Below are 102,559 nucleotides of genomic sequence, written 5' to 3'. Positions count from 1 at the left end.
GGAACCCGTGCACCGGAGCCGCTGCTGGATAGAGAGGACCCCTCCTTCTTTTGGAGCTGTCAAGTGGCTGCAGAAAGCTATCCCTAGGGAAAGCACGAGGGCTTCTCTGAAGCCGAGAGCAAGCTAGAAAGAACGCCCAGCTTGCCTGAGCCATAGTCCTAGGATCTACTCTCTGTAGATCTTTTCTTATTGCTTAATGCAAATCAGGTCCCACAGGGTCTTGACAGCAGGCTGCAGGTATCCGTTATGAGATGTCTGATTTCAAAATGGAGCCAAGCTCAGGTCCAAAATAAGTACCTCCTGCCAAAAGGATTTACACTTAAAGGACCTTCCTAGTGTTAAGGGGGTAGTTCCACCTCCTTCTTCCCAAGACTGCCTCCTGGAGTCACTTTCTAGCCACTTTCTGGTTTTCACTATAGCAAAAATTTCCAAACAGGAGGATCCCATCAATAACCCTGACTGGCTGTCTACCACGGGGGGGCCATATGCATAGGACCACCTACAGTTGGTGTTTTTAGAGCACAATTAAGGAGCATGACCCTTATTATAATGTAGTCTATTTCCTAGGGAGAGGAATGCCTTAAGCTGTAAGCCCCCAAAAGCTTATCCCTTTGACATGGAGCCCCTGAGTCACAGGACAGGGAAACTGTAGAGGAAGGTTGTTAGGGGTGAGGGCTCAGAGCCAGGAATCAATCTGCATGAGGACTCCGGTCCAGAGCAGACTTGCCCAAATAGGAACAGACAGGAATGAAGCTCTCTTTCTGCTCACCATCTAGTCAGAGTTCATTCTGAAATTTCCCTGTTTCCCCTTTGCACTCTGGCTTTTCTCTCCATGGACCTCACAAAACTGAAGCCTTGTTTCTAGGGGGAAGCGATTATCTCCTGATGAACCAGGCATTGCAGATTCTTCAAGATTACGGGCATGATGTGATCTCACTTCAATAGAATGAACTTCAGGTATCTTATCTTCTTATTCTGTGTACTAGTGCGGTCTAATAGAAATATAACATGAGCTACAAATGCAAATCCCATAATGTAATTGTTAATATTCCAGAAGCCACATTAAAAGATAAAAAGAAAACAGGTTGTATTAATTTTAATAATATATTTTATTTAACCCAATATAGCCAAAATATCATTTCAACATGTAAACAATGTGAAAAATAGTTAATGAGAGATTTCACATTTGTTTATATGAAGTCTTTGAAATTTGGTGTGTATTTTACAACTCACACTAGCCACATTTCAAATGTTGAATAGCCACATGTGACTAATGGCTTCCATACTGGGCAGTAGTGTTTGGACCCTCCCTCCACAGGTGATAGCTTTGAGTGCCTTGGACATGTTAAATGTTCTCAAAACTTAATTTTAGTCTTCTGAGTTATTATAATGAAAAAATATATGTGTGTTGGTATGTGTTTATTTAAAGGTCCGTCTTAAACCATGACTTTAGCAAAAGTAAGTTTGAAATGCTATTTGGCTCTTCTCATCTTCTGCATTCCTCTATCCCTTACCCCCTCACCTGTATCTTTAGCCCATCCAGGCAAACTCTTCAAACTGATTTCCAGATCAGTTTGATAAAATGCTGCTTTGTTTATATTGCTTGAAAACTTGTTTGTAGTTTGTGAACTTTAAATCAAGGTGTTTTTCTGATCGATAAGAATTCCAGAAAAAGAAAGCAATAAAATTGTAGGAGAAACTTGTTAAAGAACTAACACAAGAAAATTTTCAGAATTGAAATACATGAGTCTCCATATTGAAAGGTCCCACCTAGCACCCCACACAAAGAATAAAAAAATGACCTACACCAAGGCAAATCATAATGAAATTTCAGAATACCAGTGATTCATAAAAAGCAACCTAAAAGTTTTCATATATGTCAATGATGACTAGGACTTAGAATGACATCAAACTGTTTAGCATTGACAATGCAGCAATGTACACAGAAAAGCAACAAGATTTTGCTGTAAAATAGTCTCAAAGGCTTTCCTTTTCATACAAATTTAAGTTTCTCAAACAGAATAGAATTGGCAAACCAGAAAAGTAATGAAGAGTTGTTGTAAGATGTCAGCTGTGCAGTTGGCCTGGCCAGCAGTCACCCCAGACTCGATCAATGGAAGGATCCACAAAGAATATCTCCTGGAGGAAAAAAAAAATTCAGTAAGTTGAGTTTACTGAAAATTGTATTGAGAGAATATTGGAGGAAGTTGGGAGACTGACAAATATGCACAGAAACAAAACAAAACAAACAAACCTAAACAAATGAAAAATAAGGCAATTATTAATTCTGGGGAGCGGGGGAGTACACAAATGGAAACCAAATGATGATATTCTATTTGCCTCAAAAATGAATAATTTTTACATAGATAGTCAAAATAATGTAAATACAGAACGTTTAACCCAGTATTATAACATTAATTGAGAAGATACTTCTTGCCTTTGAAAATCTCTGACATATTCCTGGGAATATAGAAAGTCATGTGCATATGGAAGGCTGTGCACAGGCTCAAGAAAGACCCAAGAAAGCCGTGATTGCTCCCTTTGGGCCGTCCGTGAGCCTCTGAACGAGCAGGAAGTGAAGGCTAAGGCAGTGCTGTAACCTAGCTGCCAGCGCATTGCAAGTGTGCCTAACCCACACACATAGGACCCCTCGGCAAAGGCTAGGACACTCAGAGTTGCAAGGCATTGAAGGAAACCTCTGTCTAACCATGAGATGCCCACTAACGGATCAGAGACTCTCATGCCCAAACATGACAAGAAAAATAGATTTTACAGAATTAGTTCAGGAAAGTCACTAAACAGCAACAGCAGCAATAACAACGATCAGCAACAATAATAAACTGAGGGTTGAGGAAATCTGGTTTCCAGACTTGCCACAACATACCGCGTTTCCCCGAAAATAAGACCTAGCCGGACAATCAGCTCTAATGCGTCTTTTGGAGCAAAAATGAATATAAGACCCAGTCTTATGTTAGACAAGACCCGTTCTTATAGTAAAAGAAGACTGGGTTTTATATTATGTTAGATAAGACCCGGTCTTATTTTGCTATATTAATTTTTGCTCCAAAAGACGTATTAGAGCTGATTGTCGGGCTAGGTAATATTTTCGGGGAAACACGGTACTACTCAGAATGTCCAGTTTTCAATAACAACAAAAAGTGTGAGACATGCAAAGAAATGGGAAAATATGTCAACTGAAAGCTGTAGACAGAAACTGTCCATGAAGAAGCCCAGACAGTGGATTTACACAAAGAATTTAAATCAGTGATTATATATTCAAGGAACTGCAGAAAGTGGTATCTAAGGTTCTAAAGGAAAGTATGAGAACAATGAGACTGACAGCTAATAAATTTGAGATTTCTTTTGAAGATGAGAAATGTTCTAAAATTGGTTGTGATGGTGGTTGTACAACTCTGCAGATTTACTAAAAACCACTAAATCCTACACTTTTAAAGGGTGAATTTATGATATGTGAGTTATATCTCAATAAAGATGTTTTTAGAGAAAAAAATTTTCTGAGAAATAAGGGAAAGGGCTAAAATTGGGTATCAGCATTCCTTTTAATATGTCTAGCAGTGTGCCATTCAATTTTCTCTTCTGTCTTTTTTTAGATTTTAAAAAGAAGGAGAAAATAATCCCAGATTGCCATTGGTTTCCTCCTGAAAACTATAAACAAGAATTCAAGAAAAAATTTGATTTCTTTTTTGAAGGGAGCTCTGTTTGGAAGGTAATAATTTTTTTCTTTTAAACAAAAATAAAGCAATTATTATTTGAGAAATATGAATGAATGAATGAATGAATGAGCAATATCTCAATCTTCCCTGAACCAATCAGTTCAGATAGTCTCGGGGATGTGGCACTCTGGTTATCATTCCCAGCCTGTTCAGCTTTCAAGCCTGAATGAGGAGATATTATCCTTAGAAACTGGGGGGAATCTCACCCTAAATGTAAATTTTAAAAGACTCCCCACCTTCTCTCTTTGCCTTTAATCTCTCCAACTCAGAGACAGTGATGGGCAACTCATGATTTCATTGTTGGATAAAGTCACAGTAACTCAATTTTACTTCCTTCTGTTCCTTTCTCATACATTTTTTTGATGGTGGGGTCACTTGCAAAGATTGATTTTTTTACAGAACTGGAACCTGGCCATTTAAGATTCATTCATTGCAGAACTTTAAGATTCAACGCTCAGCATTGCCGAGAGTAAGTCATGAGGTTCACTCCTGGAAATGCCACTCATCTGAAACTCAAAATAACAAGAAACTACTCATCTTAAGCATGAAATCAGAGAAAGGAAAATCACACTTGTCTGTGTTGATGAGAAGGCCCTTCCTCCTCCCTCATTTCTGGTAAAAGATGTTACTCATCACTCATGGCATTTCTTAAATACTGCCTCCTGCATAATACCTGTTTTATTTACCTCACTTCTTCCACTCTAATCCACTGACTTAGCACTTGATTTTGTGCTTTGTCTTTTTCATTAAAAAGATTTGTTGGGGACTAAAGGTGTGCCACACAATGTAGGTGTTAGAGACAGTGGAGAGTGAAAAAGACTGAAAAAACAAACAACCCCTGCCTCCCAGCTCTTCCCTCTGCTCTCCTCTCCTCCAACTAGACTGAGCCGGAAAGATACACTTTTAGAGCATGTCCTACAGGCCCTAGCACTGTGTCTGCAAGTCTTTCCCCTATGTTAGGTTAATGTTTCTATTTTCATGGGCTAATTCCCCAAAATTGATACTGCATGCCTTGAATTTCTCAAAACTGTCCCATGTGTTACTTTAAGTGTTTTTTAAAGCTTCATTTGAAAAATCCCCACTGGTTTATATGAAATTGTTATAGCACACAGACATCACTAGACTGACTGCTAGAGTAATTCAATTGTTTCTACACTTTCACGATGCCTAGTTCTTTCTTTTGAAGTCCTTAGAAAACTTGTTCATGTTTAATTTACGAATTGTAATGATTTGTTCAACAGCTGCTTTCCCTGTCAAACTGGAAGCTTCATAAGGGTAAAGGTCCTATAATACTTTCCTTGCTCACTGCACGGAACCTATCACAGCATGGAGCACATAGTAGCCACACAGTAAACATTTATTGTACTATCTAAAGATCAAGATTTATTAAAATACTAGACCAAAGTATAAGTCACATGTTTCTTGACTAGCTTGTTACCATTATTGGAACCTTTGATATTGTCCCAGATATAATTAGGACAATTATCCTTATTTGAGCATTGTATTCAAGAAGCCTCCTTACACTATTTCTTTCTGGCCATCAGCAAGCTGTCTGGTGTGTTTGTTTGTTTGTTTTTATGATCCAGTGAGAACATCTGCTCAAACTGCACATTTGATCACATTTATCTATCTTCCTTTCATGATCTCACGTCCTTTTGGAAGAAGCCTGACCTGCTAGCACACTACTGAGATGAGAAAACACCTTCTCTCTGTTCTTCAATAATTATCCGTAATTATCCTCACAGTAAAGATTTTCTTTATTGAAACAGTTTTAACAACTTTCGTCCCAACATTCATTCATTCTATTTATCTTCTTCTTTCTCGTGAACCAATTTTAAATACAGTTTTACCATTTCAAAATTTGTGAATAGTGGTATATACCCTGTGCTCCTATGTTAGGGTAAATGCATATTTACCTTCTCGCTCCCTCTAGAACAGTAATTCTCAACCCTGCCTGTGTAGTAGACTATAATTACCGGAGGAGCTTTGAAAGAATACGTATGTCTGCATCCCACCTTCCAATGTCTTATGTAAATTATTTATGCTGAAATCCAGGCATAGATATATTTGTAAAGCTCCCCAGAAATTATACAGTCAGGGTAGAGACCCCCCCAGCCCTCCCCCCCTCCCATCTCCTCCAGAGGGCGCAGGGCAGCCTCTCTCCTCCGGTTCTAAGTGTTGGGCCTTCACTTTAGCTAAAGGAGGTCGCACAGCTGATTGCGACCAGCGAGCTCAGGACCTGCTGCCAGACTCCAGGCCTGAGAAACGGAAATGTCACTTTGCAGCCAACGCTCTGGGTCCTAAAAGCATTCGTGTAGAATTCCTTAGCTGGCGCATTTGTCAAGTGCTGTATAAACTGTAGGAAATGTTTAAACATTATGAAAAGGGAAGTGAATAAATTCCCAATAAAATGAAGTAAAACCTCAAGTAAAAGGTGACACAGGACATTCATCCTCACCAGGGTTTTAAGAATCTGCCCCACAGGAGAGGCCCTGAGAGGTGGAGAAAAGTACAAAGTCCTCATTCGCTGGCCCTTAAAAAGGAACCCAGGCCACAACCACCGTTTTGAAGGATTTCCTGCCAATGGAGTGTGAAGACGTTTGTTGGCCCAATAGTTGAAAGCAAGAGACTGGCAGATGACACGAGAACACAGCTTTTAGAATAGTTTGTCCAGTAGAAAAAGCTGTTCCTCCACTTCTGTTCTTGGGACCCTCTCATCCAGATGCTTACATCCCCAAGAAAACAGGTCCTACATGGGCACTTGTGAGAGCAAAGTTAACTTATAATTGAAGGTTGTACAGAGCATCAATAAATGAGCTTCAGCATATGGCCAGTAGAGAGAGATGCGGCCATAGCTGGTAGCATCTCCCAGAGCAGGACAAGAATCTAAAGACGGGTAGGATTGAGGGGAAGAAATAGGAACGTTGTAAGCATCAGAAAGACTCATGGTAAAGACAAACACAAGGAAAGGGCGTGCTGGATTTGGAGGTCATAACAATGCTGGTACATGGAGCAGAAAGTGCCCAGGTGGGAGCCGTACAACAGGTGGCTTGCGGCCGGAAGGGCTTTACCTTGTGGTGCTGAGATTCTTTTGTTGTTTTCAGATGAACACTTTCTGTGAATATAGAATATCTCTCACTTTTTTTCTTCTTGCAGAAAGTCATTTACAAACCTTTTGAAGATGAAAGAGCTCCATGCAACTCAGTGTAGCCAGTTGTTGAGAAGGACAGATATCACAGGCCCCTTAAAGAGTGAGAGTTCCAGCCTGGTGGTGGTTGATGGTGTAGAATGCTGTGCTTTCCTGATTGCTGAGAAACTTGGATGGCCATCTGTGACTATCCTTACGAGCACATTTGGAGTTATGAATTTGGGGGCTGCCTGTGTCTGTGCTTTAGGCACCAGCATTCCTCTCCTCCCTTACAGATCACATGGATTTCAGAGGCTGAGTGAAGAAGTCTCTGATGTGCCTAATTTCTGCCTTGAGGGGATGGTATATCAATGCTCAGTTTGATAGCACTATCAGAGAACATTTCCCAGAAGGCTCCAGGCCAGTGTCATTTCATCTTTCACTGAAAACAGAGCTGTGGTTTGTTAATTCTGACTTTGCCTTTGATTTTTCCTGCCCCCCCCCCCTTCCTAACACTGGTTATAATGGAGGTTTAATGGCCAAACCTGTTGAACCAACACCTCCAGTAAATAAAACCTTTATACTCCATTTGGATGTGAGGAATCACCCTTGTAATGGTGCTGGTAGTGCAGAGATGGCAATTGCTCAGACACAGAGTAAAGGCAAGTTTATCTTTCAAAGAAATTGCTAAGCGGTTCTCCAAGGTGATGATACAATCTTATATTGCCACCAGCAGCACCCCAGAGTTTCAGGAACTCCACATCCTTGTCAACATTGGGTGTTGTCAGTCTTTTTAATTTTAGATATTCTGGTGAGTGTGCGATGGTACCTCCAGCTTCAATTTTTCATTTCCTTGATGACCATTGATGTTAAACATTTTTTTCATGTGTTAACAATCATTTTTATATTCTCTTTTATGAAGTGTCTGTTGATCTTTAGCCCATTGTTAGTTAGGTTGTTGGCTTTTAATTGTAGATTTGTAGAAGTTCTTTATCTGTTCTGGATAAAGATCTTTTATCAGATATATGCATTCTGAATATGGTTCTCAGTGTGCAGGTTGCCTATTCGTTTTCTTACTATTGTCTTTTGATGAACAGAAACATTTATGTCTGATGAAGCCTGGTTCATCAACTTTTTTTCTTTTATGATCTAAAAAAAATCTTTGCCTATCTCCAGGTGATAAGGATAGTCTCCTACGCTCTCTTTTTCTATAGGCTTTTTAGTTTTAGATTTTACATTTAAGCCTATGATCCATCTTGAATTCATGTTTGTATGTGGAGGAATTTAGGGGTCTCGAATTTTTTTTACTACTCCAAGTAATCTTGGGGGTTGTCAGAAAGAAAATAAATAGACAGTGGGTAAGGGGTGGAAATTAGAGCCTTGGTCACATGTGGAAGGCAGGCAGGGGGGCACTGGATTAAATGATTTATTTTATCTGTGACTCTGTGACTCAGTGACCTCACGGACAATCTGAAACCCACTGTAACCAGAAAGTTCCAGTGTAGTGAACACACACGTTAGGAACAGCATTCCTTGACAATTATGAAATGTTATGCTTTGAAGCTCTTCATCTCCTTCCTTCCATTCAATGGGATGGATATGTCTATTCTGCCTAATCAGAAAGAAACATACACCCATCGGAGACAACCACAGAAGGTGAGGAGAGCCATTGTGCAAATTAAGACAAGAGCAACGAAACCTATGCCTTCTCTTAGAGGATGTATCCTCCAGCCAGGGCACAGGCCTTGGTGAGTGAAGATGGGCTGGTTTTAGCCCCCCACTGGCCTTCTTGGGGGCACCTCTTTGCAGTGAATAACCTACCAGTCCTGGCTGGTGTACCCCTCCCACCCAGCGTGATTCCATGCACACACACGCAGAGGGCAGTTTGATCGGCCAATGTCGATTTCCCTTAGGGATTTGCTCCCAGAGAGTGGAAACAAACTACTCTCAGGGAATGGACGCTGCTTCCAGAGACTAGTGTCCCTTAAGCTTGCAACATTGCCAAATATTTTAAGCAGGTACCTGGGGCATTTTGGGGCTGGAGAGGGCCCCCAGTATGAGGTAACTGGAGCAGTTAGACTGTAAGTGGAATGCCATAAGTTCAGGGAAGTATCCTGAAAATGGAGATGGGTCCCAGTCACTTGAAAGTGGAGATGTCATTGACATGATTTCCTAAGTGCCAAGCATTCTTGGTTCAGAATATTTCCTATGGGAGAGTGTGGCGATGACCGAAACAGGGGGGGTTAAGGGTAGAGTCACTAACCCCTCCCTCCCGCTCTCCTTGGTTAGGGAGGGTGAGGACAGAATACCCAATGAGGCATGCACCAAGGGAGGAGGGGCAGAAGGGACAGGGGACAGGCAGGGGAGAAAACAGGCAGGATCTGTCTGTAACCTCTTCCCCAGCTCCCACCAGCATCTTTGCCTCACCGTCTGCAGGCCTGTCTGTCCGGAGAGCGCACAGGTCCCTGTGTGTGGCACAGGGCGCAGGACGCAGGTTGCAGGGGCCCAATGCTGTATGGTCAGCTGCTTCTACAGGAGCGAGCATGGCCGCGCAGCGGGCGCTGCTCCTAGTCAGCCTCCTTCTGCCTGGGCTCCTGTTCTCAGAAGCCGCCAAAATCCTCACGGGGACCTTGATGGGTGAGTGTTTGGCCAAACAATTCAGTGACAGGTGTGTTGTGGGAACCTGTGCCAGGGCTCAGGCAAACAGGACTTAGTCAGAGTGTCATCCTATGTGGTTTTCCAGACTGGGCAGATTTGTGTCTCAGGCTAGAGGATGAAGAGGTAGGCACTTTTGTGGGGCCAGAGATGGGCCTCTACTGCCCCTGAGATGGAGAAGATAGTTCTGGAGAAAACAGAAATACCCTTTGCTCTCTCTGTTCAGAAGGCACTCCCCGCTGATGCAGGGATGGGGCCAGAAGGTTAGATCCAGCCGCAGTGCAGGAGAACCTGGGCCTCCTCCTCCAGAGAGCAGCCTGGACATTCAGAGGCTCACCCTAAGCTTCTGGGGGGTGAGCAGCAGTTATCAGTAGAGACTGGCCAGCATTTGCAGGCTCTTGGAGGTCTGGGAAAGGTGGTCCTGAAAGCAGCAGCACTAATTTTCTGAGCTTTCACAGGAGCCAAGGTGGAGCAGGGAAGATATTTAAATGACAGTTAGGAGGGTGGAGTGTTTTCCTCCAAGGAAACATAGAGATCTCACCAGGGCTGAGGAGAGGAGGGCCCCTGCATATTTGAATCTCTCCCAGTCCCCCCCACCCCACGCCCTTCAGCCCTGCTGCTGAACTGTTTGAAGGACACCTGCGGCTGTTAATTCTGCGTTTTGTGGCCTCAGGATTTTATTTCCTTTACTTTTGCACCAAAGTGAATAGAAGATGAAAGGGAGAAATGTATCAGGTTAAAGAGGTCATCATAGAAGGGGGCTTTCCCAATGGATGGTGGGTGGGATCTCTTAGATCAGTTTTATATCTCCATGAATCTGGGAATCTTTATGCTGGAAGGATCATAAATCACCTAATTCAGGCCCCACTATGTTTTCCTGAGCAGGAAACTAAGAATCAGGAAAGAGCTGTGCCTTTTACAAGAGCACACCAAACCTCCCTGATGGCACACACCTGAAATTTACTCAGGCTTTCCTACCCCAGGACCATCCTCTCCACAGCTTCCACTCACACCTTTTTTTAGTGGGGAATTTCCCCCCCCTTTCCCTCCTCCCCCCCTCACTCCGGTTCAAGCCATTGTTTGTCAGTCTAGTTGTGTAGGACACAGCTCCCTGACCCACACTGGTATTAGGAGCTTTGCACTTCCCCCCCCCCCCCGCCCCCCGCAGTCGGTCACCGGTGGTCGGCCACTCATAGCAGTTCACTGGCAGCCCACGGCAGCACACAGCAGCTCACGCTGGCTTCCAGCCACTCACGCTGCAGTGGGGAGTTTTTAAAATCACTCTTTAAGAAACCCTGTAACTCCATTCCATTTGAAATATGTATATATATATTTTTTAAATCTTTCTGATTGTTAGTTGCAATGAAGCAAAACAGCTTCCTCACTTCTTGAAAGTACACGTTGTCCTGCCTCAGACTCCAAAGGGAGCTGGTGGGGTTTGTGGGGGGCTGGAAGCCCTGGCTCTGCCCCAGAATGCACTTGGGCTCAGCAAGACCCTCTATGATTGGATGGATGTGTGGTCAGCCCCTTCTTCCCAGTTCTGAGGTTTTACATGGATTAAAATGTGAGCAAAGGGTGTAGGAGATTTGTACTTCATATATCCCCTGTGACTTCAGTCTATACAAGTTTGGGTATAAAAAAACCTCAGAAATAGCTACAGTATTTCCCTAGCACTGCACTCCTCTAACCCTCATCTCCAAACTTCTGGCATTTGGTGTTAATTTCTCTCCTGATCTTTCTCTGCTGCTGGGACCCTTAGCTTCAAGCAAAGGCCTCATGTTGGACCTGGTTCTAGGAGAAAGCATTGATGTGAGGGAACTTGCATCTCCTCAGAGGCCCAAGTTCTCTTTCTTTAGGATCCCAGGATTGCCCTAGGATGGGTGGTGTCTCAGTGTCTCATACATCTAGGATCCTGCAGGCCCACCCTATGAATGCAGTTATCCTGAATGTGGTATTTTGATATTCTGCAAAATTCAGGTCCCACCTGAGAAATGGCCTGCCAAATGCATGAAACAGCCTGCCACTCCTTGAATCTCAAGAACGTCAACTTTAAGTGGTAGCTTCATTTCATGTCCTTTCGCTCCAATGACTGTTTCTTGGACTCATTTTTAAGTTCCCATGTTTCTGGCTCCTGCTAACATAAATTTCCAAAGAGGATTCCAGAAATAGCTCTCACTGATTGCCATTATGAAGCATTCACACTAACATGCATAGCCAAAATTTCCACCAGTGCAGTTATTTCTTTAGGATGTGGTGTCTCTATAAGGCCCTGGCTACAATGCAACATGTACCTTAGGGCGAGGAGACCACGAGTCACAAGAGGGAAGTTTGATGGAAGTTTGCCACAAGTAAAGGACTTGGGCCAGCAGGCTCTGGGTGCATGGGCTAGGGGCTTACTCAGATGGCAAGAGATCGACTGATGAAGCTCAGCTCTTTTACTCACCATCAACTTTCTGTTTCCCTACCCCTCGTCTTCTGGATTTATCATCCCATCAACCTCAGAACCTCTATTCTCATCATTACAAAAATGATGTTGTTTATTGTTCCTAGGTGGAAGCCATTATCTACTGATGGACTGGGTGTCTCAGATTCTTCAGGATCCTGGTCATAATGTCACCATGTTTTACCAGACAGCAAATTTAGTGATGCCAGGTATCTTTTCCCACTAATTCTTAGTATCTTCTACTACGGGCAAAGAACAACAATGCCTTCTGCATAGAAGGGCTTTTTGAATGGTTTTTAAAATCTAACTGGATTGTATGAATGAATAAAGGTGTTCGTGTGTGTGTGTGTGTGTGTGTGTGTGTGTGTGTGTGTGTGTGTGTGTTTATATAAGGTGTTGGAGAACTCATTGGCTCTGTCGACCAGGACACCACACACTGTAGCCTCGTGTTTTTCTCCCTTACCTAGACATCTACTCCATTCCAAGCAAACTTCCACGCATTATTACAGACTATTTTGGAAACTGTTACTTTATAGTGTGGCTTGAAAATATGTTGAACAGAAATTTTCAGCCATATGTAAGATGGCTAATAGGTAAGCATCACTTTTCCTACAAAACAGATTACTTTCTCCTTTCACGAATTTAAGACAGCTTTCTCTGGGAGTCTCTTCGTTACGCAACTATGATGAAAATCTCTCATTGAGATGATCTTGTTGTTTAGAAAATTCAGTGAATGCCTATGAGTTTATGAGTACTGATGTTGGAAATTCTTAATTGACTCATTAAAGCCAAAGAATTTTTAGCTAAAATAAGCTCATAAATCGTATCAACTCTTGTCTGTTGACAGAGAAGGAAACAGCAGCCCAGAGAACTTAAATGGTTTCCTCAAGGTCACATGGCAGGTTAATAAGCATGTTGCATGGATTTAGGACTGGAAGGCCTAGCTTGCTCAATCTGAAGCATTGTTCAGGCTTTGATTTTTAAAAAATCCAATATTAAACAGCATCTTTGAGGAACAAAATTCTGATTCATTATAAAACTTTGAAGGTGACTTCAGGCTTTGTTATTGCTCAGATTATTTTAAAACAATATTTTTCTTTCTGTGAACATTTCTTTAAATGTTTTATTTCGTAAAATATACATAATATAAAATTGACCATTTTAACCATTTTTGCGTACAATTTATTGACTTTAAGTCCATTCATATTGTTGTGCAACCATCACCACCATCCATCTCCAGAACTTTTTTATTATCACAAACTGGAACTCCGTATACATTAAACAATAACTACCCAATTACCCATTGTCCTCAGCCCCGGGTAACCACTACTCTACTTTATTTCTCTTATAATTTGACTAATCTAGATAGCTCATATAAGTGGAATCATACAATATTTCTCCTTTTCTGTCTGGATTATTTAACTCAACAAACGAGGTCTGACAATTAAGTTCACGAACTTATTGCAATGATGTTGCTAAACTTTTTTGATATCAGACGGATTATTCATTATGAATTTGTACCAACTGGACAAACAGTTCACCAAGTTTACTATTTAGAAGTGCTGAAAAGGCTCCATGAAAAAGTTAGACGACCTGAACTTTTTGCCAACAATTCATGGCTCTTGTATTGCGACAATGCACCAGCTCACATGGCACTGTCTGTGAGGGAGTTTTTAGCCATTGAACAAATAACTGTATTGGAACACCCTCATTATTCACCTAATCTGGCCCCCAGTGACTTCTTTCTTTACCTAAAGATAAAGGAAATATTGAAAGGAAGAAATTTTGATGACATTCAGGACTTCAATGGTAATACCACAAAAGTTCTGATGGCCATTCCAGAAAGAGTTCCAAAAGTGCTTTAAGGGTGGACTAGTCACTGACATCAGTGCACAGCTTCCCAAGGGGAGTACTTGGAAGGTGACCATAGTGATATTCAGCAATGAGGTATGTAGCACTTTTTCTAGGATGAGTTTCTCGAACTTAATTGTCTGGCCTCGTATGTCTGCAAGGCTCATCCAAATTGTAGCATGTATCAGAATTTTCTTCCTTTTTAAGACTGAATAACATTCCATTGTATGTATATACCACATTTTGTTTATCCATTCATCTGTTTATGGACATTAGGGTTTTTTCCATCTTTTGGATATTGTGAATGATGCTACTATGAACACTTTAGAGTACAAATGCCTGTTTGAATTCCTACTTAAAACCATTTTAATCACCTTCTAAACTAGGTTCTGTATTCTTCACTCAACATCATATATATATATATACTTTATATATATGTATATATATATATATATATATACATATATATACACACATATATATTTATAAACTTTTGCAATTGCCTTGACTGCAGAGCTGATTAAATAGCTGTATTGTATTAATAATTTCTAAGTTTAAAAATTGTAATTCAATTTAATTAAAATGTTAAATTAAGTTAGATTAAAAAATAATTTGGCAACTCGCATGAACTTTGAGAAGCTACTAAAAGCTATAGACCTTTTACCCCTTAAACAAGTGTATGTACACTAAAATCTACATAAAATTCAGGGAGTTCATGAGTCCCTTCATTTTTATCCTTAGGTTTCAGGTTTAAGAGTCTAGAGTTTCTCTCAATATTCCCCAATAATGGGCATTTAAGGCTCTGAGAAAGCATATTCATTCATCACTTTAGGAGTAGAGCTTGGCTAGATGTCTGCAAATAAGGAAAACATATAATATTATTTCTGTCCTGATGCCTATTTCAATGTATTGAAATATTTGACCATTTATTAATTCCTGGTTTGAACACATTTCCCACCTTGTTTCTTTATTTATAACTTTAGGCAACCAATGATATTAGTCACTGAAGATATAAAGATTTCTAATACAAGTACTACTGTCCAACCAATCTGGAAGCACAATTGGTTTATAGGTAGAGGCCAAAACGATATTGAGGACATGATAGGAAAAGCCTAGATGCCACACACAGACTGTTAGAAGAAACACAGATGTTACGAACTCAGAAGGAAGTGAAGAGCACAGTAGAGAAAATCTACATTATCTTTTAAAATTAATAAACAGAAACATCATTTAAAATGGATGCTAGAAGAGAGAATTACACTTATGTGTCACTGAATGCACACCACTGACCCCAACAGGAAGAGACAGTAGCTTGGGTTTCAACAGAAAGTGATACTACATTACTTCCTCAGTAGGAGAAAGAAAAGATTCCTCCTCGGCCAGCAACAACTCAGCCAATGAGAGACTGCCTAACTCAGCTAATGAAAAGTCACTCATTTCAAACTTTCAGTTTCCTCCAATGGTTCTTCCTTTATAACAGCCTTTCCCAAACCAGAAAGGAGTGTTCATCTCTTTTGTTTCTCTGGACTGGCATGTGGTTCGCCATTAAACTGCATGTCCCAAATTGCAATTCTTGGTGTTCCTGAATAAACCCATTTTGCTGGAGATATTTCTGGCTGTCTATTTGTTTAAGGTCAACATGTCTTATACAACATGTAAATCATCCTAAATGGAATTTTGATAGAAACGTAGATATTAAAGGATTCTTGCTGCTTATAATAAAATGTGAGAAGAAAGAGAGCAATTGTAAGAAGAACTATTAAACAGAAGGAAATTAGAACTTCATGATTTTGGAAATTTTCAGCCTATTCAGATTGCAAAAGATTCTAAAATTAGGGGATTCACTGTCAGGAAAGCAGTTAATTCTTTACTTTTGTAGAGAAAACTAGAGGTGTGGCTAGACAACTTTTTGCTATTGCCCCTGGAGGATTAAAAGGTCAGAATATTCAGTCTCACAGAGAGCTCTTTGAGGATTATATGTGTGGCTCATGGATCCCCTCAGATATGTTGGCAGAAGTCAAACATTAGAGATGAAATTATTTTTAAATATCTGTGGAGCAGCCTCTTGTCTAGTGGAATGAATTCCCATGACACACCCAGGAGATCCACAAGGTACTTGAGAATTTTATACTAGAAGAAACACTGCCAGTTTGGACTAAAATGGACTGAGAGAGGAACATGAAAGAAGGCCATCAGACTCCACAAAATTAAGGAACAGGCTGACAAACTATTCAACTTCAAACTCATGATTTCTTTCATGAAGAACAAAGAACACTAAGGGCAAAGCTGTGAGTTCAGAGGTAGAGATTTAAGCTCACAAAGCTGAGAGACAAATCACAGAGGATTGTTTCTTGTCCTTACAATCTAATATTTGCCCAGTTGGATGTCAAAATTTCTTAAGACTCACTTTTTCCCTCCATTTTGTCCTATTTATAATGATAATGTCAGTAACTGTCCCACTATTGTTTCTTGGGAACAGATAACTTGTTTCCTAGTTAATAGGTCCTTAGATGGAGAAATTTCCCCCCTGAATGGATTATGTCCAGACTCTCATTGATACTTGATTAAATTATTTGGGTAGTATAATCCGGGACTTTTGAGCTGATAATATTTAAATGAGATTTTGAACTATGAGTTGATAATGTGATGGTTTGAGACTTTGGGGGATGGGGTGCATGTGACATATAGATGAGTGTTTGAGGTACAGAGATCAGAATGCCTTCTAAAGATAGGTCATGTCCTAATCCCTGGAACCAGTGAATATGCTACCTTATATGGCAAAAAGACTTTGCAGATGTGATTAATAAAAAGACTTTGAGATGGGGAGATTATACTGGATTGTCCAGGTCGGCCCAATGTAATTACAAATAGTCCTAAAAAAAAAAAAAAAAAGCACGTGGCAGAAGAGTAAAGAAGTAAATATGATGATGGAAGGAAAAGTCAGAGTGATGTGATTGCTAGTTGAAGAGAGGCCATGAGCCAAGGAATGAAGGAAGTTACTAAAAGCTGGAAAAGACAAGAAAACAATTTGTCCCCTATAGCTGCTAGGAAGTCCCCTATAGAAGGAATGCAGGTCTGCCCACACCTTGCTTTCATCCCAGGGAGACCTGTTTTGGACTTTTCCTTGCCAGAGCCAGAAGATAGTAAATGGGTGTTGTTTTAAGCCACTAACTTTATAGGAATTTGTTAAAGCAACAATAGGAAACTAATAGAGCCATCAAGGTGGACAAGAGAACTCTGGAGCCACGAGAAGAGGTTGTACTGAATGGGATTTGACCTTTATTTAATAATGTACACAGAAAGACATTGCCTGTTAGATCACACCATGCACAAAAATTAACTCAAAGTGTATCGTAGACCTAAATATAAATGATGAAACTATAGAAGTTCTAAAAGAAAGTCGTTTTAATCTATGGTAGTCACAGATTTATTATTCAAAACACAAAAGCTCAAATCACAAAGACATTTGAAAAACTGGACTTTACCAAAATGTAAAACTTTCACTCTTTTAAAGAGAACAGTAAGAAAACAAAATGTAAGCCACAAACTGGGAGAAGGTATTTCAGACAAAGAATTTATATCTAGAATATCTAAATACATCTTATAACCCAGGATAAAAATGGACAAAAGGTTTGAACAGACACTTCGCAAAAGAAGATACACAAATGGCCAATAATCACATGAAAAGCTACTCAACACATTAGTTATCAGAGAAATGCGAAGTAAAACCACAGTTAGTTATCACAACACATCTACTAGAGTTAAAAAGACTGACCATACCAGTAGTTGGCAAGGAGACAGAGCTACTGGAATTCATACATTCCATGCCGATGAGAGAGTAAAATAGTACAGCCACTTAGGACAATTGCTCTGTGGTTGCCAGAACAGTTAAGTGTACACCTGCCATATGACCCAGCCATTGCATTTGTAGGTATTTACTCAAGTTAAATGAAAACGTGTATTCACCTGAAAAGGTGTACACAGATGTTCGTAGCGGCTTTATTTGTAATAGCCCCCAGACTAAAAACAAACTAAATGCCCATCAGGAGGTGAATGGACAAACAAGCTGTGATATATCCATAAAATGGACTATTGCTCAGCCATATAAAGGGACACACCACTGATACACACCACAGTATCAAAGAATCTCAAAATGGTCATGCTGAGAAAAAGAAGCCAGACTCAAAGAAGTGATTCCATTTACATAAAACTCGAGAAAATATAAACTAATCTGTAGTGACAAAAAGCAGATTAGTGGTCGCATGAGGCTGTGGGCTGAGGTAGGGTGAACTGCAAATGGGGTCTTGGAAATGTTTTGTATCTTGCTGTCAGTGGTGGTTTTGTAGGTGTATATACATCGATCAAAACAAAGAAGATGCAGTTTGTTGTTTACAAATTGGTCCTAAAAATTGAATTGAAAGTCCCTGTGGGTAAGACACGTGTCTTTCCATTTGGGTACCATAAAGTTTAGTATTCATGAATTAGTGTTGCATTTGAACAGAATTGAAAATGTGAATACATTATACTAATTTCCAAAATAACAGAGCGGGTACAATTTTGAAGACGGAGGGTATGCAAGTGTGTGTGTACAAGAAGTAGAGCCATTTCCTGGGGAATCAGAGGACTAATGGTGAGCAACCTAAGATCAGATTCAAGTTCCCGGACTCAGACCTCATCCACGTTTATTTTGTGAGGGAGACCTGAGGTCCTTCCATAATTACAACATAGAATCATACACGTGAGAAATCATAAGCACAGGCAAAATATTTAATTTGTAAAGCTTTGTGGTGCTTGAAACGTGACATACACTAAGGATTTACATATAAAATACACATATTTGGAGGTGAACTTTAAGATTCTGAAATGAAGTTCAATATGTCATTTATGTTTCCCTTTGTTATGTAGTTATTCTTCTGCTTGTCTATTTCTACATTACCATCAGACGTGATCACATATTGATTCTTTGTGTGCCTATCTACACTAAATGCTCAGTGGATATGATTCTTTTTCCCATGTCAATCTTCTATTGTTACATTTATCACATCCTAACCGCAGGTTATTGCAAGATGGTTAAGTTATTTATTTACTGTCATCCATGTAAAAGGAAATAAATGAAATGCTTGTGGTCTAATACAAATCTATTTAGTACAAGGAACTACCTATTTTTGAAAAGCACATTTTGTAGTCTTAAGTGTCCTTAATATGAATACAGTTTACCCAGCTCACTAATTTGCTTCAACCAACATTGGCTGATTTCGTGTTTGTACCAAGTACTGTGCTGGGCACGTTGGAAGATGCAAAAATGAACCAGACCCTCTCTTAGTCCTCTAAGAGCTCTCAGTGGGTTCCCATTGGCTTCCTGATTGATTCAAAGGCAGGTTTACCTGTCATTGGTGACGCATCTTGTCTAAGTGGTTGCTCCTTAATAGCTTACTAATTTAACTTAGTAATTTCACTCAGCGAGAGTGAAATGAGCCGTTTAATACCACGAGGTTGGCTGCAGAAGGAGGGGTGTTTTTGGTCAGTACCTATTACTGCTTGGTAGGTGTCACACACCATAGGGTGGGGCTTTCTGGGAATAGCATCTAACCCCAAAAGGGAGACAAAGGACATATTTTTTAATACATAGACTTTTTTGGCCCCTCAAATCGCACCTTGCTGGAAATCTCCTCAATCAAGGCAAATTGTCATTAAAATCCACAGACAATACCACCTCCTTGACCTCCAGGGCAAGTCTGAGAAGTTAACAAGGCAGATACAATGTGCACTCTAGAGATTATAGAAACCAATGACCACACTTGCCTGACTACATATAATGTAAAATGCAGAACAGAAAGCGGAACTTAGGTCTTCGTAGTTCTAATCCTTGGTTCATTGCCCCGCTTCATGACGGAAGTGCACGAAGGGGCGGCAGTGAAGGAGGTAAGGGGGATGTAGTAGGTACAACCGTGAAAGAGAACATGGTTTAGGTATGTTGTTCGGAACAGGGCCTCTTATCTGGCAAACGTATTGTTAAGGGACAAGGGTAGAAAGAGTTGAGGAGTGAAACGAGGAGAAGAGAAAAGAAACTAATGATGGAAATGGTGGGAAATGGCCTCCTATCAGTGTGTAGATACAGAGGACTTTGAATCACCTTGCATTATGTATGCCTGCCTGCTCCCAGGTGTTGTGCTTTTAAGTGTCACCTGATAATAGCACCCTAGCAGTAAGCTGCCTGGCGTAGGCAGAAGGGCAGGAAGACGTTGCCTAAAGAAGTAAGAGAATTTGCTGAACATAATCTTACACAACGTGAGAGGCAAGTTTTGATGCCTTTCTAGAAACCAAACTGTTGCCAGCAAAACTTCCTGCTGGCTTCTCCCTTAAGGCAAACAGCTTGGGTTTTCACTGGCACTGGATTTCCTAGGCAACAGAACTGTAAACTTGAGAAAAGGCAGGGCCAGGATATGGACTGACAATGAGCTGAGCCAATCAGGCTGTGAGTATGCCACAGTGATTCCAAGCCATCCAATTGGCACCAGAGGGCAGACTAAGAGGTGTGAGGAGGAAAGGGAAGAGGGAGGAGGCGAAGGGGCAGGGGAGGGGAACAGTCTCCCCAGTGCAGGAGAAAGCGTCCATAGTTTCAGTTCCAAGCAACTGGTGGCAACAGGTTAGAATTTAAGGTAAATCAATTTCTTTATGTATTAAGTTGAGATAATTACTTTTGTTTCATTTTAGGAGAGATGGAGATGGAGAGAGAGAGAGAGAGAGAGATGGAGAGAGAGAGAGAGAGAGAGAGAGAGAGAGAGAGAGAGAGAGAGAGAGAGAGAGAATGATTACTTTCAAAAAGAAGCCCTAAATGTTGGTGTGAGTTCTTGGCTGTCAGTCTAAGCAGGAAAGCTTTGTGTTGGGAGAGGCTTTGTGTTTTGTCACCTTTGTGAAGAGGTGCTCAGATACAAATGTATAACAATTTCATTCAGTAAAGGGGAAGGAAATAAACATCATTGAGCAGTTAGTTGCTAGGTACTGGGTACCTGAGTGTGAAGTGTTTGGGTAAACTGCTGTAACTAGACTGTGTGACCATTGATAAAACTGAGCTTCAGGAGGGTTCAGTATCTGCAAGTCACACTTCTTAAATTATATGAATGTCTAACCACTATGCTGTATATCTGAAATTAATATAAAATAATATCGATTGTCAACTGTAACTGAAAAGTTTAAAAATGGGGGGAAGGTGAAGAGGAATAAAAGTTTCAAATGTCCAGGTATAAAACAAGTAAGTAATGTACAGCGTAGGGAATATAATGAATAATATTGTGATAGCGTGGTACAGTGTCAGCTGGTTGCTGGACTTATCATGGTATCACTTCTTTAGGTCTAATTGTTGAATAACTGTGATGTACACCTGAAATTAATGCAATATTGTATGTTAGCTATATTTTAATAAAATTCTTAAAAGAATAGACAAGGTCCCTGCCCTCTTGGGACTTACTGTTTAGATTTGCGCTGGTCAATAAATGCTGTAGTTACTAGATACGCGTGTCTACTGATCACTTAAAATGTGGCTTGTCCAAATTGAAATGTGCTGTAAGTGGAAAATGCATACTGGATTTCAAATACTTAGTATGAAAAAAGTTAAATATCTCAATTTTTCAAATGTTGATTGCATGTTAAAATGAGAATAGTTTGGATATATTTGGGGAAATAAAATATACTAAAATGTAAAAATAAAGACATACAAATTAAAAAAATTATATGCGAGTCATAAAACAAAAGATTGAGCTTTGATTCAGATCTTGGTTTGTCTGACATTCAAAGTTGTGCTATTTCTGCCATACCCTGCTGAACTGACCACCTTGAACCAGAATTCTTATTAAAGTGGACTGATACAGCTTACTAAAATTTATATCAGAGAGTTGATTTGCTTGATCATGAAGTGAAGAAGGACTGCAGTAAATGGCAATACCGTGTATCCACGTGTCTGCCCGCCTTGCCTTCAGTCTGGGATGTAGTTAAATCCTACTCAGTCGATGAAATTCTTCCCAATTTTTAGAGCTCTCATTTTCCCCTCAAAATCTTACAGCTATAGTAATCTCTTTATTTTGTAATTGTGCATTTTAAATACTGAGATTTAAATTGTGGGCATTCATTTGTATTTATATGCAAATAAAAATTACTCAATAACAATAGCTGTTATCAATTCCAATAGCATCTTGTAGCAGCACGGTAAGTGCTGATGATATATATGATGACAGGGGACACCAAGGATACAGCCCTTTTCTTTAAGGACCTTATTATAGTCTAGTAGGACCGAGCAAAGAGGTATGTCACAGTGCAGTGTGGGTGCTATGTGGTCTTGGCACAGACGCTACAAAGGAACACGTAAGTGCTTTCACTCTGCTGAGAGTGGTTCCGTGAGGCTTTACCATAGTGATTCTACCAGGAAGAGAAGGACGTCTCTAGACCAATAAGGGAGGGAGGGTGTCCCTGGAAATGAGGCAGTGTGTACAAAGGCACAGAGATAGAGGACATCATGGTGTCTTTGGGGTTTGTGACTAGGCGTAGATGCAAAATAGATATTGAAGGGTGGAGGAATCCTAGAAACAAGGCTAGAGAGACAGGCAGGGCCAATGTATGCATCAAATGCTAAGATGTTTGCTCTTTACCTGTACACAGTGAGGAGCCATCAAAGGGTTTTAGACGAGAGTAGGACGTTCAGATTTCCATTTTATAAAGATTGCTCTGACAGTCATCTGGAGGACAGATTGGAGGAGGCAAGACCGGAGGCAGGGAACCAGATAAGAGGCAGTTCCAATAGCGGAAATGGAAGATGACCAGGTCCTGCACTTAGATGGCTTCCATGGCAGTGGAGGTGAGAGAAGGAGCAGAGATGCAGGAGGTATCCATACGGTGAAATTCCACAGGACTTGGCCGCTGATTCGATGCAGAGGGTGAGAAGGCGTCTAGGATAATGTTCAGTTAATGGCCTGGGAAAACGGTGTTGCCATATCCTGAGGCAAGGAATAAAGAGAAAAAGATAATACATTTAGTTGTGCAACATTAAACTTGAAGTGTCTATAGGTTATTGAAGTGCACACATTTTGTGGGACATCTGAAATCTGGCTCCAAAGCTCGAGAAAGTGCATGAGTTGGAATAAAGATTTGAGAATCTTCATTGCGTCAGTGGATATGGCTGAGATTGCTATGGGATGGGATGAGAGTGAGCAGAAGATAAATAACTGAAGCCTGGGGGACAGTAGCTTTAAAAAAAGCAGACAGAAAACATGGGAGAGACCAAATAGACCAGACCTCAGAGGAAGGGAGACAGAGGAAATTTGATTCATAGACATTGAGAGAAAAGAATTTCAAGAAGGAAGAATGATCAATAGAGCAACTGTTGGGTGAAGTGAAATAGGGACTAAGAGTGCCTGTTGAATTTGGCAATCAGGTTGGCAATGACTCCTTGATAGTGTGTTCATTGGAGCATCAGAGTGCAGACCAAATTGCGGTGGATTGAAGTATGAATGGGGCATGAGCGAGTGGAGAAACTGGAGACTCTTTCAAGTAGTTTGGCTTTGAAGGTTCATAGCTAGAAGCAGTTGACGACTAAGGGACCATTGCAGATTCATGAGCTAAAGGGGGATGCTGGTGGAGAGGAGGAAAATAGCATAACAGACAACTGAGGGTCTGGGACAAATAGGAACATATGTTGTAGGTGGAGAGATTATTCTTAAATGGGAGGAAATTCAGCACTCCCTCTTGGGGAGGGAAGACAAAGTCAGGATGGTCTCGAGATAAATACCTCTGTAGTCTTGGAGGAAGGTGGTGTGCGTGAGTTCCTACCGGTAGCTCCGTTTTTACTGTGAGTTTCAAGACAAGCTGTGCAGGAGAGCGGCAAAGGTGTGAATTGGCCTCAGAAAAGATTGAAAGAAGAACTTAACCAATGTCATATAGAAGCATCGTTGCATGTTTCTGAAGGCTCAGCTGTGGTTAAAGAATAAATGTCAGTAGCACCTGTCTACCCGGCTTGTGGGCTTGTTCCGTTGCTCTGGATAGCCTGCCTTTAAGGAGAGGACTCACAAACAAATTGAGCCAAGTTAGGCATAAGGGAGTGTGGAAGATTGACGAATGAGGGCTGAGAAAGAAGGTGCTGGTAAGGAGTGGTCAGAATGATGCACTAAAGTGTCTAGAGTGGAGAGGAAAGGAAGTGGATCCATAAAGGAGAATGGGACAAGTAACGGCTGTGGAGAAAATGCAGGACCATGAGTCTAGAGGTTTTGTAAGGTCACAAGCATCTGTGGTTGCAAGAATGAAAGTGAAAGGTGGGAAGAAAATGGATGCTGAATTTTGAACTTTCGGAGGAGAGCAGCTTTGCTGGTGACAAAATGTAAGAGATGGTCTTGAAAAAGCATGTGAATAGAGTGAGCAGGTGAAGTTGGTAGAAGTCAAGGTGCTTTAGAACCTTCATGGCTACATGTTGGACGGATTGTCTAGATGAGCCCTGAGGGTGCCCGGATTGATGAGGACACTTGGGATGCAGAGGAGGTCTCTGAGGCAGGACCCAGAGTCTTAGCAATTTAGGACAGGACAGAGCCAAAGAGGAACACAGGGAGGATGCCCAGCTGGGCTGTGCTTCAAAGAAGGATGTGAGGATGGGGCACGATGTGGAGGTGGCAGGTGTATTGCAGAGACTGTGAACTACCTTAGTACTTAGAATTTGGGGTAAGAGTCACCTTTATCGGAGAAGACTGCAGAAGGAGAGTTCCTCATGCAACTTCGGGTACCAGGTAGGATAAAGACATTGTACCAGTCAGCCTCTTGGCAGGAAATGGATGGCACATTCAAAAGTAGTGACAGAAAAGGATGAAATGAAGGACAGCTTGCAAAGCTATGGCTAGGGCTGAGGAATATAGATAAGGGATGAGGAAACACCCCCAGGCTGCCACAGTGAGGGGGGGAAATCATCCTTAGACCTGAAGGGTCAAGAAGAGGAGCCCTTACCGATCTCAGCCTGAGTGTTGCTCCAGAGAGCGCTGCGTTTGGCGTAAGACTGCAGTCACTGACAACTGTGGCTGGCGGAGGAAGCCCGGATCTAAATACTCCAACTTCTCTCTCCTCCTGCCCTCAGATCTCCTGCTGGTGCCTCCCAGGGAATCAATCCAGCTGGAAGCCAGGGAACAGAGAAACCTGGTTAAGGCAGTTCACAGAGGTGGACTTCTTGTAGCACAAATATGGATGGGGAATGGATCAGGAGAGGGGTCTGGGCAGACAGAATACTGAGCTCAACAGTGAAGATTGTCAATTGTTCAGAGGCCAATGAGAATTAGCAGATTTATAATGGACAAAAGGATTGAAGAAAGGCTGGGTGTCTCTGCATGGAAGGGGCTGTGCTCTTGGCCTCAAGGGGGCCATGTCTCTCTCAGTAACTTGCGGTGGTGATGGGGTGCCTAGGAGCAAAGGCTGGGGAAGCTTACTTTGTGGAACACCCTTTGGGTTCCAACTGCTGCTTTAGTCTCCTTTTCACCCCCTGCATCAAATCAGCGGCCAAGTCCTGTGGAATTTCACCGTATGGATACCTCCTGCATCTCTGCTCCTTCTCTCACCTCCACTGCCATGGAAGCCTCCTAAGTGCAGGACCTGGTCATCTTCCATTTCCGCTATTGGAATTGCACTTCCAAGTAGTAAACTTGATTAATTGTTTGTCCAGTTGGTACAAATTCATAATGAATAATCCCTCTGATACCAAAAAAAGGTTAGCAACATCGCTGCAACAAGTTCATGAACTTAATTATCCAACCTTGTTAGTGATTTTGGTGACTAATGTTGCAAAAGGGCAAATGGTGGTCAGAGCTGTGGCTTTACTCAGTGGAGGAAAATGTACAGTTGGGGTTTGTCCTTATAGTGGGTTTGAAATCAGAGGCCAAGGCCTCATGTCACCTGAAAAAATGGGATATTTGAAAAGTACTTTGTTGGTTGGTTCTAAGAGCATAGTCACCGCAATCCAAGAGTTTGGAAGACAAGTTTTGTTTTCCTTTTTTTTAAAAAAAAAATTCACCCAAAGCTTTGCTTACCTTTGTGTAGTTTAGATATTTTCTTACTCTGCTTCTTTAAGGCCTTCCATCTGGCAGGCTGCCTGACTCAGAAGGGATTGCAAGTAACTGTCTGGTTAAAAACCCCAGAGACTCAGGGCAGAGCAGAGGGGAAGAGCAAGATGGAGAAGGAGACGGCAAGGAGAATGCTGTTGATACAGCTCCTGCGCCCCAAGAGTCCCAGGGGAGGCTCACTCTGCCAAGGATCCCGTAACCCTGCGGCCTCTGTGTTTTAGTAACCTGGGGCTTGTAGTACATTGTGTTAGGTACATGGGTCCTTGAATATCATGGTAAGCAGTTCTTCTCACTCTCTTTTGCCAAAAATGCTGCAGAGGCTCCTAAATGCTGGTAAAATTCTACCAAGAAAAGAGGTTATAATGGAGTTATTTTACCTCTCCTCCCAGTTCTCAGGGGGAGCTGCACCTCTCCTCACAGTGGATTGCTAGTTATTTCACCCGAGGAAAAGTCATTACCTATGGGCAAGTTAAACACGGCAGGAATAAGCTTTTGCCAATGGTGTCAGTTAGGAATACTTTTGGTTGCAAGTAACAGAGGCCCTGATCAACAATGAATTAAGCAATCAGGGGCTTATGTTTCTCATATGACAGGAGTGTGGAGTAAGGCAGTTGGTTACATAGACTCGGTAGCTCAGTGATATTAGGGCTGTAAGTAGGTGTCTCTGTGATTTCCTTTTGCCCTTCCCTCATGATTGCAGACAGCCTGCCACAGCTCCAGACATTGCATTTTTGTGCAAGGCAGGAGGAGGCAAAGAGATGGGAGAGCTCTCCCAGAGCCCTTAGCACTTTCAGTTGAGTCTCTTTGGCTAGTACTCATCTAATGTGGCCACCCAACTGAAAGTGGAATGTAGCAGAGAAAGGAGTGACCTTTGAGTCAGCCTGTTGGCAATGTTTGGAAAATCAGCTGTAATTCAAACTTCACAAAGTTAAAACTACCCTGATGAATATAAACTTCTGAAAGGGACCTTGGCTCTCTCATTCATTGCTATTGTGTGGCATATAATAAGTATTCAATAAACCTATGTTGAATTCAGTACCAGGACTAGGGTGAGGCAAGGTAGGGACCTGGGACAAATTATTTCAGGTAGACTCACTCTCAGGTTTGGGCCAGTGCAAGGTTGACATTTGCACAATGCTGAGACTGAGGGCCTTAAACATTATGCCTTGGGCCCCTACCTACCTAGCTCTAATCCCAACCCTGGGTGAATGACTAACATGAAATTTCAGGAAGCTGTATGAAGTGAACACCTAAAAGCAATGATATTTATGAAACATTCTTAAATTGGGCCATATCATAAACATTAAAATATGGATTGCAAATATCGGTAGAAAGAATAAAAGACGATAACTTAGCAGAGATGGGCTCTGGAGAGACCTGCGTGCTGACAATGGCTGAAACACGAATTTTAAATATCTTGAGAAAATGTATTTTGGTGCAGAGAAAATTTGGTAAGCCACACTTTGATGGCATATACTGTTCCACAGTATATTTATGTGGAAAGTATAGATTAAATACTGTCATACTTTACATTTAGTGCGGAAGTTGGCCATCCAAACAAAAACCAGACATTTCATATATTTACCCATTGCAGAAATAATTTTAAAAATATTTTTTGGGAAAAGAGTAAATGTTATGGAAGATAACACAGTAACTTTGAGTTTAGGTTTCAAACAAACAAACAAACAAAACCCCAAATACCTGGCACATTACTTTATTAAAACAAACAGAAAACCGCTGCTCCAAGAGGAAGAGACTAAGTGAAAGTGTTCATCTCAACCAGAAGGAGTTTACACTGAGCCTTAAAGTTTTGGAAACTTGAGCAAGGACCCCGAGGTGAGAGAAGGGTCATATCGAGGATCTGTGGTGTCCTGGCTTCCTCTGCAGGGAAATCCTTCTGGCACTCCAGGGCAACCTCTTCCTTGAAGCTTTTCCTTTCCTTCATCTCATTTCGTGGACCTGTTAGGAATTCCCAAAGTAGCTTATCAGCACGTGATATAGCTGTTGACTGCAGTGACTTAGACAAAACTAGATGCCAGTCACTGCCTCATGGGACATTCTCAGGTAAGTGACCCAAGTTTTCGGAGTCCCTGCTGACTTTCTGTAATAGGGCGGCAATATTCGATAGACTCCACTGCATGAGGTGATGTGGTGATGCGTGGAAAGCACTGAGCCGCGGGCTTGGCCCCTGATGTGCTCATAATGGTTATTACTATCACTTCTCTTCATGCCTCTGTCTTACCCTATGTTGTGTTGCAGCCTTTCCTCTAGCCTTTCCCCACAAGATCTTACTCCTGCTACACGAAGGTGGCTTGGTGTCTCTTCTAGCTTAGATTCGTAAACTTAGGCGTATGTTAAAACCATCTGGCAATGTTAGAATGCCCATCCTCAGCATTCACACCGAGATGCTAATTGGCTGTGTTTTGGGTGGAGTAACCATGGGCTTCTTTATTTTTCAGCAGCACCTCTGATGGTCTCAGCATCCCTGGGTGTCCCAGGTCTTTCTCTGCAACTGGGCTTCTCCATCTCAGTACTCCTGCCATTTTGGACTGGGGAATTTTTTTTTTTTTTTTTCTCAAGGGTTCTGCTAACATGTTTAGCAGTATCTCTGGCCTCTACTCACTAGATGCCAGTAGCACCCCTCACCCCTGTTGTGACAACCAACAATGTCTCCAAACGTCAAATGTCCCCTGGAGGCAAAATCATACCCATTTGGAGCCACCTGAAAAATGAGCCCAGTCCCTCGTGTAGCTAGAGGTGCTAAGGGTCTGTTTAGTTGAATTGAGCTCAGATGGGTTTGATGAAGGAACGCTCACAGATGTCAACAACACTGAGACACACTTGTCATGACACCTTTTCCCCAGCGTTCTGTGGCAGAAACCACGTTTCTCTTCAAATGGTCTGAGTCTTTCATTTCAGACTCAAAGGAGGGACGTCCTAGCCACCTGCTAAGCTACTCTGAGCACTAGAATCTAATATTTACTCTAGAGGGGCACTTTCTGAGGGGAAACTTCTTAAGAGACTCCAGGTTTTTGCTATGTACCACATAGTAATAGCTAGTTAATTGAATGGACTGAAGTCAGTAGAGATGGCAACTGTCACCTTCAAACACCGTCTGTTGTATGTCTCTCCCCATCCCTGGATTACATTTAAAGTATTAAAAGATCCACTGAATAGAAATCAAAATGTCAGCCTTACATCCAGTTCCCAAGTACAGAGAGAAAAATGCCTCATGTCTGCCATCCCTGTGGGAACTTGTCTCTATGCTCACAGTCAAGTCTAAGGTAGCAGAGATAAGAATAGTTTTGACTTGGATGTGAACTCAATATAAGGCAAATACATTTCCCACATCCCAGGAATGAGTATGAAGCCCTATGAGTTTAATCATTCGCTACGTGCTCTTTATATTGCCTTACTTTTCTCTTCTCTCCAAAAAGCAGAATGTTTTTAAAAACCACATGGAGCTATTATAGCAACTCCAGGTCCCTTGCTATTGAAACAGCTAATGTAATGGCACAGGTTTTTAAATTCCAGAAATACCTAAAAAACGTTCCTAAGGTGAAAATCATTACATGGCCCAGAATGGGCTTGATGGCTTCAAGAGGTGGTAGAGGCCTTTGGAAAGCTTGGAATGCTCTGCAGGTAGCTGCTGTTTGCACTGGCTGGGCTTATGTCATCTCCTCATAGGACAGTTTCTTCACAGTCACGCTGTGCCTTGTCTAGCCCCAACACCCCCAGCAGTGGGATGCAAAGGACTGTTCAGGCACTTCCCTGCCCTGCCATGCGAGAGCCTGCTCTCCCTGCTCAGCATGGAGCGGAGGTCAGGGGTGGGCGGTACTCGCCCATCTACCTTTGTCCCCATGTTTGCAGTGCCTTCCTGTCACCTAATTGTGTCCTTCCCCCTGTGCTTTTACACAGGCTAACTCTCCTCTAAAGTTCACCCGAGTTCACTACACCTGCCTCAGCTTCCTCATGCAACTGTCCTTTTCCTGAAAGAGGGAAACGGGGAGTGTAGTGTCAGAGAAACCAAAATGGGGAGGGTTCTTTAGAGGGTGGAGAGGGCAGTTTCTTTGAATTTTGCATCGGAGGATGTAGAAGCCCTTGGTGCTTTCTCTTTATGGATGTCTGTGGGGTGCCCTCTTTGGCTTTGAGATCCACCTCTGTGTTGCAGCTTGTTGGCTGTAGAATCAACCCAGCATTGGGGGGGGGGGGGGGGGGGGAGAGAGAGATTGAGATTTTGAGAAATGGCAATATGTATCTCAGCGTATCGCCACTAGGAGGCACCAAAGACAATCCAATAAAGTGTAGCCTGAGGCTTCCCCAAAGATTCAGCTTAATGTGTCCCTGAACTCAGTAAGAGAACTCCCATGAAGCCCATTGAGAATCATGAAGAGACAAACTTCCAAGAATTGTCAGCTTTCCATATCCCGTCCCACAATGATTCTTGAAATCCAGGCTTTGGCAGTGGCAGGCACCTGAGCACCGGGACGATGGGATGAAGGAGCCAGAACTGTGTCCAGTGTGAGACCTGCTGACCTTGGCCACAAAGTCTCCTTTGGCTCGGCAGGATGCTGGCACCTCCACTCAGCCTATGACCCCAAATTTCCAGATCTCTTTATTTCTTTGCTTTGTGAATATCCCTTCCCACCAGGCACTGGGGGTCGGGGACGCGAGCAGCACGAGTTCAGGGTGTCAGCCCCGAGTCCTCCCTGTCCCTCAGGCGCCACTCAGTTCTCTCCATGTCCGGTCGCTTTATCTTCTGTGTCCACACTGCCAGGCCTCCTTCCAGGCAACAAGACCTCTCACCTGACTGTCACCATCATGGCCTCTCATCTCTGACGAGTCAGACTGTCCCACTTTCCTGCCCATTCTCCACACTGCACCCAGAGTGCTCTTTTTACAATGCAGACGGTCGCTCCCTCATTTGAACCCTTTGGGGTCTCCTGTTGTTCTCAGTACAGAATCCAAACTCCCGATCACCGTGTCCCAGGCTGTTTGTGCTTTGGTGCCCGCGTACCTGCCTAGTTTCACCTCTCTCCAAAGTTCCCCTTTCCACATTCCCTCCCCGTCTCCACAACTCTTTATCTCACTGGCACACTCATCCCTAATTCTCCAATCATCCTAAATACTTGCATTTCTCTCATTGTACTGTCTTCTCATTCATTTTGACCTTACAAGGCACTTGGGAAGTGCGTGTGCATTGTCCTTCCTTCTTCCATCCCCACGACCTTAGCCTGAATAACTACCGCCTTCCTTTAGGATTAAAGCTTAGACATTACCTCTGACACGTCTTCAGAAAGCCCCACTCTGAGGCTGGGGTAGCCTCCCTTTTCCGATATTTTTGCAGCTCAGTAGTTGGGTTGCTCCCCCAACTCCCTAGGCTCCTTGCACTGGATGTCTCTTTGCCTCTTTCCACACCTCCTACCACAATGCCCGGTACTTTCTTGTTGCCCCTTTTAGACATTTGTGGAAGGAATGGACTCAACGAACACCAGGCCAGAGAAATGCGCAGACGCTGTGTTAACACCAGGTGACGCTGCGGCCAAGTGCATCTGGAGGGCAGCCCATTCCCGGCCTGGCTGGTTGGGCTGTTGTCACCGCGCAGACTGCTTGGTACTCAGAGAGGGTTTTCTGGAGTCAGGGACGCTTTGTGCAGTCCTGTGATCTCAGTGACACATGTTTGGCGGCAGACTGTTGCCCCGGTGCCTGGTGCCTGCAGGGAAACTTCAGATGGTCTGAGTGTCGCCCTTCTTCACCAACACCCCTACCCGATCATGCCTTCTTTAAAAGCCCCCAGTTTTTAGTAAACTTTATGTTTCCTATAATGCTTAACTATGGGACTTAAGTACTCACATTTAAGATTCCTAATCAAAGGCTTGCTTCTCAGACCAATCTCTCCATTCCAGCACTGGCGCCTTGAAAGTAGCATGCAATAAATATTAGCTCTTTGTTGATGAACTGGGTCACTAAACATACAAAGGACAAAAATCTTATGATTTCACTCATATGTGGAATATAAAACAAAAAGATAACAAACTACCAAAACAAAAAAAAACCTTATGGATACAGACAACAGAATGGTGGTTACAGAGGGGAAAGAGGGTGATGGATGGAGAAGTGGGTAAAGGGGGCCAAGTATATGGTGATGGAAGGAGACTAGATTTCAGGTGGGGAGCATGCAGTAAAGTATATAGATATTGAAGTATCATGTGGTACACCTGAAAATTACATAATGTTATTGACCAATGTTACCCCAATAAGTTTAATTTTTCAAAAAGGTAGTTAATGTGGGCATTTCAAGTAGTCATAGTAGGTTGGCAGGAGAGAATGTAAAATTGTTTCTGAATATAGCACATTAGACTGCAGAGGTAACTGCTTGCATTGTCACTGGGTAGTGTCAGCCACAGAATGTAGAACTGATGGGATGTTCTCCCTGACTCTATCCTGCTCTCCTAGGAGAGGGTGCCATCAGATTGTGCTTTGAAATCCTTTTGTATTGCCGTGTGTCTCCAAAAATAAGACCTAATCGGACAATCAGCTCTAATGTGTCTTTTGGAGCAAAAATTAATATAAGACCCAGTCTTATTTTACGATAAGACCAGGTATATAGTATAATATAATATAATGTAATGTAATATAATATTAATATTTTATTAATATTATATTAATGTTTGCTCCAAAAGACGCATTAAGCTGATTGTCTGGCTAGGTCTTATTTTTGGGGAAACACGGTACTTCACAAAGGTGGTGGAGTTGAAAGAGCCGTACTTGGGAGTCAGAAGCCCTGTGTTGGGTGTTGGCCAGGACTTTGGGGCAAGCTGTGTTACCAACCCAAGCCTTAGTTCCCAAGTTGGCCAAAGGAGGAGGTGGCAGTGCGTGATGAGTCAGGGTCCTGTTGTCCTAACTGTGTGAATTATACCAACTGGGGGACTGGGGCCACCTGCCTGATTTCTCTGAGCCCTGATTTTTTAATCTGTGAAATAAGAATCATAGTTATAACTAGCTCATAGGTTTTTCTTTTCTAATTGAGATGAAATTCACATAACATAAAATGAGCCATTTAAAAATATATAGGACATTCATGACATTGTGCAACCAGCACCTTTATTAAGTTCCAAACATTTTCATCGCCCCCAAAGGAAACCCCACACCCGTTAAGCAGTCTCTCCCCATTGCCCCATTGTAGGCCTTGACAACAACTAATCTGTGTTCTGTCTCTATGAATTTGCCTGTTCTGGACATTTCATATAAATGGAATTACGCAATATGTGATATTTTGTGTCTGGAGTCTGTCACTTAGCGTAATGTTTCTGAGATTCATCTATGTTGTAGCATGTATCATTCTTTTCGTGGGTGAATAATATTCCTCTGTATGTATACAGAGGGTGCCAAAAATGTACACACATTTTAAGAAAGGAAAAAACTATTAAAATTGTAATAATATATACCGATAAGAAAAGATGAATACACGTCACGTTTGACTTCTGCAATCACAAGAGGTGCTCAAAGTGGTTACCATCAGTATCCAGACACTTCTGATTACGGGGAAATACTGCTTGAGCAACGTTGACAAAGTGTCCACTTGTATACATGTTTTTGGCACCCCCAGTATATAACACGCTCTGTTCATCCACTCGTCCATGGATGGACATTTGGATTGTTTCTGCCTTTTGCCTATTATGAATACTGCTGCTGTGAACGTGAGTGTACGTGTATTTGTTTGAGGCCCTGTTTTCAATTCAGCTCCTAGGTTTATGACTGGATACATGCTTACCACATAGTGGGAACACAATAAATGTTAGCAATTGCGGCTTAAATATTATACTGAAGGTGTGAAAAGAGGCCCGCACAAGGGTTCCTTTTCTTGCCTTCTCTCTCAGATCTGGGCGCTAGATCTCACCTTCCTCACTGTGGGGTTTTAGTTTATGTCTCTGTCCATTCCCCACCTGCTGCCATGGATCATGTGGAAAACCAGAGTAGGTAGAATAGCATGAAAAAGGTAAGGAATAAGTAGTGGAAATGAAGACAGGGAGGTGAGTGGCCGGGGACCACCATTGGGCCAGTAGCACTGAGCAAGAGAGAGGATCAAAAAAAAAAAAAACACACGAAAAACAGGGTCTGGGAAGGAGCAGGCTGTGAGGTAGACATAGAGCATGAGGAGGGCATGGTGGGAAGAGAGGGAAGGGTGGGGCCAAGGACGTGCCATCAGCAGAATATGGTGAGGGTCAGGAAGTGCCTCAGGCAAAGACAAGTAAGGGAGCAGGAGATGGCTAGGTTAGTGAGTCGGTGTCGGTGAACACAGGGTTCTCCTTGCGGCTGAGGGATTCTGTGGGGGTGGTGTGAGAGCTAGAAGCTGGGGACAAGGTCTGGGAATTGTCAGCTTGAGATTATGGGACAAAATAGTAGCAGGCAAACAGAGGCTTTAGAAAAGTTAATGCTGCCAGGAAGGCAACCGACCTAGGCCACAGGTGTCCTTGTAGGATGAGAATTTAGATCACACTCTCTGTACATGCCTGACAGTGGGAGAGAGGCAGGTCTCTAAAAGTGCTGTGTGCAGCCATCTGGAATCCCAGGGAACCTCTGCTTCTCGTGTTGGAGGGAGTATGGAAGGCTCCATATTAGCTTTAGGCAGAGCAGTTTCTTCCTAATGTGGAGTAATACGGCTGGGATCTAATAGGCAAGGTCTGCTCTGTGGCCTTGTGTCCAAGAGAACTGAGAATGATTACTGTCGTCTTCACCCGTCTGATGGGAATCAGAAAAAAAGGAGCCACAGGGAGGAAACCCATCACTTGGCTCTTGGGAGGTGCTGTAGGAAAGGAGTCAGTTAAGCATCTGCATCCCTGAATTATCTATTCTGGTCTGTTTTATTTTTGAGATTCCCTCTCTAAGGTTAAATGAGAATTTGGTAGGGAGACCTAATCGGTTGTATTGCAGAGGAACAGTCTTAGAGAGCCCAAATCAGAATCCCATCCCAATGTAGCCCTCAGAAGATGTGCTGGCTTTTGGCCGGCAGGGGGAGCCCGTGAGTCAAAGGCAGATCCATTCTAACATTTCTCAGCGCCGCGTATGCTGTTCTTTGTGCATCTATCAAGCTCTCCTGCTCCTTTCAGTCACAATTCACAGTGAAGAGTAATATCCAGAATACCCCACCTGCTAGGTCGGGGGCTTACATGAGGGTCAGTGGTTTATGGAGCAGGGATGGAACTTAAAGATCGTCTAATCCTTTCCCTCCATTTAACAGAGGAGGAAAAATTGAAGAAACCACCAGGAGCGGGGTTGATGAGTCAGGACTAGAACCGGGGTCACCAGGCCCAGTCCAGCAGGTTCCCGCTGCTGTGCGGCTTCTCAGAGCTCAGGCCCCGCTGCAGGGGGTTGTAAGTTGCTCACGGACCTCCCAGGAGGTGGTGCTTCATTACACCCACCCTCTCTCCTATTTCTGAAAATTTAAAACACACACAAGCCAAACTGTATGGAAAAAAAGATAAATCTGTTTGTCAAGAGAGATAGTGTCTATTTGCCTTTTTTTTTCTGTCCTGAGAACCTAGTTTGGTGTTAAGTGGACACTTACCTGCTAACCAAGGAAAACGTACTGGTTTCTGGTAGGAATCAAAAGGCCCAAGGGCTGAGCATCTCAGTGAAGACAGAAGCAACAAAAAATACTGGTTGCACCAAAGAGGAGAGTATACAGTGTGGAGTCAAAGGAAGTGTGGAGAATTCTAAATAAAAGAATAAAGCATACAAGGTTGGCTCAAAAAGAGTTTAGAGAAATGGGGTTTCTTTTTTTTTATGGTGGTAGGAGTTTCAGAAAGATGAAAGCATATTGGGGAATGGCTCTATAATTAAAACTATTGTCCAGGCTGGAGATATTAGATGTCCTCAGGGCTAGATAAGTAAGTAATAAATATGCCAGGCACACAGTAGAGCTGAAAATTGGAAATTCGGGGAAGTTTGAGACTGTTCTTAGCAAGTAAATGAGAAAGTGTGCTGTAAATTTCCTTCCCGGCGAGGCTGCTGTCACCCTGCTCAGGCAGAGGACTGAGATCTGCTAATGTGTTGTGGATTCCCTCTCAGATGGCAGGGACAGCACGCCATGACAGAGAGATGGCGATCCAAGCCAACAAAAAGCTCACCACGACCACCGACCCCATTGAAAGGCTTCGACTGCAGTGCCTGGCCAGGGGCTCCGCAGGCATCAAAGGACTTGGCAGGTAGGACCCGGGCCGTGGGTGGCAGGGAGATGGAGGAGAAAGACCTGGCACAGCTAGAGGGGCACACGGATGTGACCTTGAGCAAGTCACTTGCTCCTGGGGTCTCTCCTTAATTGTAAATGCAACATTTGGAAGAATTACTCTCTGAGGTACCTTGTGACAACATTTGGTTCTTAGTCCAAGATTCAACAAGGTCCATGTCTGCTACAAGAAAGTGCAGCTACTGGGAGAATTTGAGGTGAAGGGAGAAGCTAGCCCCAGTGCTGGAGACACCTAGCATGACAAAGAGAGAAACATTTTCGGAAGTTGTGACAATAGGGGCTTGGAAGAAGGAGGAAGGAATAGCGATTTAGACACGATTGCAGAACTTGGAGTTTTTCTCCTAGGTGTCATGTCTTGTTCATTTTCAGAGGCACTGAAATTGCCTGTTGGGTAATATGCAGCTCACTGCCAAGGGGGTTCCCCAGCTCTGCAGGTCCTGGTCTCTGGCTCTCTGATAGTGTGAGTAGCCCTCAGGACTGAGAAACCCAAGGGGAAGGAGATTGTACGCCTCCCTGATCGAATGCCTGCCCTGGCCAGGCACTGTACACATCTCAGGGTATTCATAGGTGATGAAGTCTTCTCTAGCGCTCATGGAGGGTTTAGAGCAGGAGACTGAGAGTCGCAAAAACGGGAATCTCCGTGAAAGGAGAAGTTGTCCATTAGAGAAGTAGAGAATATCATGGCAGGGAAATCCAACCTCCCATCTGAAGTCGGTGGAAGGTTTCGTTTCCAGCAAGGTACTGAGCATTGGGAATTGTCACTTTCGACGGTGCCAAATTCTCAGATTAAGCCCAGCTCTGTCAGAAGCCCAGGCTGTGGGCGTGTGAACCCTGATGGCCAGGCTGTCACAGTCCAATGGGAAGACAAGCCCACTTCCCTACAATGTTGTACCACTCCAGCCTCCACCTCTTTCATCCTGAATCCACATCATTATCCTTGGTGCAGACCCTCAGAATCACCACCCTCCCTTCCGCTCATGGACCATTTCGTTGAATCCTTCCTGCTGCCTATGCCACACCCCCTGCCAGCCCCTTCACTGGGAACCAGGGTATTGTGAACAGACACTGGCCCATCCTTGGCCATTTGCTGGAAGGTGCCCGTTGTCTTCTCCCCTTTACTGGTCTTGCCCTTCCCCAAATCTCTCTTCAACTCAAGTGGTGGTCCCTTCCCCTTTCTTCTAGTGATTATACTGGGGTGATGGTTTTTTTTGGACCACAAAAGTAAAAAGAGTCATTTTCTCTACATCATCTCAAGGATGCCTACTGTCAACATGATTTATCGTTATTGATGTTGATCTTGCTCACTGGTAGAGAGTGTTTGTCTGGGTTCTCCAATGTAAATTTACGCTTCCCCCCACCCTTTCCATATTGTACTCTTTGAAAGGAAGTCTCTATGCAGAGCCACTAAAACTTAGGAAGTAGGGAGTATCCTTTCCCAACTTGAGGGCAGAGTATGACGTAATTTATTTGGAATTGTTCTACAAGAAAAATTTGTCTCCTCCTACACTGACTTATCCAATCATTTACTTAAACCAATATGGACTCATGGGTATCTATTTTATACTTTAGGTTATAATCTAACACTACTTTATTTTATTGTTCAAATTGTTCCCGTTTTGGCTTTGGGCGCTCTTGGCTCCTGTGTCCCATTGGTGTACCCCCATTACTGCAGGGTTTTGTTTGTTTCTTTCAGAGCACTTTCTTACTTTCTGGTATAAGATACTTCAAGCTCATCTTACGTATTTTCTGCCCCAATCCCAGAATCAGTCATTTCTCCAAGAAGTCCACTTATTGGAGAATTGTGTTAGAGACCAAGATCCAAGCTCTAGATGTGCTTGTTGTTACTGGGGTGTCAATTGGAATCATACAGTACTTCCCCCCCACCCTGCCAAAGGTTTCTTTTCTTTTATGAGATGCTGGGAAGAGGTTCTCCAGTTTGGGGAAGAGGGTTCAGAGAAGAATCTAACACTTCTGTATTTTTCTTTGAAAAACTTTGAGAATGGTTTTCTTTTTTAAAATCTTTATGTTTAACTTTGTTTTTGTGTGGATTTTTTTTCTTTTTCTTTTCTTTTTTTTTTGTGTGTGTATTTTCTTCAGAGTATTTCGAATCATGGATGACAATAATAACCGAACTCTTGATTTCAAAGAATTTGTGAAAGGGTTAAATGATTATGCTGTGGTCATGGAAAAAGAAGAGGCAGAAGAGCTTTTCCGGAGATTTGATAAGGATGGAAATGGAACAATAGACTTCAATGAATTTCTTCTCACATTAAGAGTAAGTTGCCCCATGAATCAGTGTGTCTGCCGAATTTGGCTTTCACGTGGTTTGGGTTGGCTATCTTGAGGTTTTGTTATCAGAAGTTGTTAGTACACTATGGAGATGATGGGCAGGAGATGGAAAACAGTTTTAGGGACTTTTGGGAGCAATCATTTAATGACACAAAAACAATTGAACATCATTGAGAGGAATAAGATATTTCATCATGTATGACACAAAATATCTCATTTGCTTGCATACGCCTGTGTGTGTTTTCTATTTATCTAGCCTCCAATGTCCAGAGCCAGAAAAGAGGTCATTATGCAAGCTTTCAGGAAGTTAGACAAGACTGGAGATGGCGTTATAACAATTGAAGACCTTCGTGGGGTGTACAATGTAAAACACCATCCAAAGTACCAAAATGGAGAATGGACTGAGGAACAAGTATTCAGGAAATTTCTGGATAATTTTGATTCACCCTATGACAAAGATGGATTAGTAAGTAAAAGAGCTTAATCTAAGTCAAGTTTCTTCTATCCAATGTGTAATTGTAAATGGGAAATAAGTCCAAAGCCTTAACAATTACTTATACCGTAGTTGTTATAAATAGAACAGAAATAAAATATTTCCTTAGTGACTACCTAGAGAGTTAAGAACTAAAGTAATAAGATAGGTGTGTGTGTGTGTGTGTGTGTGTGTGTGTGTCTGTGTGTGTGTGCACATGTGCGCTTGCCCACATATCGGTAGCGGATCCACAAACAGCTAAATACGATCATCTGGAGAATGTGGCAGTTTGATTAATCATTCCATTTCATGGTGACCATATTTACCAAACACAGCTAGCCACTTTCCAAGGAACTACGTTATAATAAAACATATTTAACTTCTAAATGAAGCCATAATTCAATATTTGGGAACATAATTCACAAAGCATTTCAAGATGTTGCAGTGCCTTTTACATACATCCTTGTGAGCATCATTTGTCCTCAGACTTTGCTCCAAGGAAATGCCATTTAAGGGAAGCTTTCGGTGAAAGGGATGCCAGATAACAGAATTTACTCTGATTGAATCTTTAATAGGCTTTGAAATTAACTTGCATTTCTAAACTGCAGTGAATTAAAAACAAAGGTGACCATCCATCTCCGTTAACTGTTACCCTCAAGTTACAAATGCATAGTTTGGTAAGTAAGGTTGGGAATTATATCTCCATAACTGTGTCAAGGCTGAGGCCAAAGTGTCACCTGTCTCTTATCAACAGCCATAAATGGACTTTTGAATCCAGAGCCAGTTCTGCGCTTAGGTGTCCAGAAGTCTATGGCGATTGGGAAAGGGAGTTCTCTTCTTTGTTGATAGTCAGCAAGAACAGAACCCTGGGGAGGTCCCCCCGAATCCCTGTGCCACACAGGAAGGATTAGTGGGACAGTGGGTGGGGAAAAAGATGGTGGTGATAGGAAGAGGAAACGAGCCTTCCCCTTCTGAAGGGAATTTCCCCCAACTTTTTCCACGAAACTTCATGGTGAGTCCTATTGGCAAGGGGTGAGCAGGGTAGGAAGAAAAATGTCTTTTCTTTCTGCCAACATTTTCCTGCCAGGAACAGAGAAATGCCCTCCATTTTAGACAGAAGAGATGGCAGAGGTAGATTTTAAAAATGGGGCGTGGAGAGGGGGAAAGAGGGCAGATTGCTTAGAGCAGTCAAGTGCTTAGGGGTAGAAATAGCAGAACTCTTGTCTGCCAATATCACCGGCCTTTAATCTGTGAGGTGGCAGTGGAAAAATAGTCAACTGCCATTTCCCCAAATTAGCCCAGCTCTGCATGGGATCTCAGGGTGTGTTTGCTTCCTTTCTGCAGGTGGTTCCTCCTTGTTGCCAGGGGAAACCTCAGCTGCTCTTTTCTTTAACCCAAGTCAGTGTAGCCAGTTGTTGTGATTCAGCTGATTTAAAGTTCCCACCCCTGTCCTTTTTGACATTTGTCTTAACATGCCATATGAAGCTCTCAAATACTCATAAAGGTCATTGGTTTTTTTTTTAGCAGTTGCAGTATTTAATGTCACCCAAATGTCACAGACCCAAGTCTGACTCTGCATGATCATCGATTGGAGTTTGTATTAATAATGTATATCTCCGGCTGTCGCACAGAACTACAGAATCAGTGTGTGTGTGTGTGTGTGTGTGTGTGTGTGTGTGTGTGTGTAGCTCAAGGATTTAGTTTTAATACGTGCCCAAGAGGACTCTTATTTACATTCGTATTTGAGATCCTTGCCTCTAGAAGATTCAAAATTGTCTGTTTAAATGACTAAATATAATATGCACATTAACCTCATTTAGCATAATTATGAATCTGGGCAGTGTTTATTGAGCAGTTATTATCTACCGGGCATCATGCTAAGGGATTTATAGAGATATCTCATTTAATAGACGTAATGAAAATGTTTCTGACAAACGATGTATGAATTCAGACTTTTGTATATTGACTAATAGTTTAAATGCCCAGGAACTTTATAAAGAGAATGATTATCCCCTAACTGATCTTTTTTCAAATTGAGTTGTTTCATGTATTAAGACTTCTTATGGAGAAATATAACTACGTTTGAAGCTAATGTACTCACTGATGTTTAAAAAAATACAGTTAATATCCAAATAAGCCTGAATTTAGAATAAGACAAGAAAATTAGCATACGCCCTACCCAAGGATTATGTTCAAATTTGTGAAGTTTTAATAATTTTAGCTAAGCTCTCAGGTAGTCACGAAGGTTACTGGGGTTTGCAGCAGTCATGGAATTTGATGTCGCAGAGCCTGTGCTGACATCGCAGAGCCTGTGCTGACATCCCACAGTCTGCTCTCAGAGCAGCCGGGGCACCAGTTATTTGGACGGAGGCATTCTATCCCTAAGCCCCACCCTAATGGGTGATACTTACACCTCTTATTTTTTTAATTTCTAGGTTTTGAAGTTTTCATGTGTAACTATTATTTTATAATTACAAATATTTTTAAAAATCTCTTAAAACCAAATTAGACTTTGAGTTAATGTGAGTCTTACTGACTCACCTATCTCATACAAAATTTTTTTAGTAATTAAAAATACTTTATGCAGTATTTTTAATAATTAAAAATACTTTATGGGTGTATGCAGATGACCCAAACTTATTTTATGATTTTCTAATTAGGCTGGAGCTGAGAAAAAGGGATGGTCTTCTGTATCGTGACTCAGATATCGCTATTGCCCCATCTGGGACATTCTCCTCTGTATAAAATACTCTGTCAATTAAGGGTAGCATAGTTAAGAGGCCACCCAAAAGAAATGGTGTCCATTCTTTCATTTTCCCTAATGTCAAACAAAATAATAATAGCTATTATTACTGAAAAGTTATTTACTATAATGAGGGCAAACTTATGGGGGAAATCATAGAATTTGTGATTCCGGCCATTCCCTAATATAAGTTGAGTCTCAGGAAACAAGCAGACACTTCTGCAAGAATAACTGAGGGCCTTTTCTGAAATGGGCAAACATAGTAGCTCTGACTTCCAGCTTTATGTCGTCTGATTTCCAGATGGGGTTTAACATTCTGTAAGTGGGGAATGCAAAGGAGAGAAATTCAAGAAAGGAAGGCATTAATGGTATTCTAATTTTAATAAAAGCTATGCACGTATATTATTTATTTCTACTTCCAGACCACTGATAAGCATATCTCACCTATTAATTCAGTCCAATGCTTTTCTTCCTACTGCTTCTTACTGTTTGGTGGTGGTGTTGGGGGACAGGGGTAGATACAGGGAGAGAACTGTGGAGTCAGTAATTATTTTCTGTTCACTTATAATGTCAGCAAAAGAGGTAAGTGGGTCAGTCAGCTCATATGATTCATGGACGACATAGGTAGGTACTCCGTGAGAGAGGAGTTTGCTGATATGGGCTAGAAAGGGGTTTTGAGTTATTTATGGATTTCACTTTTTGTGATCTTTTTAATCCCTCATGACACTTAAAATTGAGGGCTACCTAGAGAACAGTAAATTTCCAAAACAGCTCGTTAGTGTATCTGTGTCCTCCCATATAAGCAGGGCTTATGCAGTGGGCTAACTCACTGGTTAGCTAGTTGGGAGGACAAGTCTCTCCTTCAATCAACTAATCCCATCAGCCAATATGGTTGAATTGGAATGTACGTGTCACCTACACCTATTAAAAAAGAAGACTGATAACTTTTTTCTTCTTCTTAAAAGTAAAGCAATATAAAATTCTAGAATAGATAAAAACATTAGTTGAGATTCCAAAGAGAGAGTTATAGGCATAGGAGGGAGAGAGAAGCCCCCGTGGGGGTGGGGAGGCACAAAGCAGGGGGTACCTTTCTTTTACGAATTCTGAGCTTTGAATGAATAATTTGCATCTTAAAAGAGCATGAATCCACAGAGTGCCTAACTAAACATCTGTTTCTTTACCCACAGGACAGCACTCCCGAAAGGTAAAACATGACTCGCCCTGAAACAAGGACAGGAGATGTTGTTTCTGAGGTGGCCCAGATAGTATTAACAATCATTAAAGAACTCTTGTTTCTTATTCTCAGCTTCAGACTCACTTATCTGAGGAGATGGGCTTCTGCTCTTACAGAAGGAGAGAACCTGTATCTCACTTTCCGTGTAGGTTGGTGGGAAATGTTCAAGACTTTCTGCCTCTCTTCCCCTGTGCCATCTGTCACCGCCATGCTCAACTTCACTTTTTTTTATTTTAGATCTATTCCTCAGCTTTGGTCACTAGAAAGCCCCCTTGATTGAGATTTTTGTTCCCTTTATAGGTACTGGAGATGGGCCCCCACTGAAATGGTGAGAAACAAAGTTTCGTTTCTGTTTCTAACTTTTCCACTGCAGGTGACCCCCGAGGAGTTTATGAACTACTATGCAGGGGTGAGCGCGTCCATTGACACCGATGTATATTTCATCGTCATGATGAGAACGGCCTGGAAGCTCTAAATGTATGACCGAGGGACCAGGGCCTTGGGTACAACCACGTGGCTCCAAGTGATTAAACATCAGCTCAAAACCAGGCTCATAGATGAGTTCATGTTCATCCCAGCGTTTCTTCTATGGCAATACACACAGTATTTTCTAGGGCAGAAATAAGGACCCTAAGTAGTTAACTGTGACCTATCTTCTCTGAGGCTGTTTCCTTAGCTCTAAAATAGAAATTCATTAAAATAAGATCTGTAAAACGACTAGAGTCGGGCTGATATATACAGGTGTAAGATAAACATTAGGTGTCTTCCTTGGTCATTAATAAAAATTTGAATATTTTAATTATAACCCCCTACCGATGCACCCACAGTCTTTCTCTACCTCCTTTTAGATGGTCCATTTCTAGGTGGAAGATCTCATCTGTTTTTATGACTGACTGTACATCAGTAAGGGCTTTAGTCACAATTTGGGGACCAGAAGGAAACCACACATTGGTCTCAGTTTCTTTTCTTTTTCTGTTTTTTAAAGGTTTTTATTAAAAATATAGCTAACATACAACATTATGTTAGTTTCAGGGGTACAGCATAGTTATTCAACATTTATATACCTAAAGAAGTGATCACCATGCTAAGTCCAGCAACCATCTGACACTACCACGCTATCACAGTATTATTGACTATACTCCCTATGCTGTATATTATATCCCCATGACTTTTTTGTTTTGTACCTGGAAATTTGAACTTCTTATTCCCCTTCCCTCTTTCCCCCACTTTTCAATTTCAACTGACATTCAGTATTATTTTAAATTAATTTCAGCTGTACAGCATAGTGGTTAGACATTTATATAATTTAAGAAGTGATCGCCCTGACTAGTCTAATACCCATCTGGCTCTATACATAGTTATTACCATATTGACTATATTCCCTATACTTTCCTTTATATCCCCATGACTACTTTGTAACTACCAATTTGTACTTCTTAATCCTATCACCTTTTTCACCCTACCCCCAACCCCCTCCCATCTATCAACCCAACAAATCTAGTACCCCTTTGACACCGTACATAGTTATTACAATATTATTTTCTGTACCCTACATCACCATAACTACTTTTTAACAACCAATTGTACTTCTTAATCCCTTCCCCTTTTTCACCAACCCCCTCAACTCCCTTCCCACCTGGTAACCATCAAAATGTTTTCTGTATCTATGAGTTTGTTTCTGGGTGTTTTTTTTAGTTTATTTTGTTCTTTAGATTCCATATATAAACGAAATCACATTCCATCTGTCTTTCTCTGTCTGACGTCTTCCACTCAACACAATACCCTCCAGGTCCATCCATGCCACTGCAGATGGCCAGAACCCATTCCCTTCCATGGCCGAGCAATATTCTATTGTGTATATGCACACCTCCTCTTTACCCAGTCTTTCATTGACAGACACCCAGGCTGCCTCCACATCTTGGCCACTGTAAACAATGCTGCAACGAACATATGGTTGCACAGATTCTCTTGAAATAGCATTTTGGATTTCCTCAGATAAATACCCAGAAGTGGGATTACTTGGTCCTTCTTTGTCTCTTGTTATAGCCTTTGTTTTAAAGTCTATTTTGTTTGGTATAAATATTGCTATCCAAGTTTTTTTGTTGTTGTTTTGTTTCTATTTTCATGAAATAACTTTTTCCATCTCTACTTTCTGTCTGTGTGTGTATTGCAATCTGAAGTGAGGCAGCATATGTAGGAGTTTTGTTTGCTTAACCATTCAGCTCTCCTGTGTCTTTTGATTGGAACATTTAATCCATTTATATTGAAAGTAATTGTTGATAGATATGTAGCTGTTGCCATTTTATTATTCATACATTTGATCTTTTTTCTTTTCATCTTAAAGAAGTCCCTCTAACATTCCTTGTAATATTGGTTTGGTGGTGATGAACTCCTTTAGCTTTTTCTTGTCTGGGAAGCTCTTTATCTGTCCTTTGATTTTAAATGATAGCTTTGCTGGGCAGAGTAATTTTGGTTATAGGTCCTTGCTTTACATTATGTTGAATATTTTGTGCCAATCCCTTCTGGCCTGCAAAGCTTCTGTTGAGAAATCAGCTGACAATCTTATGGAGACTCCTTTATAAGTTACGAGTTGCCTTTCCCTTGCTGCTTTTAGGATTCTCAATTTGTCTTTAACCTTTGCCATTTTAATTATAATGTGTCTTGGTGTGGGCCTGTTTAGGTTCATCTTGCTTTGGACTCTCTGCACTTCCTGGGCTTGTATGTCTATTTCTTTCTCCAGGTTAGAAAAAGTTTTCAGGTCATTATTTCTTCAAATAGGTTCTCAATTCCTTGCTTTCTCTGTTCTCCTTCTGTTACACCTATGATGCAAATGTTGTTATGCTTGATGTTGTTCCAGAGGTCTCTTAAACTATCCTCATTTTTTTTTCCTTTTTGCTATTCCAATTGGGTATTTTCTGCTACGTTTCCTTCCAAATCGCTGATTCAACCCTCTGCTTCATCTAGTCTGCTGTGATTCCTTCTAGTGCATTCTTCATTTGTTTTTGTATTCTTCATTTTTGACTGGTTCTTTTTTATGGTTTCTATGTCCTTTTTTTATGCCTGCTATCTCTCTGTTGAATTCTCATGAAGTTCCATGAGCATCCTTATAACTGTTGTTTTGAACTCTGTCTCTGATAGTTTGCTTGCCTCCATTTCATTTAGTTCTTTTCCTAGAGTTTTCTCCTGTTCTTTCATTTGGGACATATTCTTTTGTTTCCGCATTTTGACTGCCTCTCTGTTTGTTTTTATGTATCAGGTAGATCTTCTATGTCTCCCAGTCTCGGGCAGGTGACCTTATGTAGTAGGTGTCCTGTGGGGTCCAGTGGCACAGTCTCCCTGGTCACCTTGTCCAGGTGCTCCAGGAGTGTCCCTTGCGTGGGTTGTGTGTGCTGTCCTGTTATAGTTGAACCTTGATTGCTATTGGCATGTCAGTAGGTGGGATTGGCCCTCAGGCTGATTGGTTGTGGGATTTGGCCATGTCCACAGCTTATGGGGGGCTGTGGTGGGGCTTATTCCAGTGAGTGGGATTTGCCCCTGCAGGCTCTGATGCCTGTTGAGACTGCTCTTTTTGTGTGCCACTTGTAGGGCTAATTGGGCAGTGCTCTGCTGTGGTCTGATGCCCACCTCCAAGTATGTTGGTTCTGGGGCCTCTTGGGAGGGGCTCTGGTGCAGACCCAGGTCACTCATTGCCTGTGACCAGCCAGGGACTCCTTGGTAGAAGCTATATAGCTATCCATGGTTATTTGCTGCTTTTGCTAAAGTTGGAGGCATGTAAGAGAGACACACTGCAAACTGAGGACTGCTACCACCAGTACCAGGCCTGGGATAGCTTCGCAAAAAGCCAAGACAAATCAGGACTGCTGTCATCCCTTAAAGTTCAGCCATTGATAAAACCTTGAGCTGTACGTGAGTTGGGCGAGGCAGGGTCTTAAGGAGTCACTAGAGTGGGAAGAGTTATGTTCATGAGGTTAATACTGTAGACTCTGATTTGGTGCCAGTGCTGAGCCTGGAGTTACTCAGCAAAAGTCTCAGAGCACACTCAGGCCAGTTGCCACCTGCCTGAGGCCTGGAGACTCTGATAGTTTTCCCAGAAAGGGTACAATGTTGGTGGGGCTGGCTGCTCTCAAGAAAGTGCCTCCAGCATTGGGGGAATTGGTTAGTTTGGGTTCCCAGTGAGTCAGCAAGTTGGAGCAATGGAGCTCACGAGACCAATCAGGTTCAGATTTGGCCGTGTGGGGGAGGGCTCAACACAGGAAAGATGGCGTCCCTCTGCTGGCTGCAGGAGGAGGACTTCCTTACAGGGAAATGGCGACTGTCCTCCAGCCCTCAACCCAAAGTAATACAACTGTCCCCCATATGTCTCTGACACCACCTGAGTTACTGTCCCTCCGCTGGAGCCCAAGGTGAGTAACGGAGTGAAAGAGTCTGTGTGCGGGCCCTTTAAGAGGACGCCTGGGTTTCCCGCCGCCTTCTGTCCCCACAGGGTGGTCGAAATCCCCACTGTTTTTCATAGCCAGATATTGTGGGGGTGCCTCTTCCCTGCACCAGTACTCTGGGCTAGGAGGTCAGTGTGGGGCAAGGGTCCTTTGCTCTTCTGGGGGGAAACTCCGCAGCTAAGATATCCCTCCCAGTTCTCAACTGCCACACAGCGGTTTGGGGTTGGGCAGTTCTGCATCTTTGCTCCTCCTAAGGGTTTCGACGTGGCTTCTTTTTTTCTATCCTTAGTTATGAAACTTCAGCCAGACTTCAGGTTGATTGTCCCATAGTTTAATTGTAATTTTAATGTGTTCATGGAAGGAAGCAGGCACAGTGTTTATCTACTCCGCCATTTTGGATCTCTCTCAATTGCTATAACTGAATCTTGAGTTTCTTTGCCCATGGTTTAGGGAAGTCTTGGTTTGGCAAATAGAATTCAAATAACATTTTTGGGTCATGTTAAAGGCTGGTGTGAGACTGAAGGCCATTTTCTTGAGCTGCAGAGCCAGTTCAAGGTGTTTCTGTGGTTGAAGTTTGAGGCTGGGCTGTGTTCTCTGATTTTATGTGGGAGATCTTGCCCTGTGAGCGGGCAGACCATGTCAAGAAGCCTTTGCCTGGTAGAATGTTCTTCTCTTCCCTCCCTGCCATTAGCCGACAGTCTTGACATTCCCACCAGCACAAGAAGGTTAGTGTGAAAGATTAGCATCACAGGCATAATCCAAAGCAGACGTGACACTTGGTGGCTCAAAGTGTTCTCCTCCCAACTCTACTAAACCGTGGCTTCATATTGTTAGTGTGTAAGAGTCTCCCCAGGAAAGTCTTCTAAGCAAAGGCAGCCCCACCTGCTGGAAAATAGATGTTGAAACAGGTCTTGCTCTGTGTGTTCTGTGTCTGGGCCAGAGATAAACACCCAGTGACTAGCAAGTCCTCTGGCTGTGCTGCTGGAGGTAACACTGCTCTGCCTTGTTCCTCAGGGACATCCCTCCTTCTTGTCACCTCTGTCACTGGCTGCACTTATCCACTGGTTTGGGGACATGTATTGGGGTAGTGGTCTACTTTAAAATCTCATATATTTAAGTGACTCTGAACACACTCGCCATGTTTTGTATCAGTTCGCTTGTTTACTTTTTACTTTGCAGACTTAGAAGTTGAGATCAGGATATACACGGACATATAAATTGTGAAAACAAGTGTTTCCAGATGAGGATTATAGCAGTCATTAAGGAGGACACCTTGCTTTTTTCCTTGTTGAGAAGCTAAACTTTCACCCTAGTGACAGGCTGGAAAAGGTATTTTTTTTCTTGAAAATAGACTCCTCTTCGAAGAAGCTGTAACCTTTCTGGAAATTAATTACACAAGTCTGGCTTTCCATTGGATTTATTACCTAGGCTTCTATAGAGGTTGGCGGGCCGTAAGATGCCAAGTATTATGAAGAAATACATAGAAATGATGTAGGAAGCCAGAAGAAATGTATAGAAGAAATATCCATATTTTCTGCAGCCTGCACCTTGCAGATCGTGGCTAAGGAGATGTCTCCAGTTTCCTGGGCATGGTGGGTTCAAGCCTATTGCTCTAGACAGATTTGTGTCTTTGATTCTGGGTATGACTCATGCCTCTGCTTAACTGGGGCCATATAGTTAGCATGTGATTCTGAATAAGGACAAGGTTGCAGCTATCAGCTTCGTCTTCCCCAGTTTTATTTTGCTTCCTGTTTAATTGGGGCACGGGCACAGCTATCAGATTTCAGATAACCACGTCTCACAGTGTGTTTGGTCACATTCAATCACCTCCCTTCTAGCAGGTTGGGTTCTGGACCCCCAAGTGAGGGTTCCATCAAGGCCCTCTCGCCCTCCGTAAACAAGATCTAACAACCTAGTGGTCAAGGGTCACTCCACTGCTATTCTGGACTCATCAGGATTCACTCATTATTTAACTCTAATCCTAGGAGTAGTGGGAGGAACAGAGAAGGATCATTGAAAAAAAAAAGTCATTTGCCAATACTTTTCGGAATCTATTTTCTGTTTATTTTACTTACACAATTTAAACATTATGCCATTTGCAATTTGAAAAGTAAACACTTGGGTCAGAAGATAGAACATAATAAAAAGTCTCTAGAATAGCTGTTAGGAGCATCTCACCTATTGGGCCTGGACTCCAGATAGCAAGCAAACAAACGAATGTAGAAAAGAGAATGAAATTAGCAGCTTTTTATGAAATAGAAGCAACGTATGTAAAAATTTTGAGACTCAATCAGGTTTGGTCAGAACAAAGTCACCAGTATCAGTACTGAATTCCCCCCAAAGGCTGACTGAGGCAAGAATGGAGAGAACCCTGACTCAACCTCTGGTTCACATCCTGCCTGAATTCCATTCATAAAGCAAATGAGAAACGCAAGAACTGCTGAGTTGAATTGTAAACTGAGGCAGAATTCTTCCAGCCAGTTGATGGGCCTGATTTCCACAGCCATTCAAAGCTTGATAGGATTTCTCCCCAGACCCAGATGGTACTGTGGAGGCACTGTGGTTTGGTAGCAGGTGTGGAGTCACATTTCATACCCTAGTAGCAGCTTTAATGGCAGAGCTGGGCCCCCTTCAAATAAGCTGCATCATGATTTTAGGATGAAAATACATCCCATCAATAATTAGTGACCGAGCCACTGCTTGTGCCAGGTTCTATTCTAGGCTATGGGGGTAGAGCAATGAGCTGGAATAAATACAAACAGAGCCACTGGCTTTCAAACCAAACAACCAGCCCACAGTTGTGAAGTGATGAGAGAGGAAGGGAAGCATGGGTACTGAGAGTCCTGTCTCTGAGTCCCATCCAGCTTCTGGAGCCGGGACAGTGGGGCCCTTCACATGACAGTGTGTTATGCAACTATGTAGTAAATGTATTGAATGTAGGCAATCTATCAGGGCAGCGCAAGGAAAGTCCTGTCTATTCTTGGAGGTAGACGATTGGCCCTTCAATGCAGATGCTTCACTGAGCCTCAAGAGTATATAGGTGACTATTCAACCCTCATCAGACTTCCTGGGGTTGAAGTCTGTTCTGCTGATGTTTAATCAATTGGAGAGATTAAATTAACCAAAAGCATTCTTGGATGGTGTGTGGGTGCCCTCTACTCCTCCGTCCTGAAATTCTACTAACACCCTCTGAGTAGTATACCTTTTTGGAATTATGCATCTCTCTTTTGGGCATAGAATGAAAAACGTCACAACTTCCAATTTTTGAGATTAGTCAACAAACTTGCTTTCCTGGAAATTATAGGCTCTTCTTTTAAATTAAAACCTTGTTGAAAGGAGCAGCAACATTTTACATTTTAGAAATGCTTATGATTCAAGGAAAAACAAAGGTGCCAAAAGTCTGATAGATTGTCGTATACTGTTATCGATGTGTAATTGATTCTTTGGAAAGCGAGTGTTTCTAAGCACGGTTTTACTTCTTCAAATTGCTTATATGAATATTGCATAATCTTGATGGAGATAGCTAGATTTTCATTGTAACAAAAAGTACACCACTAAGTGAATCCCCTAAAATTTTGTGCTGTAAAACACAGGACAGGTGAAGTCTGTTGAAAGGAGCCTAAACTAATGATTGATGGGGGTTCTGAGAACACTGCTGTGTGAGAAGCATCTTTCTGCCGTCTCAGTTGGTGCGGTGAGAGGTTGTGGTAAAACAGCTCTTCCTCTCTGAGAATAGTGTGGCGTTCTTGTTTCATTCTCACACTTGCTTTGCCAAAGCCAGTATTATCCCTCAGCAAAACAGAGTGGAAGGTGCTCTTCAGGAGTGCAACCCCCTGAAAATATAAGCAAGCAACCAGCACCTGAGGTTTTGATCAGGGACCTTGCAACGACCAGAAAGGTATATTGCATCAGGGAAAGAAAATCTCAAAATGTTATGGCCTGTTTTCTTTTGTTCTAGATTCTTCTCCCTAGTCTTCGTAAATGGAATTTACTTGTTTATTCTTTCTTGTCCGTGTTAGACAAATCCTAACAGCCATTGAACATTGTTGATGCAATTGCTGTTTCACCAAAGTTGTCATGAGCACCTATGGGTTTCTAGCTGCCACTCTTGCTCCCAGCACTGAAACTGTACCACGCAGCTCAAATGTGCAAAAGGGCACACCCAGCTTTATATTATGCTGCCCAAATAACTGTCATTCATCTCCAGTTTCCTTCTGCTTTAGGCCCTGTAGTAAATTTACGAGGGACTCAGAGCCTAAGCACCAGGAATTTGAAGCAAGATCTGGGTATGTAGCTTGTAATCCTGTCATCAAAGACTTGAGAAACTTTTTCCTCCCTCACCTTAACACTTGGCACTCGAGAGACTGGTATTGATTCTGGGAACATCTTGTTCTCTACCTTGAAAGGCTTGAGCTGCTGGTTGCTCGGGCCACCTGCGGAACTAATGGTAATCAGTGCTCCCGGAGAGAGCCTTAGAACAGAATGGGGACCAGAAATTGACAGAAAATGACAGACGGCAGAGTGGCTTGCTTCTTCCAGGGTTGTCGTGAGCCTCAGAGTGTTTCCACCTTGATGGGATAAAGTGCTACACCAATGCTGGCTATTATTAAATATCAGACATTACCTCAGGAAACCCAGACCATTCATTTAGTTGCCAAGGAAACGGGGAAACAAGATACCATTCCACAAGTTTCATACTTAGTCATTCCTAAAATCGTATTTAGCATCATCATTCAATATCCATTTCCTATCTTTGAAGCTGGAAATTGAATATGGTAAATTACCATTAATTCAGGTTCCACTAAGTGAGCTCATTTAGATAGAATTTGAATGAAAAGTTACTTTTGTTTTATCTATACTAAAAAAAGTGGATTGTTAAGCAATTCAGTAATTTAAGGAGGATTATAAGGGCTGTGCCTAACTATATTCATGTGTTTTACAGATACATGGAGATACCTATCTGCATATAAATGTAATTAGTATGATAGTCATTAAAAGTTCCCACATATCTTTTAAAACAGTCCCAGGCCAACTTGTTAGTTGACAGTGCTTTATTTGAGTAAGTATAACCCAAGCTATTTTCTAGATAGTGAGTTGTTCCTATATGTAAATGTTATCTTGATAGTATTTTAAAATAGAGACTGCTTTTGAGCATGATTTCTGTTATGCTCAAACCTATGGTAAAACGGAGTTTCCAAAGTATTTATCATATAAATTTAAAAATATTTTGTTTCAAAAGCTATATATGCTTCTAGTAGTAAACTATGTATGCATTGAAAGCAAGAACTTGTTTCTAGTGACAGTATTTAGGATATCATTTCTAGGAACCAGAGATTGAGGCATTTTTAAGCTACAAAGTTAGGTATAATTTAATTTATAATAGCAACCTTGTCATTTTGTCACATTATCAAACTGTTCCTTGCCATTAACTTGGTTCTGATTTAATAGAATTTCCTGTTTAAGGCTTAAAACATTAGCTACTCTTGTAATAAAAAAGTTCATCTAGGTTTATATTTCCATTAAAGTGTTTCCAAAATATGTGTTTTTTCTTAATAGCTAACATGTCACATATCATGCTTCTTTGAAAGTTCAGTTCCCTGATGGTGCTTTTGGATCATTTAAAAATATTACTTGTGTGATATTTCAGTTACAGGTGATGAAAGTTCTTTGAGAAAAATAAGGCCTTGTTCAAATTGTACTCTCTTGTGCTCTTAAAAAATGCAATTACCCATACAACCATTATTTCAGCAGCCAAGAATGAGGGTTTGAAAATGTGACATTAATACTCTTTTTCCTGCAGGGTCGGACTACTCCCAACTAGCCGGCTATGTTCCCAGAATGCCCAGCCTCCAAGCAGTGCTTCTACTAGGACTATGGGGGAATAGTGTTACTCGATGGGCTGGTGCTATGGACCAGGGGAAGGAGCTTAGAGGGAGGAGAGAGAGATGATACCTAGTGGTTGAATCCTGCTTTTTGTGTCTTTACTTTGAAGTTCATTTCTCATTATAGGAAGCATAGGGCCAACCATGAAACACTAAGACACATCCTGGTCACACTGAGAAGAAGTGGGGAGTGTGCCCTCTAGCACCTCCTCTGTGGCTAGTCCGTACACCCTGCCCTTGAAGACCGGGCATCCTTGGTGCCCAAGGGTCCTGAGAAGTGCCCCATTCTTTAGTTCTATCCCTACCTGTGTTTGGTCTCGACTCCCTTTCCTTAAAGACTTTTTATCTGTTCATTTAGCTATTAACTTCTCTACCCTAACATATTAATTAATAGCAAACACAAGTATGATCATACAAAAGGTGCTCTCAAGTAGCGCTGTCTCACAGAACTTTCTGGGATGGTGGAAATGCTCTCTACCTGCACTCTCCAAGGTGTCAGCTACCAGCTACACAGGGCTACTGAGTAGCCTCAAGTGTGACTGAGGCTTTCGTTATACTTAATTTTAATTAAATTTAAAAAGCCACATGTGACTAGTGGTTATTGTATTGGATAGCATAGCCCTAGAGATTTTTTTTTTTTAAGATTTTATTGGGGAAGGTGAACAGGACATTATTGGGGGAACAGTGTGTTTTTCCCAGGACCCATCAACTCCAAGTCAAGTTGCTGAAGGGTGCAGCTCAGCTCCAAGTCCAGTTGCTGTTGTTCAATCTTAGTTGCAGGGGGCACAGCCCACCATCCCTTGTGGGAGTCGAACCGGCAACCTTGTGGTTGAGAGCACACGCTCCAACCAACTGAGCCATCTGGCCTCCCGGGAGCTCAGTGGCAGCTCAGTGGCAGCTCGTTGTCTTCAATCTAGTTGTGGAAGGCACAGCTGGCTGGCCTATGTGGGAATCGAACTGGCAACCCTGTTGCCCAGAGCTCATGCTCTAACCAACTGAGCCACCTGTCTGCCCATAGAGATTTTTTATCTTAATGTAAAAAGTGATGACTATGGGGGAGGTGTAGCTGGCCAGGGGACAGATGGGTCTGTGATGACTCTTGCAAATATCCCACCTCTGGCGGCCACCTCAGACAGCAAAGGCAAGCCCGATTCCTAGGCTCACCTGACTCAGCTTGACTGCCAGTGGCAAGTTAAACTCAATAGAAAATATTCCAGGGAGAACGTAAAATACTCCACTATGAATCACGTATTTTGACACCATTTCATTCTTTTTCTCTTGCCTTTTATCCCCCTCAGGTTTCAAAAGAAGATTTTTTGAACTATTATGCTGGTGTTAGTGCTTCTATTGACACTGATGCGTATTTTATTTTGATGATGATGAAATCCTGGAGATTATAACTTTTATCTGCTAGTTCCTTTGGAAATGAGGGATTCTCAAAGAGTGGGATGAGTTTGAAAGAAGTCCAATGCTATAGATTTTGATAAGGTATAAACTGAAGTTTCTGAAAGATCTGGAATTGTAAAATCAACAGATCTTCAGTCATTTTTACTTAATTACCTGGAACATGTTCATTTCCTTAAATGCCTAAGGATACATTTTAAAGTCATAAATAAAAGAAGAGAAGGAAAGAAGGAAGGAAGGAAGGAAGAAAACCATGAAGTGAGACTGGGAAGTAGTTCTTACTTGAAATAATATAGTTCTTGATATTATTGTTCTTCTTATAGATGTAAATGTAGCTGTTTCTCCACATCTTTATTGACTGTCTTTGGAGTCTGTAGTAGAAGCTGATAATGAAAGGATTGGAGGAACATCTGTGTAAATTTTCCTGCACTTACTTAATTTCATGTTTCTCTTGGTGAATAATTTACAAATAAAATTTATTTTATTCTCAAATTTAGTGACTTTTGGGAGGCTATTTTAATATTTTAATTCAGGGATTCAGACTCAGTAGATTCCCATACTTGCATGAACAGGGGACATAAGTGCCTCTGGTGAGAAAAGGAAGGTGAGCCCAGCTGGCGCACTAGGTTGAAAGCTGGGCTTTCATGGCGTGAACTCTGTTACTGATCAGCCTGTGAGGATGACAGAGAAAGTACAGAGTAAAGGAAGTGCCTGTGTGGACCCTTGGAGGCTTCCTGGAGCTTTAGGGTAAACAGGGAGGAGGACTTTGAAACTGCTTTTAGGAATTCATCATTTGAACTCACTTCTATGTTCCTCTGCAAGGCAGGTGATGTCAGGTTTCCTGACCCATTTCTCTTCCTCTAATAACTGCTTTCAGGTAACAAAAATGGCTGTAAGTTGATTAACACATGCCCACAGGCCCTTCATCTTGGAAAAGGGGTAGAAGTGAGAGTGGGATAGGAGATGGAAGTCAAAAGCTGTGCTTCTCAACCTTTGATGAGCACATAAATCACGTGGGGAAATGCTAATTCTGATTCAGAAGTCTGGGGTGGGGACAGAACCCGAGCCTTTCTCACAAGCTGCCCTATGACGTTGATGCCTCTGGTCTACAGATAACGCTTTGCGTAGTGAGAGGTAGACAGATATGAGCTTGTACATTTCTAGTGCATTTGGCTTATTATCTGCCTACCTTTGGTTGGCCATCATAATTTATGAGTTTTGACTGCTGGGTCATCTTCTCCGTGTCATTAAAGTCATGAAAGTATAAGGGGAGTATCAAAGGGAATGTATGTGCCCCCCAGGTACATTTAGGAGAGTGATAGCACTTTCAAGAGGCCTTGGGTGCTGGCATTTCAATTGGAGAATTTTTCATAATCCAGGACCGGATCCTGCAGCCTTCAGGACTCAAAGATCCAAATTTGTCAGCCCACTGAAAGTAAGTCCCTATCTTAATGGCGACCTACATTGAGCAAGCTCACAGCAACTGATGCTAAAACTGAAATGCCAACCCGTTAATTTACCATGGAGAATCTCACCTGGGTTTGAGGAAGTGAGACAATCACAATGTAGCTCTCAGAACAGGGTGGCTTTAAGCCATATATTCCCAGATACTGCCAAGCAGGGCCAGAGGATATACATGTGGTATGTTAGAGTAATGCTAGCTGCTGTAATAAATAAACACTCACACTTATAAAAGCTCAAACACAATACAGTAACTCCTCACAATGTCATCGATAGGTTCTGTGATGTTAAGTAATATGATATATAATGAAACAAATTTACTGTAGACTGTTTGATATAAGCAAGACTTAAGTGCCTACAGCAGCTCACCAATGTTATAATGAAATTATATTAAACAAATGACATTATTCGAGGACCTGCTATATGTATTTATTTTTCACTAATGAGGCAATATTATGTATCTGCTGTTTGTGGTCAGTGAGCAGCTTTCCTCCATGTAGTGATTCTGGTTTGCAGGACTCCTCCATTTTTGTGGTCCTGCTCTTCTCTAGGGCTTTGTAATCAATGATATTCATGTGACTGAAGGAGACAATTATAGAGAAGACTGAAGAACTTTCTGAAAAGCTTTGGTCTGGAGATGGCACACATCACTTCTATTTGCATTCCATTTTACAATAACTAGTCATATGATTACATCTAAATTCAAAGGACGCTGGAAGTGTAATCCCGGGCAGGAAATCTTACTGCCAGTGAAAATCTATCTAATGGTAGGAGACTACAAATTTTGGTTGACAGCTAGCTGGCTGCCACCTGAAATAGAGGTCCCCATTGCCTTCTTTTTTTTGACAGAGGGGTGCTTAGTGGTCTTGGTAGCCAACATGGAGTGAGATATTTGCCAGGTTGGAGGAGTGTAGAACTGAGGTCTCTCTAGCCTTAGCCATGTAAACAACTGAGAAAATGACTTCTACAGCTATGTAAGGTAATAATTCTCTAATCAGTATGTCCTGCCACTTGGAGCTCATGGCCCTATTCCAAGCCTTGAAATTTGGACTGCCACAATACTGAGGCAATTCATCCTTTATCTGCTTCTGTGGTACAGGGCCTAGGAATTTTCCATGTATGTCTACATAGGGGCTTTCTGTGGGCAGTTATAGCTATATCCTATCACACATACTGGAACAAGTTATTCATATTGGTAAATGAGAAATTTTTTTGCCTTAGAGTCAGGTCTCTTCTTGGAAACCTAATTATAATGATGAGTTTATTTGATTATTGGAATCAGAGCAAAATACATGAAGATTAGAATATTTAATGAAATTAGGCTGACACTTTATTGCATTCATCTTGCCAGTGAGACCATAATAATCTTTTCCCAACAGTCCTTGGAGGGGACTAACAAAGATGCCCTCACTGACCTCTCACTTTTTCAATGCTTCATAGCGAACTAACAGGCCATAGGAGGGACTGATAATTAACAAGATCTAGACATGTCAATTAACAGGGTCAGGCCTGCCTTTCCTGCTTGTGGGTGATGTTTGTCTCTTTAGGGCACCTTTACATATTTCTGTTCTAATTCATTGTGTGTAAAATATCACAGCAATTTTAATTTTACTCTGAGAGTTATCTCATATCTCTGTTATTTGGAGTGTACCTTACTGTAGCTCCAGTGAAATGACCACAGAAATCAGGTACTTTCTTGTTTCCTATTACAGGGAAAAATTAAATCAGAAGAGAATATAACTAATTAACATGTTTAATAAATCACGGGAAGGAGGTGACTCAGGGTAAGCACCTAGATAGTTTCAGGTTGGGGACTGGTCACCAGCAAGGTAAACCACACAATTAGAGAGTTGGAACTTTGGACCAGACCAACCTCTGTGGAGGGGGGGTTGCTGGAGATTGAGTTCAGTCACATGGACAATGACTTAATCAAGCATGCCTACATAATGAACGTCAATAAAAACTCTAAACACTGAGGCTCAAGTGGCACTTCTTGGTTGGTGAACACATTGATGTGCTGGGCGGGTGACACACCTTGATTCCAGGATAAGAGAAGAGAGCGCGCTGCATTTCCTCTCAGTCTCATCCTATATGTCTCTTCATCTGGCTGGTCCTTCTGATTTGTATTCTTTACAATAAAACTGTAATTTGTAAATATAGAGCTTTCCTGAGTTCTGTGAGTCATTCTAATAAATTACTGAAACTGAGGGTATTGTAAAAACATGTGTTTTTAACCAACTGGCTATAAATTCGAGACTTCAATATAGAAATCCTGCCCGAGTTTCCAGCCTGCCTGTCCTGTCCTGTAGAATTCAGACCCAAGACCACAACATCAATGCTTATCTGATGCTAGTCTGCCATATTGCCCTACAAATTTCAGACTCGTCAGCCCTCATAATCATGAACAAATTTCTTAATATACAAGGTCTGACAATTAAGTTTGAGAACTCATTCTGGAAAAAGTGCTACATACCTCATTGCTGAATATCACTACAGTCACCTTCCAAGTACTCCCTTTGGGAAGCTATGCACTGATGCCAGTGCATAGTCCACCCTTCAAAGCAGTTTTGGAACTCTTTTTCTGGAATGGCCATTAGAGCTCTCACTGTATTACCCTTGATGTCCTGAATGTCATCAAAATGTCTTCTTTTCAATATTTTCTTTATCTTTGGGCAAAGAAAGAAGTCATTGGGGGCCAGATCAGGTAAGTAGGGAGGGTGTTCCAATACAGTTATTTGTTTACTGGTCAAAAACTCCCTCACAGACAGTGCCGTGTGAGCTGGTACATTGTTGTGATGCAAGAGCCATGAATTGTTGGTGAAAAGTTCAGGTCATCTAACTTTTTCATGCAGCAGTTTCAGCACTTCCAAATAGTAAACTTGGTTAACTGTTTGTCCAGTTGGTACAAATTCATAATGAATAATCCCTCTGATATTAAAAAAAGGTTAGCAATATTGTTGCAACAAGTTTGTGAACTTAATTGGCAGACCTTGTATATTCCTTATGCTATACCCTGCATCGCCATGACTACTTTCTAACAACAAATTTGTACTTCTTAATCCCTCCCCTTTTTCCTCTACCTCCCAACCCACTTCCCATGTGGTAACCATCAAAATGGTCTCTGTATCTGTGAGTTTGTTTCTGTTTTGTTTGTTAGTTTTGTTCCTTAGATTACATATATAAGTGAAATCACACTGCATCTGTCTTTCTCTGTCTGACGTACTCCACTCAGCACAGTACCCTCCAGGTCCTTCTATACTGCCTCAGATAGCAAGAACCCATTCCCTTCCACCGCCAAGCAATATTCCATTGTGTATATGTACCACCTCCTCTTTATTCATTCTTCCATCGACAAACACCTAGCTGCTTCCATGTCTTGGCTATTGTAAACAGTGCTTCAATGAACATATGGATGCACACATCTCGAAGTAGTGTTTTGGGTTTCTTCAGATAAATATGCAGAAGTGGGATTATTGGCTCTTTCTTTGTCTCTTGTTATAGTCTTTGCTTTAACGTCTATTTTGTCTGGTGTAAGTTTTGTTATCCCAGCTTTATTGTTTGTTTGTTTCCATTTTCATGAAAGAATTTTATCCATCCCCTTACTTTCTATCTGTGTGTGTCTTTCCATCTAAAGTGAGTCTCTTATAGGCAGCATATGTAAGGGTCTTGTTTTCTTATTCATTCAGCCCTCCTATATCTTTTTATTGGAGCATTTAATCTATTTACGTTGAAAGTAATTGTTGATATATAGTTATTGCCATATTGTTATTCATATTTGTTATCTTTTTTTTTTTTTTTTTGTCTTAAAGAAGTCCCTCTAGGATTCTTTGTAATACTGGTTTGATGGTATGTGTTCCTTTAGCTTTGTCTTGTCTGGGAAGCTCTTTACCTGTCTTTCAATTCTAAATGATAGTTTTGCTGGGTAATCTTGGTTGTATGTCCTGCATTTCATCACTCTGAATATTTCATGCCAATCCCCTGGCCTGCAAGGTTTCTTTTGAGAAATCAGCTGACATTCTTATGGGAGCTCCCTTGTAGGTAACTAGCTGCTTTTCTCTTGCTACTTTTAAGATTCTTTCTTTGTCTGTAATCTTTGGCATTTTAATTATGATGTGTCTTGATGTGGACCTCCTTGGATTCATCTTGTTTGGGACTCTCTGTGCTTTCTGAGCTCGTATATCTATTTTCTTTACCAGGTTAGGGAACTTTTCCATCATTATCTCTTCAAATAGGTTTTCATTTCCTTGCTCTTTCTCTTCTCCTTCTGGTACCGCTATGATGTGAATGTTGGTACACTCAATGTTGTCCCAAGGTCCCTTAAACTATCTTCATTAAAAAAAATTTGTTTTCCCTTTTGCTGTTTTGATTGGGTGTTTTCTGCTACATTATTTTCTAAATTGCTGATTCGATCCTCTGCTTCATCTACTATGCTGTTGATTCCTTCTAATGTATTCTTCATTGTAGTTATTGTATTCTTTATTTTTGACTGGTTCTTTTTCATGTTTTCTATCTCCATTTTTATGTTTCCTATCTCTTTGTTGAATTTCTCAGCAAGGTCACTGAGCATCCCTATAACCATTATTTTAAACTCTGCATCTGGTAGATTGCTTATCTCCATTTTGTTTAGTTCTTTTTCTGGAGATTTGTTCTGTTCTTTTATTTGGGACATGTTTTTTTGTCACCTCATTTTTGCTGCTTCCCTGTTTGTTTCCATGTATTAGATAGGACAGCTATGCCTCCTGGTCTTAGTAGAGTGGCCTTATATAGTAGATGGCCTGTGGGGCTTGGTGGTACAGTCTCCTTGGTCACCAGAGTCAGGTGCTCTAGGTGTGTGAGTGTATGTGGCCTCCTTTTGTAGATGAGACTTGGTTGCTGTTTGCAGGTCAATGGGAGGGATTGACCCTTAGGCTGATGGTTGTGAGGACTGGCCATGACTACAATGGAGGAGCTGTGGTGCAGGAGCTGCTCCTGTGGAGCAGGATTCACTTTAGCAGGGCTCTGGTTTCTGCCCAGTTGCCCTTTGACGTCATCCTTGGATGTGGCAGGTGATGTTCTGGCTCTCTCTGAAGCCGGCCTCTGGACATGCCATCCTTGGTGCCACCTGGCATGAGTCACAAAGATATCCGCAGGTGGCCACCACCTATGCTGAGCTTGGAGGTGCCTCGAGAGTCCAGGCCACAAACCGAGACTGGCTGTCAGTAGTGTGGGATAAGGGCTGCTCATCCAGAGGTCTGGGACATGCTGAAGTCACATGCTACTTGTTTGGGTTTTAGGAATCTTTGAGAGATTTTTAGGAAAGCCCACAGCAGGAGCCAAGACAAGCTATTGGTATGGAAAAGCCACTGGAAGGGGCTTGGGTATGCCTAAAAATTGGGTGGAGCAGGGTCTCAGGGAATCATCAGGTAGGTAAGACAAATGGTATAGCCAGGTTGATGGAGACAGATGTGGTGGCTGCCTGCATCTGCATGCTGGGAGGTGGGAGGACTCAACAAAGAAAAAATGACGCCTTCCAGCTCCTCTGTCCAGGAGAAAGCTGCCCCTCTAGCCTTTGCCTTGAAGCCAGACAATTCAGTTCCTCCCTGTATGTCCCTGGTGTCTTTTGAGCTGCTGCCCTAGCACTGGAGCTCAGAGCAGGTGAGTCCATCAGTGAGTAAGTCTTTGCGTGGGCCCTCTAAGAGGAATGACTAGAACTCCAGCAGCCCTCCATCTTACTCAGCCACAATTTCCACTGGTTTTCACAACCAGAAGTTAAGGGGACTTCTCTCCCCAGCACTGGAACACTGGGCTGGGGAGACTGGTGTGGGACTGGGACTCCTCACTCCTCCAGAGGGACCTCCACAGCGGAGATACCACTCCTGATTTTTAATGGTCACACGCAGATGTGGGACCAGCCCATTCTACATCTCTGCCCTTCCTACCAGTCTCAAGTTGGCTTCTTCTGTATGTCCTTAGTTGTAGTGCTTTGATTCAGCTAGACTTCAGGCATTTTTCAATGATGGTTGTTCTGTAGTTTGCTTGCAATTTTGATGTGATTGTGAAAGGAGGTAAGCACAGCATTAACCTACTGCTCCATCTTGACTACAAATCTCAATTTCACTCCTTTTGTGAACCAGTTGTTAATGTGCTTTGTCCATTTCCTTCTTGGATTGTTCCTCTTACTTATTAACTTATATGATTCTTTGAATATTAAGGATTTATGACTTTGCCTGTCATATTGTTATTATACTTTTGTAGTTTAGTTTTATCTTTTCTTTTTAGTTGTGGATTTTTTTTTAATGCAATAAAGAATTTATCAATATTTTAAATTTTATGTTGTCAAATATATCAATACTTCTTTTATGTTTTCTGGGTTTATGTCTTATTTATTATTTATATTTTTATTTTATTATTTTATATCTTATTAGAAATAATTTCCACACCCCCAAAATATAAAATGATTCACCAGTGTCTTCTAGCATATTTATTTTCATTTAAAAAATTATTTATATTTTTGACCTATGTGGGATTTATTTTGGAATAGGAAGTCAGTACTTTACTCTTTATCTACAAATGGCTAGTGTATTGTTCCAATGTCATTTATTAAATAACTCACCTTTTCTCTACTAATTAGAAATGAATGCAATTTTTGTAATTATGTGGCTCTAGATACATAGGTTCTCTATTCTATTCCATTGATTGCTCTGTGAAAAAGAAATAAAGAAAATATAACCAGTGATATCTATAAATTCTAGGCAAATGATTTTGCATTTTTTGACTGATAATTATTATTTTGTCTAAACATATAATGAAATTAATTTATACTGCTTTTAAAATGAGTAAAATGTTAAAATCGCTCATGTAGTTAGTCTTTTCTCTGTTCTTTTCTTCTTCAGAATTGTGAAGATTTTTCTTGAGCATATGTTTTTCCACATGGTATTTAGAAAAATGTGTATGTATACATATATGTATATGACGTATACGTATATGATGTGGATGGCTACACATCAATAATTAAATGTGATTATTTCTGAAGAGTGGGAGTAGAGTGAGGTCTTTCCTTGTTACATTATACATACCTGTGTTTCTTGAATTTTGGGGAAAGAGCAAGTATTAGTTTAGTGATACAGATTCAATGAAGATTTAAAGAAGTAACTCAACATATGAAAATATAATGAAAGACTTTATGAAGTCTATGTCATTTAGTACATTTTATTTTACTTGATCCCCTTGTGTTTTCCAGATATGCAATCATTTCATTTGGCAATAAGGATCATTTGGTTTTCTCCTGTTTAATATTTATGCTTCTTACTTTGTTTTCTTGTCTAATTGCATTTCGTAACATTTCTAGAACAATGTCAAATATGGTGACAGTGGAATTTCTTTTGTCTCTAAATTTAATGGAGTACTTTTACTATTTTATCACTAAGCATGACCCTGGCGTATGTTCTATACTTATTTACTAAAGTTTTATATTAAATAAAATAAATTCTAAGCATCACTCAAATCTACACTGGCAACTTCACACTTAAATTCACGAAAGTTTATTAATATATAGAAAGGGTTTTATAGCCTATTCATCAGTCTCAGGCTACAAGCATTTATTGAACTTCTATCTAATTAAACTAATTATTCCTTAGGCTACAAAAGTAATATTTCACTGTTATCAGTGGATAACGTCATCTTAGCTTAATATTAAAATGTTTTCTGATTATTTTCTCTAATGACTAGTGCAGTTCACACTTTGCAGCAAACAATTTATCATTAAAAAAAGTCCTTCTCAGCCTTTGCAAGTTCTCTTTTCCTTGATCAGAAATCTTTACCCAGAGTAGAAAAGAATTGGTTCTCATAATTTACAGTTAAGAGGCCCACGAGGTTTACTGAAGTGTTTCCGCAGAATTCAGCACTGAAACGTTATTTTTGAAACCTCAGGGGCTTTATGTGTTGTTTGCATTTAGTTTTTATCATTGTCTTGAGGAGTGTTAATGTATTCCTTGGACCCACAGGTTTTATGCATCACATTTTTCTTCGAACAGCTGCCTCATTGCAAGCTATACACAAATCCTACGTAAATGCCACAAACCATTAAAATTCAGAAGTTAGATTAGACTTAAAAGTTGAACTAAAGTAAACTATATAAGTGAACAAACAAAATTAAACACAGATATTCATCAGAGAAATGAAACTTTGGAAAGTTCTCTCCCCACCTCACCCCACCCCACCCCACCCAATTGTTTCCCCGCTTCTGTGGTTACAGTGGTTAAGAGTGCAGCTGGGGAAGTAACTGTGGATGAGGAAGACAACTGACTTCTTACGTGTGGCCACCCAGGTGCCCTGTTCTCTCTCAGGAATGCAGCACCTACCTCTGTCTAAGCATCCTAGCCTGGCATTCTTCTATCTTGAAAGGCAATGAGAAAGAACATCGATGAACATCATTCATTAATAAGTTGATTCATTCCACATTTATGATTGAGTGCCTTGTAGGCTTCAGGTACTGTGTTTAGCAACAGGCGTAAACTTCAATAATTCATAGTCCTCTCTGCCAGAGTGTTTAGAAGCCTATAGGGGAGTCAGACAGATTAGGTAATGACAAATCAGGGTGGGGCCAATAGGGCGAAGTAGAAGGTGCTATAGGATTCCTCCTTAAACCCTGATACATGCATGAAATTTATTATGTCACACCCTTGATTAAAACTCTCTTAAGTATCTCATTCCTTGCAGACTAAATTAAAACTTCTTAGACTGGCATGTCAAATGTTAACCATTGACCCCACCAATTCTGCCAAGTGCCATCTCAGCCACTGCTCGGCAGACTGTCTGGACTAGGACTGCTAAACTGAGTAGACGCCTGTAGATGGCTTCCAATGAACCACCTGCCAAATAAAGCAGCACTGTCCATTCTCTCTGTGAGATGCACTGACATACATTAAGACTTGGCTGCTAGCAGGCTGACCTCTAGTGAACCCTGCACCCAACAAGTGAGACATAAACTCATCCAAGTCAGTCATGTGTGTTCCCAAATTTGGTTAGACCAGTTGCACTTGTTGTTGTAATTGTATTACGCAAGCTGCGAAAATATGACTAGCCAAAGTAAGACTTATGTTGATCTGCAAGAAGTACCTTGAATGGTTTGAAAAGACCTGATAAAGGCACTTTGAAAAAATATTGCTAGCATCAGATTGGAAAAGTGATGGCAAAAGTTTGGCACGGAGAATATCTTTAAAAAGGTAGGCATCTACACTTAGATTTCTTTGAAAGTGTTTGAAAGTCTTATTCCACTTTAAAGAAAAAAAATTAGAAAGAGTAGATGTGTTATGGTGTGTGTTACCTAAGAAAGACAACATGGAACTACAATCGACCCCTCGTCCAAAGGAACAGCCTTGGCCTTGTAACAAGAATGGTGAATGGACATACAGACATGTTTCTAATTAAATAAAATTTTACAGCCAGATACATATTTTTTTTTTTTATGAAAGTGCCCCATGTCTTACTTTTCAGAGTAACCACTAACACCCTACTGTTTCCAATTGAGACAGATAAGGAGATCTTACCCAACGTATTTGTAACTCCCCAAATGGTCCATACTCTGTCCAGTTTCATGACTCTGAACATGCTGTTTCCTCTTCTAGAAAATATACTTTTTGTACTCTAGGCTTATCTGGCACACGCCTGCTCACTCTGTACTAGCACATTAAGTGTGACTTCCTTCATTTTACCCTTCTTGGCACTTCTTCCATAAGGCATCCGTGTGTGTGTGTGTGTGTGTGTGTGTGTGGTGTGTGTGTGTTTTCTCACCCAGCTACAGAACTACCTGCTGTTATTTATTTGGGGAACACCCCATGCTATGAGGCAGAGTCGGCCACTTACTCTAAAAGATAAAAATGGCAGCTCTTCTCTGCTCCCCATTGCTAGGGCTCAGGCACAAGGGCTAGGCATAGTTGCAATCAACCATAAGCTTCAGACTCGCCATTAAACCAGCAACCAGAGATGTGATGTCATAGATGCTGCTGTGAGTCTGCTCTGGAGCTGGTGGTGGCAGTGAAGGTGGCTGTTCTCAGTTTCTGGAGGTGCCAGTGGTAGAAATATGGGGTGGCTCTGTGGCTTCCATGTGTGGTTCTTTGGCCCTCCCAGATATTCTGTGAGCCTTCTCGTAACCTTTAATCAATTCCTTTCCTGTTCAAATTAGCCCAAATTGATTTGTATTGCTTAAAGCTAAGGTTCCTGATGATACTTTGCCTAAAGTAATGATATAACCTTGTAAGTGTTCCTATGTGTCTTTGTCTCCATATGATTGCGAGCTGGGAACATCCCATCTCATCCCTGCAAGTCCAGTGCTCAGCATAGGACAAAGTAACGCAAAGCAGAAATTAGCAAATCTGTGAATTTGTGAATTAATCACTTAATTGATGAAAAAGTTTCCTCTGAAAATCCAAATCCATATAATGACAGCAAATGACACCAGAATGTTTCCATTGGCTGAGGAGAGCTATGGCCCGTTATGGGTATCCTTCTCTCTATATTTCTCACAGAAGACAAGTACAGTCATGGAGAGTCCCACAGCATTTAATTAAATATGAGATAGTAACATATATTGGATACTCATATTCTTAGCAGCTCTGCAAAATGTTTGTAATACACATGGAAAATACATGGTCAAATCAGAGACCTTCACTGTAGTGAACAATGGATATTTTAAAAAATAACCCCAAAGAAAAACCACTGAGCTGGCAGAAATGCCATCTGATCTGCATCATCCAATTGTCCATCCATGTATTGTCACCACCTCCCTGGCCAGTTCCATCTTGCAGCCCCTCTAGAAATGCTATGAAAACAGAAGTAGGCACATCCGAAACAGCCCATCCTTGGCTTTTTGAGGCAAATTCTCATGGAAACCGGAATGACAAGAGATGCAAAGCTGGTAGAAAATCAATCAAATAAGCCAGGGCTCCCTAGATCCAGACATAGTTGTTTAACCAAATTAGCTGCCCATTTACCAGTTTTCTTTTTCATTTCATGCTATACAGAACCAGCAGTTTTCATCTCTGATTGATACATTGTCTCTGACCAGTTTTTCTTGTTTAATAAAATCCAAAAGGGGGTTGCTTATCAGAGCAAATTTGAAACCTGACCTTATACATGGTCTCTGAGTATATAATCAAGCATCAGCAGCAGTTCTAAAAGTATAATACATGGATATAAAATGCCTCCAGTAACAGACAGACATTCACACACTACATAAATTCAAATTATAACCTATGCCTAACAGCACTGAAATGAGGGATTCTGAAGTGGAGGGACCTTGACTTTTCTCCTCATTTCTTCAAGAGATTGTTCATTTTTTCAGGGATACAAATTTATGGCTTCCAGTCCTTACGTAACATGTAAGGCTGAGTGATTTACCTGTCTTCTCCACTTACCAATTTTCCAATAAGTCAGAAATCATAACAACAAATACTTCATAGGGCCTCTCCGAATAAGGTACAAGAGAGTTGGCTGGGCATGAAGTTTCATGGGATGACCTTGAGGTCATTTTGGCTCCCACTGCTACAAAAGGTAAAGAACACATGCCTACCTGGTAGAAGATGTCTCCTGCTACTTCCACACCAGGCAAAGGCTGCTTTTTCTCCTTGCTGCATTTTACGGCATTTTCCCCGCTCTCCATCCGAACACTTAGAACATGCCTCCATTGCAGCATTTCATATGATTATAATCGTTTGTTTACAAAGCTGCCACTTTTTGTTAAATTTTTCACTTCATGAGGGCAGGTTCCTAACCTTATTGGGCTTCAAGTCTCTGTGCCTAACATGAGATGGTTGGCACATAGCAGGCTTTCCACAAATCCTTGTCAAGGAAATGGAAAAGATAATGCTTAGGGGGTGCTTTGAAAACCGCAACGCACAGAGCAAACCTACGGGATGATGAGATTACATTCAGTACCAGTAATTCAGGCAAAGGGGCTTGGGAAGTACAACACACAACTGAAGGATAAGATGATATGATTGCCATTAGGTTTCCAAACCAACAGATGACTTCTCTTGGCTCACTATTTAAGCTCCCTTCACAGATATCCCAACACAAACAAACACAAAGAATATTAAAAAGTTTAAAAAACAGTCTCTTCCCCAAACAAACTAAAAACAGAAAAAAAAGCCAAATATAAACAACAACGACAACAAAGCCCAAACAAACCCCAGGCCCTATGTGCTTCTTTACTTCCCGGACTGCCTCTGTCCTGCCTGGCTCTGCACATACCTGGGGTCTGGGCACCGGTGGGAGAGGGGCCAGCTGTACTCCCCCAAGCGGAGGCCGTTCACCTGCCTTGACTTGGTCTCATCTAGACCAAGAAAGGCAAGAGGACACATGTGGAATGTTCATATTATGTCTCTCTATATCTTCAAGAATGTGGCCACAGTCAGTCGGTTCACTCACTCACTATAACTTCATCCCCCTGATGTTTGTGGCAACGTCTGTAGAACTTGCGATGGTTTGTGATGCGTTTGGGTTGGAGCAGTCTCTACACACATAGCAGGGTTATCGTCCGGCTCATTGCTCGCATGCACCACTATCCAGTGGGTTCTTCTTCTATCCATGGATGCAGCTGGGTGGCGGTAGCAGGGGCTTGTGCTCGGACAACCAACAGGAGACATTCTGGGTTTCTGCTTTATCCTCCCCTCGAGCACTGTTTCAGAAAAATGAAATGAAATGGGCTTTGTGGCATTTTGTTGTCTTCATTTTTCATGGACATGGCTGGCCATGGTACCACACAGCGTGAGACCATTTCTCCCCCACAGCTTTTTTAGTTCAGGTGACCGTACTAACTGGTGTCCCATTTGTCTGGGACACTCCCAGTTTATGCGTCTTGTCCTGGGGTGATTATTTATACCTTCTCCTTTCACTTTCAAAAGTGACCCAGTGTGGACATGAATTATACAGTCAGCCTGTTAACAGTGAGGCTTGGTACTCGAGAATGGGGCAGTCCCTCGTTAAGAGGAAGGCACATGGCTTCGGGGAGACTGCAGTTAGACGCTCGGGCATCAGATCTTGGTTCCAGCCTTTGCTGAGTGGGAAACATGGACAAGTTACTTCAAGCCTCAGTTTCATCATCTAAGCCAAAGAGAATAATAATAATAATTATATTATTATTACTACTAATAATAATTGTATTATTAATAATAATAACAATCATCCCCCACCTCCTGGGATGATTGTGCGGACACTGTGAGACAACATGTGCATTAGCAAGCATTGGAGATATATTAACAGTTTGTCCTAATATTAGGCATGCTCGCTCCTGTCCCCCTTTCCTTCTTTCATTCCTTTCTCCCTTCCTGCCTTCCTGGCCCCTCCATCTCCTTCCTTTCCTCCATCCTTTCTTTCACTCTTTCCTGCCTTTTGTACTTTCTGAAATAATTGAATCATTTGGGTTGCCTGGGCAGAATGCTCTTGCCTTATCTGAATGCTACTGAAGTGGGAGTGGGGTGGCGTGGGGTGGGCAAAGCGATGTTTTAGAATCCTGAGGTTGCGCAGAGGGTTGCATGAATTTGGTCTTCTTGGTGAAGTGAGGGAGGGTAGGAGCTCAGTCATCTCTGCCGACCACAGTGATTCCAGTCCTGGGGTTCTTACAATTCACTGGTTTTGGTAGAAGCTGGACATGGTGACATATGCTTCTTCTTGACTTGGTCCCAAGGAAGTGAGGAGGGGCTGTCCCTGGGTAGCTGGGTTCAACGTCAGGATTTCTGATTGGAAAGGAAATGGAGGGGACAGGGTGCCATTTGTAGTTCCAGGGCCAACCAGCAGGCCCTGGTCCTCATGAGGCTCATTCTTACCACCTGCCCTGCAGTCTGGGGACCTGGAGAAGGAGAGCTCAGGGGCATCACATGCGCTGACATTCCTAGCCAGGCATCCGAGGGGTGCATCTCCTCTGAAAGGTTTTGGGGTGATGACTGCATGCTTGGGTGGCCAGGTGGGACCCTGCACACTCCCTCCAGGCCTCTGCTTCTCAGATTCTTCTAGTTGTGGAGAAAATGTGTCTTGCAGGAAACCTTCCACTTCATCTCTAGCTTGAATGCCATCCACCTTATGAATCTGGCAGTCAAGGAAACTTTCAGGATTGAAACTCGCATACAAATTCTGCACCAAAAAAGAGAACAGGCATTAAGAGCACACTGGAGAGACACAGCACCAAATGATCTGTTCAGGAAAATTTCTAAAGAACTGGGTTTACTTGGGAATGTTGGAGATTAACCCACATGTTCTGGCTGACTGCTTTTGGACCTTCTGTGACACCTCAGTGTCGGAAGCAACCCCTGGCTGTGCCCTGCACCCTGGAGAGGCCTGGGACGTGTATCTCAGTTTAGTTTCTTACCTCCAGAAGTTGCAGCTAGGATCTTACAAGGGATTCTGGTTTGGGGATGAACAAAAGACCACAACTTGAGGTTCAGCTATTCCTTATCCTTCTGTATCATTCTTGGTGCCTCCGACATAGTGATAGAAAAGCATCAGAAGCACTCACCTTTTTTGGTTTCTTGCACAGTTGCTCCAGAGTCTTCTTATGATCAGGGAGACTGGGCCATATGATAGGCTTAATTCTGAAATAAGAAGACATTGATAGATCAGATGCATGGCAGAGAGAGCAGGCACAATTGATCTTTCCATTTATTCTGATCCAGTAATCAGAAGAGTGCATTTCTAGTCTGGGCTCTGCCACAGCTAGGTGGGTCACCTTGGGTAAGTGCCTTCTTTTCTCTGATCCTCAGTGTCCTACCAATGGAGCAGCTGGACCAGAGATTGTTTTCAGTGATCTACTCTGTGAACAAGACATAACAATGATATACCTCTGAGACAGAGCCCTGGAGAGAGGGAACCATGAGCCTCAGCAATGAAGTGGTTTGGTGTAATTATGAAACTAAAATTTGCCCTGCTCCTCTACTATATAGCTGCTGTCATCTTATTCCTTGTCTTTACTGGCAGCAAACCCTTATCTCTTATTTTGGTAGAAGTGAGGAACATTTTCTAAGTTACCCAGAGACATTGCTTTAAGGGGGTGCTTTTCAAACTGGAATCCTTGCAATTCTTGGGATACGTGGCCCCATGCTGAGGGCATCTTTCCAGCACATTAATAACTTGACTGATATGTATCTAAAACATCATTTTTTTATGATGAAATAATCATGGCCCTATCATGAGGTAAAATGCAAAAATGCCAAGAATGCATGTACTAAAAGTCAAGACTTCAAACATATTCTGCATTTTTTCATGGGTGCCTCTAGTTGCGCATGCATTCTGGAGGCACGGCTCCTACTCCTTTAGGAGGAAAAGTTTGGGAGGAGAGTTTGCCCTATATCCAGTTTATATATTTTCAGCCCTTAGGAAATTAATTATGGAAAGTCACCCATGCCTGAGGATGAAAAGAGATGTTGGGCACATAATTCCTGAAATGCCTTTGTAGTTTTCTCATCAATAAATAGGGTTAGAGTTCTGACTGTCTGGGTTCCTGCATAACCACCCTCTGATTAAAGAAATTCACCTTTTTTTCCATAACACACAGGCCAAAATGAACATCAGAGCCACACAGAAGAAACTCAGCATGCTGACAATTAGTAAAACAGGATCCGTCTCCCCTGAAATACAAGGACAATTCTAGGTTAACAATCATTAAGCATGAAGCAGGGGAGACTTCAAGATGCTTTGAGTTTATTTAGTACCTCGAGTCCATTTATTAATATTATTTCTTGAAAGTTGCTCTTCAGTGAACAGTATGATGTAATAGCTTTATGGGGGAATTTTGGCTTTAGTAAATTGCACTGACTTAGGTGACTGGATCTAGAATGTTTGTCACTTGACATGTAAAATTGACCTACCATTAAAGATACAGCACTCCCTCCCTGACTCCCATTACCAGGAGAAAGAAGTCGAGCAAAGAATAATGAGATAGATACTCTACCCTGCAGTTTCAGCCATTTCTAGGATATGGGAGAACAGTTCCCCTCATCCCTCAGAGGGAATGTATATGCACAGTGTGTTGAGTCCCCAGAGGCCTGCTTGAGCCGCGTCCTTTGACTTTTCTGGCCATTATCACTTCCTAGGCCCCTGGATATCTTCATTATTCTGGAAAAGGAGGCCTGAGAGAGCCACAGCAATCTGCCAATCTGCCACCAATACAGGTATTCCCTAGACGGCCCTTATAGACACCAGCCACTGGGATCCCAGTCTAAACTGGTAAACTGGAGGTAGTGGGTGGGGATTTGGTTCAGAATTATTAGCAGCTCCCAGGAGCATCTAGGGCTGTGACGTCCAGGCAGCTACCAAAGATCAGAAATTAAAGGCCCTACTTCCACTACTTCCTTGTTCTTCACAGAAAGGGAAAAGATGACAGGTCTTCTCCAAAGAAAATGTAAGAATGCCTTCAAGGGAGATATCTCTTTCACTCTCACTCACACTCACACATTTTTTTTTTAAATTAGAGTTTATTGGGGTGACAATGGTTAGTAAAGTCACACAGGTTTCAGGTGTACAATTCTGCACTACGTCATCTATACATCACATTGTGTGTCACTCACACATTTTGACCTGCAAAGTACGATGTGGGGAACAGAGACCCCAGTTATTTCTCACCTTTGTTCTCTGGAGTTTTGAAGTGGAAACTTGGACTCCATTCACTCCAGAAGCCTTGAAAATAGTCGGCCAGAGGGATGGATCGGACTTTAATCTCATACATTGCATCAGCTTGTAGCTTTTTCTGTAGGAGTGTCAGCTTTGTACTGGATAAATTCACATGCTAAAGAACAAAAAGTGCCGCCATATTTGTAGGATGGAAAAGGTGCTACCCAGATCTCTCAATTCATTCAGGTCAAGTATCTTTAGTCTTGTGGATATTCTCTCAAATTTCTGTCATACATGTGGAGGAACCCTGACATGTGGAGGGGTCAGCGGCAGAATTTGGGGCAGAGACTTTGAGCTCATAAATGATGTTATTAGGTTGGTGCAAAAGTAATTGCAGTTTTTGCATTTATTTTTAACCTTTTAAACCACAATTACTTTTGCACCCACCTAATATAAATGGTGTAGGAGGGCAGTGGTACAATGGGTCTCTTCAGGTGACTTGGGCCCTCCCATTTTGGGAGGATATATGTCACTCCCAGCCTCCCACCTTCCTTTCCACACTTCAGTCTCTTCCTTTCTCTGTCCTTTCACCTCCCAAGGGGAGATAAAAGGAAATGGTGAGACTAGTGAGCAAAAAAATAATTTCCCTCCAGAAAGATACCATTCTACATTGTGAATAGCAATATAGAGGCAGCGGTCTCACCAACACTGTGTATTATCCTTAAGAAAACAAGAGTTCTATAGATTTTTGGGGGGGTCAAAAGTATGTCCCATTGTTATTTACATTTATATTCATTTGATTATTAGTTTTCATGTTTATTGAATTTATATATTTCTTATTTTGTGAAATATTTCCAAGTTTCTTGCTAATTTTTCTATTGTTATATTGGTCTTTTTCCTGATGACTTTAAGACTTCCTTATGTATTAAAGAGATCAACTATCTGTCAGTTGTAAGGGTGGCAACATAATCCTAATATTTTATTTGCCTTACAACGTTGATTATTGTGTGTACTAACATTTATAAACCTTTATTTTTATGTAGTCGTCTCTATCAATCTTTTGCTTTCTTTTACTGATTTTATGTTTAGAATATTCTTCTTCATGTCAAGATTATATAAACATCCACCTATTTATTTTCTAGCTTAGTTAAAGTTTTACTTTTACATAATTCCCTTAAATTATCTTTTTTTGTGCTTTTGTTGTTAAATGGAGGGGTTTAGGCATTTAACTTAATTTTCCCCCAAACAGTTAACTGATTGTTTTGGCACCATTTAAAAAAAACAAAATCCTTCCTTCTCCCTCTGTAGTTTATTTTCTATTGGTGCAATTTTCAGATAAAGAATAGAAGAGGGCAGGATCAAGGTGGTCCAGGTTGTGTGTGTGTGTGTATGTGTGTGTGTGTGTGTGTGTGTGTGTGTAGGGGGTGATAGAAGGTGGCCCGGGGCAGGCATTACGCTTCTGTAAGTAGCATAAAGCAGCATACTGCAAACAAGATTGATCCTTATATTAGAAAGGAGAACAGTGTGGGCAAGCAGGCACTCTGTTCACCTTGAGAAAGAGAAATCTTCATCTGTTTTCTCTCCGTGTGGTGCAAAAAGGACAGAACGTAAGCCAGTGGTTTCAAAGGGACCTGAGAACCTTTGTAAGAATGTAAGAAATGTAGTATTCTACCTTTTCCCCACCTCCTCCGCCAAACAGATTGCAGGGGCAGCCAGACCATTCAAACTGCAGCGAATCCTGAAGTCTAAATAACCCTCCAAATTATGAAGTGTGAAAATTTAGTGGTTATTCAAGACCTAAGGACTCATACTTTTTTTTTTTTAAAAAAAAAAGAAGCAAAATGCTCCTGCTCCTCTCCTCTTTTACTCCTTTATGCTACCTTCGCAACTTCCATAAACCAGTTGCGCCTCTGGCGTGGTGACATTTTTGCCTGAGCTGCCTGTGAGAGTTGTGTTAAATGTGTTACTTTTTAAGGCCCCCAAATAAAGAGGATGGATTTGGTCTTGACTTAGATTGTTAACCCATCAACCTAATTTAGAAACATTACAAGGACAAAAAATAGAACAAGAAAAAAAAAAATCAGAGCTAGAACAGGAAGGGCCAGAGAAGATCCAGGTTTTGTGGGATTTGAAGCTTATACCCTTAGAAGCGTCTTTCAGTTAAAGATACATTTTAAACATAAAATTGTTAGGGGACCTCCACAGGTAAATGTACCTCTGGGGCAATAAAATATGTAATATTAAGAAGTTTCTATTTTATAGTTTTACACATTTATATATTTTAATCTACATGTATAATTTATTAAGTACATTTATATATACATCTTTATAAATTTCATAATCCATAAATGTAGTTGATCTACATACCGTCCAATCATTTTCAATTTTTTCCTGGCGGTAGGCTACCTCATGTATTAATTTTTTTACATACTTCTTTTGTAAGTGTGATGTATTAAATGTCACCACAAAGTCATTTGCTTCCTTGCGATAGATGACTTTTAGGTCAAAAGGAGCCTCAGGTTTAACTGGAAAGGAAAAAGAAATGAGTTCAGTTTACAGGGCAGTCAAAGAAATAATTATAATTTTTAAATTTCGTCTATCCTGAAAATGACAGTTGTGTTCAGAAAACCATTTGTTCTTCCTTGTTCAAAGCCTGACTACATTTCCCAGCATCCCTTGCAGTTGGGTGTGGCCCAGTGAGCAATATGATGTGTACCACCTCCTATCCTGGCCCAGAAACCCCACATGTGTCCCGCTATGCCTGTTCCCCTTTCACCACTCCGAGTCAGATATTTAAGACAGTGGAGCCACAGGATGAAGAAGCCTTGAATATTGCTTGGAGGACTGCAATTCACAGGTTAGAAAGAAATGTGAACAAGAAATAAACTTAGGGTGTTTGAGATGTCATACTTTTTAGGGCTTATTTGTTACAGCAGCTAGTGTTAATTTTAGACTAAAACACATTCTCTTTGCCTTTTGAACACTTATTATTAACTAACCCCAAAGCATGAGTATTTAAACTTCGAGTCTTCATTATTCCAATAAGATCGGCTGTGATAAGCTGGGAGCCTTGCACCTCATTTCAGCTACATAGAAGTTGAGGGTATGCACCCTGGCTCTGGCTAGGAACTTCCGATGGGACCTCAGGCTGCCTCCCCTTCAATCTTGTTTGCATTAGTTCTAAACTTTTCTCTGGTCTCTTCCTTCTGCCTGCCTGCCTCACAGAGTTGCTGTTAGGATCACGTGAACTTAATATGAAATGCTGTTGGAGGAAGACAGGTATTATTTCAGGCAGAACAAACCTGAGAAGGGTATTGAATTCCTAGAAGAGCATGTGTGTCAGGTCTCCCCACCATTGATCGGGGGCTTCCCTGTCCTGACCCCTTAGCTGATCTTTCACCTAAGCCTGGGAGGTTAGTTATCTGGGGATGGGACAGCCACTTTTCTGCATGGCTGATCTCAAATAGAGATGAGGGAACACATAAGTTAAAATCTAACCTATACCTGTTGTTAATGAGAGAGTGTGTGTTCATCAAACTTTTACTCAGTAGACTGAGCTGGATTCTAGGCAATGTGAGCTTGGCTTTAAGACCAATTTGCTGACCCAGTAAAATGAACCCGCATGGTGGAGTTTGGCCCACTTATTGTCATCAGTTTCTCATAGTGGTGTCTGCCTGAGTTTCTCCTGCATTGCTTCAGAGGTACTGTAAAAAAGAGGAAGTGGCTCCTTCTTTACCCTTGGATGTCTTGTGAATGGGGAAGTTGATCCTGTTTTACCCTTATATACACTATGAAACGGGAAGATGCTTTAAAAGGAAACAGGAGGAAAGGGGGTAGGTGTACAGAAACAGACCAACAGAGAACACTGTCAACCTTTTTATACCTGCCAAGGCAGTTCCTACCCTTCATTCAAAGAAATAATTAAGAGTCACATTCTCAACAAAACCTCTGACACTTGATTTCCTTTTCCCATCCCCATCCGCCAAGGACTCTCGTTAAAAGAAGAATTAAGGGAAGAACAGGCTAAGATTGATTATGTACCTACTATGTGCCAAGTGCTACTTATGCCATGTTCCATCAACAATAACTCATCTCCACTATGCTGATGAGGAAACTGAGTCTCAGAGAGGTTGATTCCCTTTAGTTCAGGCCCCTGTAGGATGGTATGCGGATTTAAACTCAATTGTCTGATTCTGATGCCCATTCTTCTTCATTTAGCTTTTGTTTCTGGATTCCATTATTTCCCACTGGCTTGTCCAGGCCCTCTCCCCACATGTCTGCCTCTAACCCAAATGGTGTCTTTGAACACGTTCAAAAAAGGTGCTCATTCCTCGAGCAACATTTTAGAAAGTTAATTTATTCTTGCACAATCCAAACAATTATGTAAATTTAACCTGCCAAGAAAAGTGGGAAGGCAGGATGCTGCCCCTCTAACTTTGTTAGGGGTCCACACCTAAAGAAGGGGAAGTAAATGAGGGAGCAGGTGATTATAGGGGAGCTCTGGCTCCAAGGTTCAATCAGGAGCATCCAGTTTAAATTCAATTCAATAATAGTTCCATGAATAACGTGTCACATTAAGAACAAGAAAACGCTACTCTGAGACACACCTCTAGCACCTTTTATCCTGCTTGCTCAGGGTTGCGTTCCAAAGCCCCAAGGTGCTGACACCACCCCTTTCCCAAGGGCCCATGTTGCCAGCAGTGTGTATACCCTGCCTTTCCCCATCGTCCCTCTGATGAGACATGTAAGGTTTGCAATATGCTGGGTGGTACTAAATGTGACTGCTAAAAGCCCTGGGCATGTGAGATTTGGGGGTCAGGGTGTCACCTGCAGCCTATGGGTATGCCATGAGGGTTCACAGTTTCACTCTCTGGAATGCATGCACACTGGTGTGGGTTTCTGTGTACTGGTATGGGTTTCTATAGAAGGGGCTCTCTTCTGATGCTCCAGGACTCTGTCAGAGGACTGAAAATCTCTACCCTCTCTGCCTGTTCTCAGAGAACGAATATATATTTGCAGTGTAAATAGTGACCCTTTAGATATAGTGCTCTTGTGCAGTGCACGAACTGAACAACCATCCATAGCAGTCTAGTCTTCAAATGATCAAAACCTAGCTTGCTTGTGTTGTAAACTCAGAGATACCTTGTGGTTGTCATCCCCACCTAGACAACACTCACACTGGTGGTGTCTATGTCTCTTTCCCACTACCACTGCTTTTTTACAAGATAATTGTTCACGTATGGAAGTTTTGCTTTTACTCTTTATTTTACGATCTTAGTGAAACAAAGCTGAGACTAGATTCCAAGTTTCTCTTTGTTGTCTCTAATGAATATTGCTCTCTTATATTTAATTTTATTTTTGGAGGGTGAAGGGGGTTGTTGAGAATAGGGAGAGACAGAACAATAGCATTTAAAACCAGCAAAGGAATTCATCTTTTCAGTCACTTTAAATAGCTTTTCATACTTATATTATTTCACCTGTAAATCTCCATAGATAGAATGCATACAAGTAATTAGTATTCTATTGTAGTGGTATATCATAATTGCCTTAGACCTTCTCTTATGCTAGGGTATCTCTGAGATTTTGAAAAAGAACCTTATTCCCCTCAGGGTCATAAATCTGTAAGTAACAGAAGAAATATTTGTGTTTATATTCCCAACCTTTCTGATTGTTTTGATTTACTTGCCTGGTAACCAAATAGTATATTGGTAATTAATATTGACTTATAACCAGATAATTGAATGGATTTACTGATTCGTATTATTATGTATATGGATATTATGCACAGCCAAAGAAAACATGAAGATGAGCTCAACAATTCAAATTATATCTTATTTGATATATAATTATCATTTTTTGGGCAAAGTATAATGTGCTTATCCTAGGCCAAGTCAGATTTGGCATCAATCCTCAATAATAGGTCTTTTAGAAAGGTGTGATGGTCACTTCATGTGTCAACATGGTGCCCAGTTGTTTGATCAAACACTAGTCTAAAGGTTATGTTGTTTAAAGACACAGCTAAGGTTTAAAGCAGTAGACTTTGAGTAAGACAAGTTTACCCTTTATAACATGGTAGGCTTCATTCAATCACACAAAGGCCTTAAAAACAAAGACTGAGATTCCCTGAAGAAGAAGCAAGCCTGTCTCCACAATGCAACATAGAAACCCTGGCTGAGTTTCCAGACTGCTTAGCTCACCCTGTGGAATTTGGACGCAAGACTACAATATCTACTCTGACCTGAATTTTTAGCCTTCTGGCTTGCCTTACAAATTTCAGACTTGCCAGCTCCCACAATCATGTGAGCCAATGTCTTCAATCTCTTTCTGGAAAGGCATATTTACTTTTTAAAATAAGTTGATTATTTAGCTACACACACTCAGAATATGGTACGTGTAAGGGGAGAAGACTGCATGAAATTCAGTAGAAAGTAAGGAGGAAGGAAAGGAAAGGAAAGAAAGGTCATATATGCGTGGCTGACAGGAGGCCCAGCTCTAGTTAGACACTTCGTATATAGATGACCTCTCCTTGCAGTCTGTAGGTGCCAATCAGTGTCATTCATAGTTGAGTTTGAAGATCCTCAGAATTCCCTCACAGTAAGAGTTAATAGCATAAGCTTCAAAACTTTCTTTAAAAAATTATTTATATGAGAGAATTTCCTATTCTCTATTGCAAATAGCTTTCACCATTTGTCTACTTTTAAAATCCAGAAAATCCAGAGAACATCAATGTCTTTAGAGATCTGAAAAATGACAACCATACCCCCATATTGTTCTTACCTATTTTCATTATCTTGATTTTTCTGCAAGTTACGATCTTTCCTCTAAGTTTCACACATATTTTGCTTTCTCCAATCAGTAAGAATTTGTCTGTCTTGAGGAGATACCTCTCTTGCAGTTTATTAAAATTCAGGCAACTGTTGACTGTCAGGGACTCACTATAGAAACAAAAAGGGGATCTGCTTAATTCAAGTAGGAGTTTCTGTATAGAGTGGAATGGCATCACACGTCCATTTCAGTTGTTTGGCTTCAACTCTGTTCACAGGTGTGTGAGTGGTTAGATGCGTGTTGAAGAGAGAGAAAGAATGAAAATAATGTAGCTTTTTGCTGCCTTTATTATCTGATGATTTACTCAGGCATTAGATGCAACTGAACCTTATGTAGTCAAAGCATGTTCATGAAAATAATGGAAAATTCTTATTTTTTAATAATTGATCACTGAAAAACAAATGCTTTGTTTAAGTCGAAGGGAATTGTGTTTTTTGATGTCTTATAGGAATAAATTGAAGTAACAAAGCCTGTAAAAAAAATGGCCAAAAAAGGGTTAAAGGAAATGATAAAATAGTCTAAAAGATGATATACATAAAACCATATATATTTAATGGATAATTTAGGGCCACAGTAATTTTTACTGTGCTCCACTTTTAACTCATCAACAGATTTTAAAAAACAAATATTATAACATTATTGTGACATTTATAAGGTATGTAGATGTAAACATATGACAACAGTTGTGCAAAGGATAGGATATGATAATTGGAACTATATTGTTGCAAATTTCTTATACTTTACATCAAATAGTACCATATTAAATCTAAATAAACTGTGATAAGGTTGAATATTGTAGTCTTTACAGCAATTACTAAAAAGAGTGCCCAAAAGTGAAAATAAGGAAAGAATTGAATATTTCAATTGCTCCATTTATTTCAAAGAAATTAAATTTATTGTTAATAAACTCTCCTACAAAAAAACCCAAAAAACTCTACCAACAGATGGTTATATGCTGGTAAACTCTGTCAAATATATAAGAAATAGTGCCAATCCCACACAAGTTCTTCCAGAAAACAGAGGAGAAATGGACCCTTCTTAACTTATTTTATGAAGTTAGCTCAACCCTGGTACCAAAAGCTGGCAAAAAAAAACAACATTACAGAAAAGAAATTTACAGATAAATGTCCCTGAAGAACACATATGCAAAGTTCCTCAAGAAAATATTAACACATTGATGCTAATACATAGTGAAACGTAGGATGTACCCCAGAATATCAAGATAGGTTCAATAAAGGTCGATCAATATAATTCACATTAACAGAATAAAGTACATAATTTGATCATCTCAAGTGATGCAGATAAAGCATTTGATGAAATTCATCATCCATTTATGATAAAAACTCTCGGTAGACAATTAATAGGAGGACACTTCTTCAACCTGATAAAAGACATTTACAAAAAGTCTATAGTTAATATTCTTAATGGTGAAATTGTGAATATTTTCCCTAAGATAAGGATAAGACAGGGATACCCACTTTCACCATTAATTTTCAACAGTATGCCCAGCCAGTGCTAGACAACAGAACCAATAAAAGTCACCTAGATTGGAAAGGAAGAAAAAAAAAGACTCCTTTATTTGCAGACAATGTTTGTTCATATGAAAAATAATAAAGATTCTCCAATACAATTATAGGAACTCATCACTAAATTGATGAATTCACTAGGGTGAATTCAGGTCGTTGTACAAAAGTCAATTATATTTCTATAGGTTAGTGTCAAACAATTAGAAAACTGATTTTTAAATGAACAGCATCATTTCTGATAGCAATAAAAACACAAAATGCCTAGAAATAAAATTAATAAAAGATGTTTAAGCCCTTTGCAATGGAGATTTCAAAACATTCCTGAAAGCTATGAAAAGGGATCTAAATAAATGAAGAGCTACATTCATGGATGAACAAATTTAGCAGTAAAAAGATGGAAAATTTCCCCAAACTGGTATATATAATATTAATCAAAATCTCTGCAGGATTTTTAAAAAGTTGACAAACTGATTCTAAAATTTATGTGGAAATACAAAGAATAGACAAAGCAACACTGAAAAAGCAGAACAAATATGAAAAATTCAGTACACTTGATTTCCAACGTACTACAAAGCTATAATAGCAGAAAAAAGAGCCTCTGTGTAATAGAAAAATCCTTTACTACCTACAACACAGAATGTGCATTGGTTTTCTTTGGTGAATTGGATGTGCGTGCACTTTTCTCTGCATGTGCCCAAGTGAGCCCTTTGCATGATCATTCCTGGACTCTGAACAGAAAGAACACGTCTGTGTGGCTTGAGGTGAAATGGGCATGCAGTTAAAATATGAGAATACCTCAAGTGTAGATGTAGAATTTCACCTTTGGCTTGCTGTGGTCTTTGAGTGACTGATTAAATTCCGTTTAAGTTTACTAATTGGCTGAATATGTTTGTTATTTGTGTGACATTCCTTAAAAGTATCCTCCCCCCCAAAATACTGCTTTTTCGTAACATCTTTTAGGGCTATGTGGTTGTTCTGGCTGTGTGTGTGTGTGTGTGTGTGTGTGTGTGTGTGTGTGTGTGTGTGTAGTTTTTAGAGAATGTGTTCCTTTTTGGGCTAGATGGGTTTTCCCACTTCAAGTCAAGAAAAAGTTGAAAGCCAGTATTTAAGGTAAGCTAGATGGATAACGGGGAGCAAACTTGGGAGCAGTATCAGATGGAAAATTTTGAAGATGGCAACACAGTCATGATTTGATGAATAATGTAAAAAAGAGGGAGACTTGGAGTAGGATCCCATTTCTAAATTTCAGGTAAACGTGTGAGTGGCTAATGGCTTTTTAGTTCAATCACTGAGTTTAGAATATATTTATAAGTAAAGTATGTGTGGAATATTCAGCTATAGATCCTTAACATATAGTAAATTCCTGGTACGGCTGGAAGTTTAGGAAGACTCTAAAATGGTATTCTCAGTTCATTTCCAATTTGAGGGGAATGAGATTAATGAGCAACAAAAAATGATCACCATATGGCTAATCTATGAGCCTGGGCATCCTTTTAAGGACTCTGAACTCCAGGAGCTCCTGTAGATGTGTGTGCAGTAGGGAAGATGGGGGGAAGGTACGCCACGCAAGGAGACTAAGATAAAACTATGGCCTACAATCCATAACCTTGCATTGTACCACTAACTCTGGCTTCAGGTGATTGGGGGAAAATTAGGGTTCCCCCATGAGTAGTTCAAATCAATTCAATTCAATTCATTTCAATTCACTTAATTAAATTAAAACAATTTACTTGGTTGCTAACTATGTATTGCTAGAGTTAGGAATGTTGTAAGACTACATGGTCTAACACAGCCCCTATCCCATGTGGTTACTGAACACTGGAAATATGGCTAGTCCAAACTGAGATGTGCTCTTAATGTGAAATACACACCCAATTTTGAAGATTTAGTATGCAAGGAAGAAGGTAAAATATCTCATCAATACTTTTTGTTTATAGGGATTACGTGTTGAAATGATGCTATTTTGGATATATTAGGTTAAATAAAACATTAAATAAAATTTAGGTTAAATAAAATAGGTTTCAATAAAATTATTAAAATTAATTTTACCTATTTTGTTTCTTTTCTAACTGTGGCTACTAGAAAATTTAGAATTGCTATCTAGTTCACGCATTTGTGGATCACATTGTATTTCTGTTGGATAGAGTCATTCTAGGGCATTTGAGCGGAGGAATAGCTAACAAATCTGACACTGTGAGACCTTCCCTGGGGACATCAACCCTAAGCCACTCACACACACGCCCTCATTCTGAAAATAGGGAAAGATTGCCGGGAACCATAGCACTTGATTTCTTATCCCACCTTCACCTTCCTCAATGTCCTGCAATCTTGTATAATTTAGTGTGATGGTGAAACAGATACTTAAATGGAAATAATAAAAACCAAACCAAAATAAAAAAGAAAACCACTATAGCTTTTATTCCTCATTTGGCCCCGAAAGACAGAATCTATCCGAAAAACACGGAACAACTTTGAAAGTTAGCGTGGTTTACTGTAAAAGAACTACATTAACAACAACACTTGACAGCTACTGCTAGCAAAGTCTAGAGCATGAGTTAGATTTCGCAAGGTGCAGCCTGTGGTGTTGGTAGTAATTGGTGAAAACAAAAAAATGACATATTTGAAGTGGTGTCTGTAGGCGGTACATGGAAATAACTATGGTGCCCCCAAGAATGTGGAAATAAACTCAACCTGAATATTTTCATTGTGGAAAAGAAACCCAACCTAACCAGCAAATATAGCACTCTGTTTAAGTGGGTTTAATTTGAGATACGTTGTCTGCTCTGAACCTAGAAGTTCCTCCAAACAGCCCTCAAAGTTTAGGTACCTTTATGCAACGGCTACTCTCCAGAAGCATCACAACCTACTAAGGAGTTCCTATTTATTGTTTCACACTGAAAACATGTCTTAAGACAATTCCTTTCCAATGGAGATATCTGAATCCAATTGGAAAACCCAAATGAAGGCTATGGATAGATTAAAACATGGAAGGAAATATCAAGAGACTTGTTAAAGGAAGTGGGCAAGTTTGTACAAGTGGGCAAGGAAGTGGCAGGTAAGTGAAAGTAGACAGAAAGGTCAGCCTCGGCCTCCCCAAGAAAAACCACAGCGATGACTGCTGCCCACTAGCCAGCTGTTGAAGAACCCAAAGTCAAACCTCTGTGTTGGAAGGGGTTTTGCCTATAAAATGACCGCATTGTTTGAGTTGTTTGGCTGTTTTAGTGCAGTCTAATTGCAGCGTACAGTCTAGACATGGTAGGTTCCTGTTCTCTTGACATATTTGATTCCTAGAAAGTGTATTATAGATGTGAACTGACAGAGGCTGATGGAGAACACACTGTGAAATTCAAGTCCAAGACCATGTTTACCCAGTGACTGCAGCAGGAATCACTGCAGGAACAGATGTAGGAAGTTCTTGTAAATTAATGTACGACATGGAATTCGGGGCTTATCTAGACTCTAGATCATGGTGGGTTGGCTGAGTGTCTACGGAATTTAAGAAGCCTCTTTTACTACTGGTGGGTCTTGACTCACTTTCCTTATGAGGAAACTAACTAAAATCAGGTCATCCGTTAGACATTTGGAAATAGTCACAAGTAAGAATTTCATGTTAGAGTATTTTTAAAAAAATCACCAGAGATAGTAACCCTCAGCAAAAAGAGATGATTTGTGGAGGAGGGAGAAGATAAAGCTCTCTGAGCCCTTTACCAAGCTTTCAAAACAGAGACTTTCTCTTTTTGTTTGCCTTTTCTCTGAAGCCTCATGAAACCAGGAGCCAATTTATTCCTGCCAATTTATTTGGAAAATTGAAGGTATCTAAAGTCAAACTGTGCCAAGAAGGTGGAAGTTAGATCTATATTCATAGATTTTTGACTTAATGGCTCTTTTTCATTACTTGTTACGTATCGGATGTGTCTGTTAATTAAATTATTAAAGCATTAAATTATTTAGTCATCACAATCCCCCCTCTCAGGTAGTATATCTCATTAACAGGTGAAGAAACTGCAGCATAGATAAGTTACACAAGTAGCTCTAGGTTAAAAAGCTAGTGAGTGCTGGTATTGGGATTAAACACCAGGCAACTCTGTTCCAGAGTATAACTTGAAGACATGAGATCATGTCATGTTAGGCAAAGAGAGTTTTTAGGAGGAGCGTCCTAGGAGAAGTAGGAGTTAAGTTCTGCTATGAAGTCAGGAGGGATGTGGCCTCTCCCAGATCCATGCCATCATTTGGCTGCAGCAGCAGGACCTGAAAGACGAACCCATAAGAGTTGCTTTGCAGGAGTCTTTCAGTGAAGCACAAGGAGTTCCAGAAAGTTTTTGGAATTCATTCGATTGTAATATTTGATAGTTAGCCCCCACACTCCTTCCTTTGCCACTGTGGCGACACAGCACACAGAAAGGGAGACAATGGATTTCTAAGCACCCACTGAAGCCATCTTTCCTCACCATATTTCAAATTCCAGATTGGTGCTCTTGACATCCGGGTCATCAAAAGCACAGTTTATCAAGTGCTGGGATCCATTCACTTCCAACTGACTGTAGCAGGAGAATGAGTAGTCGTCCGGTTCTGCATCTTCAAAGTCTCCTAGAGAGGAACAAACCTGCAGCTGTTAATGAAACACATAAGTGCATCCTTTTGAAATCTGCAGTGACTTTAATGAAATGGCAGCCTTTGGGGGAAGGCATAACGAAGTGATTATAGTTTCTCTAAAGAAGAAAAGGCCAAGGGCACAGACAAGAAACAGTTTTCCAAAAACAAAAACCAAAATCCAAAGAAAAAACAAAAGAAATCCAAACTGAAACAAAACCTAATGAGCGCAGATTTTTCTAATAGAAAAAATAGTCATCACAATTAATAAAAAATCTCCAAATATTTCTAAATATTTCTGTCATTGGGTTAGTGCTTTAGAGATCTAGAATGAAACATGAAACACAGTTTTTCTTTTATTCAAGTGACAATTTCTTCTGTTAGTTTGACATTTCAAGTGAGAAGTTTCTTATCACCATCATTCATAGGCTACCTAGTCAAGTCTTTGACTTTATGACTGAGCTTCATTTATTCTCTCCCAAGTGTTTTTTTTTTTGAATGAAGAAAGATGATAGCGGTCTTATAGTCAGAAGTTCACTTCTTTTAGGGTAGTTTTCCCTTGCCTAAATAGTGTCCCAAATAAAAGCGCCATGAATTATCTCCATTGTGTGGATATTTATTTAAGGCACTTTGCCTTACGCTGCTGAGGGAAATGCGGTTAGAAAAAAATTAGATTTGAGGAGACTTAGATCTGGTGGACCTTCCCATAAATCTTATAGATACTGCTTCTGTGCTTGTTGATCTTCTATAGATACTGTATCTTATAGATGTTAGCAAATTCTGGAAGCATGTGGGGGACCAGGAATTTTTTGCTGTCACTTTTGGAAAGTATAATCTGTCACAGATAGTATTCTATTTCTTAAGCTGGGTTGAAGCCGCTAAGTTTAAATAGACATTTTGTATGTATGTTTCACAATATTTAATAGAGAAAAAGCTGTCAGCAAGTATACTCCGATTGGGACCTGAGAAAATCCAGAGTAATCAAAGTCATTCTCAGAGGGCTCCTGTGTGAGCCTATGACTGCTTTTAGGTCCACCAGTACTAGAAATTAGATATTTCTAGGGCTTTAAATTGGATACAAAACATACTAAAGTTAAATCCCACTGGAGTGTCCCAAAGGTCGTGGGGTATACAAACAGCACCATCTTTATTTAAATAACCCAGTAGGTTGTGGGAAAGTTAGTAAAGCTGATTGTGAGTGGACCAACAAATTGAGTGACAGCTCGGTTCAGTCAAAGCAACAAATCTCGAAAAGCCGCATCTAGACAAGAGCTGTGGGCACTGCTTTTTCATTCTTGTCTTCTAATTTAACTTGAAGACACATCCTGTGAACATTCCTAGAATCCATCCAGCTCTCAATTCTGCTCCCAGCAAAGGCTCCTTGTGTAATTTCAGTAGGGTATGGCGCTCCTCCTGATGACAGCTTTAAATAATGAGGATCAGCCCACCATTTAGAGTTCACATTTCAGCATGTTCATTTCTAATCTTACAGACTTACCTCTCGGTCCCTAAAAGCATTTCTCAATGGAATGGTTCTGGGCAGTTTTAGCTTGCCCTTACATGGCAGCCCTCACGCTGTCTTGACATATTCTCTTCTTTGGACCTCTACCCATCCTATACAACAGAACCTACATTCGGATCTAGACACCCATGGATAAGCTTTGTCTCCCAAATACTTCAACATACAAAGTTAGCCAAAGAGAGAACGGTATAGGAGATGCTGGCAACAGAAAAAGCACTCTAACCGCCCTCAGCCATCTAGTCTGACGAAATGAGTTTGATGCATAGTCTCATACAATGTGCAAACCACTGGTCGTGCAATGTAGCAGTTCATTGGTTTTTCAGCAGGTATTACTGGGAAAATCCCCTTCAACAAATTACAAAGAGAATGTTATACCTGATCTAAGCTGAAAAAGTTAAAATAGTATACACAGTGGTTAAGACCCCCAGCACCAGAATTGGACAGATGCAGGTTTAAATCCTGGTTATTCCGCTTTGCAGTTGTGGTCCTCTGTCAGGTACTCAACCTCTTTAAGCCCCAGTTGTTCTGATATGTAAATTCATGCTTTTATGAGGAACCACTGAACAATGACAAAGACTTAACTTAGAACACAGTAAACACTCAATAAAGGTTAGCTATGACTACTGTCATATTTTTCGAGAAACAAGTAATGAAAATCAGAATTCTAATTCTAAGAATATGAACATGAGACTTTGGGGCTCCTTTGAAAAAAAGTTCTGTGTCAAAGGTTTTATTCGTACTATGGCTTCAACATTACACAGAGCTTTTGAACAGTTAACCTATTATTTTTCAAATGCTCACTATTGAAGCATATTGTCCCATAAAAATTTAATTTTTTGGAATGTGTATTGTAGACAAGGTCATGTGGTTCTGAAGGCTTCCTAGTGAAAGGCATTAGTTGATTAAGTGTAAGTGGTTTGGACTTTTCAAAAGTCACCCTTTCTCCTCTTGATTGTCCGTGTGGTTATCAGAGAGCTAACGTATCTTTCAACAAACAGCAACTGATTATTTTACACCCTAATGGGGTAGTATTTTGATGTGATCATGTAGATGGGTAGTTACAGATCTCATAAAAAAAAAATCTGAAATTTAGAAAGTTGAAGTGAAAACTCGGCTTTCCATTAGAATTTTTATTTCTTTTAAAAATAGTATAACCACCAGGGAGAAATAGAGGGAATATATCATACTCCAAAAAGTCAGGTGTATGTGTTTGCTGCCAAGCATCTCTTGCGCAAACACGAGGCAACATTTCCCATGGAGTCATGAGCATCCCCCATAAAGTGATTCATACGTGGTCACAGTGTGAAAAATGTCAAACTTATAGCAATTCCTGTAATGACAATATTCTAGGGATTTCCATCCTGGGTGGTTACATGATTTAAATGATCTAAGCCGAGTCATTTGGCTGATGTGTCTGATGTCTTTGATAGGAAAATACTTTTTAACTCTTAAAGTGAAAGAATTTAATTTTCGGAAAGAAATTGGTGGTCTGACTTCTCAGGTAGCTCCTGTTGCTGCCGCTTTACTACAATTTGGTTGTAATTACAAGGTATTTACTAAGCATCCGCTTCTAAGTACTAAGTTTTTTGAAGATCTCAGAATTATTATATGACAGTAAATTTATTGATATGGAGATGATTAAATATCTTCTAATGAGACAGCTCACTCAGGTCTTTATTCAATTATTCACTAAGAATCTCACCTGAATCTATCAAAACTAAAGTGTTTTGAAGAAATTTTCAAATATGTACTGAATGTCAACTGTGATCTACACACTCTTTTAGGTGCTGGGGATATAGCAATGGTAAATGCAGACAAAGATTTTGGTTCTGGATGTTATTTTATCATAAAAGTTATGCTTTTGGGACCTCCTGAAAAGCTAAACAAAACACATCTAGCTTCATTTCTTAACAAGGTATAAGCAGCAAGCACAACCATTGCATTTATGTTGTGCAATAGACAACGACCAATATTAATATTCACATTTGGAGAATCAAATGCATTTCTTCTTGACAATTTTAAGACTTTACAAACCACCCTCAGTACGGTCCCCCCAACCCCCTGCCCTGATGGTTAGAACATACAGAATGATCAAATATGTGGCAAGTTCTCAAACTCCATTCCAACCGAGTACTCGGCTCAAGTCAGTTAGGGATCTGAGCAACCTAACGCATATGCCAGAGATTATCTGAAATCCTAAAGAAAACTTAGAAATGACTCACCATTCTGTGCATAGCCACTTTCTCCAGAAACGACTTGAAGTAAATAGAAAACCATACCAAAAGCCGTACTTAGAATTGTCATTCTGAGAGCGAGAAAAAGAGGAGAACAGGTGTGTGAGCCCATGTGTAGGAATGAATGAGAGAGAGAGAGAGAGTGCGTGCAAGAGTGAGAGAGACAGACTTAAATCTATAGCGTATGGCTTTCTACTTGTTTAACCACAGACAGGGGGAAGTATAAACACAGCAAAAAAAGAAGGCATATGCCAGAAACAGGAAGTCAGAGTAAAAGTATTGCTGCTGTAAGCAGAGATAGAGGAAATGAAGGGATAGACATTTGAAATTATTATATCTCTTTGGTATTCCTGGAAGCTCCCAAACTTACTGTGCTTATTTCAGAGTAATGTGTTAGATTTAAATCTAGACTCAGACTATTTCAGACTAGAGTGTGAATAGGGCCCACTTTAAAAGAATCATGAGACACAAATCTAACTTACAAAACTAACCAATTGGTTGTCAGAGGTGAATTTTGCTTTAAAATAAGATTCTGCACTTAATGAAGTAATTTGTTGTAGGTGTGTTAATTAGTTCAATCTCTGAACATAGGAAGTTTTGAAAGAAGAGCTGTTTTGTTCTGGTTGTTACTCTAAGAGTTACTTATACCTCACCCCTCACAGTTGGCAGTCAAGAATTATTATTATTATTTTTTAATTAAAGTGTATTGGGGTGACAATTGTTAGTAAAGTTACATAGGTTTCAGTTGTACAAAGAATTATTTGTTTAATTTAAGAGTTGACAAGCTATGGCCGAGGGGCCAAGTTTGGTCCACCACCTGGTTTTGTAAATAAAGTTTTATTGAAACGTGGCTGCTTTTGTGCTACAACAGCAGAGTTGAGTAGCTGAGACAAAAACTGCACGGCGCATAAAGTAAAATCTACTATTTGGCCCTTTATGGAAAATATCTGCCGATCCCTTGTTTAATGGTTAAAATAGTTATTTTCTCCATGGATTTAAAATAGGATTCTATTTGTGAAAATCTGATTGCTGCACAACTTTTCAGGAACATGTGGTCCATAGAAACCACATTAGTACCGATATGCGTATATGGGGCAGAAACCTGAGTCAATGATGGATAGTTCAGACTCTCCCTACACTTGTCAACCAACCAAAATTGTTCTCACCATGGCCTCACGGTTAAAGTAGTGATATTTGTTAAGACTGGGTGACCTCTTGATAATTGTTGAATTTTTGTCTTTGATTATTAGTGTTCAGAGGCAGAGGTTGAGAGGGATAATTCTGTCATTAACAGACAGAAACGGCTCCTGAAGGACATACTTCTGCTCATTTGATGGATAATCTAACCTGGATTTAGGCCATGAAACTCTTGCTTCACAGGGGCTCTCTTTTGGGGAAAAAAAAAAAAGCCGCAAGACTGCAATTATAAGGTAATGAGGACAGAGATGCTGAGTGGACAGTGAATTACAAGGTGCTGTTTGATTTATTGTTATTGGGTAGAATTGATCCTACGGGCCTATAAAAATGGTTAAATTAACAAAGGTTATATCCCCTAGAGTATAAAACAGAGAATCTGAAAGCTGAGTGCATTAGCTTGTCTCAGCATGACAAATATATGACGACCTTATAAAATGAGAAAAGAGGACGCGCGGCATTTGTATCAGGCTTTGGGAAGCCCTCTTCCGTGTTGAGGCAGGTCCGGTGACAGAGATGAGGTGCCCTGTTTGTAATGTCACACTCTGGACTACAAGTTCAAGGGATATTTCAGAACAAGAAGACAACTGCATGGGACATAATCTTTCTTCTCCATTTGCTGAGACCTTCTTTTGGCATTTTCAAACATCTTCCAAACTGAATAAAGAATGACAATTTGGTGCATCAGATGATAATTTGTGTTTTTTCTAATCTTGTTTGGAAAGCTTAGTTAGAAAATCAGAAGCCTGATTCACAAAACTTGGTAGGTTTTGTACATTGAGATGAATATCCTTTCAAGAAAGCTATAATTATAAATTTTCATGAACTAAATAAGTGTTCAAGGAAAATCACAAATTATATCTATCACCAGCTGAGATCTCATGAATTGCTCACAGATTTTCACTCCGTGGGTGAGTAACTGGGTCATGTCTCTTTAAATACTCTTGTTTATCATTTAAGTGGACTATCATTTTGATTGTATCTCTTTCCTTTAGTTGTGAAGATGTAAAAGAACAAAGCCAAGGCACAATATTTTTGTACAGCATGTGCTGGTTTGCTCAGGGGATTTCCACTGGTGCGCTTGCTCTCTTTGGGTGGGGCAGGAGACACCGAAGGACCTCAGAGAGAAACCTAGATGAAGCGTGAGGAACTCAAAGAAATGAGAAGGCTCATTAGTCCTTCTAGAAATGGTGGGGGAACAATGGTGCCTTCTCCACTTTCCTCACCCAGGGCTTGTTAGTCCTTCGGAAATTTAAATAAGCTGAGGAAGAACTGCCTCACTCCATCTGTCCCTCAAATGAGAGACATTTACTGTATTGCTTTGTCATTACTGTCCATGAGAGAAGTGGAGCGATCAGAAAAGCAGATCAGGAAATACGCTCAGGACCCCTGAGCCTCCAACTGAGAAATCAGGATCCGAGCACTGGACAGTTGGGCAAAGCAAATCCTTTGATGTGGCAGTTTGGTTGGAGCATCTTCTCTCATCGCTTCCTTTCATCATGACTTTCTCTTCTCTCTTTTATATGTTGTGTTCTCTTAGTTTCATGAGTTGCTATAACGTGCTGAATCATAAAAAAGGAAAGGCATTTGAGTGTTTCTCACGTACAACAGAACACAATGACCTGGTAAGACTGCCAGTATCACTTGGTCATGTCTCTCCTTCTTTTTTTTTTTTTTTTTTTTGCGGTGTCTACTTGTTAAAGAGAAAGCACATAAGGAAGATTATCTCTTTATTAAATAAAGATTAAATAAATAAATATTATCTCTTTATTTTCACACTGTAATAAGTTATGTTTCCTTTATATGACTGGTAGAGGGCCAAACGAGCACAGATAAATGACCTTTTAGCTAGATTTGAGATTCCGGAATGTTCGAGTTGGAGGAATGTATACACTCGGCTTGATTGTTGTTCGTTGACTTGGTAAAAGTCCACCTCAGGAAGTCCCATGTTTTCTCTCTTTTTCTCAATCAGTTAAGGACAAAAATTTTCCTGGGCAAATTCAGGCTGAACATCTGAACTTCTTGTTAAGACTCACTATCTGGAGTTCCTTCTCTTAGGAACAGAAATTTCATTTCCATCCTTGACAGAAATTATAAAGTTAGTGGGACAAATACCAATGCATTATCTCTTTCAGCACCCTTGGCTAACACAATGTTTCAAGCGCAAAAGTATTTCCCTGAGTCAGTTTTTAGATGACGCTTATAAAATAGCCCTTCAAACATTTAGTAATTTGTCCTGAATGAGAAAGATTTCAAAGTTACTCACCTGGAGATTGAATTTTGAAGGACAATAAAGTGAAACAACAAAAGCTACACAACAGTAATAATAATGGGCAATATCTGTTGCTATAGGAATATCCTGGGTAAAATCTGATGTTTGTAAAACACTCAAACAGTTCCCAAACACATTCTGTGAAATCTGTATTAACTGCTCCTCCTTCTATTATCACTTATCTTCTTTAATTAACAGATTTTATCCATAACATGGAAAACAATCTTCTGCTGGGAAAAAAGAAATCCAGGCCAGCTCATAGAGTGACTGGGGACCACCAAGAACTATGGGAAAAGAGAAAAAAAACCCAAGTTTGTCAGGTAGGGTACGTGAGGCTGGCTGTAGGGAAGCCTAATCTTGCTCTAGTCCTAAATGAATTGTCTTTAGTATTTTATCAGCGTGTGCTGAGTCAGTCTCTGGGGTTCTCAGGGGGAGTCCCAGCATCGTGAAGTTTCATTTCCAGGAGCATAATATTTTCCTTGTTGTGGCTCTTCTTTCATTTCCCTTTCCTCCTTACCCCACGTCTTCAGCCCCATGCCCTGCTGTCGCTGTGTTCTTTTTGGGCAGAGTTTGAAATGTCATACTTGTTTTGCCTCTATAAGAGTTTAGTCTTGGTTTTTGGATGTAACAAAAATGGAAGTCTTTGAGTGCCAACTGTTCATTCTCTACTGAAGACATTTCTGCCAGAAAGAGAGTATTTTGATGTCAGGACATACTCCAATTTCAATAAAAATGTGAACAATTATGTCCATTCTTGGGGAAAGTGGCATGACTTCTTCAATGGCTGCAGATCCTGGTGCTTCTGTGGGCAACTGGAGAGGTGTGTGTCTGTGTGGAGCTCACAGTCTCTCTCTCAGGCCCTTCTCAGCAGACAGTTCATGGCAGGATCCCGCTCACAACCCTAGTGTAAGGCACAGAGCCCCACAGAGAAAAGTATGGATTAAGTAACACCGTCCTGGGCCCTGGCCTATGGCCCTGCACAGAGTTCCTTGCCTTGGGGTGAGCTCTTAACCCCCCATGGAATACTTTCTGAGGGATTGCAATACTGATTGCCACAGCTGCATTCAAACCCAGACAATTGGGAAAATTGGTAAAAATACCCCTCAATTCTACTTCATATGCTTCTCCTGCCCTCTTAGAACTCAGCACCTCTGTGTAAAGTGAGTCCTCAAGAACAGTATTGGTATCTTATAATGTCCTATACCTAAACATCTAAATATGCAAGGTCAACATTAAAAGTAACCCTGAGTGATACTGTGCATGGAATTGCCACACAGAAGCAGCAAGTGTTCCTATAAAAAAAGGAACAAGAGATCTGTTTGTTGCCAGACTATACGAAGCTGGGCAAAGTCACTTCTAGAAACTTTTTAAGAAAATGGGAAAATTGTACCTACTTTTCCTTACCTACTTGTAAACTTGTAAACCTTTTACTTATCAGTCTCAGGAGACTTTGGAATTTAATATAGGACTTTTTTCATTGTTGCTGTATGTATTAGTTGGGCTCTGCTGCTGAAACAAGGAGACCCAGAAATATAGTGGTTCTAACAAAGGTGCAAATTGACTGCTCTCTCATAATAGATGATCCATGAGTTCATTCAATTAGTAACCCAGCCTACTTTTTCATTTCCTGGATGTTGATCTTGTCTACGTATTTGAGGTCAGCATACCAGCACCATCATCTCATTGCAGACCTTGGGAAGTAGATATAGGAAAGTGAAGAGAAATCAGTTTCCTTTTTAAGGACATGATCTGAAAATTGCATGTATCACTTCTACTCTTATCCTATTGGCCAGAAAGTAGTCACCATGGCTACATTAGCTGCAAGCAAGAAAGGAAAACGTAGTCTGAAAAAAAGTAACTATGTCCCCAAATAAAACTGGAGGTTCTATTAGTAAAAGGAAGAAGGGGTGAGGAATGTTGGAGAGAACAAATAGCCTCTGCAAGATTTGTATACTCAGTAATGCAGAAGTACGTATCATGAAGAACATAGGCAGTAGTAGCTATCGCCACCTATGGGAGGAGAGAGTAGGTATTTGACCTTGGGATTAAAGGACATGAAATGACCTATCAGGTGAGTGGACCTAGATCTGGGCAGGGTGGAGCTTACACTTGGCCATTGGAGAAATAAGACTTTTAATATTTATACCAGGGTCATTTTCTCTGATCTCAGATCTCTGATCTGAAGAGGCTTTAAAGAGAATCAAACTTCTAAATCCAGGGTTTCAACCTGAATACTCCATGAATCTCCTGAAACTCTAAGCAATACATGGAGGTAAATGGTCTTTTTCTTTTATTAGACTCTCAAAAAGAACTGTTACCCCAAATTTTATATTCTAATACATTGACCTGGGGGGAACTCCATGATGAAGCAGTTGAGTTGGCATCATGGGGACCATGGACTATGAAAGACCAAGGCAGTTGTGTCTGAGACTCTTGATTGTGTTTCTGTGTTTTGAGATACTGAAGGATCCTAGCCAGTTATCTCACCTTGGCAGGTGAGGAGATGTATGTCCAACAGAGCAACTCAAGCATTAAATATTTGTGCTGGTCTTTACCTTTCCTACTCAGGAGCAGATGGGAGAAGCTGTCCTTTCTTATTCAATCCCCAGTGACTGGAGGGATGTTGGTCTTGCTCCTGGGAGGCTTCTCACCATCTTCTCTCTAAGTACTGCCTGGGCCTTTTTCAAAGCAACTTCCTTCCTCTCTACAAAAAGCATAGTCTATTCCCTAACTCGACCCAAATTGTGTGCTTTCATAGCTAAACTCTCTTTTACTGCTGGAAACAGAAAGGAGGGGATCTATTTCTGCCAAATGCAGAATGGTAAAAGTGGCAGGGGCAGGCAGGGACCTTTAGAATTTGGACTAGTGCACATCTTGTACTTGCTTTTTCACTGAAAGGACTCTGGGTTTTTCCAGTTCACTATGGGAAGCTGAATTTTGCCTGCAGTGATCATTTTACAATGTTTCCCACAAAGGCAGAATCTTGTTTTAAGTAATATCTCAGGTCATTCTGGGCAGTGTTTTGTACCCAGGTTTTCAGAGGGTCATTCATAAAAGTTTTGGGGGCCACCAAAGGAGGTAGGAGGGAAGAGGAGGAGGCTGAGCCAGCATGCTGTTGGTCTAGCTCCAGAATGGTAATGTTTTGGAAATATTAATCACTGCTTTCTCTCTGCCCCTGCCCTTGCATTTTACTTCCCTGTTTTGCTCTTCTCACCCATTCTCCTCATATAAAAGCCAGGCATTCTGACCTCTGACTCAGGGCAGAAAGGCACCAGTTGAAAACACTGAAGAGAAGAGTCTCTTTCTGCTTTTGAATTGCACAAGCCTGAGCCTTGGAGGAGGTAAAGAGGGGAGAGGCATACAGTGGGTCACACAAAAAAAGGATAATCAACTTTTTTGACCCCTAAAGTATCACTCAAAAGGATTCATATTGGAGGAGAAGGGAATGGAGAGAAGGGATGGGAAAAGAGGCCATGTTCCCAAGGTCAAGAAGGAGCAAATGGGAGAACTCAAGTGGAAAGCAATGGAGCCTCCAGCTGCAACCTGTCTGCCAGTACCTAGGATCTCCTTGCAAGATGAACCAGAGCCTTATCTCTCCACTCTACACACTGTCGTAACTCAGAGCTCTGCCAGCCATCCTTCTCATGGGGCCAGTGAGGATTTTATTTCAACACAGCCATCAACTTCTCTTCCCACTGTCCAACAGGGACGATGCTCTAATATGGTCTGGCTTTTCCCCCAGTGAAGTTTCAGGTAATTGATAAGTCCAGAGAACAAAAGTATAACCTTGGACATTTTTAGATGGGGTTGGAAATAGGGAAAAGAAAAATCCCTGGACATGAGTTAAGTCTGAGGGATGCAAAGGGAAGCAATTTGAGTTGAGTGGCTTTTCATGAGATTTCATTAGGAAATCTAAACAATGAAAAGAAAACTATGCCTCCTAAACTCCTTTAAAAAAAAATTATTTCCCATTTAAGAAACCTTCGGAAAAAAAAGTCCAATTCCACCAAATATAGAGAAAGGGATTTGTGACAGGTTATTGATGATAGGGAGTCAGTTTCGGTAGTCTGTGTCTTTCTAGGAATTTGTCCGTCATCTAGATTATCTAATTTGTTGGCAACAGTTTTTTATAGTATTCCCTTGTAATACTTTTTATTCTTGTAAGATCAATAGTGATGTTGTTACCAAACTAAAGGGGGTTCATTTGCCTGCACGCATCGGAGCCAAATGAAACACGAACAGGAGCTTTCAACAAAGAAAATAAAGGTTTATTGAAAGAAGTGGCTCCAAGCTCGGAGACACAGGTGAGCTAGCGCTCAAAGACCTGGCTCTCCAATGGTGAGCAGGTTACAGATTCTATGGGGCAAAATCACACGACATCATGGGTTAGGGATTCGGGGTCATGCTGGGAGCTGATTGGTCAGAGGTGAGGTAAGGGTAATGAATCATTTTTTCAGGTCTTGAAGACAATTCTGAAGTCTTTTCTGGAGTCCCTCTGTTCAGTCTCATGAGAAAGTAGCCAGGGGGATTGTTTCACCTTAGGGCTCAGGAGCTGAAACATAACTTAGGGCAAGATGTTACCTTCAGCCTGGGAGAGGTCAGGGCTGTGTGACCATTAGTCAGGTCCAGGCTACAGTCACCTGCTGTCTTGGGGGTTGCTAATTATGGGGAAAGGCTGGATCTCTGATATATATATGTATATACGTATGGAGAGTGAGAGAGAGATGATTTATAGAGCTAGGATTTAAAACTAAATTTAATCAAAGTTATAAGGATGCTCAGTTTGAATGTCTCCTCCTTCATTCCTGATTTTAGAAATTTAAATCTGTTCTTTCTGGATCAGTCTAGTTAATGGTTTGTGCAAATTTTGTTCATATTTTCAAATGTCTTCTTAATTCACCATAGGTATATATTTTTAAGAAAATCATGGAGAGGAGAGAAAAGGAGAGGGCAATACCTTAGTGAGAATATTCCTTCAAGTCTCATTCTTATATCTAGTTGGGGAAAGTATTACTAACAAGAGTCATATTTTAGTAGTCTAGTATGATTAGCTAGGATCACAGTACAAATATAAGAAGAGATGAATCATAGTTCAGATGATGTGACTTGAAGAATTATGTTTTTTTCCTGTCATTTATTTAGTTTTTCAATATTATTTTATATTAATTTCAGGTGTACAGCGTAGTGGTTAGACATTTATATTATTTTTTATCATCTATATATCACATTTTGTGCTCACCACCCAGAGTCATTACTCCTTCCATCATCATATATTTGACACCTTTTACCCTCTTCCAAGGAAGAATGCAATGCAGGTGGGGCTGGCTGCTTGTGGGAAAGTGCCTCTGGCTTTGAGGGAGTTAGGTGGGTTGGAATATCAGTGAGTCAGCAGAGTGGAGTAGCAGATCTCACCAGGCCAATCAGATTCAGATTTGGCCATAAGCGTAGGGGGTGGGCTCAACACAAGAAAGATGGCGGCTGCCTGCCAGCTGCTCTGGAGCAGGATTCCACATGGGGAAAATGGCAACTGTCCTCCAGCCCCTGCTCTAAAGCTAGACACACCTCAGTCTGCCCCCCCCACATATGCCTCTGATGTCCCCCAAGTCAACAGCTCTTTGCTGGAGCCTAAGGTGAGTGCCTGTGAGTGAATGAGTCTATGCGTGGGCCATTTAAGAGACTGCCTGAGTTTCCTGCAGCCTTCTGTCCCACTTGCACTCTCAGAATCCCCACTATTTTTCCAAGCCAAATGTTGTGGGGCTCCTTTTCTCAGTGCCAGTACTCTAGACTGGGGAGGGCAGTCTGGGTGTGGGGTCCTTAGCTCCTCTGGGGGGAACCTCTGAAACTGAGATATCCCTCCTGATTCTCATCCACCACACACAGGTGTGGGGCCAGTTTCGCATCTTGCCACTTCTACCAGACTCGGCGTGGCTTCGTTTTTATATCCTTAGTTATAAAACTTCTGTTCAGCGAGACTTCAGATGGTTCTCCAGGTTGATTGTTCTATAATTTAAGTGTAATTTTAATGTGTTCATGGAAAGAAGCAGGCACAGTGTTGACCTACTCTGCCATCTTGGATCTCCTGAAGAATTATATGTTGTTCATGGGACTCCAGTGAGGTTGATTGAAAATTGCTCATTTCACACTAAATGATAAGCTCATAGAGGTGCATAGGTTAGGATATCTCTGTTCTTTGAAATGGTTTTATTTCCTGGTAGCTACGTGGTGGGAAGCATGTTCGACTTACCATGGGACACTGAGGTGTTCTCCTTCAGTCTGAGAAATGGGACAAGATTAGTGTGTGGTTGAATGAATGGTGGCTGGCTGTCCAAGGGCCTGTTGAGAGGCATGGGTGGTCACATGTGGCTAAAACCAGGTTGTGACATTTGTGGACAGTTGACTTGCTTTGTTTTATTTAAGAAAAGAAATGGCTGATGTGTGTTGTGGGGAGAATTATAGGAATGGATACAGAGAGCTTGAGTAGCCAGAGAAAAGAAGTGGTGAGGGACAAAAGAGACACTGAACTGAAACGAGAACTGCCCTATGGCATAGACCTTTGGGTAAATTGAGAGTCTTAGGCTATGTTATGGTGTGACATACCATATAAGAACTCTGCTCCAAATTCCCAAGAAATTTATAGTAAAATTCGTATTTGTTATCAGTGCCTTTACTTATAACTTGTGTGTGTGTGTGTGTGTGTGTGTGTGTTTAATGTAACTAGTTTTAGACTGACTGCACAGAAAGAACAAGGTTATCACAGTTATTTGATGGTCTTCATAGAGCTCTAGGCTTCTGTGCGGGTCCTCAGGGGACACTGGGAGAGGGTGGCATGGGCACTACCTGATTCCTCTATAATTATTATAGGTCTCTTGTTAATTTTTTAAATGTATTGAAACTTCTTTTAAAGTTTCATTTTGAAGAGAAGATTTCACTTTTAAGATGTTTTGGCTGAAAAACACAGAACTCAATGATTTCTAAAGTTATTTCTGTGGAGTTACAGAATAAATGTGAATAGATTAAATAAAGCAATCAGAAACACCTGATCTTTTAAATTTTCTAACAGTTTTATTATTAACAATAAAGTAGAAACAGGTGAAGGCAGTGAAAAATACCAGAAGTGAAAATTTAAAATGTTAGAGAGGCAAAGTGCACTTCTGCAACTTATTAATCCTGTCTCTCAATCCTTTGGACTTTCTTCTTTGTCTAATAGAAGCTTTGGCACTGCTTTTACCTTCCTATCTGACTTCCTTTAAATTTCTCTTGTTATCTGAAGTGAAACTCTGGAGGTTACAGCAGTGTCAGTAACCTATTAAGAAATCCAAGAAGGTAAAACTCAACAGTCCTCTCTTCTTTTGACTATGGTGTTTACTATATTCTGTCCAAGGCTGTGGGCTAACAGAGAGAACAGACCGTAACAACTTTTATAACAGAGGCTTCCCATAACTGACTCTTCAGATTAACTAATTATCTCTGTTTCCTGTAAACACACTGATTGACACTATGGTAAGTTGACCAAGGCATACTGCTCTGACCAGTGGAGTTGTTTATTTACAAAAGGTAAATTGTTTTTGTCTGCAAACTTGTTTATGCTAGATGTACTTGTTATTGTAATTACACAAGTTAGTTAAATACTACATAAATATTAAATATTTATGTACTATTAAATATAAATATTTATGTACTATTGTGGGGACAGAGTCCCAGAGAGCAGTTTCCAGGCTCTCGGCCTCATGTGGAAAGATGCTGGCTTGGGTAGTAGATGGCCACCAGCTGTGACTAGTTGGCCGTCAGCTGTAACCAGTTAGCCAATTAGCCACTGATATAACTGCCGCAGCTGCGTTGGTTGGTGAATCGGTTGGTTTGCAGGCAGAGAAATGGACAACAGGTTGTAGGTTGTGTGGCTCCAGCCTCCAGTGAGACTATAGTAGTATGACTCCCCTACCTATGGCTCTGTGGGTGTTCCTTTTTGGCCTAGCCATATCCTACATTCTTGTGTGGGGAGCGGGAGCAGAGACTCCGCAGGCCGCCCCGCATGACATATGGCGCAGCGAGCAGGGTCTTCCGCACGACAACTATTAAATACAATAAAAAATTATTATTTCTATGAAGACATTTGAATTACTTTAAAAAAGTTGATTCATTTATTGTATTGAAATATTGCAATCAAAGTAGGTTGAGAAAATTGTTAATGATTGGTAAGAAAAAAATCATAAGCATCTAAACACATTCTTCACTCAATTTCACAAGTATCATTTGTTTATTAGTCTATTTAACAGGAATAAAAATGAGAAATTAATTATTCGATGAGTTCTTATGAGTATACATAGAAAACAGCATCAAACTAATAAGAGGACCTACACTCAAAAAGAGCTCTTAGTCTTATATTAACATATTGGTAAATTAATAGACATTAATTTGTTTTTTAAGTCAAAATATTTAGGCTATAATTTTTTAATGATTCTACTCTTTATTCTATTAATTTCAGTTAATTGACCAATTCCCACTCCTGATAGGATAGGAGAGCTTCTGTGGTAATAGTTTTTGTTGTTGCTTACTTTGTGTAAACATTTATTTTATTTATGCCTCACTATTACCCGTTTAAATGGTAGTATTATTCCCATGTTACAGATGAATTATTTGAAACTTAGGTCAGTTAAAAGACCTACTCAAATTCATGCAACTAGAATATCCATAGTAAGAAATAAATAAACGGATAGATTGGGAAACATAAACCTTTTTTCTAGACAACATTCTTAAATTGTAATATTTATTAATCCATTTAAAAAATTTCATTGAGCAATAATTTGGGACTAGATCTAAAGAATATGCAAAAATTTTTAAAAATCCATGTGCTCTCAACATGGAAATATAAGGCAAATAAAACAGATAACTAAAATACAACATGGAAAATGCTAAGTGTCATTAGAGAGCTACAGGTAATATCAGAGAGAAGTTACAGGGCGGTGGAGAGAACATGGCTGTGCAAGTCACTTCTCTGAATCTCAGTTTTCTAATTTAAAAAATGCATATAATAATGCTTTTGCAAACATAGGAACCTTAAAGCATTTAGTAGGAACCTGACCTATAACAGGTAGTCAGCAAATGGTGGTTGTCATTGCTGGCTGGGCCATCAGATCTGCTTTCTTTGTTGTCCTCTGCACCTCTGTTGGTCTACTTCTTGGCTCCCTTTGTTTGATTCCATGCAAACCTGAGCTCCTTCTACTAAATCCCCAAACTCAGGCAATTCAAAATAAAAGCAGGCAAATTCTTGGAGGTCAGTCACATCATGCACTAAGCCTTCCCCCTTTCAGCCTCCCATTGGGTGCTTTGTAGACACAGCTCTTGAACATTGTCTCCCAAGTTCGTGGGTCCTAGGAGGCTGGAAGAGATGGACAGCTGGGGAAGAAAGAACAAGGCTGCTCTGAAATGATTGAAAAAACCTCTCATCTTTCTGACGGAAGTGGGGGTATGAACTAAACAGTCTTCACTACAGTCTGCATTTATTTCAATGCTTTTATGGTAGACAAATATTTCCTACATTTACCTTTTTTTTTTTTTCAATTTTATGTAAGTTTTTATTTGCCCTTCACTTGGCAAAACAAAACAAAACCTGCTTATCGCTGTCAGTTTTCCAGTACATACATTCAGGACTTTTTTGTTTGTTTTCCTTTGTGTTCCCATCAATTTTGGCTCATGATTGCTCAGAACGTTTTCTCCTTTTTGGTCATCAAGATGTTGTTTCACATTTGCAAATGAACTGA

General features: G+C 40.9%; 3 protein-coding genes across 7 annotated transcripts; 2 read left to right on the top strand and 1 right to left on the bottom strand.

The window, feature by feature from the left end:
- Positions 1–6,741: 6,741 nt before the first annotated feature.
- Positions 6,742–7,852, top strand: LOC109450178 (UDP-glycosyltransferase 3A1). The gene is given in 3 exon segments (XM_074326737.2): positions 6,742–6,761; positions 6,891–7,101; positions 7,103–7,852. Coding segments are annotated over 3 exon segments (681 nt in total). The 3' UTR covers positions 7,553–7,852.
- Positions 7,853–9,364: 1,512 nt separating this feature from the next.
- CAPSL (calcyphosine like) lies at positions 9,365–63,071 on the top strand. 5 transcript variants are annotated; one of them, XM_074329012.2, is made up of 6 exons: positions 9,365–9,498; positions 12,067–12,168; positions 35,962–36,098; positions 38,237–38,414; positions 38,685–38,894; positions 43,251–53,831. In XM_074329012.2, the coding sequence occupies exons 3-6, from the start codon at positions 35,962–35,964 to the stop codon at positions 43,350–43,352; spliced, it is 627 nt and encodes a 208-aa protein (XP_074185113.1). In that variant the 5' UTR covers positions 9,365–9,498; positions 12,067–12,168; the 3' UTR covers positions 43,353–53,831. The 5 variants fall into 5 exon arrangements, with proteins under 5 accessions (XP_074185113.1, XP_074185111.1, XP_074185110.1 ...); XM_074329010.2 differs by lacking the exons at positions 9,365–9,498; positions 12,067–12,168 and adding exons at positions 19,443–19,732; positions 54,494–63,071 and having other exon boundaries at positions 43,251–43,354; XM_074329009.2 differs by lacking the exons at positions 9,365–9,498; positions 12,067–12,168 and adding an exon at positions 19,443–19,732 and having other exon boundaries at positions 43,251–43,354; positions 53,114–53,831.
- Positions 63,072–66,583: 3,512 nt separating this feature from the next.
- On the bottom strand, positions 66,584–89,537 carry IL7R (interleukin 7 receptor). The gene is made up of 8 exons (XM_019737279.3): positions 89,324–89,537; positions 85,438–85,576; positions 79,416–79,573; positions 75,006–75,163; positions 72,651–72,813; positions 71,563–71,656; positions 70,549–70,624; positions 66,584–70,166 (listed from the first exon to the last, which is right to left on the bottom strand). Exons 1-8 carry the CDS (start codon positions 89,445–89,447, stop codon positions 69,663–69,665), a joined length of 1,416 nt encoding a protein of 471 aa, XP_019592838.3. The 5' UTR covers positions 89,448–89,537; the 3' UTR covers positions 66,584–69,662.
- Between the last annotated feature and the right edge of the window lie 13,022 nt (positions 89,538–102,559).

The sequence above is a fragment of the Rhinolophus sinicus genome, chromosome 3 (genome assembly GCF_057876585.1).
Source record: "Rhinolophus sinicus isolate RSI-liver-muscle chromosome 3, RSI-T2T, whole genome shotgun sequence".
In the NCBI taxonomy this organism is placed as follows: domain Eukaryota; kingdom Metazoa; phylum Chordata; class Mammalia; order Chiroptera; family Rhinolophidae; genus Rhinolophus; species Rhinolophus sinicus.
The sequence above is the reverse complement of the archived record's forward strand: the minus strand, read 5'-3'. Positions and strand labels throughout refer to the sequence as shown.

Coding starts and splice junctions, on each gene's coding strand:
- CAPSL (XM_074329010.2), top strand. CDS start 19,697: ATGACGGAAGTGCACGAAGGGGCGGCAGTGAAGGAG. Junction 19,733..35,961: donor AAGGGGCGGCAGTGAAGGAG/GTAAGGGGGATG, acceptor ATTCCCTCTCAG/ATGGCAGGGACAGCACGCCA. Junction 38,415..38,684: donor AATTTCTTCTCACATTAAGA/GTAAGTTGCCCC, acceptor CTATTTATCTAG/CCTCCAATGTCCAGAGCCAG.
- IL7R (XM_019737279.3), bottom strand. CDS start 89,447: ATGGGCTCACACACCTGTTCTCCTCTTTTTCTCGCTCTCAGAATGACA. Junction 79,574..85,437: donor AATCTGGAATTTGAAATATG/GTGAGGAAAGAT, acceptor TTGTTTCTATAG/TGAGTCCCTGACAGTCAACA. Junction 75,164..79,415: donor AATCAAGATAATGAAAATAG/GTAAGAACAATA, acceptor TTTCCTTTCCAG/TTAAACCTGAGGCTCCTTTT.